Genomic DNA, 139,446 nt, shown 5'->3' on the forward strand with positions numbered 1-139,446 from the left:
ATCATCCATGTCTTCAGCTGCACTCAGATTAATTCTTAATTGAATTAATTAATTCTTAATACTAAACATTAAGAAGAAACACCAAACCCCTTCCTAAGTAAATAATAATCAGAATGAGAGAGATTTATGAATACTTCTGTAAAGGGTTCCGTGTGACCAAGAGATCTAAGAGACAAAACATCTCAGTGCATCTATCATGCAGAAGACAATTACAGAAAAGCAATCTGTAGCACTTGCTGACAAATAATAATTTAGGAAATAGAAAATAAAATTCACCCTACCTGGTGTCATAAACTGTAGTTTCACCAGGGAATATCATGGTGTTATTAAGTTTGAGAGACAAGCTCAAGTGGTTTAAATAATTGAAAGAAGAAAGTACAACTTCCACAGCATCATGTCTCAAAGCACACTTCCTTGTGTATCTAATATATAGGGCAGCCTCAGTCCAAATACATTTGAGATTTTCTATTTCATGTTCTGCAGATGATGTTTGCAGCTCTGTGCAGGTATCTAATTTCCAACCAAAGAAAATACATCAGGGGCAGCATGAGGTTATAGCAACCAGACAGTCGGAAACAAGTTATTCAAAGACTGTTCAAAATAATGCTGTAATTCTATCTATTGTGCAATACACTGCTCACCAGAGAGAGTTTTCATGAAGCCGACATAATATAGTTTAGACACCCTTATCCAATTTTAAGCAAAAATAATAAATATTTCACTTTACAGTATCACTTCCATACTAACTTTGGTTCTGCATGAGTCCCAAATGACCAAACATTTTTCATTTCTCTGCCTCAAACAGTAAAAGAAAGTGTGAGTACATATCTACACCAACACCTTGCTTTGTGATAAAGAAATGATAGATGAAATACAAAGTTTTTGTGACAAGTTGATGACACGGCTGAGCACCTTGGTCAAGAAACTGAGATAATAGATTTTCTTACGCAGTACTTGTAAGAATAGGAATTAAAGATCTGTGATTTCTTTAAGACAGATAGTCTGCTCTTCCAAGGAGTGTAGATCCCCAATTCCATCAGAGCTATATAAGTCCATATGACCCAGCCATTCAGGCTCCAGAGCATAATAGCCTTTTACATAAGCCTCTGAAAAGAACCAAGTGGTATGGAATGAAGTTCCTCAAGTGGATTATCAACTAGCTGAAATAGTAAATAAAGGAAAGGAACAGATTGCCAATTTTTCACATTACACAGAAAACACTGGCCAGGAAATGAGATGCATGACTATGCTGAAAGCATACATGAAAATGGCATTAATAATGAGGCAACAAAACATATCATGTTACAAAAATATTTGGAGAGGTTGATTGTAAGGCTAATTGAGTGAAGGGATGCAAGAGCATTTCACAGTAAGTTGGGGGAGAAGCAGTAAATGAAATCCCACGTTCATCTACACACACAGGAAAAAACAACCATGACCCAAGGAAAGCCTTTAAACCAGTATTCACACTCCATAAAAAAATCTGGGACCCTTGTGCCTCCCTCTTTGCAATATCAGTTCCATGATTAAGAGTAGACAGAAAACCATATACAATGCTAAGAATTTTAAGGCGAATTGAGAACAAAACAGAATACTGTTAAATAACAATAGAAATCTGAGGCAAAAACATCTTGAATGTTGAAGGCAGTTTGTCTCATCCCATTTCCAAAGCAACAGAGGTGAACTAGAAGAGGTTTTAGCCCAGAGAAGGGCAAAATTCAGGTCAGAGGCCCAGGAAGACTCCCATTTGAAGAGAAACTACATCAACTATAACCCTTGTACCTGGAAAAAAAATAACGGGGGCAGAGGATGGAGGGATGCGATACAATTCCACAAAGTCACAAACAGAGTATTGGTTATTTCTCACACCCCAGCATGCAGGGACACACAACACAGTATCTGACAAAAGGCTGGATATAAAAGAGATGAGGTTTTTCACATAGCATGAAACTACATTGTGGAAATCACTGCCACAAGATGCTATAGAAGCAAAAGAATTAATATAAACCAGACAAAAATAACTTCTTAGAGGTAGAATCTGGGAAAAGTACTTTAAAAACATTATTCTACATTTGTCCTGTTTCTTATTCTCTTTTGCTAGACCTCCAATACTGAGCACTCTTGGAAAGAGGACACCAGTCTAAATGAGCCTTTGATTTTACATGGTGTGTTGCTATGCTCTTGCATTTTCACATATATTAAGGGTTAAATTCAGAATAATGTGTTCACTCAGGAGTTTTGCCAAGAACACAAATTTGGGCATTTTACCTTTTAAGCACTGTGATAGGAATTAGTTAAATCCAACTTTGTAACAGACACAGTGCTTAAAACCTTCACCGGTGTCCCCAGTGCCGCCATCCTTGGGTGCAAGGCTGCTATCAGCACAGTCTCTTTTCCCCCTAGTCTTTGGTCTTGAGGTATAACACTTACTGAAGAATTAACCCTCATTCTTCTACCATGTCTGCTGTTGTTACTCATCAGCAAATACGGAAACTCTGCTCAATAATAGCATTCAAGTTTTAACACGATCAATTCGTCAATAGGAAGGCTGCATTTCATTGATTCTGAATTAAGAATAGCACACCCAAGTGTAGCCTATAGCTGCTCCACTACTCTAATTTTGCGGAAACTGTATCTAAAACAGCTCAAATGCTGAGAATATATAAAGGCAAATCACGTACAGGGAACGTGAAAATTTAAGTTTGATAATATACATTGCTGCTTGGTAAGATTTTCCGGAAAGAGTCAGCTTTTACAACCAGACCCAGATGCTATTTACTCACCTAAATAATTATTAAGACACTTTCAGCACTCAGTCTGTTGAAATCTTTTGAAAACCTGGTCATAATAGTCACAATAGGAACTGAGTTCTTTTGAAAAACGAGTCAACAGCAGAGAGTGCCAAGCCATCGAGAGCTGGGTCTTGGGCAGAAAACTTATTTCATAACATCTCTTGAAATAGTCAGCAGTGGTTGATGGAAACAGATGAGTATCTACTCTACCCTCTGCAGCCTGTATCAGATGAAAAACACTTGATTCTTTCTTTATATTGGTTTTTCCAACAGAAGCCTTGGCTCCAAAAAACCTTTTCTAAGTGAAGATATTGATTTCAAGGAATCAGTTCGATTTTCCCTCATAACATCCTTTCCATGCACTGGTTCCCAAGACCTCAAGGCAGCCTAAGTTCCTAAGTTGTAGATTAACAAGTGAGTAAGAAGGAAAACTGTATCTTAAAAATTGTGATTCTGTAGATGTTTGCCTAATGGGGACTAGGAAAGGAGATATCTGTGGTCATCCTAGGCCCTGCCCTTGTAGTCCCATTATCTCTGCAGCTCTTGACACTTTCAGGTTACTAGTTCCTTGGAGTCCTTATGCCCATAGGGTGTGTTTTAGTTGTCTAGGACTGTTTTAGATGCCTCATGGTATCCATGTGGCTGCCAAGCGCTACCCCAGGAAATCACAGCACTCAGTAATCCTGAACATCCGAAGGCATCTAAAGAGGCACCAGGTGCCTGTATTTAGGCACCTAAATTGCTCCTCAACAAAGTTTGAGACAAGCTACTACATCTCTGAGGGGTCCAGTGTGCTAGGCAGATGCTTTATCCAGCAAGTGAGGTAAAAAAAGGTGAACATTTATGTTTTCCCTGCAGTAAAATTTCTTCAACTCAACCTTGTTGAGTTGAAATAAAACAAAGTTATTCAAAATATTTTCTACAAGAAAAAGAATTTCCTTCTTATAGATTCTAGCTAAATTCTCCATAGGAAGTTTGTGAAACAATTTTCTGCTTTGTTCCTCTCAACCACAAACTTCTAAAAGATGTGAAGACTTACCTACCTAAAATTATTCAATAAGAAACTAAGAAGTTGCATAAGCAGAAAAGACTAAAAGTTTTTTAAACTCTTATTTGCAAAAAAATAACTTTTTTTGTCTTTTTTCAAAGTAATTCTTTCAAAAATTCTCTTACTGTAGAATTACAGTAGTAGAAAACTTGAGAATTTCCCATTTGTTATCTCTATACACGTCATAATACCTCTATTCATTTTTTCTCTTTTTTAGTCTTCTATCTACTTCACACAGATGTTCATGACTTCATAATTTTCTAATATTTGCCATTTTCATTCTCCAGATTCTTCCAAATCATTCTATAACTTTACGGGATGGGATGACCAGAACTAGTCACCAGAGTCAGAAGAAGAATGAAGAGAATCTTTGTCATTAAAATATTCAGGCCATATCTTTAATTACCTATTTGGTCTTCTAGGAAGTAGAAGTAGTATCTCCCCAGGAGATCAATAATGTAATTTCCCCAATTGATACCTGAGGTATTTATGTAATTTCACTTCTGCAGGTCAAAATTTTAAAATAAACAAACAAACAAAGCTGATGCACAGAAAAAGGATGCTAAAGAGGGTGTGAATGTGAAATAGTCTGTCTTTACATTGTTATAATATTACTCATGTTAAACAATATTAAAATACATTCTGTAATCACAGAGATAGATAATGCTGGATGAGAGTCTTGGAAGACTATCTGGCAGTGCCAGGAAAAAATATATATATACAAACATGAGTGATGGTATGGGGGCTAAAGAAGTGGCATTGTTCCTGCTTAGGGTTTCACATCAACAACCTTGTCTCTGTTCCTTATAAGCTGAGTGGATTTGAAATAACTACATTAAAACTTCATTTACAGGTGGGTTTTTTTTTTTTCCTCTTTTTTTCGTTTCTTTTTTTTAATATTTTAGGTGATTACTTTTCCAAAAATTGGAAAAAGAAAAAATCCAAAACACAAACCCCCAACATTTCCATTTTTAAAATTTAAAAACAAGTCAAGCATTCAAAGACTAGAAAGTTTCTAATTTATAACCCCTACATACCATATTTTTTCCTCTGTTCAGGTGAATACTTCATGATATTGTCTAACTGCTAAAAGGAATAATAGCCTTGGGGAGGACATTTAATTCTGGACTCTTCATACTTCTAAATACTTGACTTCTCCATCAAACTTTTCAAAACTGTAGCTCTTTTGTTTTACATTAGACATATCCAAAACTTATCTATGTTTGTAGATGACGACTTTGCACAGTCCCTCACAAGTACCTCCTGTACAGACCTTGCTACACATAGTGAGCCTTTGAAGAGATTTTTTTGCATGTATGCTCAGCCTAATCACATTGCCAGTAACACTGACTTTACATTTGCATGTTTATTTAGACTTTCCAGTATGTTTGAAACAAAGTATAGTCTTTTTATCATACCTTTTGGGTAATTGGACAGAATCCTTGTGTGTTTACTTCATCACCATAAAATCCAGTAAACTTTCTTACAAAAGTTAGTCTTCAACATATAAGGTACAAAGTAGAAACTTTTAAATGGAACTTCAACGGACAGTCCCATGTACTTGAAAGCCTACAAAATTTTTATTCATAGTGTATGTACAGCTCTGTGGGAGTCAGGGGAAAGAGAACAGTTCCCTGGTTGCTCATTTTTTGAAACGCAGCATACATTTGTGCAGGTATCTGACTATATCCTCTCCTCTCTACCTCATGTACTACTTGGTCATGTACATGTGCCTCATGTCTATGTACCCTTTGCAACTGGACAACTCAACTGTTTCCAAACTTCTCCATCATCTAAAAACCATGCATCATTTTAATATTGCTATAATCACATTTTTATGAATTTATTTTATAGATTTTATATTTATTTTTCTATATATCTATGTTCTATGTTTATTTTATATTTTTATAATTATTTTATACCATTTAATATTTATTTTATATATTTTATGCATTCATATGATTGTTTTGTATCTTTTTACATTTTTAATATATTTTATATATTTATATGTTACCATGTTTGTTTATGTATTTATTTTATATTTTAATTTTCTACATGTTTATAACATATTATGTATTTTAATCTACATTTATTTTAAATCTTTCTTTATACCCACTTTCTCTCCGATTTTTAGGAAACCTCCTCGGTCATGTCAACGCGTTCACACTCACACCGCGGCTTGTGCGGATTACCCAGGCAGGGAAGCTACCCCCGACAGGGCTCTCGCAGCGGGTCCTGGGGACTCGAGGAGCCACTTCCAGGTGCTGCTGCCCGCGGGTTTGGGGGGTTGAAGCCGTGGCTTGGGCTCTGCTGCCCTCCGGTGGTCCCGCGGGGAGGGTCCGGGACCAGGGACGGACCCCCGCCCGCCCCCACCTCCGAGCCCGCTGCAGAACTGCCCCAGGGGTTCTGGCACGGGGGTCGGAACTAGAAGGTCTTTACGGTTCTGTGAACTGAACTGAAGAAGCCTGGAGGATCCTGGTGGAGAAACTGTATTTTATTCTTCGGCATTAACTTGCACAGGAGCCATCCTCGCCCCAGGCGTCACTTTTGGAGGCACCGACACAGGGCCATTGTGAAAGCCAGACAAACTACAGAAAGGCAGAAAGAAGATGCAGCCAAGGCAGAAGGGAGAGTGGCTTGTCTGTATCTTTAAGCAATGGAGCCAAAAATGCAGCCTGATCTTCCTTCTCCCAAGCCGAGCTCTATTTCCTAGGGCAGTGGTTGCTGGCCAGCCAATACTGCACTTGGCTCTTCCCAGCAATATCAGATGTCCCCATGGGCAACCTGTTGCCCTTGGATCACGGCTTAGGGATTTCCATTCTGCATTCCCACACTGTGTTACCCAACTAGCACAGCACATAACAGAGCCCTGTAACTTGATATAAATCACAGCAAGTTTACACATCATAAGAAGGAAGACAATGAAAAAATAACATTGTGTTGTTCTATTTGTCGAAATTATGCCGTATTGTTTTCTGCACAATTTTCTTTTTCAATCATATTTTGATATGGCTTTTCCTAGGCAAGATAATTTGTAGCTGAAATCAATCCACTATAGCCATAAACACACACATTTAGATAGTGTTATAAAGGCTGCATTTAAAAGGATGAAAAGAAAACCTGAGCAGGAGTTGATTGCTCCATATCATTATCTACAATTCAGTTCTATTAGTAGTAAATTATTAACTGTATTAATCTCACTTTGTTTAAGTCTGACTAGCCAAAACTATTACTATGAAAGGATACAAGCTCTATGTAGGCCAAAATTACAGCAAGCTCTCTGTGTTGTCTAGAGCAAGGAAGGAAGTCAGCAGAGCCTCTCCTCCTTCCCTCGACTCCACAAAACCCCTTACCTTATGGTGCCTGGATTTTCCAAAAATCCCCAGTCCTACCACAGCCTACTGCTAAGCTGAAAAATGGGTGCTGCTCTCTGTCCTGCTTCTCTACCACATGGTTAGAAAAATCAGTGTAACATTTACAGCACCAGAAATCCATGCTCTACATCCCTCTGCCCATCCTAAATCTTGGAATCTCAGGCTTTTCCTGGTATTTTTGCTTTACATACTGCAACCTTAGCAGAACTGCAGAAGTACAAGACATATACAAACAACCCCAGTCTCCTTCCTGGATGTTTATAAACTGTGAAAGAGGTTTGCTTGAGAATTGCCATCAAGATCCATTTGAGCTAACTTCTCATCTTGTGGAAGCCCATTATTTGTTCCTAGCTTCCAACATCTTTTGATCGCATCTTAAAGCTGAAGCTCCTTACATGCTGACATTACACAGATGTTAAGTCAAACTACAAGTTTGTTTTGGTGTATTTATCCAGCAGCTCATAACTGCAGTTAATTTTATTTCAAATCTCTGCAAGGAATACATGCTATATTTATACTCCATTATAAAGGAGATGTAATGATTCTGAAGTGTGTTATATCACCACAAAGACCCAGTTTTTTTAAAAAAATTCAAGATTTAGTACCAGGGCAGTACCTCCTCCACTTATCAGACCATTAGTGGCAACAACATGGAACCAGAGTCTATGCATGGAACCAGAGTCTAGTCTTCATCCAGAACTACAATGAAGCAGATGCAGAGTAGAGACAAGGAAAAAAAGATGGTTTTAATATTCCTCTATGCCAATTACACTTCCAGGTCCTGTTTACTAAGTCCTTTCCTGGGTAGCAGTGGAGGCACTGCTACCCAGGAACCCTGTAGCTTCATGCCCTTGTACATCTGTCTCATGGCTGTACATGGGGAACACTTTCCAACAAATCAGGGACTTATTTATACATCCTGTATCCTACTGGACCTACAAGACTTGGGACCTTACCTATTGCTTGAGGATTACTTTCATTTTTTTAAACAACTTGCAGTTATAACATGAAAGGGTAGCAGAGATACCTCTGAGTGGGCCCTGATATTGTGGTCTTTCTCTTTAGAGCATGATTCTGATTATTAGCTCAGCCTTACAGCTCCCCCACCCAACACTCCCCTTAAAATTTGTAGTAAATAACATTGTCCAAGTTAGTGCCGCGTACACTACTCTACTCATGTCTCCTTAGCGAAGCCCTCTCTGCCACAGCTTTGGCTAGAATGCCTTTTGTTTACAATTTCACCAGCTGAAAGACTCTTTTGAGAACACAAAAAAAAAAAAGAAAAAAAAAAAAGGAAGGGAAAGAAAGAAAGCTGAAGAGGCCACTATGAGGATCTAATCTATGGCTAAGACCACCCCTTGACTGGCAGTCTGCATTGCCATCAGCTGTATGCATCATGAACGCATTCGGGTTTAGATCAGCTGTCTGTGCCTTCTCCCTCATTAACATTGATAAAAGCGATGGCCTCTGCCGGGTGCACAGCATTCCTCAGCATACCAGCTGCAGCTCCATCTTAATGCATCCTGTGGGCTTGGAGAATTAATTAGTTCTGATAGTCACCATGTTTCAAAATGATGGCTGTCATAACCCCACAGATAAAATTACACACCCCTGGCATTTTCCACATTGCCCATTCAGGCTCTCCATAGGCTGCCGTTGGCTTCCTCAGATGTATGGCACTGGAAAGATTTAACTTGCCAAACCTTTTTTTTTTAATCTCTTTGTTACGTTCCAATTAAGTCTGTGTTAATCAAATGCAGTATTTCCCAAATATTCCCCCCTCCTTTCCCCAAGCCTCCTCCTAGGCAACTTGATGGTTTGTACCCCCCTTCCTCCCACCTACAATTAGCATTCAGACGTTTCTCTTGGCAGAGCCAAAGCCTCCCTCCCCCTAGGAAACTTTCTTCTTTATGAACACATTTTATCTTTCCCTATCCGGCTGCAAGGTGCTTTAGCCAGTTTCCAAACAAAGAGCAAAGTGACTTCCCTCAGACATGTGGAGCCTCAAACATCCCTGTGATAGTTTTCCTGCTGTGATTGTCTCTAAAACAGAAGCCACATACAGCAAAAAAACAGTCATTCCTTTATTTTCTGCTGCTTACTTCCAAATTAGTAAGTAAGAATATTAATTTTAGCTCAATACTGCCCTCACCCTTGACACTCTCTAAGATCTCACTAACCAGGCAGTACCCCAGGGAGAGGAGCTAAGTTGCAAGTAGGGTGGGACATTCCAGGAAAGCAGTACCAGCTTTTATCACACATAGCTCACGAATGTTCAGACTGCAAGGAGTGCTTTGTTTCGAAACAATCTTATTTCTTTTTTATTTCTTCCTCTGAGATGATGCTTTTGCCATATGATTGTGAAATAGCTGAGCTTTGTGTGAGTCTCTGAGAGTTCATCATATGCTGTTCAGCCATCTCTGGTTGAGAGAGCCTTAAATTCTGAAAGTTAAGGGGAACAATATACAATGCAAGTTGTGCAGTCAATAATCGATTAAAAAATTTTTAAATGCAAGAAATTGTGAGATCATCAAAACTGTGTAGAGGAATGCAAGTGCTGCAACCATCATGTATGTCTGCCTCTCCACTATTTTTTTTTTTACTTTTAAACTGACCTCATAAACCAGTGCCTGGCTGTGAAAAAGAGCAACTGCCTCATTGTAACACTGAAATAAACTGTAGTACAAACATTGTCTTCAAAAACATCTACATAAATGAAGCATCATGTTTTCTCTGGTTGGTTGACATTTTCAGCACAGAAATAGGAGTAACTTGAAGAGAGGCAGTAGGTGGAAGAAGAGAATAAAAGAGCAGCCAATTCACATCTACTTGAAAGCAGAAGCATCCAGTCCAGGAATGCAATAGCAGAGTAAAAGGTAAGTTGTGACACACACAAGGATATGCCACAGCACGTGTAGTGACACACACAAGGATGTGCCACAGCATGTACAGTTGCAGAATTACAGCATACACAGTGACTCTTCCTAAATTTTTTCACCAGGTTGCTTGCACCTTGAATGTTTTCAGAGGTACAGGGGTGACTAGCAGTTGAAACACAGAGCATCCAATTGGTTGGAACATCCCCAGGGACAGTTGGCTAGGCTCCTCCATGTCAAACTGATCCCAGCTTTCAGGTGTATCCATGACCACAGCCACTGTCACTCCCACATTCCTTGCTCTCACTTCCCTCAATTGTATCAATATTATTTAAAAAAAAAAAAAATTCCAAGGGAACAAACTCCACAGAGACATTTGTATTTCGATATTTGTCGTCTAAGGCTTCCAAAATTTTCATCTTCTTGCAGGAACCAAAGATATCCAAGACCTCTCCACCATTCCAGCTGGACACAGAATGAGATACAACACAAAGCTAAAATAAGATATCCTGGCTAAAGCCAGGAAAAAGTAAGAGCAGGGAATGCAAGAGCACAAAGGTCTCAGCAAACTATATAAGCAACAAGATAACGAGGATGGGATAGCTTGCCACCATGACCATGGAGGAGGACAGCCCCAGAAATACATGGGCTGCAAGGCCAGGACAGGATGAAAACACATCAAGAGAAGGAGCTGGCGGATGGCCAAAGACAAAAGTTGGCACAGTTGTGCCAACATGCAGAGCAGCACATTGACGAAATCCCTACTGGGGATCTCGGGGGACTCCTCAGCATTCTGTGGCCCAGGCACAAGGGGAGGAAGGACTCAGGTTCCAGCCTGCCGAGAACAACACTATCATGTTTCCAAAAGCAAAGGGCAAAACCTGGCAGTCAGGGCTTCCTGCCCAAGCCAACAGCACGCCAGCACACAACACCAGCATGGCTGCTGGCACCTCAGGCCAGGACAGCCTCCTCCCAAGCAAGGCAGTGTGCCAGCTCCCTGGCTGGGGAGGGACACTGCCACACTGCACAGGCTGCTTTAAACATTGAGGTGTCACCTTCCCACACTCTGAGGCCCAGCGAGCCCTGTCCTGTGTGCCAGGGGACCTATTAGCCTGTATTTCTGCCCAAAGTAGGGCAGGAGCCGGCCACACAGAGTTATAGTTAGAGCCTGGCACAGTCTGTATTTAACTCCACGAACAAGGAAAATGCCCAACACCAAAAGGAGGAAAGGGTGTCTGGTTCCTCTGGAGCAAGGAAAGTGGCCGCCATGGCAGTTAGTGGGGAGGCCATGCTCTGACAAGGGAGAGGAAGGAAAGGGAAAAAGAGTTTACTTCACACAAATGCCTATACAGGAGGCAAGAGCAGATAACAAGAGAGCTGATGTTGTTGCTCTTTATCTCGATCTACAGGACAGGAAAGGGACGTGCTCAATTTACAGCTCCTTTCATCACTGTACTGTCTGAAGTGGTAACACAGGCAAGAAACCCATCTGACCTCAAGCTGCTGAAGAAGCTGTTGGCTCCTGCCATCACCCACACAGGGACCAGGCAAACGTGTTTGCCCAGGTAGCACAGACCCCTCCCAGTCAGACACTCTGTCCATGCTCCAACAAGGCACATCTGCAGCAGAGGGAGGACAAATTTCGCTCCCAAACATCCCACAGAGAATGGGATGTGGCTGTGAGCTATCACCACATGGAAGAGAAGATCCTCCAGGATTCAGCTCTTGGAGAAAAACCTGAGCCATTCCTTCCGCCACGCCAGATTTTACATTGTATGCAAGGCCAAAGCAGCATAAAAGGCCTTGACCTCATAAAAGAGAAACAGCCCTTCTCAGGGACATACATTTTGTCAGCGTGTACATCACAACCCCTGGCTGCTATCATGCCTGCATAAACAAGAAATGATTTACCTTCCTCATCATATAGCAGAAAGGAACAGGATCTGATGAGTGCACAGGAAACATCTTGCCCTGCCGTCTCCTACCAGCAATTTTGCAACATTCTGTTAGAGCATATAACAAAAGTAGATTAATTTGTACATTATATTATATCACACTTCTTTCTTTAGGAAAACAACACAAAATTAAAGATAAGATGTTACAAAGCACAACTTTGTATTAAGGCAGTCTTACGGAGTGTCTTCAAATGACTAAAAAAATTATGAGGTCAGAGGCACCAAGAAAAGATGACAACCTGGAGGCATCCAAGTTATCAAATATTTAAGACACAAGAGAGTCTGCCCTTACAAGACTGACCACAGCAGCAGCAAAGAGTAGCACTAGAAAAGAGCTGAAGACCTCTGAGAAGAAAGAACAGTCTTGCTTTTGACAAATCAAATTGTCTGTATACTCATCCCTCCTAACCATATCCAATAACATCTGAGTTAATTTTCCTCTGCTTAGATCCAGAAAATGAGTCAAAATTATTTAACAAAAATAGCAAAAATGGGAGAAAAAGTGCCCCTTTTATCCAGCTAACCAAAGCTGGAAGATGTTCGTTTGGTCTCCTGAGATAAAGTCACTAGTATTTCTCCCAAAACCACATTCAGGGGACGCACCCTTACAGTAAGCTAATTACATGGCTGATAAGACAACTTCAGAGATCCATTGCTCTCCTTTAGATCAGTTAAACAAATGAATGATAACAAGCACAGCAGTTACTCCAGTCCCCTATCAATGCCCACCTAAAAGAAATCATCTTCTGTCATAACAGTTCAGTGTCCTTCATTTTGTACTGTCAACAGTTTCAGAGAGAGGAATAAATGATCAGAGCCCTGTCAGGATATCCTGTCATTCAGTTAGGAAGGCTTTATTCAGCTTTCCAGTGAAAACTTTCAGCTAATACCCTGCACTTTGGAATCTCTCCTGGCTGGGCAAGCTCTGCATGCCAAATCCCACACTCATTTACATTGGGGAACACAAGAGTCCTGTTAAACTATTTACCTAAGAATGCAGAAGGAATAGCCCCTCTGAAGAGCAATAATTTTATGTCTGAATTTGAGTTTCCATGTTTGGAGGATTCTGAAAGAACAAGAATCCGATTTTTCACAATGGGAAAAAATCCAGGTTTTTTATTCTTTTTTGCTTTTGTGGTTGCAATGAAACTGTGTTCGTCGTCACAAGTCCAAGATGAGGTAAGAAACAGCTTTTTATTTAAGTAATGGATTATTATATGTCTGTATTACTCTGTGTTATTGAGAGACCAGTTATCAGATACTGTATCCTATAGAAGAAAAATCCACCTTAACAATCGTTGATGTATATGACACTGAATTATAAACCACAAGTTCTGTAATTCAGTCCTCTGAAATAACAGAAATGCATCTGTTTACTCCCCATGAGAATTCGGCTCAAATGAAATGTTATGAGTACACTGAAAAAGGTTCTGAAAAAATGGCAAATGTGGCAAAAGACTGTAGCTGATGCATTTATCAAAAGAAAATTCTTAGGATTTCTGATAAGTCAGAAGATGAAAGTAGAATTTTTTCTATAGTGAGAATTATCCACTCTGCTAACTACAAGAAGGGACAGCTGTTTCAGATAAGTAAGGAAGAAAAATCTAAGGAATTGAGTTTTTGAAAGTAATTGTACAAAGTTATAAATTTAAGATCTGTAGTCTTTTCGGGAAGTGGTATGTTTGTCATGTACAAATCCTATGGACCTGTGAAATATCACAACGTGTTTCCATCACCCTTGTAGAGAGGCAGGAAGCACTAGGTCACAAATCTAAACCAGGAGTTCAACAGTGAGACTCTAAACTGTCTCACATCACAACATGAGACTTTAGCTTACCATGTTCTGAAATAAAAACACTTGTAGAAGAGGAAATAGAAAGGCAGAGATAATTGGAGAAGGGGGAAGGCACTTCAGGTGTTTTGTTGTTGGTGGTTGGTAGTTGGGTTTTTTAAACTGAAAGATATTTTGAAACGTACAGAAAGTACTAGGAAATGTGTTAAATTTATTCTATCTCAAAAAAAAAAAAAAACTCACTACAAATTCAACTTTCTTTGATTTTCCCTAAAACAAAAAGGGAAATGAAAGAAAGTTGAAATAATACCACCATTCCTAATGTTGTAGAGCTGGTCATAGGGGAAGGGTATAAGTTATTTTTATTTAGATTTTACCTTTTCAAAAATCCCTTTGAATTTTCTTGTTCCAAAAATGAAAATCTATGGCGTTCCTTCTTTTTGATGACAACATCTGCAATAAGATCATTTCAACCACTAATGCCAACAGCTTTTCCACTTCTGGACCTGAATACTCTACAGACCCAGCAGATTATCCAGCCTCAGGCTTACACCAAGCAAGTGCAAGGAGCAGGGCTTCAGTAGCATACTTGTAAAAGACTCAGAAAAATCAACCAGCACTCCAGATTTTATGATTCTTCAATATTATCAGTAATGATACCACCCAGTGGAAATGCTCATAGGATTTCATGTGCATGAACTGTGCATTTGTGCTGCTTGGTTCTTACTCCAGTGCATGGGTGCTCTGGTGCTTTCCTTAGGGATGAGCTGTTAAGGTGGCCACACTGGTGCTGAGCACCAGGATTATTGGAAACATTCAAACTCCCTCATGTTGTTGCCTCATCAGGTGGTTTTGGAGGGAAAGCGAGGTGCAGAGGTGCTCTGGTTTGAATTTGTGGGAACCTGATGCCCAAAAAGCCAGGTCTTGTCCAGTGCTTCACTGATGTTGGGTTCTGCTGCAGGGGAAGGGAGGCTGCTCAGCCCTGCCAGCATGGCACTGCTCACCACTGCTTTACCAAGTGTCTGGTCAAGCTGTGTCCACATTATAGCCACATCCGGAAAAAGGTCACATTTTTACTTCAAAGATACCTGAAATGCATCTACACAGCAAGGGGCTTCCTTCACTACCCAAACACTTGAGCACTACCCAAATTAGATTTAAACAGTGCATTTATAGACTAAAATTTGACAACTAAATTGATGTTGAAATGTACTTATAACTGGATGATGACAATCAAGGGTAGTCCCTCAGAGGTTATGAAACTAAATCTCCTCATCATGTCTGTGATACATCCTCACGAGCTTTGCTACTGAAATGTTCATCTCTCAAGAGGAGAAACCATAGGGGTGATGGCCTCATCCAGGACTACCAGGCAATGGAACATGTAGAAAACCCAAGGTGCCAGTGTACCCACCTAGACCAACTGTGTGCTTCTGCAAAGAGGAGTCAGCATCCCACATGTGCCCAGAAGGTCCAGTACTATCTGGACTGCAGGGTCATTTTGCTGGTTTTTAAAAATCATACTCTGCATTAGATCATTTCTCACCATTTGTGAATTGTAAACTTACTTCTACAAATAGCAGGAAGAAAGAAGATGAAGCTGACATTAGGTGCATCAAAGACTTGCTGCTTTAAAATAGGTTGACTGTTTAAATGGTAGGAAACAAACACTATATTAGGTATAGAGACATTTTCACATCTATGATTTCTACAACCCCAAAATATAATGACACTGCTGTGACAATACCCTAAGCCTTTTCTCCTTTTGTCACCTTCTTGAGTCATTTGTCAGATCTGTATTCTTGAAACTAGGACCACAACAGCAAGGGGCACAAGCCTTTGGCATTTAAGTTAGAGCACTATAGTCAGGTTTCCCAAGCCCTTTGGTCCAAAACAGTGGTGCTGACAACACAAAGTCCACTTTTGAGAGGAACATGTGTGTGGGAGTGAGAGCAAACTTGAGGTAAATTTTTTCAGAAATGTCACTGGGGGCAGAGTTTTTCCTTCTTTTTAATTATTCTTCTCCTATTACAGATGAAGAAGCAATGTGATCAAAAGCTGCTCATTAGAATGAAAACTGAATGTGTACCTTGCTCTTTAAACCTTGACACCCAGTGCCCTGCTGGTTACACCAAAATTACCAATGGGACTGGGATACCAGACTGCAGGTATCTCTTCTGTCAGAGCTTTTCTCTGTTAATGCTGTTCCTCATGAATTAGAAAATGTTAATTCATATCACAAATGCTCTAGTCTATGCAATTTCATTATAGAACATTTGCTATTGGCTTCATCAACTCCAGAACTCAAGCTTCATTCAGAGTACTTGGTGCTTAAATGTAACCAGCAAATGGTATAACAGGAAAATAAACATTGCTATTAATGGTTATCAAATTTTCTTTTGATTGGTATCATATAATCTCTTCCTTGTTTTTTCTTCATACTTGATATGAATGATACAAAAATATATTAAAAATATATATAGTATCAAATTACACTTATGTATTATCCTTATCATGTATTATCATGTCAGTAATAGATTTTTAAAACTGCCAAGCTGGGGAGGTGAGGGGGTGAAGGGCAGGGAAAAAATCTCAAAGCAAATTTGAAATATTGCCTTTCAGACTGAAAAAAAAAAAGAAAAGCAGTATTTTAGAGAAAACGCAACTATTTTGAGTTTACTTAGCATTTAAGTAACTTTGATATTAAATAATTTTTAAAATACTATTTCAAATCAAAACTTACAGAAAAAGGCTGTATTTATGTGGGGGGGGGGAAGATAAATATACTATTCAAAAGAAACAGGATCCAAGGATCTTTTTAGGCCCTTACATTCAACGTATGTTTTAATGAAGAAAAAAAGGCGGATCAGTGCAACTAAGCTTAAAGTGCTCTTGTCTGACACTGAAAGGAGAAGAGGAAGTTAAGAATTTTATTTTTCCCCATGGGAGGCTTTTAAGTACTTTAAAGCAGCTCCAGCTTCTTCTCCTCAGGTATTATCTGGAAATTAAAACACACACACTTTCTTTTCCGGGATGTCGGCATCATTGTGTGAAGGAATTTGAACAACCTGAGTGCTGCCAGGGACACTGGGGCCCAGACTGCATGAGTAAGTTGTTTTGGTTTGGTTGGGGTTTTTTTTAAAATATATAATTTGAACAGAAATAAAGCAGTGACTTTCGCGCTTTTCAGAACTTATTGCTATGAGAAGTTTGCTCCTGAGAACTTGTTACAGAAGTAGAAATAAACAGCAGTTTTCAGCTAAAACTTAGAGGATTTAAACAGATATTCAAAGCTTCATTTAAAAAGAAAAAAATATAGAAAACTTAAAAAACCTCAGGAAATCTCCGTAGTTTTGAGATTTTCAAAAGAAATCATTTCAGTCAATGCCTGCAAAATTATTTCATATTTTAAAAGTTAAGATTTTCAAACTACAAGTTTAAATGTTTCATTTTAAGTCAAAATCACCCTCACCTGTGTCTGAAATATTTCCAAATCTCTTTAGTTCTCTACTTTCTGATGCAGGTAGGGTCGTTTCTTTTAGCTCAACTTGAAATAGTTTCTTGAACTGCCAGCGAATCTGAAGGCCATTACTGAAGCAGGGGTAATAAGCTACCCCTTCCTCAGGAAAAGCCTTTCAGCATCTCCACAAGTGCATCAAATTTCTGGCTGCCAAGATAGGCATCAAGACCCACAGAGGAAGTTTCCCTGCCCAGCTAGAGTGTTTCCTTCTTTAGTTAATGGCATCAAGGTCTGTTTCAGTGTCTGTGAAGTCCTTTTGTCCACAAAATAGATTTTAAAAAATATAATTTTAGCCCGAGCTATTATTTAAGCAGTTATTTATCTACTAAAGCAAAACAGTCCAACTTTTAGCTACTGCAATAGAAAACACAAGCAAATATCTGAGTGCATAGTATGTGGTCATGTGTTCTTCTGAACATAACCACTTGAGGGTGGTGGTTTGTCATCCCACTGCCAAATGCAGCCTTAGTGCTCATCATCCCATATTGAGAGTGCCCTGGGAAGCCACACAAGGGACATCAGTAGTTCTGGAGAGGAGCAGAATTCACTGCCTGAGTCCAAACCCTGCCTGTAACACTGCATGAAGGAAGGTGCAGAGGCAAGGAAGCCCTGTCTTCCTTTGGACAAACTTCCTGACCCCAAAAAGTAAGAAATCAAGGTCTCAGTATTGTTTCTGCTGTCATCTGTAGGAAGAAAATAGCTCTCTATGTTATCACAATCTCTCTAGTAGGATACAGCACAACTTGAAATGTTTGGAGGAAAGACGGCCCTTCCTGAGGCCAGTGAAAAATCCCTGACTAGGGGTTTATTTCACGTTTAGCATCTGATGGCAAGGATAAAACTAGGTCTTAAATAACACTCTGACTTCCTTAAATGATAGCTGAAATGCACAAAGTGAATGAAAGATCTCTTGTCCCTTTCCCTCCCACGAAGCACACCAAACCATCCAGCCACACAGCAACCTCTCTGTAAAAAGTCATAAAGTCAAAAGGGAAAAGTACCAAGTGGGGAAAGGTCCAGGGAGAAAGATCACAACCTTTTAACACTGCCAGTATAACCCAATCACAGACACCAGAGCTGGTGGATCTCAGATGTCCCCTGTCTGTAATTGAGAGACTGCAGCAGGAGCTACTCCCTACCCCAGCACTGGTTCCCACTCTGGGCAAATATTTACATGGCTCCAAAGAAAAGCCTGGGTGCCAACTGAAAGGTGTATGATATGACCAACTGAGTAGAAAGCACTGTAAGACTAAAGGGGGAAAAATTCTTAAAAGTTAAAAGAAAAAAAAAAAAAACAACAACAACAAAAAAAAAAACAACCTAGAGGAACAATAATACATTTAATTCTATGCAATTAAATGGTCCAAAACACATCTTCACAAGTTCTACCCACTGCTTTGGCCTCGCAGGGAGTCAGGTGAAGCGAAGGATTTTAAGAGGCTGCATTTGATGACACTTGGGAGGTGCTGAATTTAACTGCATGAGGCAAAAAAAAGGCTGATAGGTTTAAGCTCTTTTGGCCTAGATATGAAGATTTGGCCTCCATACTCTGACTGCTGTAAGAGATAAGCAAGAACATCTTTTTCTCACTGCTTTTCAAAGACAATCCTCAATAAAAGCAAAGGTCTCACTCCTCCCCAGGGTGGCAGCAGGTGACTGTGCCCAGCATTGCTCCTGTGTCCCAGCACTGCTTCCTGTGGCCCCCCTGGTTGCAGGAAGCACTTTACCTGCCTGCCCAAATTTGTACAACTATATGGTAAATTTGCTAAACTTCTGATAAAGTTGTCCCTTGGTAATGGTATCAAAACAAGAGACAAGATGTAGTGAATACAAGGGGAAGTGTAATGAATGCCGACTGCAAAAAAAAGCCTATTTTGTCAACAATTTTAACATAACATTTCCTAGAAGTTATACCATAAACTGAGTTTTCTCTATCTTTGCACATTCAATAAAGCATCAATGCAGGTAACATTTTCCCACGCTGTGCAAATACTAAAGAGCTGGCACAAGTCCTAAAGATGAGATTTAGCTATCATACGGTAGCCAGAAAACAAGATTCACTAAAAGCAATTTTAAAGATTAAAGGATATATATATATTTATTACTTTACCTCAATTCTGGTTATTTCACCTAAATTCTTAATATGTATTATTTCAGCATGTACAAGACAAACTGCACTAAAATTTTTGTCTTTAAATTTATTGGCTTTTCACAAGAAGCTTACCTGGATACAATAGACCTCACAGACTACATTAAGGAATAAACTAAGAAATATTAACAGACTGGTACAAAGCCAAAGCTTTCAGTGAAATTAGATGTATGCATAGGCATATCGACTTATTTGCTCATCACTCCGTCCAAATCAAATTCATTTTTAATAAAACTTCCACATTATTTAAACACTCTAAACCAGGATTAAGTTAGGCAGCGGGAGCATAAATCCAGTGCTGCCCAGCTCCACTCACACAGAACAAACTCTGAGACTCTTTATAAGCAATAAATCTACGAGTAAAGTGCAGCAGAGTACCTGTGAGGCCAGTAGGAGTTTGATACATTTAGATACCACTTGCACCTGAATTATGGTACCTAATGGGAATTCTAATTACAGGAAGGAAGGGCTTATAGAAGAGAGTTAATAAATCATTTCCAAGGAGTGGCTGGACAACTATGAAAAATAAGGGAATCCCTACAGGAGAAAAAACCTGACAAAATTATTTCCTATAAGATACTATAATATACAGTTCCTATAGACAATCTTTTAGTAAAAATTTGAATTTTGAAACATTTCAGACAAAAAATAAACTATTTTTATTTGGAAATATGGTCATTTTCTCTTATCCAATCCTGCTGGCTAGGGTTTTTGTTCAGACTGTCCCACCTGGTATACCACTGCCTGTAATCATGGTTTTAGCACCAGAGGATCTGAAGAGCATAACACATCTTTGGCACACAGGTTTTGCTAGTGACCCCAGCCCACTGGATGGGATTTGCTTGTGAGATATCCAAATTCTAAATTCCAAGATCATTTGAATCAATTATCACAATCCTACGAAAGTAGCGGGGAAAAGGAAAAACTTTCCACATAAAGCAAATGCAGTCTGGAGGGCAGGAGGGTAAGTCTTATTAAACTCTAACTTAGCATCAAATGTAATTCTGAGAGCAAATTTTCAATCCATCAGAGTTGTATTAACATACAGGAGTGATCAGGCAAACTCCACTTGCATCAGAAAAGCTAACAGCTTAGAGTGTCTGCAGAGAGAGGTGGATTTTCAGGGACAAAGTCATTTGGTACTTTAGAATAAGAAAACTAATTTTTTGTTCAATCCTTTGTAGTCACTAGCTTAAGTTTACAGACAAGAAAAGACTGCAAACAGTCTTTACAGACTGCTGAATCTGAGATTCTAGTGAAGAGATTCGGGCAGTTGCAAAACAGCAGCTGTCACCCAAAATCCCTGCCTGGCCCAAAACCCTGCAGCTTCTGAGGCTTCCAGACTGTGCAAGGGAAGCATAAGGGTCACAGCAAGCTGACTGATGGCTTAAACATTGTCATGTCTAGCATGTCCAGGAGGAGCTGCATCACCATGCAACGGGAGAGGACAGTGCTCACAGGGTATAACTGGAAATGGAACGTGCACTTGTCAGGTATGTCCCTTCTTTTAAATGAAAAAATACAATGATAGCACATAAGCTCTGCTAAGAAACAATGCATGTTTCACTGTATAAATACATTAAAGCTAAAGTATTCCAGAAACAGCAGAGAAGATCAGCTTGGAGTTCATTTTTTGCTTGGAATAGTTTTCACACTATTATTTCTTGAGCATATTCGGGTGAAATTCTTAAAACCTTTTTTCATCTTGCCTTTATGAAACAGGTGTTTTGAGTTCCTCTATTATTTTAGAGTGTGTTATTACTTATTACTTTTTTTCCTAATTAGAAAGTCCTTACATATGTAACTGAACTCTCAATACAATGTTCCTTTGCCGAGAGTGCAACATGTAGTGCTTAACTTCAGGCAAAAGGATTTTTTTAAGAAAACAACTCAAATTAATCTTTTCTACCTCCCCCTCTACTGGTTGATCTTTTCTTTACATCAAAAATGTTTCCTCTGGAGACATGTGAAAAAGACAGAGAGAGAAGTAGTCAGAAAATGCAACCTAACAGTTGTAAGACTGATTAGGGCATTAGGATTGATTACTGCAGTTTATTGTTAACTTGATAGTCAGAACATCTGATTTGAAGATCTACAAATTATTTTTAAAAAAGGTGGAGGGGGGAAGATTATTCAAAAGACAATGTCTAGATTGTAGTAGTTATTTTTTTATTTGCTGATTGAACTTTCATGTTATTTTCTTTTGGCAGTGAAAGAGGCTGTTTTCAGGCTGCTAACCATGTATCTATCTGTACTGAATAGATGAGAAACCTAAATTTTGATTTCTGTTGTGTAATTCACAGAAAGGGTTTGGTGGGACAGCCTGTGAAAAATGTGCTGAAGATAATTTATTTGGTCCTGACTGCACATCAGGTAAGTTTGAGTTTTCTTTATTTGATTACATAAAAGAAGGTGAATGAAAGCTGTATTCAGGCACTAAGAAATCACAGTGAAATGCATAGAGGGCCTAAAGGCCTCTCAGGGTAGTGCTACAAAAACATCTGCATCTTGTCTCGAATATCTTTGTTTTAGCCAACAGTCAAATAAACTAAGGATTAGAATCATCCATGTGTTCCCACAGGTATGGCTCCCTGTTAGCCAGTTATCACGTTATACATTTTTCAGCCTAAGTTATGGATTTCCATTTGTTTGATCTAAATACAGAAGGTTGTTATGGTGTTTAAAATATTGGATGGGAATATATCAACTGCATAATATGTCATGGCTTACAGTGTTTTGGTAGATTTTCAAGCATATCCACAAACTGAACCATCTGTATTAAGGCATGCAATACTCACGTGGTATTTAAATCAGTATATTCTGACTCAAAAAAGGCCATTTTTAATCAGGCCAAAATCTTTCTATTGAAAGATATAAACTATTGGAGGCCAATAGTTTATATCTAGGAAAAGAGTAGAAGCACCCAGAGACTGTCTCTGAATCCAACTTGCTTTTGCTCTTCACTCTATTCTGTGCCAAGGAGCTCCACCATTCTGTGAAAAGTATAAAAGAGGGTGGGTTTGGTTTAGTTTTGGGGTTTGGCTGGTTGATGATTTCATTGATTAGCCATACTTCTGTCAGGAGAAATGGAACATTGAGGTAGGGACCAAAACTATGTGTATTTTTTTACGATGTATATGTATCACAACTGTATATATTTATACAACATTTCCCAGTCTCGCCTGTTTCTTAATGATCTCTAGTATTTTATTTACCTTCCTGATCCTTGCTGAAAATTAAACTGACAAACCAGGAAACTGCCTGAAAAAAAATTTTAAAACTGTCTCACTCTGAAATGGTAATAGTTGCTTGTTTATCTCTAAGTAAAACTCCCTTTCTCCCCTCAAGATCTACATAATGTTACTTCTAAAGAGTTACAAATTATCTCAATTTAAATCATCTGTATTCGCCTTTCTACACTAATCCTACACCACTGCTGACTCAAAGGCCCTTTTTCCACCAGCTGTCCACTGGATGACAGTGTTGATACACAGAAATGTAACTGAGCCAACATTTTCATGAATATAGGGTACTTGAATTAATTCAATACATACAGGTAATTATTTTCCAAGAAACTACTAGAGGATTCAACTGCATATTAATTTAAGCAACATTTTACACTTCAACTTTCAGATATTTGAGCTCCTCCAAGTTTTCTAAAATAAATAAAATATAAACAATTTTTCATTTGTGGCTAACTGCTTTTCAGTAATACCTTAGACATTCCTGGTTTTTATATTATGAGTACAAACACAGGTAAGAAGTTAATAATTAATTAGTGCAGGTGACTTGCAAGAACATAGGATATATTTTTAAGGGAAAGAGGATATGCTACCTCACTGCAGCTTAAACATGAAGTCACCAATACAACTCTGTACATCTTACAGGCTTTTCCAAATGTAACTATAAATGACCTTTTTAAAAAGCATCATTACCACAATTCAAACAGTTATAACTAGAAAGTTTTTTGAGTATACTTAAGGCTTCAAAAAATACAGCAGGGTTTCATAGTTGCCTGGACTCTGAATGCAGCATCTTGTGTGCTTATTCTCACAGGGTTTATAACCAGAAATGACAGAGTATAGGAAAAGGAAAGGAGCCTGAAACCTATACTGTGATTAATTATGCTTTTAACTAAATAAATTCTGTTTAGGGATGGGAAAAAAAAAGTCACAAAACTCATCTCTTCTTGAGGTGTTTGAGAGACACCAATAGAATTGAAGCAAACTCAAGCAATTTGTTAAGAGTTATAAAAATTGTCTGTATTACATGTTATATCCCACTTTGGCTCCAGACTCTATGTCAAATTTTACAAGTTTTATGGCATTAGCAACTAGTCAATTTGGTGTTTATAGTGTGTATCCTGTGAAGATTTTCAGATCTCGGGCTACTAAGACCCTTCAAAAATTAGTATTTTTGAATTTTTTTGCACAAATTTACTGATATGTGCAACTGCAAATACTGATCTTCTCATTAATGGAAGCCTAGAAATTCAGGCACTCAGGTCAAAGCTTGGTTTGGCCAAAGTTATTGGCCAGTACACTCTTTGCTATGAGTAAGCACTAACGATGCCTTTCCGAACACCATTATTATTCAGTAAAGCAAATCCCTTTCTCCATATAGTTTGTGACTGTGTTCATGGAGTATGCAACAGTGGAATTACAGGGGATGGAAGATGCACTTGCTTCTCTGGATACAAAGGGCTCAGCTGTGATCAGCGTAAGTAGATTGTTTCCTATGTAAGATACATTCAACATCTCTGATACGGTTAGAATTGGTAGGGACAAATGTGAAATTAGTTTCAGGTTAGACACACAAGAGCAACCAAACATACACTAAACCTCAAACCCCATCTGTAATTTCCGTAACCGTCATCACCTCTTCAGTCAGCGGAAAAAAAAGATGACAGCAATGGGATCGATGGTGCCTGAATCAGGCACACTTTGAAGTGGTTTGCTGCAGAATGCAGTGCCTCCTGACACAGTGCACGGGCATAGTTTAACCTATCACCCTCTGTTCCTCAGCGATAGCTGAATGTGAGGCCTTGCAGTGCCCTGCAAACTCCAGATGTACTGCCTCAGGTGAGGATGGAAGACGACTGGAATGCACGTGTCTGCCCAACTATCACGGGGACAGTACACGATGTGAACGTGAGTAATTTTCATGTCTACCTAGTTCTTCGAATACAACATCATTAGTATTATAATTCAGATATATGGAATGTGCTTTTGAGCCAAATGTCACCCTCTAATTTTTCATGGGTTCATATCCCAAAGCACAAACTAGACTCCTTCAGAATCACATTCATCCAATTGCTAACAAGTTTCAGCCCATGAAACCAGAATAAAGGTAGGAAACCCCCCTGAAATACATAGGGTGCATACGAGGTCATCAGTGCTTACAAATCTTCTCCTGTCATATCTCTCTGCTTGCTGAAGTTCAGCCTCAAAGCTTGCTTCCATAAAAATCAACAACGGGGACCAAGGACTTATATTTACTGAACATCCATCATGTAGCAGCTCAGCTCCATCACTGAGCATAAACTCTACAGAAAAGTAAGGCTCATTTTAGCTTTCCTATTTTTCATGAAATGAAGCTAAAGAATCTCAGCTAGAGGAAAAATCTGGGAGTCTTTATAGACTCCTCAACTTGCCACTGAATGCCCAAATTTACTGTATTATGAGTCCAGATTTTCCTTCTACTTACATTCCATCTTACAGCACCAGCTCTTCCTTCTAGACCAATTACAATGAAGAAAATTGCTTCATCTTACGCTGGAAGCACTATTTAGTAAATGTTGGCTTGGATCAGGCCACAAATGCAATGCTTCTTATTCAGTCCTCTTGGTCCTAACTACGGTGTCATCCTCTCTGCATAGGCTTGAACACCATCCAAGAGCAAGATATTAGCAGGTCATTCCTCAGGAATGTGAGATTCTTCTAGTAGGCAGCACAGACAAGTAACACACAAAGAAAATGCAGAAACCAGCAGAGAAGCAGGATGTTACTGTCTCTCCCTCTCTTGGGATCTATATTGATGCAGCCTGCATGGATGCTGATCCTCTGTCCCAGCACCTTTAGATAAGTGGTTTAAGACAGTGTGTTTTAAATTTGACTGGCTGGGAAGCACAGATCAAAGCTCCTCCAGAGAATCTAAGTATTTAAGTGAGGATAGTGGTGGCTGCCTCAGTCTCAGCTTGGAGGTGACACTGTTTATGCTTGATTTTGAGCATGTGAATATGTGTGTGAGTTTGATTTCACACTGGAACAGAAGAGAAGGCTTGAAAAAATGAAGCTGAGCATTGTCAACTCTCTCAGTCCCAGCTGAGAGGTAAGAAAGGGAGGAGAAGAGGGGAAAGCAGTGAGAAGCATCACTTTTTAGGTGAGTCCACGGCCTGCCATCTTCTAGCTACACTGTGCACTTAATCATAACCTAAACTGCACACAAAGGTGTACAAAGATGCTTTCCAAGCACTGCTTGATTTTGAAAAAGAACAAGCAATGCCATTGCCTCAAAAAAACAGTTCATGGAAATAACTAATGGTCTTCTAGTGCAGTCCTGAAAATAGAGCAGTGTTGAAGACTCGACCAAAGTACTTGCTGGCCAGTTTTCCATATAGCTGAACTGATGACATTATATTGTTTAATTACCAGAAAGAAAACAGTGAAGGCCCATTGTCTCGAGAAATATTTTCCAACTGATCTTACATGTGCTCAAAGCTTGTACAGACCTCACACCACCTACCTGACCTTCTCTAGTTAAAATCCACTGCAAACAAGGAAATAGTTGTGATATTTTAATGAGCACGTTACAGGTTTTAATCTGTTTATAACTCAATTTGCCAAGTTAAGAGATCATTTCTGTTCAGAAGCAAACAGTTGGTTGCTATGTTAGCATTCCTCCCTTCTGCCTTCATGCCACCACCATATTTTGGACTTGGCTGTTATGAAAAGTTTAGTCTACCCAGGCTTTGTTTGGCATAGAGGTGCCCTGCTAAATCTTTGTCTTCAATTTGAGAACTGTGGGCAATAATTCATTTACCTCACTTCTTTTTTCACAAGCTATCAACCCATGTTCCAAAAAGGTCTGCGATCCCAATGCTGACTGTGTTTACCTCGGACCAAATCAGCACAAATGTACCTGTCAGGAAGGTTACAGAGGGGATGGTCAGATCTGCTTACCTGTAGACCTTTGCCAAGCAGCACACGGGAACTGCCCTGCACAGTCCACCATTTGCATCTATGACAGTCCAGGAAAGGTCAGTGCTAAAAGAGGGCCCCAGATGTTTCCTATGGCAACTGCCTAAGAAGAAATAATGCTTTGTCTCCAAAAAGGAACCATGCAGGTGTGGAAACAGGTCTCAAGGAGATCAAACTCTATTCCTAGATTTGGCATAAGCCAAATTGATGAAGAGTGAGTCCCTTTAGCTCCCTTTTCAATGTATATATATCATGTTTCCCACTCTGGAAATGGAAATGGCAACGGTGTTCTTTTTTCTGAGAGTATTTTGGCTCTGATTTGCCTCCCCAAAATGGAGGCATTGAAATTAATCTTCTCCCGGTTAAATTTTGTCTCTCTGACCACAGAGGGCTTGTAGGACTAGTACACAGGTACCACAGATACACACCTGAAGTTAGTTTATTTAGGAAAGAAGTAATCTGGGTCTTTGGGAACAATCAATGGGTGGCACTTTATATAGACTGCACATTATTCATGATGTTGAGAACTGGCTCAGATTTCAGTGTGTAAAACTCACATCATCAAAAAAGCAAGACTTGAGAAGACCATGCCAGGTTTGCTTGGAAACCCTGAAGAGCCAAAAAGGGACTCAATCACCCAGAGTCGTTCTGCAGTTCATGTTCATGTCTCGATGAGCTGCACATAGCTGACACCCACAGGCTGGTGTGTACAACAGCAGTGATGATACACCTCACTTAATGGTGTGCTTGGGCACTCCTTTCAGGAAGCAGAGGGCTGTGGGCTGGAACAGAGGTAAAAAAATTGACCTAGCCACACTGATTCTAAATGTTCTCTGTCAGAAAAGGGAATCTACAGGGCTTTATCTGAAGAAAATTTATATGAGAGTCAGTAGTCTTCTGGAGTGGATAAAACCTGGAAAGGAGCTGTATAAATATGGGTAAGCTTTATATTTGCATTTGAACTCACCAGGTGATTAACTAAGGCTCATTGTCTTCAAACTCTAGTTCCAGAAAGTGTGCTGAAAACCACAACTTGTGCATGGCTAATTTTTCTCTCCCCTCTCACATCCTTCTGATTTAGTCTCACTGTGAATGCAAGGAACATTATACAAACTTTGTACCTGGGAAAGGATGCAGCATGATGGACATCTGTGAAACAAACAACACCTGCCATAAAAGAGCTAAATGCTTAACAGTTGCACCAGGACAGATTACGTGAGTCTTTTTGCTTATTAAAGTTTCACACGGTTTCTCTCTCCTCCCCCAGTAATGGGTTGCTAAAACGAATGCAGTGGATGAACACCTCCTGAAGTTATCATTAATCTTTATCTTTATCAGGGGCAAATCACAAGATTTAATGGGGTTAGGGTCAGCCAATTAGCATAGTGTTAGATTTCATCAGACCATTTGGTAATACCTGTTAAGTTTCATTTTTATAGCACTCAGAGGTCATTTCTACACTAGTAAATAAAAAGAACCAAAACCTCTTTTCTCTTTCTGAGGACAAGCAGCATTGTCTGTCTTACAGCTAAAGTCTCTTCCAAAACAGAGTAACTGCCTCCTGGCAGCAGTCCCTGGCACATGCTATCCCTTCGACTGTGCCCAGGCACTGCCTGGGAAAATGCTACTTGGTGTGGGCCAGAAACATGCCAGGCAGCATGCTAAAAATTAATCAGCATTAATTATCATGGAACAGTGCTGAAGCCCTGCCTCTTTTTAGTATACTAATACAGATACAACTAGGGAATCTGACCCCCATGCTGTGAAAGCAGCACCAAATTCGGAAGATTCCTCAAAATCTCGAGTCAAGCAGGTGGGAAACCGCAAAATTTCTGGAAGAGTTTGTTTTCCTGTACAGAAGTATGCTACACAGATGTTAGGAAGAAATTCAATTTTTAACACTTAACTTAACAAAGCTCTCTTTGTTAAGCCAATTCTCACAGAATTTGGCTTACATGTTTCTGTAGGCCAGTGATGGCAAGAACTGGGTATAAAGAGCTGTTCCTGAAATGTTAGTTTTCAGGAGCTGAGAGTTTGAATGCCAAAAACAAGACAGGCCATTAATTGTAGGTAGGAATAAATTATCATATAGATCTGTAGACAGAAAGCATTCACTCAGGAAAGTATTTTTATTGCCAGTTCTTGTGTCATCAAGGAGCTTTCTCTCGCAGTGTAATATCTACATCACTTTTATGGAAGCTATTGTGCATTTCAAACAAATTTATCTAGAATATCCTCTAGTTCAGTTCTAGACCACAGTATATGACTCAAACTGCTTAGTGTATACTCATGCTATACTTAGAGCACTTGAGTTGAAACTTTAAAATAAAATTCCACATCACACAAATCAGGAGGGTTTTTTTCCCCTAATTAATCATTGTTTCACTGTTGCAACAGAATTTTCAAAAGCTGAGGAAGTTTTGAGAATTTCAGAATGGGAAAATGAAAAATTTTGAGTGGGGGATGGAAAAAAATAATCCAAATGCTTTACACATCATTCACTCAATGACACTTAATGGCAAAAACAAGTACAAAAGAATGGAGTGGGATCCAAATCAAAATAAACTACCTATTTGGCAAAAAAATTGAAACTGTATTGAACAGTTTCCAACTAAGGAAAACCCATTTATAAAAGAGGAAATTTACAAAGAAAAACATTGATTGGAAAATGTGGGCACAATAAATTAATTCTGATAAGTCACAGACTGTATTTTGGCTGCATCCCAGATTTTAAATGTATTTGGGAGGGCTTTTTTTGTCGTTGTTTTTTTCCTTCTTCTAAAACATAAAACTGTAACAGAGGCATTGCATTGCATTGCCTCCTTTCCATTGTTTTGCATTTTGATTTTATTAAGGATACAGTTATGCTATTAGCTTTCTCCATACAGACAGTTCTACTTACTCCAGAATCAAATGACTTGTAAAGGAATAAATCTCTCATACAGGCAAAGATTGAAAAAAGACAAACATTTAGTTTGTGAATATAACATAGGAACCTCCTCAAAAGTCAAAATCTCCTCTGTTTTATGTTCCACATACATCTTTCCTGAGTGAGTACTGACACTTTTCTATAGCACTACTTCAGCACAGTAATCATGTTCAGCCTTACCCAGAAGCTACGAAGCTTCAGCCAGTGCAGAATTACACTGCATATTAGATCATAACCTCTCTGGTTTCTGAGGAGAAATGCCTTTCCATCGCTTAAACTCTATTCTTTCTCAATCCCATTCTTATTTTTACTCTATGTCTTCAATGCAGAAATTAGTAGCTTCATAAACCAAAACTCTATCATAGAGGTTTGGTAAAATGGAGACAGAAAGCTGATGTTTCCTCTTATAGTGAGATAAAAGTTTTCTTCCCTGTTCTCCGAGCAAGCTGAAATAGTAATGATTTCCATCTTTTTCAGTCCTGCCTATACTGTCTGTGCAGCATACCATGAAAATATCAAACAGCTAAGCTTAGGTAGTCCAGTAGAGTTTGTTGTAAAGCTGCACCCAGCCCATACACCATGCAACCAAAGCAATACCTGTAAATCCATATACACTATGAGTTGCAAAGCAGTTTCTCCAGACAAAGCTAAGACAAAACAGACCTAGTCATTCACCCAGCTGGTCTTTCCCAAACCCTGCCACACAGAGTAAATTACCTCATCAGATAAATTACTTCATCAGAAGGGGTGATGGGTTCAATCCCGTGCAGTAGGTGCTAACCTGTAATTGCTAAATGCTTTCCTTCAGCATACAAATCCAAACTATGTTGCTTGGATGCCCACTCAGTTATAAGCAGTATTGTCCTCAGAAGGGAAGTTTCAAACTAGGTAGGTACTTCTGCAGTTCATTGTGACCCTGGAAATGATAGCCAAAAAAAATTACTCTGTTTAACCACCTGCTTCTTTATGGACATTTGATGAAAAAGAGAAGAGAGCTTTATTTTGAAACCTTAATCTGATTTGTGCAATATTTCAAGGGTAGTTCCTTTTTTCTACTAAACTATTTCTCAGCTCCTTTGAATGCTCAGGTTTTTTCTTCTCTGTTCAGAAGTGGAAGGGGGCTGTCAACATCAATACAGCAATGTTTACCCCACCAGAAGAAAGGGATGAGCTCCCAAGGAACAGATGCTCCTCTATCCCACCCCTAAACCTTCCATCTGGGCTCCACAGTCATACTCTCTCTGCACAAGAGATACCCTTAAAACAAAGAGGACTCACCATCAGAATCACATTCTAAAAATTTAAGATGCTTTTAGACTGCCCTTTTTACCCAGGATCAGAAAGAATCAAAGCTTGAGCCTCTTATCCCAAAATGCAGCACCCCTCTGAGACTGTATGCAGCTCCCCAGATTGCAGGGACTCTGGGGATTTTTACTATTGCTATCTCTAGAGATACAGCAGAGACCATATGTGGCAAACAGGAGAGGGTTCAGCATCGGGTTGATACTGCTGTGGGGCAGATGTGAGTGGCAGATGTGTATTTCTAACAGCCAGCACATGCAAATTATTAGGCCATTAGTTATATAAAGAACATTTTTTGCTCACACAAAGTAATGTTCCTTCTCTAATGATGCCATTAGAAAAAATATCCAGAGAGATGAATCATTAGGGATAGGGCTTATGTGAATACTGAACGCACTGCAGACTTAATTAGGAAAGGCACAATTAAAAGCCAGTGTTTGACAACACATACCATATAGCTGTTTAGCTTCCTAAATATAGTTAGGGTTTTATTCTGTTTGTGTGTTGATGTGTGCCTGCTTTAATTTTAGCACTAAGGATGAGTAATGACTGAGGTGACAGCTCTAGCCAGTCTCCCGAGTGCAGGCAAGGAGGGGCTGATTTCCTGAAGACTGCAACAGAAAGAACTCAGGTTGGCAAAATCAGCAGGCATCAATGGCCCCTCACACTGAGAAGGCTTGAAGAGTCCAGATGTTTTGGAAAGTATTAATCACCTCTCCTGGAGAACAATCAGGCTGACACAAGGTCAAGGCACACCCAAAACCTAGTTGCTTTTCAAAATGCACAACCATTTGTACCCACCAGCACCTAATAGCAAGCATATGTCAATCACATTGACAACCAACGATTTCTTCCCCACCTCTCTCATGAAGCTGAGGTCTTTCATGGCCACAATATTGCATTTCCATAAGAAGTGTTCCCTCCCTTATAGGACAGGAAATGTAAGGCTGATGCTTGTGGTGGTTCTTTCATAAGTTTCCTTTACATTTTGCCTTGACTGCTGCACACTACTTCAAATGTAGTGGACATTGAGCCCATCTTGAGGCATTGCCTGCCCATCTCTTGAGCACTGCAACCTGAATTTGTTTTAGACACCCATAGTACTGGGTCAGGCATTCTTCACTGGTATCTCTCACAGGCTGGAATGCCCAGGCAACAGCCAAGGTGTTACATACGAGATGTTATTTCAGTACAGAGACAGCAACAACACAACATATACATCTAAAAAAGCATGGGATTCTGTGCTTCAGCAGCTCCAGGGAAAAAAAAGATAATGTTGAAAGTACAAGTATTATTACCAAAATCATTGCATTTCTTAAATGGCAGGGTAACAAACCACAACTTTACTTTGTTGAAAGGACTGACAACCTTGTCTGCTTTTTCTACAAGACCCATACAGCTAGTGCAAGGACTGATGAGCTGCCATCTCCCAATTTAACTACCATTAATCCTGTAAAATCCCACATCATGAGTGAGGTCTTCACAAAACAGCCTCTCCGCTGCCAAGGTAACACCCTACACATTTATTCTGTACCCACTCCTCGCCCACAAACAGGCAGGTTCAGTAGCTTTCTGGGCTCCAGCAATCACAACATTTTGGGACCAGAGGCTGCACTGCAGCCAGGGATGTCAAATAGCCCCTGTTCAAAGGAGTCCAGCAAGACAGACACTGCTCCCTCCTGGCCCAGCTGACAGGACAACATCATGACAGGAGAACAGGCAAGAAGCCATCAGGCTGCCCTGCACAGTGACATACTTCACAGCATGCAGAAGCAAAGATTAAACTAAAATGCGTTGGTGCTCCCTGAAAATGTCTTCAGAGAAGCAATAGGTAACACCTGGTGCCAGTTTATTATGACACTACAAGGCACCAGCACACAGCTAAAGTCACAATCTCTTCACAGGTGTACATGCCAGGGGGGTTCCGTGGGGAATGGTTTTATGTGCTATGGAAACATCATGGAGCGCCTCCGAGACCTGAATGCAGAAGTGGGAGGACGGTGGCAAGGCAAGCTGACATCCACCCTATCACTTCTGGGTAAGTAACCATACTCAGGCAGCTCCTGCCCAGTGGGTTGATCTTACCCTGTCTTCCCCAAGCCCCCCTGCCACAGGAAGGTGCCACAAACAGCATGGCACAGTGCATGTGACTCACTGCAAAGTCCTCAGACCATGTAAAGCTGCTTTGCTCATCACGCCACACAGTGTGCAAGAACTTCCAAGCAGGAATGCTAAACTTATTTCCTCAGCCCCTCACACATCATTTTATATCACCAGTGGATTTTGTCCCGTAGTGTAATAAGTGGGATCATCCCACTTCTTCTTCCCTGCCCCCACTGATTTGGACAATTGAGATTAGATCCAGAACAGCACACAGTAGTCCACCAAAACCACTGTCATTCCCAGCTGGGTCTCTCTTCCCCAGTCCCTAGCCAGCAGCAGCAGCATTGCTTTCACCAGGAAAGAGGCTGAAGGCAAGATGATGGGACTGATCCATCCATTGTCTCCATCAACCTTAGGACCCCCCCAGCAGAGCACCTCAGCCATAGCTGGGTGGTCTTCACATTCCAAACTGCCTGAAGAGGTGAGATGGAGCCCCTATCAGGGCTCACAGCTTCCAGCTCTTCATAGTTACTGCAGTCACCTTGTGAAGTGAACAGCATAACTGCCTTCATCATCTTCTGTTTCACGGCCAAAAATTTGAGCTATGAACAAACACTGCTAAAACTGAGCTGGATCTTTGAGTTAAACTTGTAAATATGAAAAAAAAATCTTCTGTTTAATATAATTTGTTCAGTCCTTTTCACAGAGCCCAGCAATTAAAATGAAGAGTATTAATTCCTAACTAGAAGGGAATGAGAATCCCCAATAGCTGGCCAAGGGCAAAACCTGGCAGTGACCTTCACATTCAGCACTGAAGACCAATACCCATTGCCTCAGCACTGAGCGCTCAGCTGCAGTTTCTTTATGTATTTCTCCTTCTGTGTTTGAAAAATGCCCAATGTGCTGAGTACCACCATTTGTTAACAATCCAGATTTTTTGTTCTTTGGTTGTGTTTTGGACATAAATATGCTGTATGATTTACTAGCCAGAAGCTACAAAGACACATAAACCACATAGGTTATCTTACATTACATTCATTACACATTGGTGTCTTTCAAAAGCTAAGAATATACAGATGTTTTGTAAGATAACCTATTAATTTTGAGATACAACACACCTGTAATGACTGTAAATATTTCTTCAGTTCTGATTTTATACCTCTAGAAAAAGAGCTGAATATTAGAAATATTTAATGCTTTCAGCTGTAGAACCAGTGGTCTCATGCTGCTGTCTTGGACACAGAAAAAGCCGCTGGGTAGTAAATGAACTCTAATTAACTTTTGGTGCATCAGTTTTGATTACCAGTTTTGTGTTTGCTGATATTTGCACTACCAGCAGGTTATCCCGCACCCCATGGAGACTGAATTGATTTAAAGCAGAAGGCTGTCTTCCTGTAAGGACACATCTCCAAAGAAACTATTGGTTTCATGTTCATTGCCCTGGCCTGCATGCCACAGAAGCATTCTGAATGTTCTGCCTCATCCCTGTGTCAAATATGCAGCAGCACCTGGATTTCACATCCCATCTGTCTCTCATCTTTTAACAACTTGGATTCAGAATCTTAAATTAACATTTAATAACCACAGACAGTATTCTTTCTTATTCTGCCCTTGCATACTTTGCATAGTCCCTTTGTCCAATGAGCTTTTCGATAGGCATTTAAACTTTTTTATTTCCTCTTCTCATAAGAAAATACCTACGAATGGCCGCTGAGCACTCTGGGACCATTTACTGTGCTTGTACCAACAAACAAGGGGCTCAAAGGTACAAATGTAAGTAAGCAAGATAAAGGGATTTACATTAGGGGGAATTTGGCTCCTTCAGAAATCTCTCATCTGTGTTGTAAGTGTTTTGATTGAAAAGATACAGAAGAACTCTTTGCTCTAGTACACTTCTGGACACATTTATATCTAGGGGCCAGAGATTGTATTGTTCCTACTTGAAAGAAAAACAAAATAATTTGGTGAGTTAGGGTAAAACACTCTCATGCTTCAAGTTTTGGACTGTCTTACATGTCTATGATCAAAGTCTTTTCACTTGGTCGAGACAGGGGCTGAATTAAGATCTGAACTGCCAGCAGGGAGGCCTGAAGGTCACCTTTTACATAAGGGGGATACAAAAAATAATAGATTTAGTGAGAAAAAAGGAGGCTGATATGTAAGTAGTCAGCATCCATTACCTTCCACTGACATCAGGACAATTCTGGAGACACTTATTGCTTATACAGGGACATAAGGGTGTAATGTGAGCTGAACTGAAACCAAGAGAAGTCTCCATTCAGATTCCATCACCTGACTTCAGAGGAAAACACATGATTTCAGAATGTAACAGCTGGAGAGGACAAAAAAGCATTCACCTTGACTTTTTTTTTTTTTTTTTTGATGAAGCCTACACTGAAATGCATCTCTGTTTCTCTGCTTTTCTAGATAAAGGATCTTCTGAATAATAAACAGAAAGCCCAGTACTTCACTAAACTCCATGTTATTGCTGGTCAACTTAACACAAGTAGCTTGAATAATACCAGTATAATATATACTTTGACTGGGAAGTCAGGAGAGATATCAAAGGGAGAAAAGGTAAGTGGCCTTTCAGCCTACCACAGCAAGAATACTGCTCTCTGCTCCCTCGAAAAGGAGTAGGAAAGTTCCCTCTGCAGTGAGACATCAAGTGGAAGATAACTGTTGGATTATGAAAAAGCACAGCTGTGGCCATGCATTACAAGGACTTCAAGTAAAACCTGAAATCTTGCAAGCGTCAAAGATCCCACTAAAACCAGCAAAAACAAAAATTACCTTTAGACATGTCTCACTGCTGAGTGACATAGCAGACTAAGACAGACTGCTCTAAAACTGTTTGCTAAAATGAAGTCATCTTAAATCTGCAGGCATGACCAATGAGGGAGGTGAGGGAGGAAGGGGAGGAGGAGCATTAAGAGAGCCCAAATGAAAGAAGAAGTGGCATGGGGAGGGAGAAGCCTAGCGTTTGTGCTGGAAACCTGTGTATACTGTTTACATGGAGCAAATACTGACTGCACTGCAGAACCCACCTCCCACTGAGCATCAGCAGCCTTCAAACGATGTAGGAAATAGAAGCCTTCAGCATAAATAGAATGCACATGGCAATTAGCCATGAAAAATGAATAGTAGAGTTCATCATTAGCCCAGCTCATCTGATGTCAGTAAACATCAGGGCAGTCTGATGTCACAGTTCAAAACATTTGTTCCCTGCGGATGATATACTAGATTTTATAATCTAGAATTATTGTTCTTGGCCCATTAAGTGTCTCTTAATGGCTTGGGCCTATGTGGAGGCTGAAATCAAGTACTTCTCATGTTTTGCAGTAGATCGGTGGCATCTGAGAAGAGAGATCTATTTTTTGTCTTCGATGAGTACACACTCCATTTCTAACAGGGAAATACCACTGCTGTCTGAGCCCTGTTTTTTTCCTGCAGGCTTCAGTACAGTGCAGAATCAGCAACATTTTATTATTTTAAATATACATATAATATAAGGAAATGGGTTGTAGTCCTTTGAGATTACAGAAGCTGAGCTTTTCAGTACAATGACATTTTAAATCATTTCCTGGCAGATTTTTATTAGTAGCAGTCATCAGAGCCCTTTCAGGTACACTGCTTTCACCACAGGACCTGTCCCTGTTTCTCTTCTGAACCATGCTGTCCTGGAACAAAAAGAACATGATCCTGATCCAAAGACAAAGGATTTTTTTCCATTTCCTTGATAAGCATTGGAAGCAGTCTTTAGCTTCCCCAGATTTAATTTTCTCAGGTTGGCAATGTAATGAGATCTTAGACTGCATTCAACATGTGTACTCGCTCTGTTGTCATTTCATAATAAAGAATTTATTATCCATTGCCTGGCTTCTTTCAGGATAATCAATTAAGAATAAGAATCCAAGGAGGAAGGAGGAAAGGGAAACTTTTGCAGGGAAATATTATTGCTTCCAATGGAATTCTGCACATTATTGACAAAGCCATGGACAATGTGGAGCCAACATTTGAAAGCAGCAAAGAGGTGAGCAATAAGCTATATACATGCAATGGCAAACTTCCTCTTAAAATAGTTTCACATTGATTGAATGCAAAGGAGGATGACTGACAGCAACTAAACAAACTCTACTGAGCCATCGTGCTTCAGCTCAGCAAAGCAACGTTCAAAGTGAAAGGTAATGACAGACTTTCCACAGCAAACAGACATATGCTCTTCTGCCAAACTATTTCATGGAGGATTTGGACTCACTGCATTTGAATGGTTCTTTGGAAAACTGGCAGTTATAATCAGTGAATTTCACTGAATTCCTGAAAAGCATACTAAAAGAAGGGACATCTGAACAGATATCAAGCAAGATTTGTATTTAAAGTTGCAATTCCTCCCCCCAAAAGGCTAATATTATAAAACCCGGTGATTCTGGATGCTTTGGGGTTTTTGGTGATGTGCTTATCATACTTCCTTAAAAGTTCACTTCTTTATATGATGTTTTTGCAAATATTTTATTCCTCCACCCTTTCACACTGGGAATGAAGAGACAATAACCCTTTCCCCATATGCATACTGTTTTTTCTGTGGCTACACAGGACAATGACACACTCTAACTATATTCCACTATAGCACCAAGACAAGCCATTTCCAGGCACCACCAGTCACCCAAATAAAAAGGAAACCAAAATGTATTCAATCTGTAATAACTGAGACTTGCGCAGTAACTCAAGAAGTGTCTTATAAGAACTGGCATTTATTCCATGTCCCCAACTAAAACAAATCTTATTTCAGGAAACCATAATGTCAGTACTTCAACATAATGGAAGATACAGCCAATTTACATCTTTGATAGAGGTAAGGATACAGAAAAGCAATTACGTAAAGCTATTTCAGGTGTTATTCAATATTAATATTTCACTTTCATTTCTAAACCAAAACAGAAAACTGGCCTGGGAATGGATTTGCAGCAGGACAACAGGCCTTACACAGTCTTTGTTCCAAGTAATGAGGCTTTGAATAATATGAAAGCTGAGGTTCTGGATTACCTGCTTTCTGCACAGGTATAATCTTTCTATAACGCAAATCTTTCTCAGATAGGAGATGCATACATATGTTGTCCAGTATGACCAAGGTTTAAAGCCATCTCTAACAATTAAAAGATCAAGACAACACCTAGAGGGGAAGGGGATTTGGAGTCTCCCATCACATATAGAGACAATGATCCTCCACACCAGGCCCCCAGTCCTCTGCTCTTGCCCAGACAGCCACATGGCAAAGCCCCAAACCCTCTCCCAAAAGGTGTCACCCTTGGTGGGAACAGTCAAGATGCCACAAGGGCCCCACTGCATGGGAGACACTGCTGGTGGGTTCTCAGGAGGTGGATATTGGTGTCCTGTCCCCCGGACACCTCCTGCCTCTCCCAACACACATGCAAGGCATGGAAGGCCCACGTCAAAATAATAGGTAGGAGCGAGGATATGGAATGTCAGGGTGTATGCCACAAGCTGAGCACCACCACTGACAAGGGGTTTCTCGTGCACCTGCCAGTGGTGCTGTTCTCTTCACCATGGCCTCTCAACAGGTCAGGCTGGGTTTGTGTGACTCTGTTTGGGGTAAAATAGCCTCTTTTCTGCATTGGCAGGGTTCATGGAAGCTGCTGGAGCTCATCCGATACCACATTGTCTCCAATACTGAGGTGAGCACAGCTGCTTTACTGACCCAGAGTGTAAGAGCAAGAAACACTGTCAGGGGTACTGTCAGGACTGCAGGCACGAATAGCAGGAAAAGTACTTACTGCCATCGAAATCAAGCTCTCTCTGAGCCTATTCTGATAAAATTAGTCTTCTAGTTTTCAAACTCTAAGTGAGCCCCCCATTTTTCCCAGGTGGAAGTTCATCCCCACCTCAGTCACTGTCATGGGGGAGGAAGGAAAGAAGTGATTTTATTTTTACTGAAAGGTCCCACTCAGAGCATCTGAGGTGGAGGCCACTCCCAGCACAGATGGGGATCAGAGGGAACAGAGACATGAGATCCTCTCATGCAAGTGTACCTTCATGGGATACCAGCACCGCCATTTCTACAGTGGCCTGTGGATGCAAAGAGGGCCATTTTTAGGGAGAAGTGTTAACTCTATTTAGACTGATTGCTATAATTAGAAGAAAAATTAATATTTGTTTGAACACCAAGCTCTTCACACACAGCAACCAGCAAGCTCAGTCATAATTTAATGACACTAACTTTGTTATACAAGCAGGTTAGTCAATGCAAGGCTGCCCACATTGATAATAGGGTCATTTCCTCACCCCAAAGAAGGTCTTTCTGGATTTGAAAAAAGTAATGTTTTTTACATTTCTTTCAATCGATTTATATTCATTTCAGCTCGAGATTGCCAGCCTTGTCTCAATAGAGCACATCAGAAGCATGGCAAAGCAGTTCATTTACTTTAACAGGACCAGCACTGTAAGTCACAGCTTTCACCTGTGAACAACTCACTCTGACTGAGGAAGCTGTTCACATGCAGGGGGAATAAAAGAAGGGGGAAGGGGGGACGTTAGCAGAGGAATTTCTTGCTACAGTGAGGCAGAAATTTTCAACTTGCCACTCCTACCTGCTGTTACCATTAGTAATATAAAGGATGCAGAGGAAATGACTGGTATATAAGGACAGCCTGCAGGGTTTTTTCCCTTATGATTAGCCCCAGTCCAGGAGTGGTCCTCATTTATGCTCTGCATAATTTTTTTAAAAATTTAAAATCTACTTAAAATATTTTAAATAATTCTGTTACATGTTTTAGTTATTTTAAACACTTCTCAGTGCACACAAAGATATTCTTTAATTCTCTTTACTATTAGAGTTTCTGATTCTGATGTACCCAGTGAATACATTTTTAAAGGTGTTAATTTTTCAGTACTTTTGCAAAACCAAACTTATCTATTATGTTAGCTTCCTTCTGTCCTGGAGCAGAGATGCACCTATGAAAATTCTTGTGAAGGCAGAGCAGTTGCAGGAATAAATGCAGAAAGAATACTTTTTTTTTCCTCGTGTAAATTTACATAGATCACGGATTCTCTCTCACTTTTCTGCCTCCTCCTTTGCCAGAGAGAGTACTAAAGCGTGTTTATGCCCTCTAAAATCAGTGCCTGGAGTCATCAGTAGTCTTCTCCTTTTGGCCAGTCTATCAGTCACCAGTTCCACAGGCTAACAGTGCATACTCATAGTAAAATCTTTGATACCTCTGCTGTAGATCAATAGTCAAGAAAATGTACAATATATGTGTGCTTCTTGCATAAACAAGCATGATAAAAATCAGATAGCCAATTTTAAAAAAAAAGCAAGAACAGAAAGTAATTTATTTTTTTTTAAATTAAATTATCAGAAATCGAGAAGCTATGAACATTATTAATGATAATTTATTGTTTCATAGGGACAAGTCTTGGTGAGTGGAGAAAAAATGGAAGAAACAGATATTGTTGCAAAAAATGGTCGTATTTATACTCTTGAGGGAGTTCTTATCCCACCCACAATTGTTCCAATTCTACCACATCGGTGTGATGAGACAAGAAGTCAAGTCACAAAGGTAAGAGAATCACACAGAATTGGTAGTTCTTAACTGTTCAAGGCACTCTAGCTTCTTCTTTAATAGCTTTCTCTGATATTATTCATTAAAAAGGGGTATTTGGGGAAATTAATATATCAATGACATGCAGCCACCAACCTAGCAGTACTGCACAGATGCAAATTATTTGCAAATAGGGAACTCATATGAACGTATTCTACACCATTTCAAAAAAACTTGTTGTTGCAGTAGCCCTTTGAAAAATGTTGTCTCTCCAATCCAGCTGTCCTCCAGTTCCTGAATTCCATCTGTACATATAAGTACATGGAAGCAGTGTCAAGTTCTCAGGGAAACTACTCTAGATCAATATTTTCACTTCTATAAATATGCAGGGAAAGGAGACAGCAAATTAAAATATTAACATAATAATTAATTTTATATTTGCATATTAGGAATGTGTTATTTTCAGAAGCCAAAATTTCCCCTAGCCCTGCTTTCTTTCAGAAACAAAACTGCTTCATATTTAAAAGGGTGGATTTTGACATACCTTGCTCAGTTAGGTAACACAGTACAGGCCTTTATTTGGTAACATTCAGATACTATTTCTGGTAAGAGAGCAGGGTATCAGACGGAGCTTTTCTCTTGCAGTGAGTGTGGCTCCAGTGAGCTGTTATTGGACCATGTTCAAGCACACGTCTGGGCCAGTAACAGTTCCGGTACAAAAGGAAAATATTTACTGGCTTAACTTACAGCAGTCCAGAACCACAGCCTTGAAAGAGGTTCCCAGCAGAGCTGGACAACATCAAAATGTAATGAAGAAAACACTGGCAGTAACAATCTATTACCTCTGGCGGTAACTACAAAGTGCTGCATGTGCAATATAATCATAAACCAGGCAGAGGTCCAAGCAGCAATCTCTGATACAAAAAGCAATCCCCACCCAGAAAACTTCGGTAATCTGAATTCCTAACCAAAAAACTACTTAAAAATTAAATTCAGCACCAATCAATCCTAAAGTAACACTGAGAAAAAAATTGTTTAAAGAAAAAACAAATAGTCACGAAAATTATTCCCCAAACTCAAGTTAGGCACTCCCGTCAGCTTTGAAAGTTTTGTGCGTAGTTTAAGGTACAACCACTTATTCAAGGCTTTAAGCAGAACACTGCTGGCCAGGAGAACACCAGAAGGGAGCAATGGCTTTGGCAGTTCTTACTTTGCATGAAGCAGTTTCATCACTCTCAGAAAACAGGAGTAACACCACCTCAGAAATACTGCTTGTATTCAAAGAGTTAAAAGGCACAAACCTTGTAGGAACTGGTAGGTATATACACTCACAAGAACTGTACATCCCTAAAGATGATGCCGTTAGGCTAAGGCATCCATATCCACGTAACCATACCAGAACTCTAAAAGCTTCACTTGAGTCTAACTGAAGGACAGCAGTGCTTATTCTTAATGTCACAAAGAGCACAGGAGGGACAACAGGTCTGCAGTACCTGCCTGATGTTTGGACCGTGGCCAATTCTGATGACCTCAGACAGGAGGTGGTCTGAACAATGAAGTAGTAGCTGACCCAGCTCTCTGCTCCACCTCCTCCCAGAGCATGGCCCCTGTGGCAAATTTGATAGAGGGGAATATATATCCATGCTTCAATTACTGCAGTGCAAGGTCAGTATCTTAATGTAACACTGAAAATAGGCAGATCTGGCCTTGCATGGAAGTGCAGACACTTTTCTCTGTCCTTCGCTGTGACATGGCAGAAGAGAGAGACAGGACGCTCATCCTCAGGATAAGGAGGGAGCAGGTACACGTCAGTGGTTGAGGCCATTCCAGGTGGAGAAAGGGAGTAAATAGGTGACAGCAAATGGCACTGAGCAGCAGGGAGAATAACACCAACAGAGGGAAACATTGTCCACAGCAATTAACCAGAGTTTTAAGTTCTAAAGAAGCAGACATGCAGGGATTTTCAGAAGCACAGAGGAAGGCAAGAGCCTAATTCAGCTTCAGGCATGACTATGCAGTTTGTAAAAAAGCTTTTGTGATGTCCAAATGTATTTGCCAAAATACATCTGACTCACAAACCTTTAAAACATAATACTGGCATCGGTACCTCAACAATTTGATGCACAAATGCTTTTGTAAGTCTGCTCCTTTATTCCTATAAGTGCTGTACAGTATGAGGGACTACTAAATCCAAACCAGTACCTGATTCTTTCACCACAGCTCCAGTGAGAAACCTGTGGGGAAAATGCCATAATTCAGCCTCATGGCCTCTTGTCTAATGACTACAAAACACAGTGATGGAACATATTGGATGCTGGCTCTAGGTTTTATGCTAACTTGATTGAAAAACAAGACATCGGTAGTCACAAGCACCACAGCTCTGAAAAACTCCATATCCACATTCTGAAAGGCTCAACCTCTCTGAAGTTACTGCATGTTGAGCTTGTAGAGGATTCACCTTTAAAACTGCCACTGGAGTTTATATCTCCTCAGTGATGTAATTGCCAGTCACTGTCACCATCACATGCTGATAAATTAGCTAGTGGGAAAGACAACCAAAAGGTGAAAACATAAAATTAGCTATATATCACTGGATCATAGTGGAGTACAGAATCTATGATGTGGGAGCAAAGACTATTTTTCTCTTCATCACCTATACACAAGACAAATTTCTGTTCACACTGTATAAAAGACTCAACTAATTTTTGGTCTTCCAGGAAGAAATAAAAAATTTTCATAGAATTTAAGTGTGCAGATTGCACTAGACTCTCAGACAATATTAGTTCTTTGTTATACTAAGTTGAGTAAAGGACACCAGTGCATTCATGTCCCTGCGTTCCTGTTGAGGAAGCTTCACATTCTTTAAAAGAAGGGAGCAGAGGAAGGACAAATGGAGATTGGAAGGGGAAGGTGGAAGTGAACAACCACTCCACAAAAGTCAGAGACAGCAGATATAGCCCTGCTGCTGCTCTTTGGATGCAAAATCATGCTTAAGTCATAAAACAGATATTCTTAAAATTTACAGGGTGTATCATCCATAAATATGTATCTCAGCAGTTGGTATAACACCTTTTCAAATTACTATCCTTATTGTTTCCTTCTAGGGTGTCTGTGCAGGTTGTTTATCGCATTCATTGGCTCACTGCCCACAGGATTCAAAGCCCATCGTAAGTGACATTTCCTGGCAGATTCACCAGTTGTACAAAATGCACAGAGGAAAGGCATCCCCATATGTTGATTACTGCTCTCCCAAAAAATAGCGATCAAAAGAACCAGATATGAATACAGGGCACTGAATAAAATGCAAATATAGATGGTACTTTAATGTCTTTTGGGCAATGACAGGATTATCAGGTAATTCCAGCATTATTTTGTTTGCTGTTGCAAGACCCCTCGTACAATTCACAGAAGCTCTGACTTGTTTCTCAGGTGAAGTTCTATTTCAGCAGAAGAGAGACATGAGGAATGAGAATCACTATGATGATGCTTTGAGAATTAGCAAACTGGATATGTTTAAAATAGACCTCACATCTGTTAAAAATTTCCTTTTGATTAAGCTTCATCCCTGAAGTAACAGTCTGCAGACACAGGTTCAGTAAGGATTGAAAATCTTCCATCTGCTTTGCATCTAAGAGATGCAAATCTGGCTACATGTTTCTCCACATACAAAATTCAAGTCTAGCTACCACAGGAATTTTATTCCCCATGTTATAAAAAATTCACTGGTAGTAGTCCTATAAGTCAGTATCCAGTAACAATAAAAATGAAGTTCATATTAGGAAAAAATATGTAATTTAATAAAATTTTAAAATAAAATACTAGCAGGGTGCTTTGTTCTCAGGTTAAATTACGTGGTGATATTAAGACTGTATCACAGAACGTTATGTTGCTTAGAAATAACTAATGCTTCCATTTTGTGCGTGTTCCAGCCTTTCTCAAAACGGAGATGCATTATTGAACACCCAACCTTTCAGAAAATCGGCTGCGCTAGAGACTGCAATATAACAATAAAGGTATAGAGTTATGGTTCCTTAAGGAAAGGTTCTTTTTCCAAAATATTGCCTTATACATTCTGAACTTTCCTTTTGGAGTTGAGAGGTGTTTGGAGATGTCCGTGTAGCTTCCATACACTTCTATACAGCAGGCTGAGAGGAGCTACTGTAAATCTTAGAGCTAAATATGAGACAAATTCCAGAGAGGCTTTTTAGCTGTCTCACATCATTGACAACACCACACTCATACTCTGCAGGAGTTTTCAGATAGGGCTCCAAGCCCAGCTGTGTTTGTTGCCCCAGAGAGCTTCACCCATGAAGAACAGAACAGCTGGGTCTCTCCTGGTCCCAGCCACTCTTGTCCAAGGACTTCACATCATATTGGATAACAATGAATGGGAAACACAAGAACTTTGGTCCAACGGCTGCTTGACAAGTCTAGTTCTCACAGAATTCATTAGCCTCTAAGAAGTACTTACACCTTTCCAGCTCCTGGGGCTCCTAAATAGGCTTCTGCACTTCGTGAGCGCCACTTAGTAACAAGCAGATAAGTCTACAAACTGTAAGCTTTGAAAGCCTTTTGCTAATCCCTATTTCCCTTGAATCACACACATAAATGAGGTTTTTTCTAATGCACTTTCTGTGCCCTTGATAAATAAACAGACCAAGCAGCCAATTCATGAATAAAATAAAAGATGCAGTTGAAAAAGCCATTTAGGGCTGCGTGGTGGCTAAATCCCACACTGGTGCAGAGGGGAAGGAGGAAGATCAAAGCAACATGTCTGGCTGTCACAGCATCTCAGATGCAAAGGAGACTGCCTGTCTCCCAGTTGCACTGCAGTCCCACTGGCAAACATAAGAGTGCACACAATACAAGCAGACACACACAGACATGTTCGTACGTGGGGACAGGACGGGGTTTTCTAACAGTGATGAGTCTGATAAGAACAAGGGAAGGACCTGGTGGCCTGTGCATCCCCTTCTTGGGCTGCCAGCACCCTGCCTGGTTTTAACAAGGCCATCGCAGGGGTGGTTCTGGTCCAACACAATCCTTTTCAGAGCCAGTTATCCCTATGGGCCTTTGCCAGAGGGCCAAAACACAATGGAGAGTTGGGTTTTGTGTACTGCCTCTACACTAAGGCACTGTAAAAGAGGATATTTGCTTTATTTCACAGGAACCAAAGTGTTGCAAAGGCTTCTTTGGCCCTGACTGCAGTCCGTGTCCAGGAGGTTTCTCCAAACCCTGCTCAGGAAATGGGCAGGTAAGAAGAGCATCTGGCAGCACCCTGCACTCCAAGGGAGGAAGGACAGGCTGTGTCCCAAAAGTCCCTGGAGCCCTTCTGCAGAACTGGAATGTTGGGCTCTACAAGAGCTGTCCCCTTCATTTATGGCCATGAATTTCAGGTTCAGTCATACAGAGGAGGGAAAATAAATTGGTCCCCTCTCAGATGTCCAAATTGCAGATTTTTGAGGTTCCAACATACAGCACATAGGCAATGCTGCATGATCCACTCCCATTGTTTTAGTTTGCACAGCACGGAGTAATGACCCAGCTCACTATTCTCACCTTAAAATTGTAAAGGAAGGCAGAATATATAGCAGCAAAGGAAATGCATAAGGAAAGCTTTTGCTTTGAAGCGCCTTTGTAATCAAACCTGAGGTACTTCCTGAGAGTCTATCATAGTCATAATATGTACAGATATATAGTCTCTTCTCTGGGGTAAGGGTAAGGATTTGTTTTAATTTATATGTAGCAATCACCACTCTTCCATATCACAGTGCATGGATGGCCTGGATGGAAATGGGACTTGCATTTGCACTGAGGCATTTCAGGGCTCTCACTGCCAGTTCTGCTCAGACCCTGGCAAATATGGACCTCAGTGTGACAAAGGTAAGTACAGCAGCACATCCTCAGTGTAAGAGCTTGGGCTATTTCTTTTGGACCCCTGGAACATTATGTAGGTAGGAATTAACTGATCACTAAATAGTCCCTGTGGTGGATGAGCAAGATGTCTCTGGGGTACTTTCATTTCTTATGGGACACACCATAAGCGTACAGTCAGTGTAAATCTTCTCATTGATTTAATTGGGGTCTTTTGCAGGGGGTATAGCTTACTTTTTACTTATTTACTGTTCTTTTAATTTTTGTGTCCTTCATATAAGTAATAGAAAAGAAAATCTTTGCTATTCTGTTCCCATCTGGTCTTGCCCACAACAGAACAGATTCTGCCAGCAATTACAAATATATGTAATCTAAGAACAGCTAGATCTATAAACAGATTGTATTTAGGGCCACTTAATAATCATCCTTACTGAATAATTTCTGATCTATTGAATAGTTTTCAGTTCTACAGTCATCTTTCATATACTGACAGATTTAATCCTGCTAAGTCAAACCATAATACATTTGAGAGTCCACAACATATACAATATCAAACACACATATATCCCCCCTCTATAACATAATTATAGCCTTTTTTGCTATGAGACAGCCTCTCATTCATGAAGCACAGCTCACCTGAAGGTTCAGAGGTAACTGGAAAAAAGCTGAGAGACAAATTCCATAATAAAATTTTTTAAGCTCCAGTCCCACTGAAGTAATAAGTGTTTGCTTAACTAGTCACCACTGGCACTGCTTTGGAATACACAGAGCTTACATGCTGTGTCCTTTGGACACATTGCTGTGCCTCCCAGCAACATTAATCAGCCCAGTCCCAACAAAGTGCTGGTAGGTCTGTGCTGCTGCTCTGTGTACCAGCCCAGCACTGTGCAATCTGTAGGATTGTGGGTTCAGTATTTGAAGGTTTCCCATATCACTGAAAGTACACCAGAAGTTGTGCAACTAGTAACTTCAAACTTAATAGCCTAAAACATAGCATTTTGCTCCTACTTCGCTGAAGTGACTTGAAATTAGTTGATAGATAAGTGCACTGTAAAGATACAATGGGTTTTAAATAATTACCCATAAAACACACCTGAAAAGACATGGCTATGATTAATAGACAGTAAGTCCCCCATCAAAGTGAGACTTAAAAAATACAAAAGTTTAGATTCTTGAAGAAATAGAAGGATCTGATTCATAAGAAATGTTATGTAAGGACAAATACCTTTTACCACTATGGAATTGCACACTGTAATTTATCTCTAATAGACTGCCTCTGCATTTATGGGAAGTGTGATAATCGAATAGACAGCAATGGGATCTGTCTTCCCGGATCATGCAGAACTGGATACACAGGGAAACTCTGTGATAAGCAGATTGTTCCCTGTGAGCCCTCCCTACATCTCTGCCATGCACATGCAGACTGTCAGATTAGTGATGGCGCAGTGAGGTAAGTCCGTAACTCTCATCAAAGTAATATTAACAATGCTGCAGCTCTTTGCCATTTGCTTGATGAAAACAGTCCCTGGCAGCAGTACACAAACATCAGCCACTGCAATACTGCTATGCTGCAAATAAGCATAATCATGCACCACATTGACCTTGAGTTGCAAGATAGTAATTAAGAGATCTCATTACCCTGTCCTGTACCTTATACTTAACACTGAAAGATAGATGCATACTGATCTGACCCTTCTTACCTTCCTACCAACATCTGCATAGGTTCTTAGGAACCCTTTTTTCCTAGTGATTTAGAAGTTTGAGCCTTGCTGAAAAACAATGGAATTCTCAAGCAATTTGGGGATAGATATCTCACTCTGGTCAGCTCAGGCAAGTTTTGCATGCCACAGCCCTGCAGACTTCAGCACAGGTTCCCCAGTCCTGACAGGACTGGTCACAAACCTCTGTTACTGCTACAGCTGCCTTGCACTTGCCTCAAGCTCACCTTCAGATGCAGCGAGTTTGCCTCTTGATGCAGTGTATTCATAATGAGTCACTGCAGAAAGCAGAATGGGGGATGCTGTCAAACTTGAGGGCTTAAGTAATTCCCTCCAATATAGGTTAATCCTGGGGGAGGGGACCCAGGCAAACAGTTGTCTTGCATTGTCTTGCATACGTTTCAGGGAGAGAGCTATTTTCGACATCACTGAAAGAAAGAACATAGCCAACTCATAAATAATTTAGAGCTATTAGCTCAACTTTGCAATGATCATATCAGCTCAGAATTAATTTCACTCCCCATCTCGTACACAGAGAATAGATCCCTGATTTGACTCAATTAACCCAGTCAACATTTTGGAAAAAAACATAATGTACGCACTTAGGCTACTTGCATCATGAATCCAAGGTTACCAATTTTAAGCTCCCTATAAATAGCATGTTACAGTGGAAAACAATCACTTTATTTTAGAGCTGTCCTATCACGTTTAACGCCTCCCTCCTCCTCTTGTCTCTGTAGCTGTGTTTGCAAACCTGGCTATGAGGGAGATGGCTTGAGCTGCAGCAAAGTTGATCCTTGTGCTGCTTTAAACCCTGGTGGCTGCAATATCAATGTAAGTACGTGCTTTCCCCACAGAGCTTGACACCATGAAAAAGTAGGCAGAGGGAAAAGTGGGGCCAGAAACTTTTGCAGAAGAGTCACGATGTTCATTGGAGTTCCAGGCTCTTTCCCCAGATAGCAGGATCACTGTGGCTTAGACAGGCCTTGCACCTGACGCCAGATGCCACCTAACTGTCCCGAACTGATGCCTCTGCATCTCCCCCTAGGCCGAGTGCATTCAGACAGGCCCAGGAGAGCACATGTGTGTTTGCCAGGCAGGATGGACAGGCGATGGAAGGGACTGCTCAGCCATCAACAACTGCCTGCTACCCATCGCGGCAGGGTGCCACGAAAATGCCACCTGCATATACGTTGGGCCGGGTCAGGTAGGTCCTCACATTCATTGCCATCTTAGGTGCTAGTCCTCAACCCTTTTGCTCTGCTTCCTTACCTGTTCTCTTCCCCAAATCCTCCCCTCCCTCCCAGCTACGATGTTATTTCCACACAGTGCTCTCTACCCAAAGCAGTCTCCTTCAGTTCTTATCCCAGTCCTCTCTCCTTCCTACATGGTGATGCCATGGCAGCAAATACTTCTTCAGTAAATACATTAGTAGATGTCAGGTATAAAGGTCTTCTGGAGATATTAATCAGTGTCATTCCACTGAAGTCAATGCTAAGCTACACAGAAACACAGAGAAACTAATTCACCATGTCTAGAATATGCACGCTATTTTAATCATTTTAATGAATTGCTGTGTTTCATTGAAATGACAGAATGACTGCAAGTGTAAGGATGGATTTCAGGGGAATGGAATTGAATGCACACCCATAAACTCGTGCCTGGAACAAAATGGAAAATGCCATCATCTGGTGAGTAATTAATCATTCCTTGAACAAAGTGTTCAGATACATATCACACCTCACCTCCTGCGCACACCATAGAATTTACTTGCCATTTCAAGCCTGCAATTTCTGTTTGAGAAAGCACTTTCCAAGCAGTGCTACAAGCACCAAAAATACTGTGTGAACTGTGTCAGTATGGTACATGAGCTGAGGACAGACTGCAAGTGCTGCTCCCAAATCTGCCTGCACAGAAGGATTATCTCGAGCCCAGTATAAATAAATGCTGCTTCTCTACCAGCAACTACAACTTGAGTGCACCAGACTGTTGGGATGTTTACCCAAGTCACACATCTCTCCCTGGGCATCTATCAGCTGTATCAGGAGCTGTATGTGCTCTGCTGTGTCCTGTAGTGCCTGCAAGAGCCACACTAGCGTGGGGGGGAAGGGGGGGGGGGCACAGGGACAGAGCTAAAGTGAGGAGCACTGGGGAGCAGAGGATCAGTCTGTCATATTTGGATGAAGGAATAGGGTCCAGTTTATGTAGGGAGGAAATAAGAAAGGTGGAGCAAGAGTTTGGATTCTTACAGATTTAGTGCAGGGTGGGTAGGTGAGGAAGTTAGTGCCCTGGGCTGATGGAGTGTGTCCTATAGGAGACTGAGGACATCCACGGAAGATGGTACAAAGATCCTTTGTAAGTTTGTGTTTGTATATAAATGGATTCCAGTAAGAGGCTTTACGGGCCATTCTTGCTCTTGAGTGGTCTCCTGAGTATCTGACAAATTCTCTCTCTTTCTGGTTCAAAGGCAACTTGTCAGTTTGAGTCTTCTCACGGCTGGAAGTGTGTGTGTCCAAAGGGCTACGAAGGAGATGGTACAATATGCTATGGAAATGCTGCAGATGTAAGTAGGATGGTCACTTTCTCTGAGCACAGGACCTACTGCACAGTTCTCATGCTGGATCTTAACCAGAGAGATAGCAAAGCCTTCATAAACAGCTAGAAAAATATGATGCCCATCAGTACTATCCGCAAACAGTCTTCCAGCAGGAGACACTTGCCTGATACATAAATGATCTGTTGTATTTAAAAACATAGCTTGGAAAGTGGCTTAAGGAATCCGAGCATATTTCTTGCTTAAAAAAAAATTAAAAATGCCAATCTCAGAGTCCAAACCTGCAAAAGTGCTAAGCACTCACCTCCCAATTGGAAGCAGCAAGCAGTCAGCTCTTCTGAAATTCTGCCCTGAAGTCTTTCTCAGTGGAAATGATCAATTTATCATGTTGGAACAAACCATGCTGACCCACAGGCAGATAAAACAAAAGCAAGTAAATTGGTGAAATAAATATGCATTTAACAGTGTAGGAAAAATGAAAGTGTCCTCTGCCTCAGCCACTGGCAATAATCTTTCATGGCTTTCAGCACTGCCTGCCGCCCCTGCTCATATTATCATCTATCTCTATTCTAAGTCCTGTGGCAGAATAAAGGCTATCTACTTGCAGCATGATATGTAAGATGCTGTACAAACACCAAACAAAACAATATAAATTCCAATTAATTTTGCATGGAGTTAAGAAAAGATTTAGGTTTAGAAGCCCTGAAAATTAACATTTAGCCTGGGGTCAGTACACAATACGCACCAAGGTCAGATACACTTAATACACCTAAGCAATCACCAGCCTGATTTTCAAGAGTTGGTAACTCACCATTTCCACTACCAGAAAGTATTAGAATTAGAAAAACACTGATGTCTTCCCTTTTCAGACACACTGAAAACCTCCTCCTCCATGTCACATCAGCCAGGCCGACACAGTGAGTTACACCACAGGCAAGAGTACTTTGGTACAGTTAATTACAGCTTAGCTGCTCATTACTCTCTCTTTCTCTTTCTAATCAGGAGCTATCTACTCTGTCAGAAGCAGCTGCATTTAACCAGTGGGTTAATGTAAGTACACTTCATGGCTAATTTTTTTAGTATGTTCCAGTTTACATAAGCCTTTTAGCCTTTAGGAATGGGAACCTTACAGCAGTATTGCAATCAGAGAACAGAGGCTGCAGCTCTGGAGAGGCATCAGAGTGCCTATCCTACCACTCATGGAGGGGTTGATCATCTGGTTCCATATTTCTACCTGAAAAACAAATTCTGAACCCAAATTCAGGCAAGCAAGGAGGCTCCACAGAGCTAGTTACAAGCCTGCTCTCTGAGGCAGGGGGTCACGTAAGCCATGACTAACTTTGTATGTAAATACACCATGGTGCAGATGAACAGCATCAGGGTGCAAGCAGAGACTGAACCTGCCCCCAGGTGGCTCCTTCCAACTTCTCTCATTCAGTGGACAAAGGCCTGACCCTCACCATTTTCATTGTGCCCACGGCAGGAATCTCAGTCTGGCAGGCTTGACCAAGGTACATAGAATCACAGCGAATCACAGAATGGACTGGGTTGAAAGGGACCTTTAAAGGCCATCTAGTCCACCTCCCTGCCACAAGCAGGAACATCTTCAACTAGGTCAGGTTTGCTCAGAACCCAGTCCAACCTGACTTGAATGTTTCCAGGGATGGGGCATCTACCACCTCTCTGGGTAACCTCTCCCAGTGTTTCACCACCTTTACCATAAAAAAGGTCTTCATATCTAATCTAAATCGACCTTCTTTCAGCTTAAAACCATTATCCCTTATTCTTTTAAAAAAGATCCTGCTAAAAAGTCTGCCCTGTCTTTCTTATAAGCTCCCTTTAAGTACTGAAAGGCTGAAAAAGTTCTTCCTGGAGTCTTCTCTTCTCCAAGGTGAACAACTTCACTGAAGGAATAGATTGACTTGTATGGCTCCAGATTATGGAAGAAACACCAAATTAAATTTTACAAACCAAAGTTCTGGATAGACGGATTGTCACAATCTACTTTCTATTTTCATGTTATCATCTATTTCTGGAGCAGCAGTAACATTAGAGGTCCTACCCCACTGTGATTGGCACTGTAGGAATAAAGATCAAAACCTGTTTCTCTCACAAGGAGCTTATAACCTCAATATAGGAAGTGTATAGCAAATACAAGGCAAACAAAAAAGAACAGCGATGTGTTAATGAAAAGCATCAGAAGGAGAAGTCACAGCACATTAGTTGCTTTCATGCTTTTCAAAGTTAGATGACTTGGAGATCATTAAAGCACACAATTACAACAAACACCTCAGGGAGCTGCTTGAAAGAGAAGCTAATGTGGCTAATTCAAGTCAGTTATCTGCCTGACCCTGAGCTCGGACTGCAGCACTGGACACTGTATAGAGAAACTTAAGAATTTAAAGAAATGGACACAATGAGAAATGCTGTTCACCTGCTAGTGAGCTCTTTAGATAATGAGGGGGGAAATCAGAGGGCAGATTCTGTATAATCTATTGAAACAGAGATGTGGAAATTTCTGCTACACTTCAGAGAAATGGTATAAAACTAAACAACGGTAACTACAGACATGAGCAAAATAGGGAGGTAGATCCATCTGTGAGGTTTTTAATTTCATAGTTGAACAGGAATGTGATGTTTACCACTTTTTATAACCATATATTTTTCTTGCTGATCAGGAAGGATGAGATGGGGAAGTGTGTTGCTATTTCTATATTTAAATATTTGGAAGGTGGCTGGGATGATGGCTAGAAAGAAAGATGATCTTAACAGAGACAAAATTCCCAGCTATTTGAGGGAGATGATTCCCTTCTTGATTTAAAACCCAATATGGGTAATGAAGGACTGTCCAAAACAAGCCAGCTCCCAGGCAGCATACCAGATGCAAAAAGGTACAACCTATACTCATATTGCTCCCTTGAGTTTTGCAGCATCGAAAATGGCAAGGTGGAGCCTGTGAAAAGTTTGGAGAATCCCATCTATAGCAAGATCACGCTCAAATCTTTTGCTCTTCTTTTTTCACTCCACAAAAACAAAAAATCCACACAACTGGAAAAATCCTCTCCAGTGGAGGCTTTCTCCATCCTTAAGGCAGACAAAAACATATGGAAGATGAATCAATTCATGCACACTACAGAGCTGACAAGCCCCACCTAAAATTAGAGCTGTCAGCAGAAAGCTCCACTGTAGTCCTAATGGACACAAATAAGTCCTGGATATCTTGAAAAATGCCAGCCATGTTAAATAGTCCTCTTTGGAATGGGAACATTGTGTTGTGGGAGTTTCTTATTTCACAGTCCGTAGTCCTTCTATCTTTTAAATAGCATAGAGTTCTCTGTAAGAGTAAGTTACTTGAAGTTATCAGTAACTACTAGTATTCATCATCTCGTTTATTTTTCAATATTCAAGTGCATAAAACAGAATCCATGAGACAGACTAACTTTTGTAGAAGACAAGTTATGTGTTTCATAATAAAAAACAGTTCTGACTCGAACATTATTTCTGCCCTTTAAATGCTGGCAATCTATTGTGTAAAAAATAGACTCTCGCTGACCATTTTTGTACAGCTCAAAGTACTGTTGGTTCAAGTCACTGCTCAGTATAATAGTTTTTCCTCTCCAGGCTGGTCACAAAGGACGTCACATACTCCACCTTGCTAAGAAGTCACCAGCTGCTATTTATAGACTGTCCTGGGGATGAATTATTTTACTCTCTTTACTTTTGTGCAGGAGGCCAAGATAAACTCAGTGTTATCCACTGCCTCTAATCTAACTGTCCTCGTGCCTTCTCTGCAAGCAATTGAAAACATGGATGAAGAAGAGAAAGCCTTTTGGATGTCAAAAAGTAACATTCCAACTCTACTGAAGTATGTTATTTGTTTGGGGGGTTGTTTGGGGTTTTTTTTAATTTATTTCTTTTTATGTCAAACAAGCCTTTGGTTTGAAGCCACTAGAGCAAGACAGGTTTTATGATTTTAAAGGAAGGACATAGGATTCCCCTTCTTGTTACAGCAGTATAAATCTCTGTAGCAAGTCCACTGGAAACAAAACATTATTTATATTATGCCAGAGTGTTTAAAGGCCAAGCTAAGATCAGAACACAGCTGAACTAGGTATAATACAAACAATTCCTATTTAAAAACCATGGGTTTAGACACACTAACCATATTTATCTGGGGGGGGGAAAGAGAGAGAAAATACCAAACCTTCAAATCTGTTAATTTCCTTTAGGTATCATGTACTGACAGGAGCTTACAGCTTTGCTGATTTCCAGAATTTATCATCCTCTGACATGCTGCCAACATCGCTACAGAGCAAATTCCTACACTTGTCGAAAGAAAATGGGGTGAGATGACCTGAAAACCATTTTGGTATCATGCACTAAACCCTGACCATCACTGCCACTGACTTTCTTGTATTACAAAACCACACATGTTATATTTAAAAAAAGACCACGTAATAAAATTAAGGGAATAGATCGATTATATTGGGCCCTCTGGGAGAAACATGAGCTTGATTTTCTCCACCACTTTACCTAGCTAAAATTTGTCCACAATATTATTTATTCCTAATGTCCCAGTAGCTACCACAAACTCTGGGCTGTCTTGTAACCAAGCAAAAGGGCAGTTTCTGCCTGGAGCAGCCTGTGTGAACTAAATTAAGACAAAGAGCATCAAGGAAACCCAATAACATATTTTAAAGAATCAGGAAGATAGGAGTAAGCAGTCATAACACACCCATCTCCACATATGCAACTCAATAGTCCTAAATCATAAGAAGATATTTTTGAAGGTAAATAACTACAACCGACAGCCCTTTCCACTCAGCCTTTCTATGAGGTAAACTCTGTATTCTGAGGAGGATTTTCTGGAAATACACAAGGCACATTTAAATACTTCATCCCCATTAAGGGAGAGGAAAGTTCCCCCCATCTCCATGTCCCAAAGGAAAAATCATGAACGGGGTCTTTTAAAGCTGCACAGAACCAAGTCGATGTGAATTGGCACAGGGTTCAGCCTGCCCGCAGGTGGGGGAGTGCACCTACCCCAGGTAACCACTCCAGTGCAAGCAACCCCATGGCTTTGCCAGTCTGCACACAGGGAACAGCAGAGAGTCCCAAAGCCCCCTCTCCTGTGCGTGATTCCCAGAGGGTAACCAGCCCCTGGTGTGGACTGGTGTGAGCAGAGCCATGGTGGAGCCCTAGGCAAGCATTTGGGAAGGTGTGGAAATCCACAGGATGAACTGCTGTGAAAACGCCACCTCCATGATGTGAATGAAAACCCTGTCTCCTCACCCTCTTTCAGAACCTCACCGTGGAGGGCGCTCACATCGTGGCCGGTGACATCGCATCCACAAACGGGGTCATACACGTTATTGACAAGGTACACAGCCACACAAGGGGGGGTTTGTTCCTCTGCACCACAGGCAGTGCAAAATAATTAACTGCCTTTGGAAAAAAAAAAGCGTTTGCACAGAACAGCATTTTGTCCTGCATCTGATCCACAGCAGGTGCACACACGCTGATGTGGGATATCTGCTCCCTTTCCAGGTTCTGACCCCCCTCCGCAGCTCTGTCATGCCAAGGCTGCTGGCCCGCCTGGAGCAAATGCCCGATTATTCCATTTTCAGGGGCTACATCATTGTAAGCTTTTACATTTCTTTCACAATGTTTTAAGAACAGAGGAAGTTCTCCGCTTTGATTGCATTTGGACTGATATCAGACAATCGGTGGTCATTGTGATTTGTTTCTATGTGTTTCACAACAGCAATACAGCCTGGCAAACGAAATAGAAGCAGCAAACATGTACACAGTCTTTGCCCCAGATAATGATGCCATAGAAAATTACCTAAAGGATAAAAAGTCTGCTACTCTGGTACGTATTACTCACAAGGTTTGTCTTAACAGCTCAGTATTTCATCACAATTTCAAGTGGATGGATTGAGAGGACACAAAAACAGGAAGAGAGATTTGTTGAGTTTGGTTTTTTTCTTTAACACCAGAGTTGGTGAGGAGGCACAGATTATGTATATTTTCCTGGCATGCTGGAAGAACCTAGCTATTTGTTCTGGGTTTTGTCCTCCTCTAGATTAAAATCATGCTGATAATATCCAAGACATGTCATCAGTAAACCTTTTTTGGTTTGGGGTATTTTGAGTGGTTTTTTTTAATGCAAAGATCAGTATAGGAGTGACCAGGAAAAACACTAAAATGAGTTTTCTAGGTCAACAAGTCCAGTCCCCTGACATCACTAAATATCTCATCATTAATAATGCCACAAAATACTCTGACTCTTTCTTAAAACTATCCAGATGCTTGCCCTTGTCACTCCTGCAAGAACACTATTGCCCAGCTATTTCCCACATATGGTGTCTAATCCCGGGTTACAAACACAGTTGGTCAGTCCCAGGGCTCACAAAAATTTCTGACATTTTTGTGGCTACAAAAATTTCCTCAGGCAAAGCCCAGTGCTGCTGCCACTCCCCAGGAGCCCCACGACAGGCTCATGCCCGACTGGCCACCAGCTCCTCCCACCAGCATGGATGTGTCCATCCCAGCTCCCCTGCTGACTTCAGTCCTCGTGCCCTGAGCTAGTTTATATTATTTTGACAGCATACCTCTGGCCAGTTTATACCCCTTTATCCTTACACCAGGAATATGCTTTAGCTGAAGCAACTTTCTCTTTCTGGCACTCATGCCCTGGCATATTTACAAGGCAAAACACCCTTCTCAAGCCAGTCAGTCTCCTCTCAAGTTAAGCTATCCTTTTTCTGAATCACCCCAGTGGCTTTCTTCATATTTTTTTCACTTTGAAACAGTTTTATGGAATGCATATATGGAGAGCCACACACCTTGCAGAGGAAGTTTTACCCATGATTTGCTCAATGACATTAATACTTCCCTGTCTCTTCCGTAAATATTTACCCTGCCACACTCTGTCCCTACTTGCATGGTCTCCATTTGCAGCCAGGAAGCTGAGGAGCACAAGGTTCAACTAAATCGTCCCAAAGCATTTACCACCAATGGCAGACCCATGGCAAAAGCCCCACTTCCTGCCTCACCAGAAGAATTCACATGTGATCAAGCTCCGTCTGCTCAAATGACTTTTGAATGCTATTTCAGGTGTTTTGTGACACATCATCATCATTTCCGCATCACTGCAAGAAGCATTTATAACAAACTTTGAGAGATGCACAGGACATCAATCCCATTAGGTCTGGGTTACATACACAGAGAAAACCTTTTCACTTCCACTATTTACCAATGTTCCACCGGTCTTTCTTTCATCCTCCCAAGAGGAGGATGGAACCTTGCTGGGCTCCCAACCTTGCCTGATATGGTAATCTGACAAAAAAAAAAAAAAAATCAGAAAACAACCATAAGGTTAAGCCTGCCTGAGCCTTAACCTCTTTGTGAAACACTTGAGAGAACTCTGCTGCAGAGGGAAGTGCTCGGCACAGGGAGGAGAGCCCATTTCTTGGCTCTGATGAGACAAGATGTCCTAACTCTACTGGTGACTGAAGACAGAAATCAAGATGGATGAGAATTAACTTTTCCTCCAATTTATCCAAGTCAGGAGCATTAAATAGGGCTGGATACTGATGGAGATTAGTTCTACCTTATTTCCCACCTTCTCATCTGCAAATATTTTTTTGCCAAATCTGTGGAAATCAAAATAGAATGAGGCCCACCTCAAGAGATGCCAAGGCCACTATTTCACTCTGTGGCCAAAGCCAGGCTACATCACAAATCTTGCAACCTGGAGCTGCTTCATGCTTTCACACACTTTGAAGGAGCCAAAGAATGAGAAGTATGAACTTTCAGAACAAGGGGACAGCAGGCAGCAGGATTTCCCACAAGCACCTTTTATTGCAAAGACACAAAGCTGCAGAAGCACTATATCTGTCAGCTAGTCAGCCCCGAAACTCTCCAAATGCCTCAGTTTCTCTCACATCTATAAACCTCTCACAAACACATCTTGTTTCTGCTTCCTTCCTCCTGGAAGTCTCCTGCTTCGGAACAAGATGCAGAAGCTTTGTGAAGCCCTCACAAAATTTTGATGTATAGAGAATAACTTCATCGCTTTTCAATGACATATGAATAGTAATGAGGCATAGAAAACTTTTCAATTAACAGGTGTGGCTCTAGCTCTTTATTAACTGAAAATTACCTTAGAGATGTATTTTATATATATATATATATATATATATATATATATATGCTCTAAACATTCATCCACAGATCATTCAGGAAGAAAGAATAAGTATGGAAAGATTATAAAAGCACACACGAATATGCAACTTTTGATGTCAAATGAACTCATGAAGTTCAGAGTCCTAAAATGTCATCTGACTTTTCTCTGAATCTATCAGCCAGCCTTAAGCACAGAAACAGATGCTACAGGGTCAAGCAAACCTTGGCCCTCACAATTCAATAGCTTTTCACCCTCCACGGTCAATAAAAATTTTATTATGACAGGAATGCAAGGTCTCTACAGTAAGAAGTATGAAATAACCTGCCTACTGGAAAGGCTTCTCTTTAAATTCAGCCAATCTAGGTTTGGCTTATATCCTCCAGAAAATGCTATTCCTAGTAACTTTTCATGCTCTGCTACATAACCCTGAATGTGACTGTCTGTTTGCAGGATGAAGGCCAAATCCGCTATCATATTGTACTGGATGAGAAGCTCCTGAAGAACAATCTGCACAATGGCATGCACAGGGAAACCATGCTAGGGTTCTCCTACCAGGTTGGGTTCTTCCTCCACAACAGTCAGGTACTGCACTTGTGTGTCTGCACTTGCTTGGAGTAACAGATTTCCTGCTTTTTACAAATCCAGCTTCAACTTTAAACTAACATGCAGTCCAAAGGAGCTCTGCATCCCCCACCAGCTTCTGCGACATAACAGCACAAAAGTTGTCTCTCAAATGCAAGGCCTGTCTCATACCTGCTTAATTCAAAGTCACCCTTGAAGGGATCTTTGACTGAATTTGATTTCAGTTGTGCTGTTCACATTTAGCATTGCATTTCAGATGTCTGTCTCTAGCAACTACAAGCCTGCATTCCAAAGCAGTCATTAATCTGACTTCTAAGAGCTATTAGGAACCTGCCCTTAATTATGTAACATTAATTCTATTTCCTATGTATTTACTCCCCTTTCAAACCTAAGAGCTCAAAGCACTGGGCAACAAATATCAGTTGTCTTTCAACACCACTCATGGAAAAATCAGGCACAGCAAGATTAAGTGAAAGTCAGGAAGGGAATTCGTTCCTCCTTCTCTGTCCCAGAACTCCCTCTGGGAATAGGCAAAGGAAGACAGAAATCTTCTCATCCAAGTAGTTTTAGCCCTGCTCTTTGCCCACAGCAGAGCCTTGGAAAAGCGTCTGCAGTGGGGCTGTTGCTGGTGAGAGCACGATGGGAGTGTGGGGTAGCATTGAGGTGATGAAAGCCCTCCTTGAAAGAGCAGCTGCTAGAAAGAACTTCCCCGAAGCCCCCCACCCCCAGACAGCAAACCCACCCTTTGGCATGCTATAGAGTCCTTCTTCATATGCTTTACCTTAAGATACCTTGTTGGAAAAAGCTGCTCCCCCAAATCCTGTTGCTAAGAAACTTCAACAGGCTGCAAGTCGTCTCATGCCCTCCAGTCCAGTGGAGCAGTTAAATGCAGCAACGGGAATACGAGCAAGTGCCTGATGTTAACTGCCTTTGTTGGGTTTCCTGAAGTGATACTTATACATTGCTCCCTCTTTCACCTGCTACTGCTCTAGTTACCATACAGCCACCAAACAGCTCTGCTGCTTTCTAACTGGTTGGATGTCTTTTGCAGCTGTTCATAAATGATGCACCTATACACTATACAAATATTGCAACAGACAAAGGAATTATTCATGGACTGGGAAAGGTCCTGGAAATCCAGAAGAACAGATGTGATATCAATGATACCGTGATCATTGTAAGTGGTTCTGTTTGTATAGATGCTTAAAGGCCCATCAGAGAGATCTATAGCCAAACACAGCTCAACTGTACAAGATATGTGACGCTATTTCCCAGCAAGAAATACACACATTTTCTACAAATTATATTGCTAAAATGAGTTTTAGCATCTCTTAAGACAGCTTTAATCCCGCAATCAGTGTACTGACAGCTTGGGTGTCATATAATCAGAGTAACACAGGAATAAGCAATTCCTGAGCTATAATTTTCAGGAAATAATAGTAATGCATTATTCTAATACATCTTCTTAGCCAGGCCACTTGTCTATAAAGTAAATAAGAGGGGGGAGAAGAATGGAAAAGAAATGTTTTTTGCAAGGAAAAATAATTTCTTTTCATTCCAAGTGTAGATTACCTCCCTACGTACACATGAACTCCCTGGTACCCTCTGAGCAAAGCATTCTCCCTCCTTCATTCACTTTACATTTGAAATATAAATTGTTTCACATTCCTCTAAAGTATAGGATGTGACTTCCTCACAAAGGTGTCCTTTGTCTTTTCTCTTGAGTATACCAAATTGGACAGCAAACAGGCAGCTTTCCTCCCTTTTCATGGATCATGCAACAAACTAGCAAGGAAGAAAAAGTCTTGCACTTTAGTTAAAGCAAAGTTAACAGGCATGAACTTTTGCAGCTTTTCCTTGGAAAACAGTCACATATTTCACTCAAGGCTTTTCTACAGTTTGGCTGTGTCACGTCCTCTGTTTTCCAATGGAAAATTATCTTCTCTGCTTTATTCAAATGCAGAAACATACTAAAACATTCACTTAAGCCTTGCTGAAAGTAAGGCTGTAGCTAAGCAAACAGGAATAGTATTAAAAACTGTGTACTGGGTGCAACACATACCTAAGCATTTTGCAGAAATCAACCTTACGTGTGTGAACAATTCACACACGTGGCATGAGTTTTCCATTTCCAAGCTGCCCTTGCACCACAGGAAAACTATATCCAAGCTCAAGATTTGCCTCTTATTGTGGTTTAGATGGGAAGACCTTTGGGAAGCGTCACTTTAGAAGAGCAAATAAAATTTCCCAAGTGATCTTTCTTTCTCCTTCCCATTGGCAGAAGGCTTCCCATGGGGTGTCCCTACAAAGCCACTGGTAGGGATATTCTTCCTTGCTGAGCACCTTTACCAAAGGGGTTATCCTAATTATGCACCACAAGGGCTAGGTTTAGAAATATAGCTGGAAATCATGCATTTTCTATGACACAACCTGTCTGCAGCTCTGTACAGTCTGTTAACTACTTTCCATTTCTGTTGCTTAAGGAAAAATGCAGAATTTGTTCACACCCATCAAGTTGCCCCCCAGGAACAAAAGAAATAGTAAGTACTTTATCATTAATGCTAATTTATTTTCCTCATATCAGAACTGAGTACACATGCATTCAATTCCATTTTTAATACAGTTGCCTCAGTTTCAACAAAAGTTATCATATTATCATAGTTACTTCAGCCTGCTACATACATTGCTTACAGTCAATAGACTCAATCCACCCTGGCCTTAGAGATTTTTATAAAAAATTTACCTTTGGTCAAGGTAGCAGAAGGGCAGCTTAAAGATAGCTTTTTCCTTCAAGGCCAGTGTCTAGTATGCATTGGGACATCTGAAGACTCCTCAAATTGCAAAGTTTACCGCTACCATGCAAAACTGAGGGAATTAAACGTGATCTGGAGTATGCCTGAACTACAGAAGCGGTTCTGAGCCCTTCAAATCAGAGATGTACAGAAGGGTAAACTCAACCCATCCCCAGCAATGTGCTGTGAGTAATGGTCACAAGGAGACCTGGAGACTGTAGAGACTTTGGATGCCTAGATCCAACACATGAGAACTGCAGATATTTAGATTTTCTTAGTATCTAAGTTTATCTGGGAAAGCTCTTCCATTGAAATTACATATTTTCCTTTTTTATTTATTATTTTTTAATTAATTATGCCAGTAATAGTATTCCAAAGCAGATCAAGTCCCATCTACCTCACCAGAGTACTTGACTGGCAAAACCAAACTGTGTAAAACCCAAACACCTTAACATTTCCTTTACGATGAACAGCTGGGTGGATGCTTATCTCAATCTCCTCACAAGTATACAGTGAGAACTAAAGTTTTCTTTAGCAAGAAATCTTTCCCAACTGTGTCCAGACCTGAAAGACAATGTTTCAACAGCTGTTTTTGCAGAAGTTCAGAACTCAGCTTTCCAAAAACTAGAAAGATCAGAAAATGTGCGAGAGAAGAAGGGAAAAAAAAAAGAAAAGAAATGTTTTTCAAACTTCAGAAAATAAAACCTGTTCAATTCTGAGCAAAGGCAATATTTGGACATGTCTTTAAAACACCACAAGACACTGAGTTAAACTGATCATGTGTTCACTAGGAAAAAAATCCTTTTGCTAATATATTTTTATTTCTAAAAGTACTTCCTTCATTTTCATTGTGAATATGTGAATCAGTGCACAACATGCATTAAGGTAATGTCCCATTTTTTCAAATATTTTAAAGTAGCTGATCACTATTACCCAGAAGTGCATCTGTTTCTCCAATATTTGCTCAGGCAGGGGAGAGGAAATACTGTGTCCTCACAGAAAACCACATGAGAATGTACACCATCCAGATCGGGTGCCAGCCAAAGTGTGCTAAAACCATCATTGTGAGTACACTGCTTCTATTGAGGTAAAAGCCAGGAACCCCCATCCCTGAACTTCACCCTCCTCATAATCCCTGCTAAGCACACACAGCATGTCAAGGCAGTTCCTGACAATATATTTGTTGACCTTTATTATGGATGCAACACAATGCAACATTAAAGACTGATAGCTACAGCACAGGAAAGGCTGGGAGCTGAGGGTGCAGAGGGAGTACAGGTTTGGGAAGGGTAACCCTATACATGTCCCTAAAATCCTGTCCACCTTTCCCTGAAGAGGTGAAGGGCACCTTGGTCCCACCAAGGACTCGGGGTGGCAGCCTGTGTCCTGCCACACTGAGGAGTGTGGTCACAGACCAGCAAAGTCCTGCTAAAAAATCACAGGAGCATAGAATGGCCTGGGTCGGATGGGACCTTAAAGATCAACTACTTCCAACACCCCTGCCATGGGCAGAAACATCTTTCACTACACCAGGTTGCTCAAAGCCCTCTCCAATCTGGCCTTGAACACTTCCAGGGATGGGTTATCCACAGCTTCTCTGGGCAACCTGTTCCAGTGCCTCATCACCCTCACAGTAAAGAATTTCATCCTTATACCTAACTAAATCCACCTTTCTTTCAGTTTGAAGCCATTACCCCTTGTCCTATTGCTACACGTCCTTGTAAAAATCCAGATCTCTAGTTCACCCTGCCTGCTACCCTGACCCTCAACACAGCATTTCTGGGTTTCCAGACAAGGGAGTGCTGCGCAGGTTTCTTCGGGCAGCAGTGCCAGCCCTGCCCAGGAAAAGCAGGGAATGCCTGCTTCGGAAACGGCGTCTGCCTGGATGGCATCAATGGCACAGGCACCTGCCAGTGCGAAGAGGGGTTTGTCGGTACAGCCTGTGAAAGCTGCATTGAAGGCAAATACGGCCGCAACTGTGATCAAGGTACTGAGCATCCCCAAACCACACAGGCAGCTCTGCCAGTCTTGTCACACGTCAAAACCTTCCCCTTACATCTCCTAACCATGTCTGTTCTAGATTCTAGATTCTTTCGGGGTAATAGGCCAGTCTTTAAAACATCATTAACCCCTTTTCTTTCCTCATTTTGGTGTTTTCTCTCTAATCTCTTGTTTGCAGACAGTGCCTCCTACTCTGGCACACTACAGGCTTAGAACAGCATCCAACAGGAATAATCCCCTTTAGCACTGTTACTTCTCCAATGTTTCTTCATTAAAATACAGTTTCCTTCCCTGTATTTGGGGACAGAGGAAAGATAAGCATAGTGTGAATTTAGATTTATTCTGTAGTTAGAAGCCACAAAGCACAAGACAAAGCATTTTTTGAAATAGCCTACAGCAGATGCTGCCATCAGCAGATGATGTCCGGGCCCTCTCTCCTGCCCTTCCTTCCCCTTGCTGTGCACACTGGCACACTGCACAGGGACCATGGCTTCCTCTCATCTCTCCCCACAGTGTGCACTTGTGTCCATGGGAAATGCAGCAGTGGGATCGACGGGGATGGCTCCTGTGAATGTGACATTGGCTGGAGAGGGGTGGTGTGTGAGACTGGTGAGTGTCCCCTCCTTTTTTTTTCCTGAGGTGAGAAGTGCGCATTTCAGGAAATGACAGAACTACAGACACGATCAGGTCCCAGCGTGCTACCAGATACCCAGTGACTTCCCACACAGAGTGAAATACGGGTCACACTCCTGTGTTACGGCAATTAATTACTGTATTAATGGAGAGCCAGCTGAGATACTGCTCATGATACTGAAACTCCCTAGTTAGCTACTTCTCTACCTGTGTCACCTTGTATCTGTCCCGAAGAACATCCCATTTATAAAAGCTACATATTTTCCAGAGCAGGATTACCTAGCACATTTTGATTCTCAGATCAAATTTTAGCCTCTCAAGTGCTTCAATAAGTTGATTTAGCTACACCACACTGTCTAATAAATTATGTTCTTGCTAATGCAATAAAAAAGTAAATAGCAAATAAATAGTTTTGTGTTGGCTAAATCCATCTCCTATATCCAATCACATTATATTTTAGTTAGACGTAATTAAAATGTGTTCAATAACTATTTCAGAACTCTGCCTATAATAGGATAAAATAAAAAATGCTATAAACACATTAATAATAGCATTCAATATCAGTTTTAAATTTTCCCAGGGAAAAAATTAGTAATGAATAGAATTTTATAAGAGAGTTGCTGTATCTGAGAAAACCTACACCTACATAGTTAAACTAATAATATGCAAGATTCACCAGACTAAATACAGATAAATGAAAATGGGTGAAATATTTTCCTAGCAGTATGATGACATAACTCTTACTTGCAATTGAATTTAAGCGGTATCCACTGACCTACACAGATGGAGTCTCTATACAGATGGATTCTCTATAGGGATGGAGTTTCTATACAGACTGAGAGCACAGTTGTCTGGTGCAGAACTCGGACTCCAGCTCCACATGATGGGAGCAAAAGACTCTGAGCTTCAAAGGATGTTGACCCAAAAGGTTCTGATCCCTGATTCATTTTTTTTCCACTTGCAGAAATCAAAGACGACGCATGTAACTCTTCATGCCACACCAGTGCTAAGTATGTATGAAATCCACTTATTTAGAGGAGAGGGGAGAAAAAGGGGATCTCTTGCAATGCAAAAAGCATAGTCCATCTTGCTCATGACTTCCCAGCAGTGTAGGTAACACTCATGTTTTCCACCACAGAGATAAGGAGCAATGCAAATGTAATGTACACAATGAGAAGGCCAAGAAGTTCAAAGTGTTCATGTTAAAATGGGGGGAAAATGGGATTTTTGGGGTGAGGAAATGAAAAGAAGGAAAACGAGAGGGGGGAAAAAAAGCAAGACATTCAACCATGCAGTATATAAAGAAATGGGGCCTGCAGCACTAAAGAGAACAGGAGGTCAGGCCAAGACTAATGACAAAGGTGGGTTTCTGAAGTGACCTTTAGGAGTATCAGCTCCTCCTATTTGCCCCATCCACCACCACACATATCACTGAGAAATGCCATTGGCGTTAGGGACTTCACCAAAGAAAACTACATCGGACAAGAAACAGCTCTCCTCTTCACATCAAAATATACAAACAACAAAAAAAATGCCCTCACCAGTCCAGCACACCAATACTGGGAACTAACTAGTTTTCAAAGGAGGAAGTGACCCCCACTGGCCCCTCATCACTGACCAGACAGCAAGATTTACACTAGCCAAGACACTTAAAAAAATGAGAAAAGATGGCTGGAAAGACTCCTCACTTTCAGCCACAGCTCTTCTGTAGGAGCTGAGAAATCAGAGGGGCAAAACCTTTTTTTCCTGATGCAGGTGATTCTCTCCCCTTTGTGTTAGTGAACAGCAGTTCACAGCAGTGATATTTGAACAGGCTTTTTTTGGAAAACTCCACTCTCAAATTTGCTCGTGGGAACCCCACCCATTCTGTCATCAAGACTGTTTCTGACAGAAGCAGACTGCTCTTCTCTTGAGTATTTTCCATCCACTGATGTACACCTGTATGTACAAGGATAGGTGCAGGCATGGCAGAATTGTGCTGACTGCATTGTGACGTTATCCCTGAGGGACACCAGGGAGCAATCCCTGTATTGCACAGAGCTCACAGGGCAATAAGCTCACGCTTGCATTCAGAAGGCCAAACTGCCCACAAAAAAAAAAAAAAAAAAAAAAAAAAACTTAAACCCAAAGAATTCAAATGCCTGGCCCCTGAACATCAGGGCTGCTGCATCCCTCCATAAACTTATGCACAGTTTTTGAGGGGGTAGATATGCAAACTCTGGAGTTCTGCATGAGAAAATAGGTCACTTAATGACCAAAGTGTAGAATTTTAATACCTAAAATAAAACATTCAAAACACATTTGAAAAGCTTAGTCCAGCTAGGTTTATTTTTATGGGTATAGTTAAATGCCTTGTTATTTCTATGCAATGTTCAGAAGACTTCACAGCAGTACAAAAGATTTGACTGCCTTTTTTTCTTTCCTTTTTTTCCTCTTTTTTTAAATGTCATCTCCCTCTTTTTACTTCATTAGCTGCCTTCTCCTATCAAATGGCACTGCCTATTGCAAGTGTGCAGCTGGGTTTGAGGGGAACGGGACGTTCTGCACAGGCAAGTGGACTTTGTTTATTCCCTTTTGAAAAAAAAAAAAAAAAGGAAACAAGGTTGAAGCATTCACTGGTCACGGTAGAGTTGGTGAGAGATGAGCACTTCCCCATGCACCAGTTAAAAACCAGGAATTGCTGCCAGTTCACTCAAAACAAGTAACAGCCCAACAGGTGTAGATTCATAGCAGACAAAGGGCTCAAAATCTCGAAGTTGCAAGGCATTGTGCTAAGGGAGACCAGAGAAAAGGGAACATGCCGTGCACAAGCCCAGCCCCATTGTTTGCAGAGTAATGAAACCTGGTTTATGACTTTTACTCCCTTTCCCAACAAAGACTAGCAAAGAGAGGCCAATTCAGGGTACAGTAACATTTCCAGCTATTGGAAGCTGTATAGCCCTACCACTTCCTCAGCTTTCTGAACTTGCTCAGATTTCTGGTATGGTAAAATCCATTTCTTTAGACCAGAGAGATTCTGAGAGACCCTCAGAAAGGGGCAATAGCAGCTTATCCTAGGGGTTCCTCCAAGAGTCTGGGATATCCAGACTTACAAAGTAGACAGCTTCCAGCTACACTAATTGTAATTAATTTTACAGTTGTGTTTTTTAATCCTTAACTCATTAAAATACTAATGCTTTTGAGAACAGAATCATATTTTTCTACTTACTCACTGTGGCTGACAGGGTACTAATCTCTTCTGGCACAAAACAGCCAAATCCATTTTAATCTAGTGGTGGGCAATTCCCCATGTGCAGGAAGATCTGAGTGACACAGGTCATCCATAGTGACTCTGCCCTCACCCTTGTTCCCCTATACAGGATTCCTGAGCAAAATTAGTTATGGGAAAAGTCAGCTCCCTAGTGTGGCTATTAAGGCTGCTGAAACAGCAATTCAGGATAATTTGAGGCAAAAACTATAGCAATGTTTGAGCTGATTTTATTCACACTTCAGAGAAGGTTCCCTCCCTGCTCTCAGGGTAATCCACACAAATTCATTCTATGACTCACCCAGAGTCGGAGAAACAGTAGGAGTAACCACCTGAATAACAACCAGGACATTCTGTCACAGGAGGGGCTAGGTGGTATTATACTCTAGACCTCCTGCAAGAGAGAAGGAGTAGGATCTGGGTGCAGAAAAAGTCAAGCTCGGGGAAAGCTTAAAATGGCCATTTAAACTAGAGAAGAATGCAAAGGTCTCTTTTTTTGTTGCTTCATTAAAATGGGTGGAATTGGAAGATGGGAAGTTACTGAAAGTCAGTCCTGGATGAATTCTTACCTTCCATACTAGAAACATCTTCTCAGCTTTCCCTCTTTAAACAATAAAATGTGTTAAATATCTGACACTAGTGAAGTCTGTGGCCTCCTAAATCAGGAGGACTCTGTGTTCTGAAAATGTTAGTTAATCCCTTTAAAACAGAGACAGATTAACCTGAAAAGCCAGTTAAGCACATTGGTTTAATCTGTGTCGTTGTCACTGTTCAGCTATCAATGCCTGTGAGACCAGCAACGGTGGCTGTTCTGCCAAGGCAAAGTGCAGGAGAACAACGCCAGGCAACAGAGTCTGCGTCTGCAACGCTGGGTACACCGGGGATGGAATAGTCTGCATCGGTAAGCGTGTGTGTGTCTCACATATTACACAGAGGAACACCACAGGAGTGAGTTTTCCTGCAGGTGGATGATCCTTCTTCCACTGTGATCCAGAAGTGCAGTTTCCCGACACTCTACAGGCTGATGCCAAAGGCACCTCTACCTGCCATGTGGCTGATACTACTTGGCAAACCACGCAACTGCAGCAGTGTGGTGTGACATCAAACGTTAAATGAGATCTACATCTCAGCAAGGCTAACCTCATCTTCACCAGCTTGATACACTCACACTCCTCTGACCATCACAAACCTTAAGACTTTCAGACATTGTTGTACCACACATCCCCAGGTTTTAGAAATGCTGATGGCAGAGTTTTAGTCTTCACCCAGACAACTAAAGGCCTAGGCTGAGGTACTAAGCAGCTAAAGGAATGAATTTTACTGATTCACAGTTGTCCTAAACCTGCGTTCCTGCTATGCTTTATTTAAAAATTCTCCCTTCTTGGGTTTTCAGAAGTCAATCTTTCTTTATTACACTGTCTATGTTTTATAAAGAAATCAACCCTTGTCTGGAGAACAACGGTGGATGTGATAGAAATGCAGAATGCACACAGATTGGACCCAATCAAGTGAGTACTTTGTGAAGAAAAATAAGATTGGCCAAGTCTTACAATTGTGTAAAGAAAGATTTGCCCATCTTTGTTTTTAAGTAGAGAAGTGGATTTCAAACCAAAAATTCTCAAAAGTATATTTTTCTTTAAAAAGGTATTTGAGAGGGAGGGTGGGAAAACATGAAGAAATTAATTTCATTAAAAGAAATCAAAACCTGCAGAGGAAAGCAGTGCTTTGCTATCTCAAGTAGTTGTTTTTCTCTTTTGGGAGGTTTTGATATGAAAACCTGTCAGTTTGAAAGTATTGCCAGATAATGTTTCTTTTATTGTTATAGAAACTCTCCATGGAGAAATTCCATTTTAGACTAGCCCTTCTCCCAGCATAGATCAAACACATTCACAAGGAAACAACATGGCCTGACTCATAGTTCTTGCATAGGGGTTGCAGCATTCCTGCATCTGCTCACTCCTCTGCTGTTCTCATTCGCTCCTCTGTTTTGTCCCTTTTGTTTGCAAAAGTGCCACATACTCTCCAAAGAGAAAGTAGCATAAAAGAACAAGGGGACAAAGGAGAAGCAAATTGGTCAGGGTAAGCAGGTGACAGAGATTAGTGATTTTATTTCTCTAACAGTTTCAGAAGAAGCTGAACTCCCTGGTTCTAGCACTTCTTGTCATCTTCCTATAGTTTTATATCGGCTATTGGAATTCATATTCATATTGGCAGGACTGTAATCCTCCAGCGAGTACTGCACAACAGTATTTCTTCAGGAGCAAGGCAGGAAACAGAGACCGGGAGTCAGAGGCCACCTCCTGACTTCCAGTTGTTCAGGGACAGAAGGGGCAACAACCCCATTAGCCCTTTTTGCCAGTCCAAACAAATAACTCTGTGCCTTGACTGTCATTTGTAAGCCAGTACATTTTCAGTGAAAGCAGAGAGCCATCTTCCCCACCCCTCTGGACAAGACAGGTGACGGTTACTTTCCTCCATACACCTTCGCTGGGGATAGAAGTAGTAGCTACAACATGTTTGTTTATTCCTCCTTACCCGTAAGGATGTAATTAACATCAGAGAAATAAACACATCCACCACAAAATCCCAGCACTGCAAAGGTACAGTTGTAGCACAGAAACGTGTTTGCTTTCTCTAGGGCTGTCAGTCACCCAGAAGATACGTAAAACACTGTTATTGCACCACCTCACAGTTTTAATTCTGCTGCATATTAAACGTAAATCCTAAATTGAGAACCATTAAGTAGTGAATTGGAGAAGATAATTAATTTCTTTGCAACTATGCTAATTTCTCATTTTTTTGATAATTGCAAGTACAAAATAGAGTAATCAGGACATAAGTGTCAGATGCATTCCCACTGGGAAGCTGCCAGTAACATCAGGACATAATTCCAGGTGTGTTTTGAAGATACATTTCATCACAGCAGGGGAAGGAAAGAGACGAGTGGGGAACACCAACCTATGCAAATAAAATGAGGGAAACAAATTAAGGGTTTAGTCTGTTTTGCCAGCAAGACGATTATGTGCAGATGTCAAAGGGGTCATGTCAAATGACCAGGGCAGCAGAGAGGAAACCAGAAATGGATAGGCAAGGAAAGGACAGACGGAGCCTCTTGAAAACTGTTACTCCCCAGTCTCAGTCTCCGGTTGCTCATGCTGGCCAAGAAACTGCTGCAGGAGAGATGATGTACTTTCAGCTTAACAAATTGTACAGCATATCACTATTAAATGATTGAGGGGGAAAAAAAGCAAATTAAATATATGTGTGCTGAAAAGAAATAATAATCAAGCATTTTTCCATGTATGCATGTTTTCTGGTTTTGTTTTGTAGGCAGTATGTAACTGCCTAAAGGGATATTCTGGAGATGGTAAAAGATGCACATATATCAGTCTGTGTTCACAAGTAAGTATCCATTTAAGGTCTCATTATAATCCTTACACTTCTGGGGTTTGTATGCATTTTAACTAAGTCAGGTATGCTAAGAACCAACTTACATTAACTTTGCCAATCTATAAATATTCTTAGTTCAGTACATGCTTTAGTGCTGTTGCTATGATAGAAACTAAATATGCAGAAAGGGCTTTTCTTGGACCACAGCCCGGACGTAATACAAGTGAGGTCCTGGACTCATCATTAAGTCTTAGAAAAACTACTTAAAATCCAATCCAGAGAAACAGTACCTAGTTTGTAGTGGTAAAACTTAAGTCATATCTTTTTTTGTCATTGCTAGAGTTCATACAAAAAGCCAACACAAACTGTTTCCATCCACAACACGCAACCCAGGACATCCCCTGGCATTCTTCATTCTGTCCCTCACTTGTCATTGCAGGCTGAGAATTAGCCAGATTCATTTTGCACAAGCTACCTCACACACTGCAAACCACATATTTGCAAGCAACATGGTTCTCTGCACCAGCTGCATTACTCTGCTTCTTGGCAAGCTGTTGCAGGGACGTATCCACTCTCCTGCTGTGTACATTAATCCTCTGTGCTTTAAGCACAGCAACAATAATTCTTGCCCTCCCAGCCTGGTCTGTCAGCAGGCTTGATCTAACCTTGAAAGGTTGCAGAGATGAAAGAGCAAGGGTAAAACCAGAAGCTGGAGGAAGGGGAATTTAAAGTTATGAGCCACTGCTCCCTATGATTTTGTATTCTTTTGCTTTTTCCTATGCCTCGTTCCAGCAGCTCTGCTTCCACTTGACTAATCAAGCCAGGCTAATTATGTATTTTAAAAAAAAGATAGTGTTGAGAAGCACCAATGTCAGACCAGAGGCTTACCTGGTTTCATGGTGACCAAACTTCTGTGCAGCAAAGCTTCACAGGTAGCTAAGACACCCAGCAGTCTGTCTAAATCTAGACAAATACATAGCAAGCCCACCCAAACCCACTGTTAACAGCCAGGCAGCTCTGTGACCTGTAAAGTCAGGCCCCACTGGTAGCTCCCAAAGGAGCTTCTGCTCCCACTTATGCCCCAACAGAAAGGATCCCTGAGATGACCAGCAACAGAAAAGGCACCATGAAACAAGCACAAAAAAAGAAAACAAGAGAGCTTCTCAATTTTTCCCAATTTGCTCTCAAGTGCAAGACAGAAGCTTATTTGCAAGCTGAGGTGCTAACTGGGGAGAATCTGCCTGTGACTGAGCAGAGCTCTGAGCCCCAGCATGCTGCTCCTGAATGAGGAACATCTCGCTTTAGCGCAGGGAACTTTCTGGAAGCAGGCAGATTGGTGAGATGCATCTGCTGCTCCAAGCCCAAGGTTGCACTGGCAGTGGACCCAAGGGACAGATAGGGTATGTTTTAGAGTCAAAGACCTGTAGCAGTTCCCTGTTCCAGTTGATCTGGGCCATCAGACAGACAGGGAACAACAGACAGTCCTGTGCTAATGCTCCTCCATAAATTCAGGCTCCTGGCACTGTTAAAGTGATTTACAACTATAAGTAGTTCCCTTTAGTGTAAGTCAATTCTGCTTTGGCAGAGCAGCTAAGACTCATCCCTAAGATCCAGAACGAGACTTGCAAGTAAATATTTTGCATCCTTATAGCATCATGAACTAAAGATATAAGGAGTGAACCAAAACTATGTCCTCTGCATAAATGAGAGTTATTTGTTATAGACTTTAAATGCTCTATAGTGTTTGCAAGAAAGTATATGTCATCAAGTACCAGTAAGATGTGATTTCAAAAAGCTGTTGTGATTAAGTCTTTCTAAACTATAAAGTATGTAAATGGGGGGGAGGAAAGTGCTGAATTAGAACTGTTTTGTGCACCTGGCAACGAAGGAATTCTATATTTTAAAATTTGGTCTTACAAGAATAATGGAGGCTGCAGTGAATTTGCCATCTGTAATGACACTGAGCTGACGGAAAGGACCTGCACCTGCAAACCTAACTACATTGGGGATGGATTTATGTGCCGAGGCAATATCTTCCAGGTAAAGTGCTGCACTTTGCTCTTAGTTTCCTTCAGATAGTTACTTAATACAGTAGTTGAAACATGCCGTTTTTTCTTGGACAAATTTGTACCCCAGAATTTGAAATTATCCCAATCCAAGAAACAAGGAATAGGAACAGGATGCTGCAAGATAACTGCCTAAAACAAACAAACAAACAAAAACCCCAAAACAAATGAACAAAACAAAACAGACAAACAAAAAAAAAAAACAGAACACCGAACAACAACGCAAAAAACCCAAACCCACACCAACAACAAACAAACAAACAAAAAAATCCCTGATGATCAATCATTATGACTGCAGTACCAGAGCAGTATTAGGGAGTTTTAGGTTTCAAAGCCTGCTATTTGACAGAGCAAGGTAAGAAAAGAACAGGAACAATATTTATTCCAAACCAGAAGTTCCTCTTCTTGTCTGAGTGGTGCATTTGTTTTGCACTCCACAGATGTTACCTCATATATTCATCACTGTTACAGAGTCTTGTTCTCAATTGCAGGAACTTCTCAGGAACTCCAACACATCTAAGTTTTATTTCCACTTAGAGGTAAGAAAAGGTTGAGTGTTTTTTTCTTTTTTTTTCTTGCCTCAAGGGTGTAGATGGAAGGGGAACAGGCAAGAACCTGGCAGGTACCAACATCCTTCAGTATAATTGGGACTGGATTTGGATCTCCAGTCACTGATACTTGAGATGCTCTAATTAAAACTATTAGCTGTCACTAAAATCTAGAGTATTAATGATCAAGACCAAGATCCCAGGGAAATGTAGGACCTCCAGACCAGACATAAAACAGAAGCTTTTAACCATTCATAGTCTGAAGCAATAAAATACCACTCATTTACTAACTCTGCATTTCCAAACAGCAGTGTTTTCAGTTGCCTCTCCGAAACATCGCAGGATGCTGTGTGTTGTGAGAGGGCCAGTGTGCACCACCAGCTCTCACTGCTTTCTGGAGACTGGCAGTAGCCATTCTGTGTTTACCCCAAGCCTCAGGGCAGCACAGACCTCTATACTGGCCTGCTAGCCTAAAGACTCATATTCCAGCTTCAGTTCTGTTATCATGGTAGACAGATGGCTTCCTCTCACTTTAGCAGAGATTTCTTACTTCAGCTTGTCAGTGGTCATTGCAAAGTGGCTGCAATACCCCAGGTCAGTTTGTACCCCTAAGAGTAATTAATCCACTCCTAGGTACGAGCAACCATGTATCAGCTAAATGCATATCCACACAAATGCATGTTATCCACTCTCACCTTTCCCAATATGAAAGGGTTTTTTCATTTTTCCCTTGCACAGGAGGGAATAGCCCCCTCTGCCCACCCTGCGTTACTGTCTGTTGGGAGCTTTCCCTCTTCTGTTTGCTATTGCTAAGGAGACAGAGAACTTGGCTTTAAGCTGGAAGAGCAAAATCTTCCATTCCTGTGAGCAGAGGTGACAAATGGAGATAGGAATGAAAGTCCACATGAGAGTGTTTCTCTCACCCTTGCGTTGCAGGGAAGGGAACCCAACACATGGCAGCATTGGGGCTGCAGGCATCACCTCCCCATGACTGCATGGCATTAGGTGTATTAACTCATTACTGCTTTGTCCTCTTAAATTTGGCAGGCCTTGTCAATCAAAGATATCGCAGGCCCTGGCCCTTTCACTCTGTTTGTACCTCGCACAGACATACTGAACACCGACCCACGAGTAAGTAAAAGGGCCAAATGTTTTTGGTGAGGTGGGGTTCAGAAGCCTTGTTCAACTACTTCTCAACTCCTCCACTTTGCACTGTAGGTCAAGGACTGGATTGCCAAAGGAGTGATGGCTCAAGTCCTTCGGTACCATATGGTGGGTTGTGCCAATCTGTTGTACAACGACCTGACAAGAATCACAAACATCACCTCTCTCCAAGGTGACCTGATACACATCAGCTACTCTCAGGTAACTGAACAGGAAGAGGCAGGGAACAGAATAGTTAAACAGCCTATTCTCATTCAGCTATTTTAAAAAACTTGAATGGTTCCCTTTCCTTCTCTGATGCACAAAAATCAATGGCATTCAAATAAGATTGCTTATTCAGTTGAAGTGTTCAGCACTTACCCAGCATGCCAAGAGTGGAGTTATATAACCCTTGCTTTTAAACATTATTTTATCCTCAGACTCTGGCTTTATGAGCATGATGAGACTTTGAAAAAGCAAAGGGACTTTTATTAAAGCTGAAACTGCTATTTGCTGCAAAGAAAAGATGGTCTGGAATCACTGTGTCAAAGCAACTCAGCATCAGCCTTACTGTCCCACAAGGTTCCAAAGAAAACATGTTTTTGTTGCCTTTCCAGAACTCACTGGTTTTGAACGACAAAGCTGAAATCATAGTCAGTGATGCTGTTGGCACAAATGGTGTGATCCATGTCATAAATCAAATTCTGGTCCCATCACATATGCAGGATTTTCCCCTCAAGAAGGTATGTACAGCCCATTGCCATTGTCAACCCAGGAGCTTTTCCACAGTTACTTTTCCACAGTTAGATATACAAATCACATAAGTCAGGAAAAAAGCAGTGATACTAAAAAGACCTTGTGCAAACACTAACACTGCTGCATAAATTAAATGTTTGTTACATTTAAAATTCACCAGAATTACAGATAAAGTAAGAATAGTATAAGAGGAACTTTTGCACAGGACTTTTACAGTGGCTTTGGTTATATAACAAAAAGTGACTTACAGGGAAAAGTAAGCTCATATCTTCTTTCTAAATATCCATATGGTGTAATTTTTAGATAAATTACTCACATTTCTTTCTTTGTAGGAAAGCCTTAAAATGGTTGCAGCCAAACATGGATACATCCTGTTCAGCAGTTTGCTAGAGGTAAGGACACCAGAAATGGGAGCTATTGGACAAAGGCTGCAAACTATATTTTTTAAAGACAAAAGCACACACATAGCACATGGCATCACTATCAGGATGCTGTTCAGAGGAGCAAAAGGTCTCACAACATGGTACACAGCAATCCTGGTCACCATGCAGTTCCTCTCCCACAGAGATGAGAGGATATCACACAGACTCACAGCCACCTTTCCCCCCTTTGCTCAGCTCTGCCCTACTGTATATCGAATCACATGATCAAGGTTTGACCCAAGTATGACCTTCTGAACCCAAAGCTGGGCCATCAGACTGGTTTTCAGTGGGCAGTCCTCAGTGATGAAGCACTCCTGAGAATTCTGTCATATAACTCAACTTGGGCAGCTCAATTTAGACACCTGTATTCTAAAGTCATGGTGTTTGCAGGCTGGTGACCAGGCACCCCACTGGCCATTGCATCCCAGTGATACTAGACATTCACCCCATAGGGTCAGTGCCATTTTAGATAGGGCATTAATCCTCCACCCCAATTTCTGATATGTTGCAGAAAAACAACCTGCTTGGGCTGATCTACGACCCTATTCACAAACCCGTCACACTCTTCTGGCCCACAGACACAGCTATCCGTGGGCTCCCACAGGAGCAGCAGGACTTCCTCTTCAAGAAGTCCAACACTGACAAACTGGTGCAGTACCTCAAATTCCACATTGTCCGTGATGCTGCGGTAAGCCCTTGCTTTTTAGGAGCACTGCCAAGGCCAAGATGGGCAAGCCCAGACACCTGCATCTCCCCTGCTTCCTTCCCAGGTGTTGGCCTACCAGCTCCCCAGCTCTACCTCACTGAAGACCCTGCAAGGCTCCAACCTCAGTGTGAGCTGTGGGGATAACGGGGACATTGTAAGTGTTCGCTCTGCCAGCACATTTATCCCTCGCCCTTGATGCAGGATCCACTCATGCAGAGAGCACTGTGCCTTTCCACAGCCCCCAGAGAGGGTCAGAGGCACCAAAACTTCATTGTTCATCTCCAGTACGTGTCAACGGCCACACCAACAGATTCAGCAAACTAGATGGTCTGCAGGGCTCTCTGGAGCTGTCATTTGCTCTGATTCTATTTGTTCAAGACAGCTCTCAGCTACTATGAAACTGAAATACCAGCACATTTTAACTTCTACAATGAAATACCAATGGAAACCCATTGAGATTAACCTGGCTTTGAACTCCATGAATGCAGCATCTGCATGCAAACTCTAGTTTGTAAGCACCTACAAATTAAGATTGCAGGCATGCACATAGCCTGTTAAATCAGAACAACGTCACGTTTTAATCTGCAAATGTAGCAGATCATATCTGACAAGCATCTAAGCCCAAATATGCATAAGGTAAACCTGTGGACGTAGGGCTGGCATACTCTGTCCTCTTCAGCAAATTAAAAACATCATAGAATCATAGGATGGTTTGGGTTGGAAGAGACCTTAGAGATCATCTACTTCCAACACTCCTGCCATGAGTAGGGGGACCTTCCACTAGACCAGGTTGCTCAAAGCTCCATCCAACCTGGCCTTGAACACTTACACAAATGGGACATCCACAGCATCTCTGGTCAGCCTGATCCATTGCCTCATCAACCTCACAGTTAAGAATTTTTCCTCAATAGCTAATCTAAACCCACCTTCTTTCAGTTTGAAGCCATCATCCCTTGTCCTATTACTACATGCCCTTCTAAAAAGCCCCTTTCCAACTCTCTTATAGCCACCCTTTAGGGACTGGAAGGTCTAGGGTCTCCCTGGAGCCTCCTCTTCTTCAGGCTGAAGAGCCTCAAGTCTTAGCCTCTCTTCATAAGAAAGATACTCCAGCCCTCTAATCATCTTCGTGGCCCTCCTCTGGATTTTCTCCAACAGGTCCACATCCGCCCTCTGTTTGGGGGCCCCAGAGCTGGACACAGTACTCCAGACACACATCTCTCATCTATGAGGTTATAGCATCCGGCTATAAGAAGAGAGGTTGCAAAATTAGTTTCAAGCCCCTACAGCCTTCAATGCTACCTACAGTATAGTTTGACACACCAGCTTGCACCAAGAACTTTCCTGTAGGGGAAAGGTTATCCTCAACTCCCATTCAGGCTCTGGATTCAGCCTGGCCCCAAGAAAGAACAGTTCATGGCCTCTCATACCCCTCTCTCCCTATCCTGTCTCTCAGGGTGCCCTTTTCCTGAATGACAGACAGTGCAAAATAGTGCAGCGGCAGCTGGAGTTTGACGGGGGCATCGCCTACGGTATCAACTGCCTGCTGATGGAACCCAGCCTGGGGGGACGCTGCGACAGCTTCTTCACTGTGGATTTCATGGTCAGCCCCCTTTTTGGTCTCCCACCCTGATAAAGACATAGCCCAAGGGCCAAACTTCTTCACAGAGACTGGGGTAACGCTGCAGTTCTGGCACTACTGAGAGTACGTCCCACCACTTCAGACTGGCTTCATGTGGTTAGAGCCGAGATTATGAAGTGCAGCACTGCACCTGAGAGATAAACAACAGAAATTCTGCATCCACATTAAGCATACAGGACAAGCAGTTTCAGTTAAGACCACCTTAGCAAGCCCTGCCCTGTTTTCAATAAGAACAGAATCTTACATATGCAAGCAAAAATTTGAGCAAGGGCAAATCTTTTGATCGTGCTTTTAAATTAGTAGAAGTTCACACTCTGGATTTGTCCATAGAATTTACATTTACAAAGCTCCCTATTACAAAGGAACAATATTGCTGTCCCAACATCACAGGGTATGAATGACACAAGATAAAGAACTACTTAGCCTGTGTCAGTCTCTGACATTTCTTGCTTTCTCAGAAATATTCTTTAACACACCTGAACAGGCACCATTAGAGTGGAGGAAGTTTCCTCTGTGAACTTTGATGAGTCCCACAAATGGAACATTTTAAAAGCCATTTTGAAACAATTTCAAGACCAAATGTTCTTCAGTTTAATTTGAATGTCTGAGAAAATTACCTAGAAGTAAAAAAATTTTCACCTAGTCAGTCTTAAAAAAAGCTTATTGGAATATATGTTTCAATTATAATACCAACAGTTGTGTGTATACTATCTGCTCAAGTCGGCTTTTGTTTCACAATTTTGTTAAATGAAACTAAATTTTTTCTTCCAGAAGTTATATTCTGGTATCAAAACTACTTTCTTGTATTTTGTGGCACTAAATTATTGCATCTATTTTGTTGTCATTCTCCTCTCTTCTTTCTCCAGAGCTTTTTATGATCTTTTTCAAGTGTAATAAGCCTTACCTCTTCTCCACTCATATTTGCTGCTCTCAGAAAATGGATCTTTTTTGTCTATGTCAAATAGTCTTCCGTAGCCATTATTTTAATATGCTTTTTTCTCCTTTTCCATTTTATACAACAGGGGCATTGTGTTAGCTGTTTCAGTAACTCCAAATGCCCTCCAGGGACAAAACCAAAGGTAACACATTCAAATCTTGCATGTAAGCTGTCTAATTTTTCTTCTCTGTACTTCATATAAGCAAACTAGAAAAATTTTCTTATCATAAATAAGTTAAAAGGTGCTGGTGATGGGGGATGCTTGTTGGTCTCACACAGCATCCACTGTAGCAAGCGCTTTGGTTGACATCAGAGCAGCCCCACCACTCTCATTAATGGTGCTTAACATGTCGGGAATCAAAGAGAAGGTGAGGGTGTCACACCTGCACCCTTCACACATCACATTTTGCTTCGATGTACATCAGAAAATGTGATTTAAAGAGGAAAAAAACAACCCCACACACAGCACTCATTTTCCTGTGTTTCCCCCTTCCTCTCTCTGTGCTGGCACACGTGGTGCCCAGGAAGGAATCAGCTGGTGCACATATGAGTCCTATGGGCTGCGGAGGGATGGTTGCCGTCGGAACTGCTCCATGGTCATCCACACAGCCAAGTGCTGCAAGGGCTACTTTGGACCAGACTGCCAAGGTAGGATTCCCACCTACACTGCTGGCCTGTGGCCTGCCCCAGTACAGCTGCATGAACTGAGAGAGCTGGGATAAGGGGCATGAGAGGGGACCAGCTGCACGATGGGGGAAGTTGGTTGCAAGAGCCGAAGAACACAGAGACTGTTATTGCTCCAAATAATCTGATTTCACATTTACGGCAAGTTTTAAAGTCCACGGTAGTAGCAAAGTGAACACTATAGAGAGTAAAGGCTGTCCTGCTATAACCAAGCCTAGAGAGACCTAATTAGTCACCAGCCAAAAGTCATTTATACACAGACAGACATGAGATTCACACATTTACACTGGCACACACCTGAGGCACACTGCTTGATTGCTCAGCCACATGCAGGTGCACACACCAGCAGAATGAGCTCAGAAATTGTAGTTTTGAAGAGGTGTGAGACAATTTGAGAGGCTTTATCTCAGCTGTTAGTTAGCAGACACTAACAAACTGCTCCTTCAACCCCCAGCCCTGCAGGGGAACAGTGCAGAGGCTCCCGCCAGGACACACAGGGTCAGGGTGCAAGTAAGAATCTCTGTTGGCAGACAGGTCCAGCGACATATAGTCCTGCCAGCTTGCTCTGTCCCAGTTTCACAGACAGACACATACAGATCCCATGTAATTTTGGCCAGGCCAGCCTGACCTGTGCTTTGGGCTCACCCATACAGCATGTAGGCACATAGATATGCACAAGCAAGGCTCGAAATTGGTAGGGTCTGGGGAGTGCCATTCACAGATGGGTCTGACTGAGCAAGCAGCCAGATAACAGCATCCACGACCCAGGGCTGGAAGGGTCCTCGGCACCTTACTGATAGGAGTTGTAAAAGTGTGTCAAGGAATTCAGAGCAAAAGGCTTGCAGTAGTCATAAGTGTCACAGCTGCTTTTACGTGCCTCACTGGAGATGCGTTCAGAGGCATTTCCCTGCTCAATTATTTTTACAGAACAGTAAATAACCAACAGCGACAATGAATAAACACTTGAGCTAAAGAACCGCTTTTTCTTTTTTTTTTTTTCTTTTTAAACCTTTCAGCTTGCCCTGGTGGCTCAGAGACCCCATGCAACAACCATGGCTTCTGCAACGACGGGTACACAGGGACAGGAAAGTGCCACTGCAACAGGGGCTTCAACGGGACTTCATGTGAGCTGTGTTTGCCAGGCAGATACGGCTTCAACTGCAGACGTACGTTTAAGTTTCCTTTCCATATCGATGCCCACATCAAGCCTAAACTATTTTGTCAGCAATGAGTTTCTAAGCAAGTCAAAAAATGCTTCCCACTTAACACCAACATTTTTCCTGGGTGCCTCCTCACATGGAGAGGTGGCACAAAGTCTCAGAAGGGAGGAGAAGGCAGGGGGTGCAGAGGCTGCGTAGCTGTCTCCGCACAGCACCTCCTACTCTTACATGGTACGTAAGGAACAGGGAATAGAGGCAGAGCCTCCAGCAACAAATGTTTTTAACTACAGCACATCCTTCTCCCCCATCCACATAAAGCTTAAGACTTTTTAAGCATTTTAGTAATGTGGTTCCTCGAGGATTGCAGGAGGCCAAGGCCATGCACTACTTCTGCAGAGAAGAAAAAGGACACCAAGACAAAGGCAATTTGTGAAGAGAGACAGTCAAGCAACTGCTCATATAATCCCCTTCTCTGTGGTTTTAAATGTAAAGTAGGTGGAAGCAGGATCAATATCACCCTTTAGACTTCAATGTTTTCCTGACATAAAGCCTTCAGATAAGACACTGTAACACTAAAGCTTCCACCCTAACCATGTACACCTGTACTTCTCCTGAGGCCCATAGGTTGGGGAGGTTACAGGCTAGATATTCTTCGGGTGTATGCAAGAAAACAACCTTGGACACCAATGTTCAAGATCATGCTCACCTACAATTTATCCAATTTATAGCACACCATAACAGAAACTGTATGAGCTGTTAGTCTGAAACCCAAATTTTCTAAGAAAATAGTTTTCTAGCCCCTTCTTTTTGATGTGTATTTATGTCAGCCAGAAATTAAGTAACCAGGTGAAAAGAAATGAAGCCAGCAAGAGAAGCTCCCTTTCAGCAGGACAGGTTTTCAAAAAATTAGTTCCACCAACCCCACATCATTTTCTTCTTTAAACAACAATATTTCAGGAAGAAAGATAAGGCAAGAAAGGATACTACAGCATTACCTTATAAAGCAGAGAGACATCAATAATTCCTTAATGACTCAGCATATAAGTTATTGCAGGACCCAAAGAGTGGGGCAAAAAACATCACCTATAGATTAAATCACCCCCTCATGCCTCAGTTTGCAGGGCACAAGGAGTAACATCCCATATGTAAAAGGAATTCAAAAGCTTTTAGTCACAAAAATATCTAAAACCTTTAAAAAAAAAATACAGGTAACTTGTCCATGTTTTACAGCAAAGCTCACTAACCTCATATCCGGCTTCCTTACTCAGCTAGACCTTCTCCCACACAGCAATCAAACCCTCTCCCTCTACACACCTTGGTTTTCTCTGGCTTCCTCACAATTACCAGCTGCTGCTCATTAAGACTGATTCATCTGGGTCTTCAGCTCAGCCATTAACTCCTTCCTGCCACAGTCCTTTGTGGAGTTTGCTACTCCACCATAATGCAGATCAATACTCATTTTCAGAGGCACATTGAATTAATGCCAGCTCTAAAATCATAGGACCACAGGATAAATCAAGTTGGAAGGGGTTTCAGAAGGTCTCTAGTGTAACCCTCTTCTCTAAATAGGGTCAGTCCTGAGCTCATGTTTTTCAGGATTTATCCTCTCAGGGTGGAGATTGCTCAACCACTCTGGAAAGTCTGCTCCTCTGTTGATTGGCCTCATGGTGCAAAACCATGAGGTTAGACTCATCCAAATTCTTGCTGGATAATACTGGATCTAAACTGACAGTCTAGGTGATGTTTCTGTGGAGAAAGATCTTCCCCTTTCCCAATGGCAGCTCTGCACGTGATCTCTCTGTGTTTCTTTTCCAGCCTGTGAGTGCAAGAACAACGGGCAGTGTGATGAAGGATACTCAGGAACAGGACGATGTTTCTGTGAAACAGGATGGACTGGCCGGCTGTGTGAAACCAAGCTAGGTCTCTGCCTCCTCTCATCAGACTCTGTCACATGGAGCCATGGGTTGAAAGCCCTTGCAATTCAACAGAAGGTTTCCATAGATAAGGGAGAGAAAGAGTTAATAATGTCAGGAGCCATCAAAGAACACTAAGGGACTCTGGACTGTGAACAAGTCCCTTCACCCCACTGTCTCCTCCTTTGTGATATGGGAATAGGAGTTCTTACCTCCCCTGTGGAGGTGCATGAGAGAAAGTATCACCCCAGGGCCAAGCAGTCAAGAAAAAAAATATTCTTACAGGTTTTCCAGTTAGCAAGACTGATATGAGGGAGTTCTCCCTCTGCATGAAAACAAGAGCATTGTGATACAAAGAGCTCTTTCATTCCGGCTGTCCTGCCTTCCCCACAGCTCTGCCACCAGTGTGTTCCCCCAGCTGCTCCCCCAACGCTGTCTGCACAGAGAACAAGACGTGCCAGTGCAAGCCGCTGTACGATGGGGATGGGATCACATGCACAGGTGAGCTCCCCCTCCCACTCACAACAGGAAGGCAGGTTGTTCCCTCTGCCACATACACATGCACACGGCTAATGTCCAGTATGAAATGCCTGTTGAACCTAAAAAATTCCACATAGCAGCAAGTGAAACAAATTTAGAATATATAGAGATCAGGGGTTTCTAAAGCATAAGGCTGATTTTGCCAGACTTTACCAACCAGGAGCATGAGCAAGAAGTGCACCTCAGTCAGGTTTGGAAGACAACAGGGTTTTAAGCAGGGCTTCCCTGACAGCATTTAGAGTTGGACTCGGTGATCTTAGAAGTCTTTTCCACTCTAAATGATTCTATGATTTTCTTTGATGACCTTAATCAAGGTAGTACCCTGGTAACACTGTTGCAGAAACAGTTGTTCTTTCTCAGCCAGGTATTTTGCATCTTCCAAAGTCAGCCTGGCCAGAAGTCTGCAGGGTGATGCTGTGTCTCTTAAATCAAGAACATTCTGACAAGGGCTTCAGAGACCTAAAGGATAGCCTCCACAGAAATTCAGTAATGCCTCAGGAAAAGGAAACAGTCCTTTTTTCCCCAGCAAAATTATTCTAGTACTTTAGTGTACCTTGAAAGAACCGGTGAAGGTTTGTCTTTATGAAGAATATGATCTTTAAAAGTAAACTTTACTCACTTGCTTTCTTTTTCCCATACAGCTGCAGAACTTTGCAAACAAAACAATGGTGGGTGTCACAAGGCAGCTGAATGCACACAAATTGGGGTGAAAGTCTTCTGCAACTGCCAGAAAGGATACAAGGGAGATGGGTTTACGTGCCTTCCAATAAATCCTTGCGCTGATGGGTTCAATGGAGGCTGCCATGAGCATGCCATTTGCACTGTCATAGGACCTGTAAGTTGAATGATTTCAGTCCCCAGCAGGGAAATCTGAGGCATTTCTCCCTGGTGCCAGGAGAAGCCTTTCCTCTGGTTGGATCATGCTCTGTACCCCTTTAAGTCCCTGTTTTCCAAAACAACCTTTACTGAGCTCTAACCTACTTTCCACACCAGTTTGGTATCCTTTCAGCTGAAGGGTGAGAATAGTTTGACATCTTTGCTCTGGGGAATGAGGTGCCACAGAGGATGGGATATTTTGCATGCACAGTTTTTCTGTCCCACTCTTGGCTCACCCTAACTGATATCCTTATTTGCAATAGGAGTTTGTTGGATTGAAACTAAATACAATTTGGAAGCTAAATAAAGGGACAGTCAAGGGAATAATGTCACTTGCTGGACTCAAATAAAAAGCTCTGCAGCCACATGATAAAAATTCCACAGCCCACACGGTCAATGTGATTTAGGAAACTTGTGCTGGTGACTTGACCCAGCATTTGTCTTGGTGCTTTCAGGATCACCTGTCTGTTCCATTTCGGTGTCTTGCCTGAGCTGCCTTCCAGGAGTGATCTAGAAAAGTCTTGCCACTAATCCATTCCAGCTGTCAACCATCACAACCCCTCGATGTCACCAATTCCTGCTTGGTTTCATTTATTACTATCAGTGGGCTGTTAAATTTTTATCTTGCTTCCATGCCCAGTCATTTAAATATAATTTTTATATATTTGCCATCCATTTTTGTAAATTATGTGTCATATAACTCTGCTATGCATATTATTAATTTTGTGAGTGAAATTATACTTTGATGTTAATTCAGCAAAGCACCAAAGTACATCTGTAAACATTTTGGTTAGTTGTTAGTAGCAACTCTCCTGTTTGTCTATTCCTGCTTATATCAAGTGAAATTCTTCCAACAGTTCAGAATGTTGCTTGAAATAGCGGTTTTATGTCAGCTAAGTACTTGATTTGGCCTTTTTCATTCTCTCTCTGACCAGGACAAACGTAAGTGTGAATGTAAAAATAACTACATTGGTGATGGGCTGAACTGCACCGTGATGCAGCTTCCTCTTGACCGCTGCTTGCAAGACAACGGGCAGTGCCACCCCGATGCTGACTGTGCCGACCTCCATTTCCAAGGTGAGGATGGCACTCCATGCACACCATCATTCCTGAGCTGCTGCACTGAGGCCAGTGGCCAGGATCTGTGAGCTCACTCAGCCCTTTACCTATGTCCCCTTGAAACCATGAGAAGATTGCAGTTAGAACGTGTGCTTACGTACCGTGCAATACCAGATTTATGAAGCAAGATGTGAGGGCATTCCAGGTGGGAATGTTACCCCTAGGGAATCAATCTGTCCTAACTACATTTCACAAAATTCATGAGTATTTGCGTGGGACAGCTGACTCTGCATCCAGACATGGAAACCCCTTCAGGAAGAGCTGGTTCTTCTCTCTCTTTGCAGATACCACGGTTGGAGTTTTCCATTTGCGGTCCCCACAAGGGCAGTACAAAATGACTTATGAGAAGGCAAAGGAGGCCTGTGCCAACGAGTCAGCCACCATTGCTACATATACCCAGCTGCTGTATGCACAGAAGGTGAGGTAGCCTCTCTGTGGGAGGAAATCCCCAGAGTGGATTTAGCCACACACAAATGGAGAGGGAAGAGCAAGGGGGCTGCTCTGTGCTAATAAGCTTCATTTTCCTTCCTTTTCTTCCCTCATGCCATGTTTGGCCAGGAGCAGTTTTCAGGCTGTTTGTTGGTTTCGTGCCTGCTCACACAACACTGAAACCACTTGCCAAGTTCTTGTTTCCAGTGATACTGGGGTGAGAGGTAGAGTCAGACTTTCAGAGTATTTTCATTGGGGTTTTAATGCTTCTTAGAGAAATGTGCACCTCAGAATTATGCTTAATTTATTTCTTTCAAGTAAGTCCCCAGGAACCTTTTCCCCAAATGCTGTTAAGTTAGCAGACCCATTTCTGTATTATTTTCCTTGAGTATGTTATAGACAACACATGGCTGATGTCAGTGGGATGAGCATCACAACTTGGATTTGCAAAACTTGTTTTAGAAGGTGGGTCAGACTGACTGCTTCTTTCTGATCCCTTCACACCTACTGAAGGAAGAAAGACACTCACCATTTAGAGACATCTTTAGCAAAATGTGAGGCTGTACCTCGGTCAGGACATACACCTCCTTCTGCTGCTCAAGGACACTCAGATTGCAGCCAGAGCTGCAGGTTCCCTGTGCTCCATAGTCTAAATACTTCCCTTGAAGCAGTAAAGTTGGCAATGGGGCTGGCTCCAGAACTTTTGGTGACTTACTTTCTGTGTTGAGCTACTTTGTCAGTCCTTCCCACACTGGCAAAAGGTGGGCTGGCACACAATAGAATTGCACATCACCTTTGGCTTTCACATCCACCTCTGATACTGCACTCAGGGAAGCTTTTCCAGGAAAGGATCTATTGGTCTGTACCAGGAGACACCAACTTTCAGAGGTGCTCCAGTCTCTGCAGCCCCTTAGTTCTGCACAGGGCAGGCTGCAGGACAGATGGATGGACAGAGACTACTCAGATGCACAGAAAGAGTACTGGCAAGGCAGGTGCTGCCTGAGCACCCTGGGGGGATTGCTCATTTCATCCAAAATTCTCCAGCCCCACCACCCAGCAACTCCCTGTGTTTTTTCCCCTTGTGGCTGTGCCAACCACAGGCAAGGTACCACCTGTGCTCTGCTGGCTGGCTAGATGGGGAAAGAGTGGGCTACCCGACCGGCTTCTCCTCTCCAAACTGTGGCTCTGGCTACGTCGGCATCGTGGACTATGGGAAAAGAGGCAATCTGAGTGAAACCTGGGATGTTTTCTGCTACAGGGAGAAAGGTAAGAGGGTCCTTTGCCACATCCCTCTGGGCTAAATGGGAGCAGCAGCCCAGGTATTGGTTCCTTTCACCAGCTACAGGCTGCTAGATAACACTGCAAGAGAATCTGATACTTTTTAACTTAAAAAAAATATATATGTTGCCTGCAAGTTGTTCCTCAGGCACAGGGCAGCCTAAAGCCCTCTCGGGAAGGAGTCTGCCCAAACAGCTGTCCGAGTTCATATCTTTCAGAGGTGAACTGCACCTGCAAGCCAGGCTACGTGGGGGACGGCTTCTCCTGCAGTGGGAATTTGCTGCAAGTGCTGATGTCCTTCCCAACGCTGACAAACTTCCTGTCGGTACGGCCCGTGGCTGACACGCTGCTTAGGGGGGGAGGGAAGCGAAGGGGAATTTGTGGGTTGTATCTCAGTATTTGCTTTACCAGCACAGCAAACACACGTAACCACAACACACAAGTAAAGCAAGGGGGTATGATCTAAACCTGCACCATCAACATCAGAACTTAGTTACTATTTTTGTAATTGCTGGCTCCAAGCAGTTTTCTGGTTTCTAAAATGTATTTGGAGTTAAAATGCTGGTGCAGCTTTAGCATAAAGGAGATTCTCTACACAAATGCTCCTGGCTTTTTAAGCATCACAAGGAGCACTGTGCTTTGGAACTTTATTATATTGCTACCGGGAAAAGAAAAAATGTTAAAAGAGTCCTTTCCTTGCCAGTACTCAGAAAGGCATTATATGTACAACTACAACTCAGTTTAAGATGTGCTCATCCAATCAGCAGCTAAAGCTGGATTTTGAATACAAACTTCCTTTGTAATGTCACTCCACATCTGCTTCATGGCTAATAAGAGAGAGTTTCTTTGTTATTTATACGGTCTCATCTTTTCCACTCTCCACACAGGAGTGCACAATTGCCTTTAGTAAAGCTGGATTTTGTTTCTGCCTAGGACATCATGGCTTACTCCAACAGCTCTAGAAAGGGGAGAAAGTTCCTCCAGTACCTCACGGACCTGTCAGTGCATGCCACTCTCTTTGCTCCAAATGATAGTGGGTTAAAGGAAAATGAGGTCAGTGGTTTTTTTCTTTTTCTTTCCTTCCTCATTTTAATAACACATTTTAAACAGCAATTATGGGTTTCTGTATCCCAGTGAAATTTAAGCTTAAAAAAAAATCTTAGTATGATGTGACTTCTATGTAACTCCATATAATTTAAACTGTGCTCCTGAAAGAGGTGAATTCATTGTTTCCATTTCCCTTCCACGGATAGAAGTGCGAGGTTATCAAGCATTTGAGTAACTACAGAGACTTTTCCATCAGGGATGTTACCCAGTTATGAAGGAGTCTGCCTGAGATGAAGTCTGTTCTGGCTTATTAATATTGAGCAGTTATTTGAAGAAAGCAGCACACAGCTTTGGTATTTCCCACAAATACATTAAAAGCATCTGTTCCTAGCTTCATTTCTATGCTTATCCCTTCTATTCTTTCTTTCCTTCCTTCAATTAAACATTGTCTCAAGCTATTCACATGGGTTTATACACTGGCTTACATCGTTAAGCTGTTTGGGATATCTCTGAGGCTCATCACTTCAGCTCATCATACAGAAGAGTAAAATCCTTTCTCCTGCGGGAATTCAGGTACTGCCTGCTGCAGGCAGCCCTCAGAGGCCAGCAGTGGGACCAAGGTCCCACTGTTCACATGCAGATTTCCCCATAGCCCCTATTGCTGCTGCACTTGCTGCAGCATTAACAGCAGAGAGGGGGGAAAAGGTCACAGGCACTTAGCCTGCTAGTAAATCCAGAGGATTAATGAGATCCATTAACGCTCCTTGTATTTTGCCCTCATTTGCAGACACTTTCAGGGAGAGACATCGAGTATCATTTATCTAATGCCAGGATAGTGTTTTACGAGGACTTGACCAATGGAACCACTCTTCTAACTCATCTAGGGAAAAAACTCCTCATTACAAACACCAGGGGCCAGGAACATCAAGCCCCCACCGCTGAACAGGTACCATTGTAACAAATTTCCTGTCCTCCTGCTTTTCCCCCTGCTCATGCTATACCCTGTAATCCGTTAGCACACTGCTCTGGAGAGCAATTCCATAAGGTTAGAGTGGGCAGCAATGAGAGAGTGAATTCAGAAGGCTCCTTCCTGCCCAGAGACTGTGGGATAACAACTGGCAAACTGCAAATCTACAAGTTTGCAAACAAGCAAGCTCTGACCTGCAAAACTCAAAGGAAGCTGTTCAAGTGACCTGCAGGAATGGCAGGATGGGAATACAGGCTTGATTCAACCCTTCCTTCAGTCTGGTAGGATTATGGGAAATGGCTGTGTGATAGGTGAAGAGATGAGAGCAGCAGTGTATCATTAAAGGTAGGTGTTGGCATTTGTAAAGTTTCTTAGTAACTTTCTGGGAGAGGCAGGAGACTCCAACACAGCCTTGCTCAGAGCAAAAGCAGACAAAAGAGTGGTTTGCCTTTTTATTACTATTTTGGTGGGGTTTAAATACAAAAATGTATATTCTTTTTGCAAATGGAAAGTATTTTTTGACACATTAGGGGAATGCATCCTTCAAAAACACACCCAGCTTCTCATTTGTTATTAAGAAAACACTCACTGCTCAAGTGTTTCAAATGACCTCTCTGTGGCAGCAACCCCTTCAAACCAGGTCTGGGACTCTGATGTGGGTAATGCTGCATAGATCAATACAAAAATAAGAAGCTTTGCAGCTGTGGGCTTGCAATTAGAACGTGCTCTAGAGAATGGTGCCTAACATACCAACTGGGGCCCAGGGCAGATTTTCATGGACACCAACAATGAAGAAATAGGTGCTGCAGGAAGAGGTGCACAAATGATTCATCTGTTGCCTTTGCTGCCTTCCTCTTCCCCCTTTCAGAGGAAACTCCTTTGGCACAAGAATCACAACTTATATTTTTAAAACCACCTTATAATGCAAACCCAGTAATTGCATTAATAAAGTATATCCTTCAGAGAGATCAGGTGCACCAGTACAAGGCTTACCTGTATCACTCAGTAGCACACCAGGAGCATTTTTGGGTGACTTTGATCTGATATATGAGCTAGAAGACATTCTCCATTTAAAGAAAAAAAAAAAGGCAAAAAAACCCAAAACCACAAACAAACAAAAAGAAACCCCACAACCTCCTCTCTTCAAAAGCTGCCAAGGGAAGACTTTGAGGCCATTAACACACATCTTGTTCCTGCCCTGAAGACCTGGTTAGAAATCTGTTGATTTTCCTCCTTTGTGGAGGACCTGAGCAAGTTCTCGGTTCACCTACCTGCAGTAAAGCTCAGCTGGGTGCCAGGGTGGGAAGGAGAAGTGGCAGCCCACCTGTCTCAGCACACGTGGTTGGAGCCCACAAATCTTTCACCAGGACCCTGGCAGGGCAGCACAGGGATGAGGGAGAGGAAGGACGCAAGGTGACTCCCACAGTGCTCTGCATTGACACCACACTGAGCCCTTCCTCCCTGGGCACAGAAAGTTGCTGTATGCTTCAGCAGCAGTGTACTGCCTCGTGCCAGGGGCAAGAGCAGGCAGCAGCTCCTGGTTCTGCCCACTGAGGAGAAACCACTTTGCCAGGATGCAACTGAAAGCACAGCTTGTAATAGTGCAGATGCCCATGAACCTACCCTCCCAAAACACAAATGCAGGCTGGACAGACTCAGGACCAGCCTGAAGCAGTCAAAGATTCCCATTATCAGCAGAGTTTAGAGAAGTGTTGGCTTGGCAGCGACTGATCCCATCCTGATATCCTGCCAAATGGGGGCACCAAATAAAACATGTGCAGTGATTCCCCATCAGGGCTGACCCAGCTCTCTTGAGCCTGCAAACAAGTGACAGCCTCAGCCCAGAAAGCAGCTGCCTGGTACCTGGGAGTGACAGCGATCCTAGGCAGAGCTTGGCCCTTGCACAAGCATCACAAAACACTTTACTTAGAAAAGAGAAAAAGCAAGGGGGAAAAAAAAGGAGAGATGAATGCCTGAAGGCAATATGCAGTTCATGACGATGGCTACTTCATGCACAGGAAAACCATGACCAGCCCAGGGCCATCCCAGGTTGATGTCCAGGGAGGCAGCAGTGTAAGCTCTCATGTGTTTTTTTTTCTCTCTGGGTGTCAGTAACTGAGGTGGGGAAGTAAACAACGTTTATTTCAGTCCAAAAGGGAGAAGCATCAAAGCTCAGCTCTCATTCCTCTTTTTCCTGTCAGAGCGAGATCCGATATGTGGACAGAAGCGCTATCGTTGAGTGGGATATAATTGCCTCCAATGGAATAATCCACATCATTTCAGAACCTCTAAAGGCTCCACCAGAACCTGTAAGTACATACTGATTTAGTTTTTTGATGTGATGGGAGGTGGCTGTGGCTTATATGATCCTAAACTCATTGCCGAACTTCATATATTCCCAGTTTCCCTGTCATATATGCAGTTCTCAGCTTAAAAGGTTACTTTCAAAGAGAACTGGAAGTTGAAAACAAGGTGCCAGTGAAGCTTAATCAAAATGTTTCCATCTGAACGATTTCTTCCCACATTTTTAAATTTATTTTCTTTATATAAAATAATGGAGCTCATGTATGTAATGGGAGATTTCATAAAACTCCATTTTAGTTCTTCCAAAAAGATCTTTCAAGCTTCTAAGGAACATTGTTTACTCTTGCCCTGGTGTTCTTTCCTATCCAAAACAACATGGTGTTTTGAAAACAGATATTTTTTGCCTGCATGAATTTCTGCAAAGGTTCTAGTTATCCAGCCATCACCTTGGTCCACAAGGTTAATCCTATTGACACCCTATTTCTCACCTTCATTTTGTTCTGAGCAACCCTTTCTCCTTTACAAACCAGCTTTTTATGTACAGGCATATTGCTAGAAGCTCAGTAACATGCCTGCACAATCTCAGTTCACAAAAACCTCTTGCAGCCTACAATTCTCAGAAGTAGGAAACGACACACTTGGGTAATAGTATAAATTAATGCCTGCAAATGATTCAAAATAATAGGCAATTTCTGTCAATCTACAGCATCATGATATTACACTGATTATAATACCTTTCACGTGCTATAGGGCAACTAAACCTTTTCTAATATTTAGCTGTCCAGCTGCACCATATAAATTGTTTTCTTAAAAAAAAAAAAACAAACACAAAGACAGCATATCTATTAAGACAACAATATGACTATTTTTGTCAGGGTAAGTTTAATAATTTTTTTCCTAAGTACGAGGCCACAGAGTTAAGGCACTGTATGAAAAGCAATACAAACCTCTTAACTGTTTCCGGACCCTCCTCATCTCCCAGAATGTCAGCAAAGAGCACAATGCTTTGGGGAGACTGCAGCCTGAGTGGCTGCGTGCCCTGGGGCCCCTAAAGCTTACCATGCCCCCTAAACTATCAGTCACCTTCACGATACCTGTCTGTCAGGCCACAGAACTGCAGAAGGCAAATCAAGTCAGAGTCTAGAAGCATTTCTTCCCTTTAGATTAAATCCAAATCATGTGAGAATATTTTCAGTCCTTCACCTACATATTTATTAAAATATTTATAAAAATTATATACAGTTATATGGATTGGCACTTTACTAGCTTGACTGAAGAATGATTTCAGGATAAAGGCTTTGCATGTGTTGGGGCAAAAGGACCTAGAGAAAGCAGGTACTGGGCTACTGACAGAGCCAAGACCAGTCCTACAACCCCTCTGCACAGGCTACAGTCCCTCTGACCAGTGATGAGATGGGCCTAGGTCTCAGATTCGGTTTGGTTTGAGCCCTGGTAAGCAGGTCTTAGAGGATAGTATGGCTACTGATAGTTGGCAATAACCATCGCTTCCCCAGTGCACAAAGCAGTGGGGAGTGAGCCTGAACCCATGCAAAGCCCTCTAGAGTTTGTAGGACAGGTTTACAAAACTACTCAGGCAAATCTGGTACCTGTTTCTCTTCCTCAAGCCAGAAAGGTTTAAGTCTCATTGAGGCCCCTGTTGCTCCTTTGAAAAACTTGACCAGAAAAGATGCCTCAGGCATTCTTCAAAACTTTCAACTTTAAAACCATAAAGAAGATGAAGGTGTACTGGAGGCAATGTCCAGTACCCCCAAAAAAATCTACCTGAAAGGAGGTTGTACCAAGGTGGAGGCCTGTCTCTCTTCCCGAGTAACAGGACAAGAGGAAATGACCTAAAGTTGCATCAGGGGAGGTTTAGACTGAATATCATGAAAAATTTCTTCATGAAAAGGGTTGTCAAACATTGGAACAGACCGCCAGGAAAGTGGTAGAGTCACCATTCCTGGAAGGCTTTAAGATGTGTAGATGTGGCACTTCAGGACACGGTTTAGTGGTGGACTTGGCAGTGCTGGGTGAATGGTTGGACTCGATGACCTGTTTCAACCTAAACAATTCATGATTCTATCAAAAGGCCACTTCAACTGTCTCTAGGGAACATGTACCAGGAATTCAAGCATGAGAGCAGCTCAGGATCAGAGCATATCTCCAAGGAACACTACATGTGCTTGGCTTTTGGAAGGTGACCAGTGCCCACCCACAGCTCATTCACCCTCCTGCTTGCTTCCAGGTTCCTCTCCACGCCAGTACTGGGACGGGAATATTCTTTGGCATCTGTCTAGTTACTGGAGTTGTGGCTCTTATCGGATATTCTTACCTCAGGTTCAGGAAGAGAAACACGAGCTTCCAGCACTTCAAGGTAGGTGGCAGACAGGAACACAAAGCAGGGGGGGCTTCTCCGGACCCATTGCACCTCCCAAATTCACAACCTCCAGTTTCTCCGCGTATTTTGTTAAGACAGAAATATTCCCCATCGCTTCCCACTTGAACTGTTCAGACTGAGACAGAGAAAGTGGGGAAGGCTCCCACACTGGTCTTGGGCACAAGCTTAAATTTGCCCCCAGACATCTCCACCCAGGGTGCCCAATGGGCTCCTGCATGCATGGAAACTTCCAGCAGGTAATTGCAACCACTGAAAGTTCTCCTCCCCCTCCTCTGTGGCAGAGCTAATCATTCTGTTGCTCTGGAGGTTGAAATGTTTGATAGGAAAAAGGCCAGATTCAAAAGACAAGCAAATTTAAATGGGTGCAGGTTTTTATATTGATCTGCTCTCATGTTTGATTTCTCTTAACTAACTTTGCTATCTCACGTCACATGATGATGTGAAAACAGCCAGCAACGGCCAAGCTTCTCAGAGATAAGGGATGACAAAAAAAGTTAAGACTACACAAGAACCAATCCAAAAGAAAGTCCACCTTTAAGTAAACAGAAATTCCTTCCTGTTCTAGCCCCTGCATATAATATGAATCATCTTCTAGAAACAAAACACAGGACCCAAGAGCCAGGGGAAATGCCTGTATTTTTATACAGTTGCAATGAGAGCACTCGGGACCAATCAGGTACTTTTTACCCCAGGCACAAGGTCAGGGCCACACTTCCTCTCCCATTCTTTGCTGAGGCTTAAAAATAAGAAGGGAGAGGAAAATCAGTGTTAGGTGACCTGAGTAATACAATAACAATCCAAAACATAGTTTATGCTCAGAGATAGTGAGTTAGATGATACAGCCAGTTCAGTCACAACACTGCACTGGCTGGTAGTGAAGCGTAAGTGCCCCACTTAATGCACTGGCAGGAGGATGAATTTTAAGCAGGCTTATGTGCTTTTGTGTAGTCAAAAGATGACACTGACACATCATCACTGGACAAGTCACAGCCTTCAAATATCACCAACCCCTCATATGAAAGTTCTTCTGTGCTGACTCCACCAGAACCTACTTATGATCTTTTCTCAGTAAGTGTTCATTTTGGTTTGAGAAACTACGAATATAAGGTTAGGAGGGAATGACTTCATGAAAGGAAAATGTCTAGTTGGAAAAAAAGAGAAATTAATCCAAGAAAACAACATATAAGTTCCTGGCTCTCCTGTCTCACCAGTGTGTGGAATTGGGTTGTTTCTTGTAGCAAAACTGAGGCTGTGGTCTACAGTGGTATCTCAAGTCCACCTTCAAAGAGAGCTGAATTAAACTGGACTTCAAATGCCTCTGGATGACAGTGATATGTGTATACAAACTGTAAAAGCCTTCTAATTTTGTCTTCGTGTCTCCTTGCTGCAAACATAGCCGAGTGCCATGCTAGCACTCCAAAGAATCTGAAACACAAAGGGGGAGGGGGCTGGGGATCAAGAGAAGAAAGGATTGAGTAAAGCCAGAGTATCTGAACAGCTTCAGTGGTCTAAGGTAGCAATACCCTCATGTACATGCAGAGTCTAAAATCAAAATACACCTTTTTGCATCCAGTAAAAAGTCATTTGATGCAAAAATGTTGGGTGCCAACTCTGCCACCCGTATGGACAAATGTGCCAAAAAGTTAATTTCATTTCTTAACGTAATGTGAAAGTCTGATTTTCTTTTTTTCTATTTTATAGGATTCGGATGACCAACAGCTTGTGATGAGTGGTCCTCATGATCAGAACTAAAGACTGAATTTGGCATTAGTCAGTTATTAAACACATTTCTATTTACAATTACTGTGAAGAAAACCAGCACCTACACATTACAGGGAATAAAATCTTGTTACAAATTAAAAACCAAAAAAGCTCGGCTTTAAGATGCATTCTATATAACTCACAGAGTTACCAACCTCAGACGTGTTGGCTGTATCTGAGCAGTACCAACAATGAGCGCTAAATGCAAGACTGAGTCTCAACAAACCTAACCAGAAGCAAACAGACTCCTCTCTGGGAAAAGTAGATAACTTTCACTAGCCTGCTTTTTAACTGCTTTTATTCTTCTTCACAGACTTTAAAATGGCCACAAACACACAGGGCTGCTAACTTGGCAAATATCCTACATTTCTTAGTTCTCTAGGTCTGTGCTTTCATTTGGCTCAGCTACAAGCATGAAACGCAATATGTGTTAAACATCTATTTTTAAACTGAGGGGATTTTTTTGCTAGTGTACTTTCAGGTAAGATATTCAGCAGCAGGAAACACAACCACCCGGTCTGCCCCACTTGCCTCTGTCTTTCCTTGAACTTGGCTGTTTTGTTTACATCTCATCTCATTGTACAAAGGGAAGTAGTCATTGAGGCATCTTTAGCAAGACATGCAGGCGATGTGAGAGCATTTAAATGCCAATCAATCTTTACCTGACCCATTTTCGTGACAGACAACGAATATGAACATCCCCTTACCATGCAATGCCCACATTCATTTTTTCGGGTCCAGGAGGAGCAGAAGCTGCTTCTTCACAAACTGTATTTTTACAAAGCACAGCAGTAACAGCTGTAACTGGCACCACACTGTTAAAAGTGAATCAAATAATTTTCCTTCAACCAAAATATTCATATCATAGCGATACAGCGAAAACACAAAGGAAACCACAAAACAGCAAGCAAAGGAAGATCTTTTTGCTGGCAGCAGTAACATCCCCCTAATGCCTGGGGGGCATTAGGTGGTGTCACCCCAGGATGCTTACTGTCAAGACAAGATAAGCAGGTAAACCCAGGGTTGTTGATGCAGCTTTCGAGCACAACAAAGGGAATCTAATGTGTAAAAACACCTGGAAGAAACAGACAGACCGAAGTAATTCCCCAAACCTCTTCCCCTGCACCCCTACATATGCCTGCCTTTTTTTTACCTATATTAAAAAGTTTAGAACACAAACACAGTTAAAACACGCACTTATGTATCTAGGAGTTTTCCCCAGAGAATTTTGCAATTAATTCAGATCATGTTCTTTCCTTCCCCCCAGTCACCCAAAATATTAAGGCTCAGAGAGACCAGAAGATAAAGTCCAAACATTTATTTTTGTAATAATCATTAAATATTTTTATCACAAAAAAAAGCCCCACAGTTCATAAAACTCTTTCTTTTACTGACAGACTATTCACTTCTGTGTTTTTGATAGAACAGAACAAAAATTTCTTCTTGCTTTGGTGTTCAAATGAACTGTACTCTCAAAATTAATATAAAGAAACACTGCCTTTTAAACATGCTCAAAAATCTCTTTGAAGTCAATAGCATAACAAGGTTAAAATAAGTAACACAGAGAGTGCCAAGGTGAAATCACTAAAAAAAATGCAAGATATTTTTAAAAGTTAAAGAGCCGCATTCTAGCACTGAAAAATAAATAATACACTTCAATATTCTCACTTAAATTCATATTACATATAGTTGGATTGTCTTAAGGAAACACAACCCTCTCATATTTAATTCTTTTCATGCAACGTTGTTTATTTCAAGAACTCATGCAATATAAACAATATTTTACTTGAGCTCACTGTTGTAACATAGCTTGGTACAGAAGTTTGATTTTTAAGTTAAGAGAACAGAAGGGTAAAAGAAGAAAATCTTGAAACAAAATGCGTATTATGTGGATAACACCATCCAAGCCAATTAAACTGTTCCTGCTTAACACAGGAAAATTAAGCAAACAAACTGGCTCCTAGCCAGCTTTGAAAGAATAAACACCACAGAGCTATAATCAACAAAACATGATCAAGTTCAATAATGCAGAACTGAATAATACAATCTTCTTATTTGCTGGTAGTAAGATGGAGAATGTAGAGTGGTTTTGGTGGGTTTTTTTTCTTTTCTTGAAGAGTGAACTAAAATCTCTGGAGTATGAGTGGTGCTACACACCTGTAACACCAAGTTCAGTTGTAACTAAGCATTAGAATAAAGAACTGAAGGCAAATCGGGATATTTCCATCCCCACATTTCATTAACAAGTTATGCTAAATATTTCTTGCACAGCCCCATCAACAAGTCTCCTAATAAAGTCAAACTAACTTCCTGCAAAACTTTATCTTTCCATCCAGCAAAACAGCAGGACAGTCAGATGAACTTCCTCATTTCAAGTGTATTCATCTGTTTAAATACACACACACACTTCAGGCATGTTGCACGTCAAGTTTGAAATAGGAGCACAAGAAAACAAAATCAACAATCACCTCTGAGGACATCATACTGATTTCAAGCATACAGGAAAACTACTTATAAAATTGTGCAGACTAGATTAAAATACATTCTTTACTTTGCAAACATGCTTTTAAAAACATGAAAGATACTGTATATGAAATTCAATCTAGGTAATTGCACATAATACAGACAGGTTAAAAAAGAAAAAGCCAAAACGAGAAAACTTTTGGTCACCAAAAGTCTGTTTACCTGACAATCATGAGAAAGCAAGTGAAATTAAGAACACCAGATGCTATATGTTTTGTTAATTGCATGCTTTTAAAAACCAAGGCTTTAATAACTAAAATTTGGAAGTTATTAATCATATTATACCTGCTAAAATGGCTGGAGTGGGAAGCACCAGTTAAAAAACAAACAAACAAACAAACAAAAAAACCCAATCCATTTCTTTTGGATCCAGAGAAAGAAAATAATTCTTACTTAAAAACAACTATATAGCAGTTCTATAAAGTGCCTGTTAGAGGAAACACATCAACAGATGTTTTCCTTGTGCAAAGTAGACATTTTTCAGCTCAAATCTTTGGAACAAATGCTACCCAGAGTTTGTGTTTATGCACTACCTTCAGTTTCAGTAATTCAATAAAACTTTTAATCTGCACCACCAAAACTATTTTTCTTTATGCAAAATCTGCACCATCCCTAATTCAGCTTTCAGGGCTTGAGCTAAAAACATGTCAACAGAAATACTCTGGGTTTCATTTTCTCATGTCTTAATTTTTCTTTTAACTCCTTTGCCCATTGTGCGTATTTACTTCTGACTGTAAAAGGCTATATGAAATACATTCTCTCCTAGCAAACAGCAAAACCACATTGCATACCACTGTAATAAGACACTGTTAAAAATTTTAAAAGCAGCATTTAGGATCAAACTAAAGCTTGATGGAAAGATCTGTCTCCACTTCGAAATGCAAAATGCAAGACCTCTTGAAATTACTTTATTACTAGAGAGTGGATATTTGAAGTGTTTTGGAACTTAAAAAGAAAGGTGCCTAAAAGTTAACAAGAGGAAGCCGAAGCAGCCCAAGCTACTGGCAGTTTCAGGTTTAGGCTCAGGTCCACCTGCAGCCAAGCACAAACATTACAAGAACAGAAACTGCACAGACAGTACAAAGAGCCCATCAGCCTGAGCCCGTCAGTGCAGCACAGCCCCGCCGACACTACAGCCATCAGCTCAGTTAGGTCAGGCTCTAGCCACAGCAGCAAGGAAAGGTACAATACGTACACTATCCCTCTGAGCCTCACCCTGACCTGGTTATTAGCTGTTTATCTCTTTCTGCTGTGCCTTTTGCAACTGGACGTGTCCATCTCGTATTGGCCTTTTCAGCCACCAACGCGCTTGTAACAAACGTGGGCAGAGCCCTTCCCAAATCTTCGTTTGCGAAGCCCAGCCATGACAGTGACAATTGATTAACACTGGATTTAAGCTTTTCAGTGCCAAGATCCATTAGAAGCTCCAGCTGGAGTGCTGAAAAGGGCCAAAAGTGAGAGTACAGGTATTTCTTTGTAAACCGCAAGGCTGCAGATCAAAGTTTCCAATAAACAAAAACAACCATCTCAGAACACCACCAGTCCTTCCCCTCAGATGTGCTGCCCTCCCTCCTGGCCTGCTACTGTTTTGGCAGTCCATCATCCCTTCTGTGTGTAAGAGGAGTTTTCACATGTCTGAGCAGAAGAGGAGAAAACAGTTACAATGCTTATGAGATTAAGTATGAGATACATCTAAACCAAGGTAACAGATTTAAGTGACTTAAATAAAAATACACATACGTTCAAAAAAACCAAGATATATTTGTCCATTTTAAACAGAAGTCACCAAGTTTTCATTTGATCTGAACTGTTTCTTGTAGGAAAGGTATTCTGAATGTACCAGTGCACAGCTGATCTGACCAGCCTGGAAGTTCATGCTGCAAAGGAGTCCTTCTTGGATAAAACGTGTAATCAGGCTCATAGTTCAAGAGACAACTCAGTGATGCCATGTAGATATCCGCAAATCTAGAGAGACGTCTTAAGAAATAAGTTGGATTCTCATCAGTTCTGAATATGCTTCCGAAATGTGCATTGAAGAAATTCCTGTTCATCTCCCTGTCCCCCGAAGAAAGAAAACAAAGACAATGAAGTGAACACACCTGCACACATCTCTTCGCTAGCCAGCATCCAGAACCTGAAGCAAGCAGTTCCTGTAAGATGGTCTATGCATTGTTCTCTTGCCATTTTACTTCTAAACACTTAAATGTGCCACATAAGAAATTTTCTCACCCCTCGCACACACGTAGCCCAGATCTAGAAATCACAGTTGTGAACAGAAGAGCTTCAAACTTCTGACATTCTGACAAGTTGCTTCTGACATTAGAAAGAAGGCTTGAGATGTCACGTTTCTAGAGACTGTGAAAGAAGACTTTTATCTTTATCTATATCCTAATGACATCCACTTGTTCCAAAGATAACAGACTTTTTAAAAAAAGTCAAATATTTGGCCTAATGCACACAAAAAGCTTAAACGCTTTTGACAGAATTAACTTCTGTCATTAGTTGCTGCCAAGCATCACTCCTATTTCATTTACTTCCATGTTTCTAGGGAAGGTTGCTGCTGGTACAGCTGCTGGCCTTGCCAATTGTGCCCTTCACACCCCCTGCATTTAGGGATTACTCCTCTCCTTCGCGATAAGAGATTATTAGATTTTTAGTCCCATTACCTATCTTTGTGATAAATCCACTGCTAAATCCAGTCTAGTGCAGAGCCCAGTTTCTATGTATTCTAAAACATATTACATGTCATCTGAAGAAATCATCTAAAAAACCAAAAAAGTAACCTAAGCCTTGACAAAGAAATACATTGTTTAATTGTGCAGAAGCTGTGTAATCAACAGCTGAACACAGAGGGAGAGGAAAACCAAAATGAGAAAAGTATTTGATTTGATGTTACCTTTTCATGCAGAGAAGTAATATCTGTTCTAAAGAAGGGGAACAGGGAAAAGGGGTTCATATGCACAAAGTGTCTGAGGATAGAAGAGCTACACAAGAGACAGGTAGAATACTGCTATAGAAAAACATTTTATAAGGTCTGTAACTACCAGGAATCAGGGAGGGAGAGAAATTCTGAAAAAACCTGAGGAAGACATTACATAGAACCCTTGGCTATCACCAAGCATATTGCAAATCTTCATCTCCTGTGTCTTACCTCATTTCCTTCCTTTCCTTCTTCCATTCTTCTAAAATCATCTGAGAATCAGGATCACGGTGAACCTGGAATGCAAAGTATGGATAACCTGTAACTAAGGACACCCTCATAGATAAGCCTTTCCATTAATAAACCCTTATCAGCCAACGGGACATGAGCAATACTTCAGAGATCAGTATACAGAAGTTATCCACATGCATTTTAAACAAACAAAAGCAGGAATTGATCCAGGCTAACCAATGGAGGAAGGGGATGAGATTTTGAGAAAACTCATATTAACTAGCCACACAAATAACTGCATTTATTTATCTACAGTCAAACACTTCAATGAGACTCAAAGCACTTGCAACATCGATGTCCAGCATGTAGAAACTTGGCTGGATCCCTTCTGCTACACACAGCCGATTACACACACACAGAACAAACCTGCATGTGTTCCAATAATCCTGTCAAGGTTTGCAGCCAGGTCATGGTTTGAATGTACTTCTCTGTGTTCATGATTTTAATCTCTGACCGTAACTCTGGAATAATTGCACCAGTGCGCCAGCCATGCTTCAGGGTCAAGTCCTATTTACCAAGAATTACAAAATACAGGTATTAGTCTTAAAAAGAACTGAAGAATTTGACTATTGTGTATCCCAAAGGGGCACTAATTGCTTCTTACGTATAAGCAGGAATATGAAACCGTGGGACTTAACTGTGCCAATAAGCAATGAAATTTAATTTCAAATTAAGCTTCAAATCCTGTATTTTTGAAGAGAGATAAAGAACACACAAGCACTTGCAAATAAACACTAATTCATTAGGTTTAAAACAAACAGCAGGACATTCCTCTTGTAGATGAGACCACTGTTGCTGTCGGAAGTACCTGGAGGAACCACGTGTTGGGTTTGTGATATTTACCCTAACATTCAGCTGACAGAAGGCTCCTATCAGGAGTCCCAGCTATTCAAACTCCTCCTGACAGGTACAACACAAGGCAGATGCCACCTCTGCTTTCTTATCCATTGTGCCAGACTAGAATACAGCTGCATCCTCCTTTTTTTGCTTGAGAGTAAGCACCCAAACTTACTCTTCTTTTCAAAAGCAGATTGGGGAAAAAAATGTTAACATCATCTGCTGCTGAAACATGTTACCATAGCTTGGCAGTGGAAAAGTCCTATCCAGGCATTCATATGATATCAATTACAAAAGACTTAAGTGGTGTTCACTTACCCTAAATTAACAGCTAAAATACATTTTCTTATAAGGTGGTAAGAAAATGCTCAGAGCATTTGGGATACAAACCAGAGCAAAGTCTTAAGAAGGAAGTTTACCATTAGTGACAGGAAGATTTCCTCTCCCATTCAAAACAGAAATTCATTCAGCTCATATTACACTTGACAGTAAATGTCATCCAAATCACGCGTATCCTGTATATTTGGATATCTGTTTACTCTGCTACATCTGACACAATCAGTATCTGGATCAGGTATACAAACTCACACATTCCCGACCACAGCTAGTAAACAAGTTAAATGCTACAAGTCAGGTGGAAAACATGGTTGGCCTTTAAAGAAACCAATGTTCTTCACTGCAGAAAAAAGCAATACGGCTTAACCACAAACCAAGTTTTGTTGTATTTCAAAATCTCAAATGAAAATGTGTTATACTGAATAACTGGGGAGGGAGACAGGAAAACTAACAAAAAGCCTCTTCTTTTATCTTATTTTGTGAAAGCAAACTACTTACTGCCAAGTCACTGTATATGTGGTCACCAAAGTAGAGCACCTTAGAGCCCCTCCAGCCAGTAAGCTTCAGAAATTCATACAAGTTACCCTGCAGAAACAATGACATGTACATTGCAGAAGCATAAAACCTGCATGAAAAAGGAACTTAGTACACTCCTAAAAACACTTTCATATCATTAATCTTGTTCTCAGTTTACATATTACGAAGCCCAAATTTTGCAAGTGTTTTTCAGTAATACTATCATTTCAAGAGGCAAGGACATACAATACCAACAATGAATTTCTACAATTTCAGATGTGAAAATAACTGTCTTAAAGAACATATTACATTTTAGAAGCTTTTATGTCTAAAGAAGTTTGGGATTCTAGGAAATAGGTGTCAAAGTTGAACCAAAAAAGTTTATTGAAAGCATACCTGTTTGTAAATCTGACCTTTCTGCAGCTTGTGAATCTTGTCCCAAAGCAACACCCCCCTTTCATTCACCTTCCGGAATGGTCTAGAATAGATATATAATTGTTACGTTGCTGTAGAAATTCTGTCACTTCTTAGGAGATTAAAATCTTAACATTAACAATACTCATCTCTCAAAAGGAAAACATGCTGTCTAGCACCTGAACATTGTGTAACAGAAGAAGCAAGATTCCAAAACTTCCATTTTAACCAGTGAAAAGCAATGTATCTCTCCAGTATACCTACGACGTTTATTAGTTTGAGAACAGCTGTTGGGATGTAAGGCAGGGACCCCAGGCAGAGGGGAAGACACAGTATGAATTTTCTGCCAAGAAGGAGAGAACACAAAAAAACTGAAGATGTGTAAAAATCTTGCCCAATACCTCATTTTCTACACATAGACAACTGAAGAAAAGGGTAAAGGACTGGGGGCAAGATGTACAGCAAAGTTCTTTTTAAAATAAAATGAAGAAAAGTAAAGGGGAAAAAAATCCCACCTCCCTCTATCTCACTTTCAAATCATAATTACACATAAAGGAACAGGTCTTTTTCAAATGTAAGAATAGTGTATGCACATTACAAATGTGTTTACTTAATTGAACAACTAGTCCAAATATTCCAGTCTGTCAGCCAGACCCTTTAAATATAATTTGTAACTAAAAAAAAACTGAAGCAATGGAAGACATTTCCAGATAAAGGGATGATTCTGAAAGGCATCAAAATTTCTCATGTTTCTTAGGAAAGAAGTGCACTTCACCAACTTACAAGCAAGATGTTAAAAATAGCTTCTGTGACCCTGACTCCAGTAGCTGTGATAGCTCCTGAAACTGTCTTAGGTAAGACATGGTAAATATTTAGACTTCAGAATTGCATGTTGCTGCATTTTGTAGTGACCTCATACAGGATTTCACCAAGTATGATTTCATTTTACGTTGCAGCCAAATTAAAATATTTCGTAACACCCTCTACAGCCTTATATGGAATAAGCTGCTTGATTCATTCTTTACTGACTAAACACCCACCTTCGCTTATCATTGAAGAAGTTTGGTTTATCAGCCTGGACAATGACCACATCAAAGAGATCCCTCCAGTCCTTGCCAACTATGAACTTCATGCCTTTGTCCCTAGAAAGGACAGAGGGATATTAACAGTGAAGCATAACAGATGTGCAGTTATCAGAGCAACATAATTAATTACACTGGAGAACCTCATTCTCCCCACGCTTTAAAAATGTATAGTTAAACAGAAAACAACTGCTCACTTACACAAAGCTGCTGGGACTGTTTGTGATGAGAAACATCTTCTTGCCATGATCAGCCAGCTTAGCTAACACTGCACGAGTTTGCTCAGCGTAGCAGATGTATTTCTCTGTCAGGATTGGGGAAAACACAGTATTAATTGAGAAAGTTTTTCAAAAGAATTTTCTCTGCATTCAGCCAAGGGGTTCAGAACACAGGGCACTTAACAAAGGCACCTTTGACAAGCTTTCAAGCTTTAAAAATTTAGAACTTGTAATCTTAAATATGGAAGCCAGAAAGATCAGTATACTATCACTGAAAAAAGCTTTGATAGATTGTATCGTTAGTACTTACCAATATCTGCTTCAATTGCTCTGTACATTATTCCTTTGATATGGACATCCCTGATTGAGTCCTGTAAGGAAAGCAACAAAGCACTAGAGAACTTTAAAATCTTTTCAAGTATAAAATCCATGCTCACTGCATAGCAGTAGCAATTTGTTTTTAAAACAATTCCTTTCTCAGAATTGCACTTTACAGAAAGGCCATGTAATGTTCATCGAATATATATATATCACTACTAAAAGAGTAAGCCTGTCCTCCAAGACACTAACTTTATAATTTTGGGAAGTACAAAACTGTATAGCAGAGGGGCTGTTTTACATAACTACTGTGAAAGGTTGCTGAGAAGGGTGAAGTGGGGTGAAAGCCCTCTGCAGCAGCAGAGTCACCACAGATTTCTAGTGACCTTTGGAGCAGAACACATTCCTCTCCTCTTGCAGGGAAAAAAAAAAAACTAACCAAAAGTTTTATGTCTGACAGATTTTAGATTACAGTCACTTACAAATGCCCTGGTTATTTAAATAAGGAATTTATGAACAGATGAAAGAAGCTAAATGCTTGAGCAAAGCACTCGTAAGGAGCTCTGGAGGCATTTAGCAGCTCTCATGAGCCAGCTCTGCACCAGATCACTTTGTTTAGATCAGTGGCACTGCCATTTTAGTACTTACATGGACTACGTCCTCAAAATCCTCAAAAAATACCAGTAAAGGGCTTCCAAAATGCTGGTAATGCTGAACAGTACAGAAATTCCTACACATACTTCAGTAGGAATTACATGAACTAGCCTTCCGACGCTATGCAACCACAGGCAGAAGCAAAAATTACTCTGGAGGTAAAAAATTTCTTAAAATCCATATGATCTACTTGGAAAAGTGAGAAATTCAACATATGAGTGAATCACCTGTGTTGAACAACTACACAAGTTGAATACAAGTCAACAAGGAGCCAGGAAAAGGTTTTGGATGGAATGCCTGTGCAGACAAATACTATCACCTTGGGCATTATCTCTTGTGTTCTTACACAACCATGACATAAAATGATCTCCTCTGCAGGATAGATCCTGAGGAATCAAGAGGGTCAAATTACTAGATTAGTACTAGAGTTTTTCTGGAAGAGGAAGAGAGATAAACAGGCAAAACAGATAGTCCAGAAGCATAAGATAGGAAGTGATTGTATACTAGCCAAGATGTAGAGGCATTACAACTGAAAGCTCCAAACTGGAATATCCTATAGCTTCTCACATTCCTGATAGTGAGAAAAAGGCTTTGTTTAATAACAAGCAAAAGAAGTCTTATCAACTTGAAAGAACTTCTCCACTTTCCCTCTATCCACCCCTCAAACCTACAAAAAGAGCAACAGCCCTAGAGGATGTCAGATTTCAAAAAAAAATTTCAAATGATTCTGTGTTTCTTTTCCAAGCTCTACTTCAATTTTACTTACATTTTTAAGGTTATATAGCAATAATTACTCCATACAAAACCTAAGGTGAGGTATTTCACTGAGGCTGACACAATAGGTGAAAGCTTCCTGAAGTGCTCACAGAGAAGACACACAAATATAGAGGTTTACCTAAATCTTCAAAGCTACTACCTTGACATCTTTGTACAGATGAATAGGTTCGTAGTCTATGTTGTTTTTCAGAAAATATTCGTTCACACAAGAAAGGAGTCTCATTTCTGGCAAGGAAAATATATCCATGAATTGCTTCATTGTATTTCCTTGTGAGCTCTACAGTGGTGGGAAAAAAAAAAAAAAAAAGGTCAGGCATTTGTCAGATTAAAACACTTTCATTCATTCTGTATAAACATTTCAGCTTAGTTGCAGATATTCAGGTTTTGCCATCCCTTTCACATTGCTTCAGATTCTTCTTGAACTAAGACCTTCGAAAAAGTTATCTCCAACAAAAGCATTGTGATTAATTCTTCAAATAAATCCAACTCATTACTCTTAAAAGCAGTATTTTAATTCATAAAAACAAGACAGCGCTCAGCTTAAAGTCAAGAAAAGCCCTTAGAGGTCTTCACTAGAAATCTCCACTTCTGCAAATAAGGAGCACTGGGTATTGTGATGGGGAATGGAGGTTTTCTTATTTGTTTGGGGTTTTTTTAGTAAGTGGAATACTGATTGGGATTGCAAAACAATTCACCTCCTTCAAATAAGATAATAAATAGCTTTAAGAATCTACAACAGCTAATGCAGTAACAAAGGAAGAGATTTCTAGTCTGTAAAAGCTATAATGATAGTCATATCACCCTCACAGTAAAGAAAGGTCATCTTCCTGATGAGGAAGCACCCTGTGTTTCAGTTTGTGTCTCTTGCCTCTTGTCCTGTCACTCTCCTTTCCAAGATCTAAGAAAGTACAGGCCTAAAGAGGGAGGCCCACAGGGAATGCCAGGATGATATTCACAACTGCTGCGGAGAACAGACTCGGGAATCCTAAATTCAGCTCCTTAAAAAAAGAACAAGTGCAAGAACAATAAACTGCTCCACAGCACAAAGAAGGTCCTTTCATGTCAACATGGAATTAACACCCCTAAGTAAAAGGTGTAAAATAAAGTTGACTTTTCAGTAAAAAGACAGCACCATTCTTCATTTGGAAAAGAGGAAGGAACCTACTAGCAAAAGATCAATCTCCCTGAGAAAGTCAGATCTTAAACCTAAATGTTTCATCTCTTATCATTCATCTTTTGTCAGATCCTCTCACTATCACTCCGCCAGTCTGCACACAGGAGATGTCTCCACACACTGACTTGCTGCTACATCAGTCAAGCCATCAGACCACCGGGAAGAAGTACACAGCCTGGGTAAAGCACTAGATATGGTTCATTTCTCAGCCTTTATCAGATTTGCTGTGCAACACTAAGCAAGTCACTTGATTTTCTATGTTCCACTACTCTGTCTGAATGACTGGGCAAAGGAGCAGTCAAAGAAGAAACTCCAAGAAGCAGGAAAAAAAAAACTTTAAAGGGCAAACTTCACATCTAGTACTATAAGTCAATCACATATTGAGAAAATATAACTGCTAGTTATAATGTGAACAAAATTTAGACACCACTACCCTCACACCAAAAAAAAAAAAAAATTCAAAAAACCCCAAAAACAAAAACAAACAAACAAAACAAAACAAAAAAAACCCACACGTGACGACAACAACAACAAAAAAATCCCCCACAACCATTTATAAAGATCAATTTGTGTTTTTACCTTTCCATAAAAGTCACTCATTTGTTCTAAAGGGATATGGGAACCATCATACATTGCAATAACTTCTTCATCTGGGACAACACTGAGGCCTCTGGAAAACAACATCAGCTTTAGTTCAAAAGTCACATTAAAATTTTCAAGTAATCACCAAAATCCAACAGATTAACACTTAGACCTGGACCTTATTAAAATACTAATAATGTCACAGGAACACTTTTGTCTATAAGTTAAACCAGCATCCTTTCTTACCGAACAAGCAACATTTTAACAGACTGATACACACAGATCACATTCCAATTTTAACTTTAAAATTTAACTTTACTTTCTTACAGGAAAAGAGCTAATTAGTCCATTGAAATTATGCCTCAAGGGTTTGTAAGTAGCTAGAGCTTACAGTTTCTTATCACAAAGTAATTTCTCACTGCCTTCCCTTCATGGAGTATCGATGATGTGATAGTGTTTAAACCAGACTATTCTGCATCATGACCTTGAAGATTCAAGAGAAAGAAAAACATACACAGCCTTTAACTAAATAAGAATTTGTTTTAAACTGCACCAACATTTCAGTTTCACAAAATTTAAGATTACTTGAAGGACGGTTGACAAGTAATTAAAACATAAAAAATACAACAACAAATAGGGAACGAGGAGATATGATCTCTCCCCAAAGTTTCTTTATGAACTATTAAGAGAGTAAAGGCTTTGGTTTGGTTTTAGATGTTTGCATCATCAAGCATCTTTTACTAAAGCATCTAAAAGACTGCAGGCATGCAAATATCCTCACCAAAGGACACAGAAGTGTTGAGATTTTGCTTAGGAATAAAAAACACAAATGAAAACCAGATCAGCCAGTCTCTTTTTTTCTATGCCTACTTATGGTGTTTTGCAGCTTTTTAAAACAGGCTGTTATTTCAGTGCCTCCCTTTCCTGGTCTCACCAAGAAGTGTTTTCAGGCATCAAAAAATAAATAAATAAATTGCTTAGCCTAGTACTTTCAGTGCTTATCATCCACACCAGCTTTGCAGTGAAAAGGCATGATACATCAACTTCCTCAGGGCTTCTATGGTAGCAGAGTCCCACATTAACCAGCTCCTCTACTGCTCTTGTCAATGCTACACTGACTAGTACATAACTCTGAGCTATTCTTGGCAGGACTCCACCATTCAAGTCAGTATTGCACACAAACAGGGCAGATAATACTTCAGTTTTGTAACATAAAGAGTTCAACATCACCCATTCCACAGCAGAAAACACAAATGTTAAATGCAACCAAACGTTAAAAGGATACCAAGTAATACCATCAGAATTGAGAAGGTACCTTCTGGTCTGCAGACAGCTATGCCAAGTGGTATTTGAATACTGCTAAAGAAAACACTTGTGGATCTGTAACTACTTAAGAACAAATCAAGAGAGGACAACTGTAAAAGCCAAAGTGGAGAGATGATTGTCTAGGCAAAGCTGCAGATTAGTTTTACCAGAAGACTCACAGTCTTGACACAGTTCACAGTCCAGCTGTAAAACTAAAAAGTTTGTTTTATTTCACTGACAGCATGGACAAAACTAACAACTACCGATATGCAGCACCTGACAGCAAAGCTCAGTGTTGGTACAGAAGAGAAAAGGTAATATCATTTTAAACAAAATTAAGAGAAAGTACTAAGTGAAGTGGTAGCTTTCACTCTCGCGCTCACACAGGTTCATAAATAACAAGATGTGTGGCCTAGCAGTCTATCCAGAATTACTTTGGGTGACAAGGAGAACAAGGGCCACCAGCACTTCATTAATCTCAACATCCTTCTAGAGTTTTCTTGCATGGTCATCATGTTTGGGCTTTGGATGTGCTTTTTGTACTAGGAGTTGACAACAACCTGATTTTCTGCCGCTTTATTCTGTCTCACTCTGAGCCGTAACACAACACTGCTGATGGACTCACCACCCATTCATCTTCTCATCTAGGACACCTATACAGTTCCAGTCCTACCACTGCTCTTCCTGACATCATTTCTCACATCCTTCAGCCTCTTTTTTCCTCCCCTCATGACTGTACAGGTGTCTAGGGAAACAGCATGCAAATGTGATGAAATTCCTATGACCAACTCATGCAGGCACCACCAACACATGCCATCCTTTTGTCCCCTCCATCAACATTTCTTCTGGTGCTCTTATATATACATGTTTCCATCCACACCAATCTTTACATTTCTACTACATACTGCTACAGATAAACATAGCTTTGGTTACCCCACCTGGCCTTTAATCTAACAAACCAGCATTTTTCACAGCAAATCCTACCATCAGTAACCTTTACACCGAGTTCTCTGATTCCCTCCTAGCCCTGCATAAATGATTTCTTTGAAAACCACAACAGGCTTTGTCAGTTGAAACATACAATAATTATTCTACATCAGCACACACAAATAACTGGTCTAAAGTTCCCCTCAGACTCTGATGATACATACAGAACACATTGTTTTGGTAGATTTAGATAGCTACTGTGTTGATGGTAGGAGCCTAATGCTGGTCCGTGCCATCTTATGTCCTTTTTCATTTTCCTTGCCTTCCTCTACCCTCTCCCAAAAGGCATCTCAGCCAAATTAGTACAATAACAGATGAATGACTATGGCTGAATCATCTTGCCTACCTGCACAACTGGCAAACAAAAATAAGTAATGAGCATATTATCATCATTTCATACTACCATATACAATCCCCCACAGTAAATCACTTCAAGCTCACATCATCTTTTGGCCCCAGATGAAAACTTTTTGTCCAATGACTTTAAGAAAGTGGTCTGCCTTCTTGCTTGATTTAAAATCTGGTACTGTGTGTGGTGTTCAAGTCAGTCAAATGTGTACTGCTTCACTACAGCAAACTGAGCCATACTAAAAACTTTCCTGTCAAAGTTCACATATAGTAAGTCTATATCATGCAACAAAGAACAGCACAGAGATTACCCATGTTACATCAATTCAGTAAATTCAAAAAGTGTCAGGCTGTGTCAAGCTTCCTTCTGCAAGTATGATGTGGTTGATGTGTCCAAACACAGCAAGACCTCTCAAATGTCTCCACAACCACACCAAAGTCACACTAACAGGCACTCTGTGACTATTTACATAGAAAGCAACAGCAGAAAAGTCATCAGTGTATTTTTAGATGTCTTTCAGCACAATTTAACAGCCGGAAACAAAGTGAGTCAGCACTATGTGACCAACCAGCCTGCCAACTTCCCCAGCTGGACCAGGGAATCAGCTGTACTGTATCAGTCAGTAAACGTGTACACATGTCTGTGTGTACACACAGAGGTGCAAAGAAACCCCCTTTCAGTAAGCCTGCAATGTTCATTCACGTCTGTGCTTGTCAGGGCACAGTTCCTGATACGAAACCAAGATGTACAGTAATAAATGCAGTTAAAAGATTCAAAAAATAAGAGTAAACATTCTTATTATAAATAGAAAATAATTTTACCCACCTGTAAACTGTTCCCAGCTGAATATAATGAAAAGCATCGATCTTCATTAACAATGCCTTGCAGGAAAAAAAAGAAAGTAACAGTTTTTATCACATCAACTATTTCACATGAAATTATAAAAGTCAAACCGATTTTACCTTTAACCTGTCTCAAGAACACCTGAGCACCCTCACTTCAACTTCCTTCATAGCTTCCAAAAAACTTTTATCAATTGTTTTTACCTGGGTTTATTCTGTTGCACTCTTAAGTTGCCTTCCCCTGCCCACCATGAGGACCAAAGACCCAAAACGTTTTCTAGTTAGCAGCTATTCAAATACAGCTACTAATAATAATGATGCTTACTATGAAAGAGGAAAATATGAAACAAAATCCTTACAAATCAACATAGAGTGGAAAGTTGGAAGACTTAAAAGCTCTATTTATTTTATTTGGTTGGGTTCTTAGCACCAAGTAACACATCACAAAGTTATTTATACATACCCGGTGCACATCATAATGAAGTCCTCTGATGGCAAAATTTGGATCATAATCATATTTTCTTATTTCTGCAGGATACTAAGAAAAGAGAGCAATTAATTTAAATCCATAATAGAAACAAAAATTGTTTCCGCAGAACTTTAAAAGTCTAAGTTTTCTATGTTTTTCATTTTCTCTAATTGTTAAGAGGCTTTTGATAGGCTGGTGAAGATTTGCAGGAACATATGCACACAGTGCAAGACAAGTCAACAATTTTTCCAAAAATCCAAGGTCAGTGTTTTAAATCTAAGTCAATCATGGTACTTGAAGCTGGACATCCAGGTATACTCTGTAGTGATTAACTTTGAACATCAGCCTCTCATTCAGAAAAGTTAATTTAATATATTCTTAATATATTTTAAGAACTCGTTGTTTAGAGTTGCATGTGAATTGAATGACTTTGTCATGTACCCTTTTCCTCATGTTCTTTATATGTACCGTAGGGAGCTCACACCACTATTATATAGTTTTCTAGCATTTTTCAGTACAAGCTCATTTTCAGTCCATTGTAATTTTGTCCTGCTTTAACCATAGGTTGCCATGAAAAAAAAAAATGTCAGATGTGTGCCTGGGGCTAAGGGTTTTGTTTTTAAAAGGTAAAATGCTTCAGTCGTTTCAACAAGGCCTGAGAAAACTATCAATTCTTTGATTAACCCTCTGAAAGGCAATCTTTCATTTCCCTCCCACAGGCTACAGTAGTCCTAGATCTTGACAAATCCATCTCAGGCACATTTTTCACCCTGTCTACAACAGTCTCCAAGAATGCATGGCTAATTTACAAGCCTTGGCGGGGGGGTACATCATGCAGCTTCAATGGAGGCTCTAGCCACTCTTACAATAAATAAATGAATTGCAATTTTGCCCAAAGTTTTTATCTTGCTGAAGAGGACTTACCCTGCAACTTACCCTGCAGACCGTGCCTGCATTGAGCACGGGCATATACAATTAAAGAAAACAGCCCTTTCTCCTAACTATCATCCCTACTACCACTTCAAGAAAATGTGGTAGGCTACTGATCTGAATGAAAAACAGCATCAAAAGCCTACAGAGAGGTTAGAAGACATAAAGATTTGGCCAGGGGACATGAAGCAGAGGCACAAGGGACATCAGTGAAGGATACAGAAACATGATCAATTAAAAGTTACCATGTGCAGAACATGACCCAAAGCAACCACATCAAGCATGTACAATGAAATTTATTTCTGACTTTTATCAAATTTCTGCATACTTGACTTGCCTACTTTATTCTACTAGAAGGCTGTGTTTTCACATACATGGTAGTACACAAGAAATAAAGATTGAGCCTACCCCAGCACACAAATCAAAGCTTCCTTACAAACCAAACAAAAATTATAAAAACTGTACTGTTTGCTTACTCCACTTTTGGTAGGGATAAACATAACTTGACAGAAAGAGCAGTCCCAATAGGATGGCACAAGACCTGTATGCTAGGAAAGAAATAAACCCAAGAACAAGAGCTTACACTGAGCACCTGCTGCCACCTCTGTGATTAGCACTAAACTGATGTTTATTCTCTTGGACATACTTCAAAATTCCTTGCTTCCTACACTGCATTTTGCAATTTCTGATGAATTACCTCAGACTGCAATGACCAAAATTGGTCATCTTTTAGACTGACTGTAACAGTCATAACAGACAATAATATCTAGAATTTTTTTTCTAATGTTAAAGGTAAAAAAAAATTAGCAGCATAAGCAGCTACATAGATAGCACCAATAAAAACTGTTGTCCCTCAGTAAATTCCAAGAGGAGACAATGCATTTTGGTAAGCTGTCTCAAAAAGTAATTACAGCTTTGTTTACTAAAGCTCAAGAGACTTTAATCAAGAATAATTTTTTAATCATTTTAACCATTTCAATTTTTTGTCTATAAGAAAAAATCTTGACTCCTACAGTAACATTGTTTTTCACAAGAACCACACAGCTTTAATAAAATATATTTACACATCCTACAGAAATCACTACCAAGGCACTATCATGCCAAAATTGTTGGGGAATCAAGCTGTGTATGCTTGTAGCGCCCACGAAGTTTTGTTTGTTCTTGCAACGATATTTATAGATGTTTATATATAGCTCCTAACCTTTAGATTCAAATACGAAAGTAGAATAACATCACCCATTCAGATTTAGGTTGTATAAAAATACACAAGCAGTTTTATTAAGTTCTCCTGTGGACTTTTTGTCTTTTATTCTCCTGCAAGTCCTACAGTTCAATAAGCTTTGTCTCTTTTAGTCCACCTTTTTTTTCCAGTCTTTATGCCAGTAATACCTTCAGTTTCCTTAGTCACCCATCTCCCCCCTGCCCTGCTTCCCAACACACGGGAACTTTTCCCATCCCCAAACTACACAACAACCAGCTCCAAAATGCTTGGATGTCAACTGGTCACCACTGCAAACACAGTGGCAAGGGGTCAGGGGACTACTGAGCTGAACACTTACTCATATCCAGGCTCTGATTACAGTGTCGCTGAACACGCTGCCCCTTCAGCAAACACAGCTGAAACGCCTGGTGCACACAGAGCACCTTGCAAGCACACAGTGCAGTCAAAGACCTTCCTCAGAAGTCAATCTAAAAATACTCCATATGGAAATTAATCACTGCACTCACAGCAGTAGATAAAACAGAGTAATGGTAAGTTTTAAGCTTTTTATTCATTAATGTGACTCAAATAAATGACAGTCGGGAACAAACAACAAACCACACCACCACATTAAAAAATAAGACAAAAATAACTGTACTCCTTAACAGACTGTGCTCTGCTCAAAACTGCAGCTGAGAATAAACCAGCACTTCTGTTGTTCATATGTAGTTGTTGTACAAAATGTGCTACAAGGGAGACAAGCTAGGACTGAGGTATGAAAAGATGAGCTATGCCTCTCAGTCAGAAATTATTTATTATACTCTTTATTCATAAATTTTTTGTTATTCCATTAATTTTACTCACCCGATGTTCATTGATAAGAAGATCTCGAGCAGCATTGAATATCAGCGTGTGCAAATGTTTAGAATAAAAGACCAACGTGTAGTCATAATCAAAACCATAAATTTCAATGTCCGACAGGCTCATTTCATTGTTTGAAAAAATAGCATCTGGATTCAGCATGTTACTCATAATTGAAGGAACCAACTCTGTGAAGAGAAAAAAAAAGTTATATCAGCCTTGCAGTTTTATTTAAATAAAGACATAGAAATCCATGAGCAACTGCTAAATATAGATAAATGATGATGGAAACTACCAAACTAATTCACACTAAGCAGCTATTCCTTAACAACATGATGCTATTGAACATGCTGTCCCAAACTTGTCTGGATGACCCATAGTTTTTATTTGAAGCACACTTTTCTCTGCACTGTCCAAGTTGGAGAGAAAATGCATTTTGCCATCTTGCTTATCAGAGAACGGCAGACATAGTTTCTTGCTAACTCTGTTAATATATTTATTAAGGCTTTTGAAAATTAATTTGGAGTTGGAGAATGATATTATTATTATTACTACTCCTCTAGGAACCTTGTCTTCTCCTCCCATTACTTGGTCCAGCTCCTGCCACAGAAGCAGAACTGACATTGTTTTAATTTGACATTGTTTTTTTTTTTGCTTCACCATTTCAAGGTTACCACATTACTTATTTGAGTTCAGTAAACTTTATATGACTGCCATAGTTTCCAAACAACTGTTGCAAACACACTGCTATGCTTACTAACCTTCTAGCAAATCAGGAAACCAAAAATATTCTGCTTATTCTCTACTTAACGTGCCTAGAGTGCGTAAACCACTTCCATTTTTAAGGCTGTTTCTCTTGATATTTGATGGAAAAGTATACAGAGAAGTTAAGTCCATAACATATCAAGTAACTTCAGACCAACACCAATGTCAGTACTAAACATTAAGAATGTTTATATTTCTTGTTTAGAAAACTTGAAACAGCAACATTAGGAGGTTAAATACTACTCTCCTGTCAGCATAAAACACGAGTATGTTTTCCTTCCTTCCTTTCTCATAGACTACCTTTATATATTCCAGACTTCCCTACTAATGGGAAAAAAAAAGGGGAACTATCATCTTAAATCTGTGCTTGGAAGGGTGAGTTTAAAGGGAATATGGTCTGTTTGGTTACTTTCTATATAGGTTTAAAAGGAATTGATCAAGTTTACCTCAACACCTTCAGCTTTGAGTACAGATCACTACATGTTCCACCACCAGAGGAAACCATCTCAACAAGGTGGGGGTAGGTGTGGAGACTCCAGGTCTGTTAGATAGCACTCCATTTTGAAAACTCTGGCCAACTCATGGAATGGGAAATTACACTTCTTTTGTAAAAGCAATGCCTTTAACTGTTGCACAGTTGACAGGCAGACATAGTAAGAAACATAGAGATGCCCAATTACAGTCAGTAATGTGCAACCATTCAACTTTATCAGATGCAGATACCCGAGTTTTTTAATTTTTAAGAGAAGAAGAAAGGCAAATTCACTGAGTTTAATTCCAAATTTCAAATAAAGCCCAGGAATCATATCAAATGCAATTTGACATGCTACAATTAAGGCAAACTCTTCCTCTATAAAAAGGGCCATGAATCATTCAATTAACTTCAAGACATAAGCATATTTTTTGTGAACTTCTAAAATCACGTCACAATACCCGTTTCTGCATTATAGTTAAAGTATTTTTTCAAATGTCAATTGTTCAGCCTGGTGACTCAACACTTGTTTTAAAAACAAAGATATTTATATAGATACACATAGATAAAAAGATATTTCAGCTAAAAAAGAGCTTGAGTACTGCCTGTCTAAAAACAGACAGCGTAAACGCTTGGTAGCTATTAGACATTCTGGCTAACAGAGAGCATCCAAAATGCTATAAACCTTATTTCAAAAATCAGGGGAGATGTTGAAACATCATCTCAACATCATAACTAAATGAAACATCACATATTTGAAGCCATTGGGCGACTTAGGCTGTAATATGAGTCTGAAATATTCTAGAAGCACTTGCCTCATCTTTTGCCAACTCACACCCACTGACCGACTTATTTTTTCATAACATTACCCTGAAGTATTATTTGGGTGTGGTTTAGAATAAGAGAAAGTTAATTCCCAAAACAAGAAAAGGAAAAAAGGTTCAAAATAAAAGGCTCTTCTCTTTTTCCTATCCCTTATCTGACGCTCCAAGATCCCACAGCACTCTCTTGAGATCTCTAACACAGTTTTTAATTTCACTTCTGAAAGGTTGACGCTGTTTTATGTTCACAAATGCTTTATTTGCACCCAGCATTGTGAAGCCCACATTCAGGACTCTTAGGTACAGAATAACACAGTAATTTCTTTTTATAAGGCCAAAACATGCTACCTAAAGGTTATCCATTGCCACTACAGGACAATCTTTTTCACTTGATATTGTAGAACACACTCTGCCTCTTTCACTTTCAGCTCCCAAAAAAGATCACATGTTCAAGCTTGCACTCGAGCAAGTATTACCTTAGTAATACTAGTCCCATCAGAGCAAAAGCAGAAGCAAGGAAGCAAGCAAGCATCTGTCCCCTAGCTTTTTGCCTAGCTGGGCCAAAGAACAGGGCTCCCCAGAGTCGGACGTATCACGAGCATTTTACAATGCTTTATAGTGTTATAATGGAACCATAGGAAAAATGAAAAACATCATCCAAAACTTCACAGGGTTTTAACTTTTCGGAAGAGCAGCTTACTGCAGAAACTCCCTCAAACAGACGACCAACTTCTCGATTTCCTTTTTACACTTGCTTTTCCCCACACAACGCATCTCCAGCACCTGCCACCTTGCCCAGCCCGAGCCACGCTGCACGAAAGGCTCCTTCCTCGAGGCACCTCCAAACACCTGCAGCCCCGGCGGGTGCTCTGAGCCTGTCCCTTCGGCAGGCTCTGCGGACCTGCCGAAGGGACGGTCCGACCCCTCTCCCAGCCCGGCACCGGGCAGACCACGGGAGGGGAGAGCGCCTCGCCCCCCGAGCCCCTCACGCTGCCCCCAGAGCCTTCGTCCTTCCCCCGCTCCCAGCCTCCAACCCGCATCCTTTCGCTCCGGGAGCGGCGGCGCCCCGACCCCCGGGGCAGGTTGCCGGGCACGGCGGGGCGGCGGCGCCACTGCCGCCCGCGGGCGCCGCTCACCCTTGGTGACCCTCTTGGCCTCCTTGTAGCGCGACCACAGGTAGCTCTTCATGTCGGGCGACGGCTGCTGCTGCTGCTGCGGGGCCACGGTGCAGAAGGGAGCGGCCCCCGCGGCGGGCAGGGGCAGGGGCAGGACCCGGCACCGCCGCCCGCCCGCGCCCGCCCGCCCCGCCGCCAGCAGCGACCGCGCCGCCGCTGCTCCCGCCGCTGCCGCTGCCATGCTCGCACACGCTCCGCGCCGCTCAGCCCCGCCGAGCCACAACGCCGCCGCTGCCGCCGCCGGCTGAAGTCACTTCCTCGGGCCCCGCCCCGGGGCCGCGCCGAGGCGGGAGGCGGGTCCGGCTGCGGCCGCAGGTGCGGCCCGGGAGGGAAGGAGGGCGGGGCGGCCGCTGCTGGGTGAGCAGCGGGATCCGGCAGGAGGGTGCCCTCGGGGCTCACCCGGGGCCGCCGGGCCGGGACTCTCGGATCTGCCGAGCCGAGGAAGGAAAGCAGCGTCCCCCCATCCGTCACCGCCTCCAGCACCTGCTGGTCAAGGTCAAGGTCAAGATCAAGTGGAGCCGCTCAGGGAGTGTCCCCCGGTTTCATGCCTCTGCTGCCCCTCTGGCCTCTGCTGTGCTCGGAGCTGCCTGGGGTCCTTTTACCACAAACGCCACATCAGATGTTTACCTTTTCAGCCAGTGTGCACTTCGGAAGTGCTCTATACATCTGCTTAAATCCGTGAGAAAAACAAGCTCAAAACACATCATCGTCATCATCGTCATCATCATCATCATCAAGCTGAATATAAAATACAGTGAAACCCACGGAAGTTCTACTGCTGTCTTGAGGCCCCCCATGTGCTCGTGAAACACTTGCCACTGATAGCTGTAGATTCTGGCAGTCTGAGAACTTGAGCCATATCTATAAACACTTGTAAAAAAAAATATATATTAGATGATGCATGGATGAAAAAGAACAAAGACCAGACCACTGTCAAAACAGAATTCCTGATGTGTTCAGAAACTCTTTACAACAAAAGGAACATATTCTTTTTCCAGTACAGTAAACATCAAATACAACTTGTTCTTATACCAAGGAGATCCACATAACCCATTGTCACTTATGGCTGGAAGTTACTCAGCCATTCCTCCCCAGACATCTCTAAATAAAGCAATCCTATACAAAACTGAAGGATTTCAGGCTAAATACTACCCTGAGCGTTCTCTTTTTTTACAAAGAATGATGCTCACCTTATTTTTACAGGCAAAACCACAACAAACTGAAAGAAAAACAATCAATTTGGATTTTGAAGTGTCTGTCACTGGGGAGATATGTGCTCTATCCTTCCTAGCAAGGCTGAGTTCTTGATTGACATTACAATCGTGATCGCCAGAAGTCTAATACTCTACAGACTTCCAACACTGGGTTATTGGTGGAGACAAGATACAGCTTTCATTGAAGTTCCAACATTATCATTTATGGTACACTGTCATTTTGTTATTTCAGTAAGTGATTCTGGTATACATCACTACAAATCATGATAAATTCTGGGAACAAGGAGAGAACAAGATGGTCAATATTTAGAAAATGGACAAGGTGAGAGGAAAAACAGCTTCATAGAGAATGCCTGAGCTGGTACTTGCTTTCTTTGATCTTTCTAGTCAGAGAAGATTTTTACGGAACGCTTTCATTGCAACACCCTACGGCAGAGAAAATGAAAACTCCCATTTAAGTTTTGGCATCAGATTTTTCATGTACAACTAGAAAATAAAATTAAGTCATCTATGAAATTACAAATTCTGAATTCATGGCATAGTTCTAGAGTATTGTAGGTTTTCTTGTCGCTCCAACTCCTAATCAATCACCTTCAACAAAGCAAAAATGCATTACAACTGGACAGCTTTTTCACTCCAGCCTATGGGTTAATTAATCCCACATGCAATTCAGTTGAATTTAATAGAAAAAGTCACATTGTTCTTCTCCTGAACACGGCCTAGCCTGGTCTCCCAGTCCCAAGACTATAAATATTGTGAACAATAACCACTTTGCTAGGTGAGGTATTCTCAAGGAAAAGTTACAAGGACTGCTCTGAATAATACAAGGAGGAGCAGTAATGAAGAAGCCATTTCCAGCAGTTCAGTGGAGGTGTTGCTTGTTCTGGCATAAGCAATAAGAGAGTATTGCAGACATGGATTTATGTTCCCTCACTGTTACACCAGGATTAAGGTTAGAAAACTTGTCTCTAATGGAAATCTGGAAAAAGACAGTAGCAGTATCACTCACTCCTTGAAACCTGAAGGCTTTGAAGTTTCACATTCATTTATTTTTTTATACTAATAGACTAGAATGACAATACTTCTATTTCTTCTGCAGGCATGTGCAAGACAGAGGCTTGAATGTGAAAACTACTATTGTTGGTAGAAACCTACACTTTTGCTGCAGAAAGTTTGGCTCCCCAGATAGCCAGGACTAACCTATAAAAAGAGATCTGTGCTTAAGTATCTAGTCCCAGTGCTTTCAAAGATCATTGTCCCTGCATATCAGACAACATGCCTTTTTAATGCTTGATGTATGCAGTACAAATTAAAAGAAAAGTTGTTTCTTTGATGTGATTCTGTTAGCTAAGACAACTTCAATGGGGTGTTTGGCTAGCAGGTTATTCTCACAAATCAACGTAAGCCCTAAGTGTTAGCAGCAAGCCTGGAGACAGAGCTAAAACACGAAGTAATGGTGTTTAAAAATAAGTTTTTAAGCAACTCAACTTCAGACGCCTCTGTCCTTTCCCTTGTCTGCTGGTCTCCAACTCAAATACTGGAAAATATGTGGTAATGTAAACTGGTATGAAGGAGCATGCGTGGAAATTAATTTGCCTTTATTTGCATCCACATCCCATCTTCCAATACTTGTATCAGTTTTTATTTAAGCAGAATACAACATGCAGAAGTAGAGGATGTCAATTTTTTTCTAAAATAGCACTTAACATGAAATATAGTCCTACAGGCTAGTCTTACTTTAAATGTCCCTTCTAATCAGATCAGTCCAAGTGATCCTAGAGACGAATAAAAGAGAAATTTCCAATACTTTACACAATGCACAAAAGAACCCAGACTTTCCCTCATGTTATTTTCAGAATTTACCACACCTATGATACTTACTCGGTACAAATTGAAAGGTGTTTAGGTAAGGCTGACAATTAAAAAATAAACACAAAAAAAGAAAATGAAAACCCCTACCCGACATAAAGAGTTTCACAGAAGACTTATCCCTTCAAAGAAGAATCTCAGAGGGCTGTCTTACTGCATGGATAGAACAAGAGAAAGCATGGGCCTAAAAGCAAAACAGCATAAGCTGTGTTATGTACATATCACAGAGCCTGATTTATATCTGGCATCCCACTACTATCGAAGGCCTGTGGAATTAACTAGGGTCTGGTTGGGGACAATACACACGATGCTTATTAACGGGTTTATTTTTGACTGAATTTTATGGCCGGGAGTAATTCGGAGAGAGGCTACACAGAATCCTCAGTTCACAAACACCAGCTCTATTAACAATGTTGAAGGTTCAAGACACAGATGCCATGTGATCTCCATGTGCGCATATTTGAAACACCTTTGAGAGTGTTTCACATATATTGTGTATGACAAGTTAGACCTATGATTACACCACCTCTAATTTCTTGCTTTTGAAAGTTTTGTTCACACAGGGGAAACATGCAAATTTCCCCACAGCCTGCTCAGCCCTGCCAGCTCCTTCTCATGTCTGAGGTCACCGAGAGCACTCAACACTTTGGAAACCACTCGGCTAATAAAGACACTCCTGCACTTAAGTCACTGAGGGATGGATTTCTAATCAGCTAGTACAGCCTTCAAATAAAGCCTCGGATTGGGCTAACAGATACTACAATTCATTAAAGTGCCATTGAATGAAATTAAAATGCAAGGCTAGGAAAGCTGACAATATCTTACTGCAGCTTCTGTGGTGCAACATTCCAAATGGAACAGCTTGGTAAGCAATAAAAGCTTTTGACAGATTCTATCAGACAGTTGTTTATTACAGAGCTGAATGACCCTGGACTGACAGAGAATGGGCAAAGGCAGCACAGAAACAACCTCCTGTGAAAGAAGAAAGAAAGAACAGTCTTTCTTGCTGCCTTAAAAGATTCTGAGGAATGTTAGTTTCCTCATCTTTAACATATTTCCTGCTTACATAAATTTTCCTAAATGTGTTTGTGAAAATTATTTTGCTTTAACGGCCACAGAATGCCATCAGATGCTATTGATTCTAGTCTTCTTGGAAACCACACCCTGTTACAGTCCCTTTAACCAGCCGGTACTTCTCCCACTAACAAATGCTTCCATATGGAAAGTTTTTGCATATGTTAAATTTTTATATGCCTTTCATTTTCGTATTGGTATTTAAAAATAAGTGGAATTGTGTTCATGTGCAGCTATTTCATAAAAGCATCTAACTCTTTGGAGAAAAAAACTTTTTTTCCTGAGCTACATATTTGCTTCCTTTGCTTCTGTTTCAATAATAATAAGTAAATTAAATAAGTAAAATTAATTTGCCACATCCAAAGTGGAAAAATGAGAATATAAGCACACACTACCTGTGCATATTAATACATGGTTAAAATGAGAGCAGAAAAATAAAGCAATGGACAGAAACATTAGTGCGTGCGCTGTTCCACACAAACTTCGCTATAAACCACAGCTGAATACTTCCAGTGTTACACTTCCATAATGCAACTGGGTAGAGGAGATTCTGACTATTTAGTTCTGCCTGGTGAAAATTTATCAGCCGCCCCTCCTCCGAGAAGAAACACATAATCCAAACAAGTTAGGAGATTTTCTGGTAACTCAAAGTGGGACAATTTTGCTATCCAGGAAACTTGGAATGTGAATTCTGGTACGTTATTCCATCCACTACAGACATCGCCAAAACTCTCAAGGTGTTTTAATATAATTTGAAGTAGCACATAAAGTTTGTACAGACTTAGGAAAAACAAAAATAGGGACATGAGTTTTATAACTGCTTTTGCCCAACTTTCTAGCTTGTCAGCCTTATATTGAGAAGATTAAATGGCAATTAAAAAAAACCCACCTTTCTTTTCACATGAAATACCTTTTGAACTATATATCACTTACGAGCAAACTTACCAGAGGAGTCATTATTTTCTGTTAATACCATCCAGTATAGCACACGCTACCTGTTATGTGACAGGTGAGCACTTAACCAGTACCTGGTCCAAAGGATATTCTGAGTCTGCAAGGTAAGAAATAAGCAATGTTAAATTATTTTATACCAAACCTCAAAATAATAATGCTGGCAAAGCAGGCACAGCCAAGAGTGTCTTTACTTAAGTTCACAGTGGACAGGAAATGTAAAGAAACACACTCCAGAGACAGTCAAACTGTCCGGAAGGTGGGTCACATCCCAGACACCTCTGCCTGCCACCACCCTCAACCATTTCCATTAGCTCTTGCACAAGTTTGTTTAACCCTCATAAAAAATATCCTGAATTAAGAAAAGCCCACCAAGTGTTGTTAACTACAACTAATTCAATTTTGCATTGTAGACACATCAGTATTCTGATCCTAGCTAATAATTCAAAATATTTGCCTCTGAGAGGAACAAATTAGCCTATACAGAAGCTGGTGCTATCACACCAAACTGCTTCTGGTCTTGTAGCTCAGGCATCTCTATGCTACACCAATCTGAGTTAGAATAGCTCAAAGAGCAAAGAATATTTTTGAATTGCACAGACATGCTAACATGGACCAGAGTGTCCTCTGAGTTACTCCAGTTGATGCTGCCCTTTCCCTCTCAAAAAGTGACAGCCAAGGCGTTCCAAGTGCAGGATCTAGGAATTAGTTTCCCAAGGCCTGCCTCACCTTAGGGTTGCAGAAAGAGAAGATGTCATAGCGTTTGCTATCTTGGCTCTCTATCACTAGAAGACCACTCTTTACATAACTGACCCAATTATCAGCATAACACATGACATCACATTATGTGACTAAGTAGGTCGGGGGGGGGGGTTTCCCCCCACTATACTTAGCCAGAGCTCAGTAAAAAAACTTGCTTTCAATGAGTTTATGAGCAGGTCAAAGCCAAGAGTCCGTAATCCATCAGCTGTCAGGGTTCCCCCACACCTGGGGAATTGGGTTGTTGTCACTCACCCAGCTAAGCAGAGATAACACTGACAATAAGTTTGAAGATCTTGGGGAAAACTGAGCAGTTTTCAATCTTTAAAGATACTAATGAACCTTGAATTAGGGTTCAAATATATCCAAAACATTATTTCCTTTACTGACAAATTTAGGTGAAGTGATCATATAATATGTCACTTATTACTCAACACTTTAATTATAGCCCTGACTTTTCTTGAGATCACTTGAAAACTCTGCCAGCTGTCCTTGACCTCCAACTAAAGGATTAATCCTGTCATGCACAATGTAACGTAGAAGCAAAACAGGAAATATCCTTCACCCCAAAAAGTCTGAAGATGAAAAAAGAAGTAATAAAAAAAACCAAACACCACAGCAAGAAGTGAATGAAAACTTCTTTTTTCCTGAACAGAAGCAAACAAAAACAAATGTTGGCTCAAAACCAAAGGATTAATTTTGAGGGACAGTTTGTTTGCCTGAATAGACTTAACTGATCAAATAAAGTTATATTGAAACCTGATACAAATACAAACTTTGTGGGAACGTCACACTGGGATCGCTGCGACTGCACACAGTAGCACTATCAGGGTGGTTTAGCCAAGTCCCTGTTGAGCTCATACAAACTGCAATTCTGCAAACACTTGCAACCTAGACAGTTAAGCAGATTTTCAGAGGGTCATTTGTAGCATATGGAACACAGCCTCCCGTTTCCATCCCCTGTTCTAAACCAGAGTATTTTAATTAACAATGTATACTTTTTCCTAGGCAATCTCTACTTGAAATTTCAAAACAAAGGAGAAAAGCCTGTTGTAAACCCTATAGTCCACATAGCAAAACTTTGCCAAAGTCAAAACCAACTGAAAACAGCCTTACTAAGATTTTGTGATGTTTCCTGTTACTAGAGGCAGTGCCTATAATTTAAAAAATCCTGTAAAAAAAAGGTGGGTTTACCTTCTTTTAAATATCAACATCTCAAAGCCGAGAGACAATGTAAGGGTATACAGTATTACTTCAAACTGAATATATCACACATATACGGTAAAAATGCAACCTCTCTTCTAAGAAGTTTCCTTGAAAACAGATATTTATTCAGAGAAAATAAAAGTAAAATTTACTCTAATGCCAGACATATTGGATTTGCCTCCAACTTTATCTGGTCTTGTGTATTTGAATTTGGTTTTGAATTATATCAGAAAAGACTGGTCAAAGTTTCTATCTCCGTTGCCCTTTCAAGAAGGAAGAAAGGAAAACACATTTAAACACATTTTATCACAAATTAAATTGGAAGCCTCAAAAGTGACATCTGACTAAATGTTGAATTCTTCTCTTCTCACAAAGTGTCACTAACATGAGTTGTGCTTTATCCTGGTAAAGGAGTCTGTTTGCTGAGCACAAGGCTGTGGCAGGCCCAGACATCCACATCAGCATTTAACTGTTGGGTTTGTAGCAGAAATAATACTCCTGACATGTATCCATCTCTGGGTTAATACATACTCCTTAGAACATTTTACATTTCTAAGACTTGGCAAAACCGGGATGCCAGTATTCACTGGTTGGAAGACAATTTGTTTCCTCTTTTGGGCCTAGATTTGAGAGTATGAGCATGGAATCAAACTTTAAAGCTAATTGCTATTATAATTTTCTATGGGTTAATGTTGCCACCTATAACCATAATAATATGCAAGGATAAACATTAAGTGAAGTGAAGGTGAAGACAGATGCACCATATTCTTAATGTTCCTTCAATGTGATGTTGTATGGCTCTCCCTTCTATGGGGCAAGCCTGTGCATCCTTTCTACAAAATCCATTACATTACATTGCATCCCAGTTGTAACTAAGTTTAGCGTAACTACACCGTGTCTGGAGCTTGCAAAGATTTATGGATACACTTGGCTTAGGAGTCTCCTTGAAGCTTTAATTCCTCCTTGCACAAAGGTATTCCCTGAGATAAGTCTTCACCGGCACAAGCTCCAGGAACACAGGACTGTGTCTTGCCAGGGCATAATGTTTAAACAGTGATATGCAAGTAGGGAATGACATTCCAACAGAAAAGTCAGTGGAAGTATGTATATGTTAAAAAGTATGACTCCTTCCTCATAACTTTGTCCATAATGTTACTAAGCAACACAAATTTGCAGGCACTTTACTGCTGCAATTACAGTGATCTGTCAGATAAAATTGGTACAGCTTCAATCTGCAATCTGAGTAATTTCTGAACCCTATAATTAGTTTTATCGGAAGAAAGGCTCAGACTATTTCATTTCACAAAGAGTAAATAGACAGTTAATTTATAGTGGGTTTCGTATTCTCTACATTTTCTGATATGAAATTAAATACATGTTTGCTTTTGTCTTTACACTTTTGATATATTAAGCAGCAGATGCCCAGCCAAGAAATCTCAATATCCTAAAGAAATGAACCACGTGTTGTAGAATTTATGGCACAACTGCTGGATTAATGATACCAGTCTTACAGAAGCAGAGCAGAAATACCATCAGTGATGGCAATCACTGGCAGGCCATTCTGTAGTCAAGGAGGACATGGACTTGGAAAACAGGATGATGTCCAATTACGTCTGCTGACCAAACATGGCAAAGTGAGTTATATGCTATAATCAGGATAGATCAAGAGCACCATAAATCAAATCAGCCTGTTTATACTGGGAACTTCTTACTGGTAAGGACTGTAGACAGAAGAAATATAACATTACAGCCATCCAGTGTATCACTGTGCCATCTGGAAAAATCATGGTGTGTATCTTACATGAGTTAAACACTACGAACATTTTTTAACAAGCCTGTCAGGAAACATCAACACCCTTTAAATCAATAATAATTCACCCGAAATGAAGTACCTTACTTTCTAATCTACCCTTAATTTCTAGTGTGAACAATTCAAGTTGTTCTCATGGAAATCCATTTTTGGCAAATAACTGAAGCTATCTTCGTGTCTTCTTTAGAGCAACCTTAAAAAAGAGATACAAAACTTCTCATGCATTTGAGAGTTCAGGAAAATTCAGTGTCAACATGGTAACACGGAATACTCCATTAAACTATAACAGAACCCTGTCATTGCAAGGTAACATATATCTTTAAGTGGCTGAATTATGAAATAAGACCATAGAGGCTTAATCATGCAGGTATGAAATTGATAGGAATTTTGGCTGTATTTCCTCAGGAGTGTTCCAAGAGTTAATTACTATAGGGAACATTTCCAGAACTGGTAAATGCTAAGCAGCTCTCACTTAATAACAACCATAATAAGGAATTGCTGAGTACAGCCTGAGTTTGAAGTCTGGGTTAAGATTTGACTCTCATGTTCTATTGAGCAATTATATCTTTTAAGATCTGGATGCCTATTGATAGATCTAAATTCAGATAATGGGGGCCTTTGAAATGCTATTCCAATATGTACAGCAAAATGTATTACAGCCGTAGTAATACATCATAATACACCATTCTTAAAATGCAAGTTACTCAGAAGGATCTAAAGCCATAGACAGACACATCTGCTCTTAAAAATCTACTGCAAATCCTTTTAAAGAGTTCTTTAGTTTTTTAAGATTGATAATTTCAGCACATCATCCACTGCATTCTACTGCTTCTTTAATAGAGAAGTATATTTAGCATTGCTATTAATAAAAACTCACACCAAAAAGCATTTATTTCTTTAAAAGTGTCTAGGCCTTGTAGCCAGAGAACTTGAGAATCACTTGGTACAAAACTATTACAGCAGATTTCAATCTGTCTCTTTTGACAGCTTCTGTCTTTCAGAAGAATGCAGAGGATTCACTCCCGCCCTTTTCCCCCATAGCTTTAACGGGCCTAACGCGGGCACGACAGCGTTTTGTCTTATACAGCACCTTGTCATATCCAAAGTCTATTTCTCTATCCTAAATTTTATTACTGTCTGCTTTCATTACCTAATCATTCCTACAGGCATTTTCACAACCTGTTAGCTGTTGGATACAAACAGAATGAATTCTCAACAAATTTTCAAAACTAATTCTTTATATTCAACCCTCCAAACCCATATCATAGTTCAGGATACAGAGGTATAGTGACTTTATTGTCACATCCATCAGTATCAGATTGCTTACAATTACCTGTGACTCGAAGAAAATCTGTCAGAGTAGTTCCCATACATTCTAAAAATCATTTTGCTTTCAGAAGTACTTGAGAGTTACTACCACATGCTGGCTTGCCACCGTTCAGATAAAGCTGAATAAAATACAGCTTACAAACATAAACCCCTCATAAAGCTTTTTTATGCTTTAAACGTGCTAGAGTCTAACAGTGTTGTATCCTATAGCTGGGTTTGTGCGGCCAACTCATCACCTAGCTAGGACACTCTCATCTTACAAACACCATTTATCTTAGGAAACACACTCTTTCTCCTGTTAAATACCCCACCATATTTCACACAGAATATGCAAGAGATAGACTGGATTAAATCTGCAGAAGGACTCACATGCTGTCAAGGAAATAATTTACATCAGCCTTGTCACCAAATTAAGCACACACTTTTCACAAATGCTGAAAAAAGCTCCTAATACATAAGGATAGCAAGGCAGCTATGGATGAAACACTTGTACACCAAGAGACAGAACAGAGACTCAAGTGAGTTAGCATGTACAATGACAGAGAAATGCCAGGCTAAAAGCTCATGAGAAAAGTAGCTAGACATGTAATTCTGAGTATTCAAACAATAGATATTCTCACTCACCCCTGTTAAAGCTGTTTCACTTCACATACAATAATTAAATCATTTGGCCCCAGAACAGAAAGGATGGTCCAACATCATAGAGAAGACCTGAAAAGGAGTTTTGTGACTAGTGTGCTCCAGAACCAAGAAACCAAGTTCAGTGTAGAAGACTAACACACCCTAGAGGAAAAAAAGAGCATTGTCCCGATCAATAAATACTTCAGTTCTTTTCTACTGTATTATCCAGTAGCTCACTTACAGAGCTGCTCGTGTTCTCTGGGGCTTTTACAGTGATGGAAGTACAAGGGGTCACTGGAGTTTCCTGAATTAAGTAAGAAGAGAGAGATTTCATACTTGTGTACGCAGCTAGAACACCTGGGCTAGGGTGTGTCACTACCCCATAACTCAAAACAGGAAATATTTCAGAATCAAAACCCAAGGCATACAAGGAGGCTCTAACTACCTTGAGAAGCCTGTAACCTTTCTTCCCTACAAAACTTTTGTTGTTACCATCATCATGATATATCTGTCCATCCAGGCTTTGGCTGCCAACGTTCAAGCTATGCTCTGATGTGGCACAGCTTTGTAACCTGGAACAGGTTCCTGTGAGAACAGCTGTCAGAAGCCTTATCTGTGCCTCCACCCACACACCTCCCACCCTTTGCCTCACCAGTTGCCTTTAAGTTCAAGCCTGTGCTTTAGTCCTCATATAGGCTGTGCTCTAGGTATAGTCGAAGTGACTTCCCGGCTGGACTCAACTCCACCTGGGCTACCATCATTCAAAGTCTAGTAAGGAAAAAATTGTGGTGTCATCCTTAAAATTCATTTCACTGTCACGGTATAAGGTTTTTCCTTATTTCTAGGTATATTTGGACATGCAATCAGTACATGGGTTTTACAGTGATATAAATCCGGATTTCACAAAATTAATTTGAAAAGAAAATATCTTGCCATACCTTGGGAAAGCTTAATGATTTTTTTTTCTAGTCAATAGTCCTATACTATCTATTTTCCAGGCAAATTACATTTGACCTAACATATAAGAAACAAAAACCAGAGATAACTAAACTATACCTCCAGCTATTCAGAGAGATCCTGGCACTCCTTTCTGTACAGTCAACAGGCCTGGAGTTTTCAGGCTACCATATTTACTTATGATGTTTCCGAATGAAGGAATAAGGACTTCTGACACAAATTAAGGTTCCTGAAAGGTTGTCTATTAACCTTCTCTGGCAGTACTGCAAAGAGCCTCTTTCTGGGACACAAGAGAGAAGTCATGACACGTTTTCAAGGAGGTGGCAATTTCTATAATGACAAAAAATGTATTTTCCCTATTAAAAAGTTAGAGAAATACTTACTTTACACAAAAACATACATGCAAAGAATAGCTGAAATTTTTGAGAAATGTCTCTTTCTAGTCTTAATGTCTCTACACTGGGATAAATATATAAAAGCAGTGGGAAAAGGAGAATACCATGATAAAGTAAGAGCAACAACAAATGTAACACAGCCGTAAGGACCTGGCAGCGGTGAACTCTTGCAAGGACAAGCTGCCAAGGGGCCACCAGGGTGAGCTCTCGCCCAGCAAATCCAGCCTCAGCCCTGCAGCTCCACCACTTTGGGTCCTTCCCTCTTCCCGTGCTTCCACGCGTGGGAAGGGAAAAAAGAAAGCACGTTATTTAAAGCTTAATGTCGTCTCTTCGAAACCTTTTATACCTTCGTGCCTCTGTTCTTGAGCAAAAGAAGAGTGCCAGCGCGCAGAAATTGTATTTCCCGCGGATACGTTCAGATGTAGTCGCTGTGGACATGGGCTCTACACTGAAAAAATTTAATATTCTCTTGAGCGATAAGAAAGCTGGCCCAGCTCGCAGGAACAAGCTGGAAGCTATCCCGACACATCTGGGTGATGCCATGCAAATAGTCTGTGCTGCCGCAGCTGCTCCCCCAGCCCAGCCGTGCCCTGGGGACCTGCCCCAGCCGAAGGGCGACACCTCACCAGCAGCTCTTCTGTTCTGCTGCCGAGACTCCCCGGTTGCCATCCCCGGGGGGGAAGCAGAAATGATACTCTTTACACCACGGGTTTGCTGGGCCCATTTCGCTGCAGGTGTCAATAAGCTCGTCCTCTGTTAACAGAAATGTGCCCTCTTCCACAAATAGAATGTTTGACCATTTTGGCTTTTCTCTCTTTCTCTGTACTAACACTTCAGACCAGCACAGTATGGGAGCATTAACTTCAAAGATGTCAATAATTTCCTTGGCTTTTAGTTAAAATATGTGCTTTGACGGAGTTAACCCCCTAAATCCAATCATGTACCATAAGGCAGAAGCTGCTGTGAAACCAAAGGGAACTCATAGCTGATGTCACCACTTGTGCACTCACTGTGGCCAGCCATTTCAAGCTAGACTTTCTTCAGCCATGGAGAATAGTACTTGCAGATCAGAATAAGGCATAGCTATTTTGAGAAGAGTGATATTCACTGTGACATATTTTTTATTCTTAGCCACAGAAATATGTTGCTGCAGGTGCAGATTTCCAGTGATACTGAAACTTACAGAGGTTTCAGTATTTGAAGAGTCAGGGAGGCTTTTATAATGATCAAAACATGGTTATTTTATTTGTACAAAGGTTCTTTTAGTTATGATTCCTCACCTTAACTAATTCTGCCCTTGATGCTAGGTTCCTTGAAATCCATTCTCTTCTATGAATTCCTCTACAGAGCACTAAACTTCAAGGAACACCCTGCAAATTTCAAAAATACTTGATGAAGGGCAGGGGGAAGCCCCACAGATTACTCACTTTTCACTAACAGTGCCAGTTGCAGTGCAGTCATCAGGAGGAATGGGAAAACGACAACTAAAAGCCAAATAATACCTGAAGAACACTTTCTTCCAAACTTAGAGCAGAGCAGAAATAAAAGTTAGAAATACTGTAAATATGACATTGATGTCTAAGTCAGTGTTTAACATTTTTTAGGACATTATTACAAATATAAAATGACAAAAGATACAGATGAAGGGTTTTTCCTAATGTGATTTGGATAGTGCTGTGAATAACAGTTGTAATATTGAAAGAAACATTTATACCAAAAGCGCTTGCTGAAGGAACAACTTAGACCCCAGTCCTTTAGATGTCTAAACACTAGCTCTGACCACATGTATAGTGTGTCTAACATCAATGAATCTTTCATCAGTCTCCTGGGACTTGTATATCAGTACAAGTACTATGTCTCCTGTAAATGTAGCGTCTGAAATGTTAGGTATTTCAGACCAAGTTTCTACTAGATCCTTTTGACCTTCTGGACATTACTGAACTTTAAATTCATGGACAGTGATAACTCACCTTTAGTTCCCTCTTCAGACATATGGGTGTCTCTTTGGAGACCAGCTGTCTCCAAAATCCTTCTCCAGCCCGGGAACAATCCTGTATTGCTCTGTCAGCATCTCAGTTTTCACTCTGAAGCTTTCCAAGCACAGAAACTCTCTTTTCTGGTACTGCAAATGTTTATTGTGTCAAGTAGTGAAGAACCTAGCTCATTCCTGACCTCCACAAAACAAACTTCCCTCCATCTTTCACGCCAGAGTGATTTTAGTCCAGAAAGGAAGCCCAGAGCATACTTTCTAGATCAAGTTTCAAAAACAGGTGGAGGCTGCTTCCTTCCTTCAAAAACTAGCTGCTATTCACAGGATTTCTATCCAGTGACTCAGTGATTAAAATATTAACCCAAGCTGAGTGAAACTTCAGTTCTCTACCTTAGGGTATTCACCCTCATATCTCTCACTACTCTGAATGGTGATATGAAAATGGTGGGGAAAGGAAGAAAAGGTTGAAAACATGCAGCAACACATTTCATTACAGTTGTTCCACTTTTTGTGCTGAATAATGAAGGATTGATTTGACAATATTGTAGTGCCCAAGGCTCCCTGTGGATCTGGCTCTGACTGTATTCCACACTCACAGAATCACAGAATCATTTAGGTTGGAAAAGACGTCCAAGATCATCGAGTCCAACCTTTGACATATCACCACCTCGTCAACTAGACCATGGCACTACATGTCATGTTCAGTCATTTCTTGAACGCTTCCAGGGATGGTGACTCCACTACCTCCCTGGGCACTCTCTTTCAATGCTTAACAACCCTTCCTTGAAGAAATTCATCCTGATGTCCAACTTGAACTTCCCCTGGCACAGCTTAAGGATATGTACTCTTGTCCTGTCGCTGGTTGCCTGGGAGAAGAGACCAACCCCCACCTGGCTACAACCTCCTTTCAGGCAGTTGTAGAGAGTGATAAGATCTCCCCTGAGCCTCCTTTTCTCCTGGCTAAAGACATCCAGCTGCCTCACCTGCTTGTCATAGGACCTGTCCTCCAGACCCTTCGCCAGCTTCATTGCCCTTCTCTGGACTCACTGCAGCACCTCAATGTCTTTCCTGAATTGAGGGGCCCAAAAGTGGACACAGGATTCAGGCTGCAGCCTCACCAATACCAAGTACAGAGGGAAAATCAATTCCCTGGTGCTTCTGGCCCCACTGGCCACACTATTCCTGACACAAGCTAGGATGCCATTGGCCTTCTTGGCCACCCGGGCACCCTGCTGGCTCATGTTCAGCCGCTGTCAACCAGCACCCCCAGGACATTTTCCAGTGGGCTTCTTTCCAACCACTCTGCCCCAAGCCTGTAGCACTGCATGGGGTTGTTGTGCCCAAAGTGCAGGACTCAGCAACTCAGCTCATTGAACCTCATACAATTGGCCTTGGCCCATCAATCCATCCTGTCCAGATCCCTCTGCAGAACCTTCCTGCCCTCCAGCAGATCAATACTCCCACCCAACTTAGTGTCATCTGCCAACTTACTGAGGGTGCACTCAATCCCCTCTTCCTTTTAATAATAAAAATATTAAGCAGAACTGACCCAACACTGAGCCCTGGGAAGCCCTACTAGTGACCAGCTGCCAGCTGGATATAACTCCATTCACCAACACTCACTGGACCCAGCCATCAGCCAGTCTTCTACCCAGCAAACAGTGCTCCTATCCAAGCCATGGACTGCCAGCTTCTCCAGGAGTATGTTATAAGAGACAGTATCAAAGGCTTGACTTAAGTCTAGGTAGACAACATCCACAGCCTTTCCCTCATCCTCTAGGCAGTCACCTGATCATAGAAGGAGATCAGGTTGGTCAAGTAGGACCTGCCTTTCACAAACCCATGATCCCCTGGTTGTCCTGTATGTGCTGTGTGATCGCACTCAACGTAATCTGCTCCATAACCTTCCCAGGCACCAAGGTCAGACTGACTGGCCTGTAGTTTCCTGGATAAATTCATTGCATTAAGGTCCCTAGGCATTCCAGTTATTATACGAGCTGAAGAGGTTCCTAGATAGTTCCTAAGAATGGCCATCTCAGATCTTGTCTCCAGCAGCAGCCAGCTGTGGATGCCATGGCAAGAACAGAGGACAAGAAGAGAACAAATCAATAAAAGCCTAATTTTTCATAAAACAAACCATATTACAGTTCCTTTGCAAAGAATAAAAGATTCAAAGAAATGAAGCTGCAGAATGTTTGGCTGCACAGCCATTCACAGTATAGGAATGAAAGAGCTCACTTTTTCATTAGCCTTCTCAGCTCTGAAAACTGGAGTACTACTGGATTCCCAGTTTGGTGGAGATTACTAATTCTGAGATTGACTTTGTAGGCAGTGGATACAGGATGTATTTCTCCTAACTGGAAAAAAAAGTTGAAATCAAAGCATGGTATTTTGGTCAAGTTCTTGATAAAAAGAGAGCAGGTAAGAATGCTACATAGCAGGGGCATTTAGTAAAGCTGTCAGTGTTTACAAACAGTAGTATTTTAATCCTTCTTGTGTGTAGTTACTGTTAAAATTTCCTAATATTTGGATAATCAGCTTGAAAAGCTAGCCAATGGCAGCATTTTGTTTGTTTCATATTCACACTCAGTCCCAAATATTGTAGAGCATCTTGTCTAAGTGTTAAGCCTTCAGTCTGTGCTGTACTTACAATATTTAGTCTCTGATGCAGACATTGCAGAAGAAGGGAATATAAACTCTCAATGTATTGTTTAAAAAGACACAAATGAAGTTCAAATTACAGAGAATACAGATAAGTAGTTCTTCATATTTCCAATGCATTGTAATGTAAGAAGGACAGGACTCAATTTGATGGTACAAACTTCAGACTGCATTAATTATTCTTAAATAAAATCACTTACGTGTCTTTTTCAAATACACTATGACAGTAAATGGCTAGTTAGCAGTGACACAAATTAAACCACTTTAATTATCCATGAACAAAAATGTAACTTGCATTAGTTACAGATTTCAATTTAACCGTGTATTAAAAGAGGTGATATTCTGACAATGCAAACACAGTGTTTGGTTTTATGGCTTCCTTATGTTTGCACCTATGTACAAAATCTTTGTCCTGTGTAATTTACATCCCAGGTTCAGCCCACCACCATGGAAACCAGGATATCACCTTCTCTTAGCCATAAAGTCCTCCTCTTTACCATGCTCTAGTCTGGTGCAGCCTGGACCTGATTTAAACTGATTTAACTATGGAGTATTTTGCTGGGCTAGAGAGTTAAATCAGCTCAGGAAAGAGTCTCACATACACCAAAACAGGACAGTGAAAGGAGGACTGGCTCTCTGTTATGGATGGAGCCTGGGCAGAGTAGCTGGCTAATTTAGCTGTTAAAGTCAAATATCCACAGTCAGGTCTTATGAACTCCTCTCAGTTTATCTCTACAGCTATTTCTGTCAAGGTTATACTTCTTGCTGGTTGCAGCTTAGAACTGGAATCACATGGCATGCTTCAGTGAGCTGAATTCCACACAGACATGTGGATGACCTGATAAAGTTGCATTCAGAGGACTGGAGAGGGTCTTGCTCTTCTGTTCACATGAAAGGAGACACTGCCTCTATTCTATTCATCTTATCACCACATGACCCTGAATTTTTAGTTAACAGAACAACAGAGTACTAAAATAGACTATTTCAATCATTATGCACACAATTATCAAAGTATATCTAACTGCTCTGTAATGTAGCTAAGTTGCTGAGGAACTATCACCACTTGACTGTTACACCTTTCTTTTTGTATTAAATCCTGAAAGGTGATATTCAGACTTCTTTTGAATGGCAGCTGTAGTCAGTGCAACTAAGACCTTAAAACCCCCCCTAAGTTTTTTAAGCAGAAATTAAGCTGAAATGAATAAATTTTCAGTGAAAACTCTACTCAGATTTGCTTATAACATTGACAATGGTATTTGATAGCATATGTATGGTTTTAAAATAGACTAAAGAAAGTATTTTTAGAAGTTTAATATTCAAAGAAGATATTTTCTTCAATTTACAACCTCCTTGTACAGAGAACAAACTCTCTTTCTGAGAGCATAAGTACTCAGCTGCCTCATTCTTGACTATCAGTTTGTCCTGGGTAATCCAAGTGGGTATTCTTGAAAGTAAACAGTATAATTTACATAAAGCAATGAATGTCACTAAACTCATTACAGTTCTTACTAGTCTGGCCTCAATTCAACAGACAAACACAGATTTATCAGGTTTCGTATTTCCTTCAAAAGCAACATACAATATACTTTGTATAATCATAGGAGCAAAGCAGCCAATTAAATTCAAATTCCACAAAACTTAATCTAAAATCTCTATTGGTTTAGCACAGTTGATAACAGAATTGGTTTGCATTCTTACTATTCCAGTTACCAAAGTTCAAAAAGATTGCCACGAAGCATTATATTTTCCTGCTGCCAGCAAAATGACTGCAAAACCAGAAATGCCATAAAAACCTGGTAATGCAAGGATTCTACAAGACAGAGATAATTACTCTGTGAATCCCTATGGCCCTCAAATTCACAGTCATAAAGCAACATATCTCACTCTGGGAATCACACAGGCACAATTAGAAAATCAAATCCTGAACTGCTTGTAAGTGAGTTTTAGAAAAAGGCAAACTTTCTCTGCTTAGACTTCTGAATAATGAATTGTATTTTCAAATAAGTAAAACTACTTTTTGGAAAATAATTCTCCTGGTTCACACAGGTCTCTAGAAAAACCTGACAGATAATTTTTTACTTGCAACCCCGACACTGACCTCTCATACTTAGTTTTCACAGTCATTCATATACGTTTGGGGAGAGTAGCTTTCCTTTGTATTTCTCTGATAATTTGTGATCAGCAAAAAACAACTACTAAAACCACAAATCACAGAGAAGGGCTACATGATTATTTTTAAACAGGTCAAGATTGAGTTTTGGTTTAATGTCCTGGTTTTGGCAGAGGTAGAGTTAATGTTCTTAGCTGGTATGGGTTTGGATTTGTGCTCAAAACAAAGTTGATAACTCAGGGGTGTTTTCACAATTTCTGAGCAGAGCTTACACAGAGTCAAGGCCTTTTCTGCCCCTCACCCCACCATCCCTGAGGAGGCTGGAGGGGCACAAGAAGTTGGGAGGGGACACAGCCACAACAGCTGATCCCTACTGACCCAAGGAATGTTCCAGACCGTATGGCATTATGCTCATCACATAAAGCTGGGGGAACAAGGAACAGAGGGATGTTGGGAGTGATGGCATTTGTCTTCCCAAGTCACTGTTACGTGTGCTGGAGGCCTGCTTTCCTGGGGATGGCTGAGCACCTGTCTGCCCATGGGAAATGGTGAATGAATTCCTTGTTTTGCTTTGCTTTTATGCGTGGCTCTTGCTTTACCTACTAAACTATCTTTGTTTCAGCCCAGGAGCTTTCTCACTGTTACTCTTCTGATTCTCCCCCTCGCCCTGGGGAGGAGTGATTGAGTGGCTGTGTGGGGCTTTGTTGCCAGCTGGGGTTGAACCGTGACACTTCATTAAGAAGAACCCAAAGATAACCATTATTTACCACAATACAGAGGCTCCTTTCCAGTTCTATGTACTTTAATTACCAGCAGGACAAAAAGGTACATCACTGAGTTTTGAAGTAAAAAAAAAAAACCAAAAAACAAAAAACAAACTACCTGGCCCATTGTACAACTAAAGGTGATAAACTTCATTTTGCCAAGACTTTTAGCTACTGATAGACCTAGTTCTGTGTTTGTGAAGTTGTAAACCCAGTGAGGATTTTTATTTTTTGTACTGAACATCACAGATCGGTATCTTTCCAACACATTCCTCTCCGAGTACAAAGTCCATTAAATCAGTGATTGTCACTTTGTTAGTGTTTTTTTCCCCAATCCAGTGTTGCACATGTGTAAGCTGAAACAGGTGACTGGCACATGAGAGCCTGGGCAGATTTTTTAAGTATGGCAAGGTGGGTGGGTAGGGGGTCAGAAGCGGTTTCAAGCACTTCATTAACATAAGTTGTTAACACCGACGCACTGCAGGATTTGCACGCATTGTGGGTTTTTTTCACAAGCTGCAATCCCTGAAAGGGACACTGGAAAAGGATGGGAATGTCCCATCTCTTGAGCAGCGGTACCACAAATCCCAGCTGCTCATCACGCCGTCCCCCCCCGGCAGGGCCGGCACAGGGGAGCTGTCCCTGTG

At 40.9% G+C, this 139,446-nt stretch overlaps 2 protein-coding genes across 2 annotated transcripts; one reads left to right on the forward strand and one right to left on the reverse strand.

Moving 5' to 3' along the window:
* Positions 1 to 13,077: 13,077 nt before the first annotated feature.
* On the forward strand, positions 13,078 to 96,338 carry STAB2 (stabilin 2). The gene is made up of 69 exons (XM_027715116.2): positions 13,078 to 13,224; positions 15,872 to 16,005; positions 16,829 to 16,944; positions 20,914 to 20,999; positions 21,810 to 21,879; positions 24,130 to 24,225; positions 24,531 to 24,656; positions 26,568 to 26,764; positions 27,787 to 27,920; positions 32,841 to 32,974; positions 34,730 to 34,812; positions 35,467 to 35,616; positions 36,929 to 37,072; positions 37,829 to 37,891; positions 37,978 to 38,097; positions 38,679 to 38,732; positions 39,416 to 39,496; positions 40,461 to 40,613; positions 43,700 to 43,762; positions 44,525 to 44,608; positions 45,763 to 45,849; positions 46,367 to 46,478; positions 47,739 to 47,919; positions 48,928 to 49,021; positions 49,236 to 49,394; positions 49,783 to 49,878; positions 50,655 to 50,750; positions 51,744 to 51,791; positions 54,470 to 54,606; positions 54,971 to 55,085; positions 56,044 to 56,121; positions 56,289 to 56,381; positions 56,506 to 56,613; positions 59,383 to 59,514; positions 60,566 to 60,691; positions 61,998 to 62,054; positions 63,275 to 63,370; positions 64,098 to 64,293; positions 64,821 to 64,916; positions 65,905 to 65,950; positions 67,413 to 67,489; positions 68,963 to 69,088; positions 69,622 to 69,695; positions 71,518 to 71,589; positions 73,498 to 73,617; positions 74,135 to 74,182; positions 75,239 to 75,322; positions 75,410 to 75,556; positions 75,952 to 76,077; positions 76,423 to 76,482; positions 77,024 to 77,200; positions 77,283 to 77,372; positions 78,672 to 78,818; positions 79,880 to 79,936; positions 80,319 to 80,442; positions 81,495 to 81,644; positions 83,454 to 83,558; positions 83,945 to 84,052; positions 84,733 to 84,926; positions 85,903 to 86,044; positions 86,371 to 86,504; positions 87,616 to 87,781; positions 88,012 to 88,118; positions 88,727 to 88,846; positions 89,628 to 89,786; positions 92,009 to 92,116; positions 94,357 to 94,485; positions 95,458 to 95,577; positions 96,211 to 96,338. The coding sequence occupies exons 1-69, from the start codon at positions 13,078 to 13,080 to the stop codon at positions 96,259 to 96,261; spliced, it is 7,710 nt and encodes a 2,569-aa protein (XP_027570917.2). The 3' UTR covers positions 96,262 to 96,338.
* A 1,235-nt stretch (positions 96,339 to 97,573) lies between these two features.
* NT5DC3 (5'-nucleotidase domain containing 3) lies at positions 97,574 to 119,270 on the reverse strand. The gene is made up of 14 exons (XM_027715245.2): positions 119,051 to 119,270; positions 115,860 to 116,044; positions 112,859 to 112,933; positions 112,379 to 112,434; positions 108,910 to 109,000; positions 107,296 to 107,433; positions 105,718 to 105,778; positions 105,391 to 105,493; positions 105,148 to 105,249; positions 104,090 to 104,171; positions 103,676 to 103,762; positions 102,371 to 102,511; positions 101,945 to 102,009; positions 97,574 to 100,848 (listed from the first exon to the last, which is right to left on the reverse strand). The coding sequence occupies exons 1-14, from the start codon at positions 119,268 to 119,270 to the stop codon at positions 100,587 to 100,589; spliced, it is 1,668 nt and encodes a 555-aa protein (XP_027571046.2). The 3' UTR covers positions 97,574 to 100,586.
* Between the last annotated feature and the right edge of the window lie 20,176 nt (positions 119,271 to 139,446).

The sequence above is a fragment of the Pipra filicauda genome, unplaced genomic scaffold (assembly GCF_003945595.2).
Source record: "Pipra filicauda isolate LSUMZ 115617 unplaced genomic scaffold, ASM394559v2 scaffold2_size9829703_pilon, whole genome shotgun sequence".
NCBI lineage: Eukaryota > Metazoa > Chordata > Aves > Passeriformes > Pipridae > Pipra > Pipra filicauda.

Excerpts from the sequence above, each read along its gene's own strand:
- STAB2 (XM_027715116.2), top strand. The coding sequence starts at position 13,078 with ATGTCTGAATTTGAGTTTCCATGTTTGGAGGATTCTGAAAGAACAAGA. Across the intron at positions 56,122-56,288 it reads TCATACACGTTATTGACAAG|GTTCTGACCCCCCTCCGCAG; the intron begins GTACACAGCCAC and ends CTCCCTTTCCAG. Across the intron at positions 64,294-64,820 it reads CGGCCGCAACTGTGATCAAG|TGTGCACTTGTGTCCATGGG; the intron begins GTACTGAGCATC and ends CTCTCCCCACAG.
- NT5DC3 (XM_027715245.2), bottom strand. The coding sequence starts at position 119,270 with ATGGCAGCGGCAGCGGCGGGAGCAGCGGCGGCGCGGTCGCTGCTGGCG. Across the intron at positions 112,934-115,859 it reads TTCTTATCAATGAACATCGG|TATCCTGCAGAAATAAGAAA; the intron begins GTGAGTAAAATT and ends CTCTTTTCTTAG. Across the intron at positions 102,512-103,675 it reads ACATATACAGTGACTTGGCA|GACTTGACCCTGAAGCATGG; the intron begins GTAAGTAGTTTG and ends CTTGGTAAATAG.